Source organism: Ursus arctos, unplaced genomic scaffold (genome assembly GCF_023065955.2).
Source record: "Ursus arctos isolate Adak ecotype North America unplaced genomic scaffold, UrsArc2.0 scaffold_24, whole genome shotgun sequence".
NCBI lineage: Eukaryota > Metazoa > Chordata > Mammalia > Carnivora > Ursidae > Ursus > Ursus arctos.
The window spans coordinates 24,073,011-24,207,166 of NW_026622919.1; the positions used below are offsets into that span (position 1 = coordinate 24,073,011).

Here is a 134,156-nt window from a genome sequence, read left to right on the forward strand (position 1 = left end):
GTTCAGTTAAAAGGAAGAAGGAAATCGTCTGAAAATCTCACTGGGATCGGATTCTGCCAGGAGAACCACAACCCAGATCCCCTGTCAAAATGCCACCTCTTTGGAGTCTTAACTAAGCAGCCACTGGGCTCTGCGAGCGAGTGCCGCGCGCCAGCCCTTCCAGGGGGATGCCCGGCTGAAAGCCAGCACAGGAGTGGAAAGGCCGCCAGTATGACATTAGATTCATGCAGAAGCCACCTGGCCGGCTCTGGGCACCAAGGCCCGCCCCTTCCTGGGGTCACACATGGGCTGGGCACGTGCCCAGAGAGTGCCACATGCCTGTCAGGCTGAGGCCTGCCTCGCGCCTCTCCAGGGAAGCTGCCAGAAGCCCCGGAGCAAGGCAAACCAGAACAGTGACTCAGGCGAGGGGCAGGCCTGGGGTGGGAGGCTGCCGTCCAGGCCAGATCGGGGCATCCCCTCCCCCTGCCCCCCAGCACCAGGTGCAGGCTAGTCAAGGGACAGAAGAGGGAGCATGGGTGCCAGGGGTGGGGGCTTGGCTCCCCCACCTGGGAGCGCACTGCCCTTAATAGGAGGGAAGTCGGCTTGGCAGACTGGCATAGAGGCTGTCTCAGGCTGACCCACTCTCAGAGTTGGTACCTCAATGCCAGGCAGCCCTCCGTCAACAAAGAATCTCCATCGAAGAAGGGCTGGCGGAAAGGGCTGGTCTGGGGAGGCAGGGAGCCCAGAGCGGGGACTGGAATTCAGACAGAAGGATGGAGGGTGAAAATAAGCTGGCCCCGTTCGAATATTTCCAAAGGCTCATTCCCCTTCCAGAAGCCGCTACCCCCTCCCACGGAGTGGCAGGGACAGCTGGAAGCCACCAGGGGAAGAAGAAAGGAGATCCCGGTTCAGAGCCTGGTGTCTTAACCTTGATACTGCCACCAACACCCCCTCCCCTCGGCTCCCAGCCCCCCCCCCCCCCCAGGCTGCAGGAGGCTGGCGCCACTGGGAGCTTGGCCCAGAGCCACATAGGCCAGCCCTGGTGGAGGGGGCAAATGGGCACGGCCAACCTCTAACCCTGTGCATGGTCCCCTCTGCGCATCGCCACCTGCCCACCTCTCTGCCGGTCACTCAGCCGGCCCAGGAGACTCCTCGGGGCTTTGAGACCTCAATCTGGGATTCAGATAAGTCTGTCCTTTCAAGACATCCCACCCCTCCCGACCCTGGGCTCTGCTGGAAGCCACTGGGCAGCCCCTCACGGACTGTCCCTGGGCCCCTAAAATGAAGGCTCCATGGCCCCGCCAGAACACTCCTCCCAGCCTTGCTGCTGAGCATCTGGGCTCCATCAGCCACGGAAGCAAGTGGAAAGAAAGTGCGTTCTAGAGTCATACAGTCCTGGGTTCAAACCACAGCCTTGCCACGTGCTGGCTCTGGGATCTTGGGGCCCGCGGTACGCATCCTGGCTGGGCCTTTGTTTCTCAGCCGTAAGATGGAAATAGACGGCATCCACCTGGGAGAGTTGCTGCGAAGCTTGAAGTTAACACGTGGGAGGCTCGAGCTGGCACAGTGCTGGGGCGCCGCGGCTAGCTGAGTCATCACCACCCCCCTGGCACCGGAGGTCCCAGAGGAACCCCACCCTGCCCTCCCAGCCTGTCTCCCACTGTGCAGCCTGACAGGTGACTTGTGTTCCCTGAGGACAGGCCACACTCCCCTCGTGAGGCCTTTATTGTGCACCTGCCGCCTGTGGGGCCCTCTCCCCAGCCCTTTCCAGCTCCTCCAGGAAGCCCTCCAGGACCTCCCTCTCCCATTGCCTCCAGGATCTCCTCAGCGCTTTGCATAGAAAGGACCTTACTCCATTTGGGGGTCCTTGCTTGGTATCTTTTATTAGATTTATATCTTTATAGCTTTAAAAAAATCTTTTATTAAATTCTAAGCTGATTCCTCTCTGCAACCCTTCCCATCCTCACTGTGTTCCCCTTCCCCCAGCACCTGGGGGCCCACGAGGTGCCCCAAAGCCCAAAGCCCAGGGATGCCCATTACCTTCCTCTTCCCTGGAGCGAGCCCAGCCCATCTCCCTTCGACCTGCCTGGACCCACTTCCATACGGAGACCTCACACCACCCAGTGAGGACGCTGCCGTTCAAGGGGAACCCGAATGGTACTTGGATAGAGAGAGAAAGAGAGAGCCGAAAGAGAAGCACATTAACACAGGCCAGCCCTGTGATTTAATCCAGCTTGACACGGTTTGGCAAAAGCCATTCACGATCGTCCCTCTGGCTCCAGCCAGGCCGGCAGCTCTCGCCTTCCCCCATTCTTGGCTGACAATGCGGAGAAGGAGAAGCCACCCACAGACACCCGTTTGCAAGACGGACGGAGCCTGGGCCTCCGGGCTGGAGCTGGAGGAAGGCTGTGGGTGGGGGGAAGTAAAGTGGGGGGCAGTTCGCAGTTTGGCTGACACAGCAGTGGAGACTAATGCATCAGACACCTGTCTGCTTTCCGGGCTGCTCTCCCCCACCAAGCCCCCCACACAACCCCTTGTAGACTTTTGCTAAGGTCCCTTCATTTCACCTGAACCGTAAGCTCTGTGGGAACAAGGGACAGGTTCCTGCTGATGAATCCCCCCCACCTCGTGCTGTGCCTGATGAACAGCTATTTGCACAACCACCCCACCGTGCCGAGGAGCAAATTGAGGCTCAAAGAGTATAGTGACTCTCCCAAGGTCACACCGTGGGTGGATGGCAGAGATGGGAACCCATTTGAGACTTTGGCCTTGAAATACCCTGGACCCGTGTCACTGTCCCCTGGGGGCAGGGGTCTCAAGGGCAAGGAATGTAGGCAAACAAACTCCCAAAGCTTAACAAGTTCTGGAGGATTCCAGGGCAGAAGGCAGACTCCTTTGGCCTGCCCCCAACCTCACCTCATGCACCCCAGTTCTCCCAAACTGACCTCCTAGCTTAGAAGGCCCCGAGCAAGGTCACTTGCCACGGACCAGAGGAGGTTCTGTCGGTTTTATACCAACCCCCCACCCCCAGCTTCCCACCTTCCCATGCTGCCCTGGTTCTGTGGGGAGGACCCAGGACCCCTGCAGCCAGTGAGGCCCGTGGAAGGCTGTGCAAGGGTCTGGTCCCAGTCTGTCTCGCACTCTGAACCGTCCCTGTGTCAACAGCAAAGCTCTGATCTCTCCTTTTTCCCTTAGATCTAACCTCAGTGTCTTCGGCTCTTCGGAGCAGATTTTTAAAACGTGTCAAGCAACTGCAAAGAAGCCCCCAGACTGATGGGAAAGGCATGATTCTTGTCTCTGATCAGCTGCCAGTCTGATGGTAGAAACAGGTCCCCCACGGAGGACAGCACGGAGAGGAAGAGTGGTGGGCATTCGCGCAGGGGATGGGGGAGGCAGAGGGAAGGCCATGTGGATGGACTGGTCAGCAGCGAAGAAGGGTTGGGTTGGGGGGGGAGTGTTTTTGGCTGGAGGAAAGGCCTGAGGGAGAAAGGGAGGCTTGCGTGGGTGGGGGATGGAGGCCATCTGCCAGGACCAGCAGAGGGAGCCGAGGTGGGGGGGCGGGCAGGACCCCGGCCCTGGGGGCCCAGATCCTGGACTGGGCTCCCGCTGAGAAACCTAAGCCTGGGGGCCCTCCCCCTTCCCAAGGCTCCGGTGCTAAAAAGCCCACGACATTTACGACTTCAGGAGGGTAAAGAGCCTGAGAAACGAATCGCAGACCATATGGATTTGTTTCCTGGGTTTTAAAAAAATCCCTCTAATTAGGCCGGGAAAAGCCATTGGCCTCTGTCTCGGGGCCCCTGGATTCAATTACGGCCCAGTTTCCCCCACTCGCGCCAGGACCCTCCCCACCTCCTCCACGTGCGGGGTCAGGGCTGGGTGCGCTGAGCAGAGTGGCCAGGGGGAAATGGGGGGACACAAGGTTTATATTCATTTCTGATGATTCCATATAAATTCCCAGCCCAGCACCCCTCAAGTATCCTCACCCCTCCCCTCCTCCCCCCACCCTAGCGCCCTCATCCCCCCCAACCCCCTCATCTGCTAGGCTCTGGGAAGGCCAAGGTCTTGGGACAGGACCTCCTTGGACCCCCTTCCTTTCTGCCAGGAAAAGCTTCTTGACTTCAGAAGAAAGAGGAGCCTTTGAGCAAGTTCAGGGCTGTAATTATGGGTGTTTTCCAAAAAAAAAAAAAAAAAAAATGTTTTAAGAGTTGGTATAATACCTTCTCCACAATAAATTGAAATAAGCCCTGAAAAAGTCCCTTACTCCTCTGCCTGTGCTCTGGATTCTTTCCGAGTCTGTCCCCTTAGTCTATAAACACTCTCCCACTTCCCTCATCCTATAAACACTTTCTCTGAGCCCTGCCACCCTCTGGCCTCTGTCCTCTCACCTTCCCCATCAAACTCCAGATTCTGGGATAAAGAGGTTTACTCCGTGCTCCCTCCCACTCTCAACCAACCACACCCTGCCCTTCTCCCACCGCAGCTGCCCCCCTCCTTGTGGGGGTTCAGTGGGGCCTCTGGAGACTCACCCTCCCAGCATCTAAGGGCCTCACCTTTGCTGGACCGCTGTCCTCCCTGTGCTGCCAGGACACAGTTGCCTGTCCTCCAGGCCAGAGCTTCGGGGTCCCCTTCTGGGCCTTCCCCTCTCTCTAGGCCATGCGGTCTTCCTAGCTCATGGGATCTACTGCCATGGTGACCCTCATGTCTATTACCTTAGCACCCCTTCCTGGGCCCGATTTCTGGGTTACCTATAAATGCCAACATTTCAAACTCCACACCTCAAAATGCAACAAGAATTCATTCTTTATCTGCACCGCCCCTCTAAACCCAAAACAACAATAACAAAATTTCCGCCCTCAGTGCTCTGTTTCTTTGTGTGTAATTGACACTTGAGTTTTTTTTAGAGCAGTTTCGGGTTCACAGCAACATTGGGTGGAAATACCAAGAGTTCCCACATATTCTCTGTCCTCACAACACACGTCTGTCCCCATTATTTGCATCCCACCCCACACATGCGTTACAGTGGATAAGCCTGCACTGACACGTCATGTCACCCAGAGTCCATATCTACACTAGAGCTCACGTTCCATGTTGTACATTCTATGGGTTTGGACAAATGTATAATGACGTGGATCCGCCACTGTAAGTATCAGGCAACTGCCAAATCATCTTCCAAAGTGCCCGTACCATGTTTGCATTCCCACCAGCAATGAATGAGAGTCCCTGTTGCTCCGCGTCCTCACCAGCAGCTGGCGTACCCGTGGTTTGGATTTGGGCCGATCTAATAGGTGGGGAGTGCTGTCTCACTATTGCTTTGATTTGCACTTTCCTAATGACATATGATGTGGAACATCTTTTTGTATGCTTGCTTACCACCTGGAAAGCTTCTTGGGTGAGGTGTCTGTTCAGGTCTTTTGCCCATTTGAAATCGGGTGGTTCATTTTCTTAGTGTGGACTTTTAAGAGCTCTTCGTATATTTGGGGTAACAGTTCTTTATCACGTGTGTCTTTTGCAAGTATTTTCTCCCAGTCTGTGGCTCATCTTCCCGTTTTCTTGACATTGCTTTTCACAGAGGAGAAGTTTTAAATTTAAAGATTATTTATTTATTTATTTATTTGAGAGAGAGTGAAAGCATGCACAAAGGGAGTGGCAGAGGGAGAGGGAGAAGCAGACTCCCCCTGAGCAGGAAACCCGACACGGGGCTCGATCCCAGGACCCTGAGATCAAGACCTGAGCTGAAGGCAGATGCTTAACTGACTGAGCCACCCAGGTGCCCCCAGAAGTTTTAAATTTTAATCAAATCCAGCTCATCAATGATTTCTTGCTTGGGCTGTGCTTTTGGTGTTGTATCTAAAAAGTCATCAGCCTGGCTGGCTCCGTTGGGGGAGCTATGCAACTCGATCTCTGGGTTGTAGGTTTGAGCCCAAGATGTGGCGCAGAGATTACTTAAAAAGAAAACTTTAAAAAACTTTTTTAAAAATAAAAATTCATGGGGCGCCTGAGTGGCGCAGTCATTAAGCGTCTGCCTTCGGCTCAGGGCGTGGTCCTGGCGTTCTGGGATCGAGCCCCACATCGGGCTCCTCCGCTGTGAGCCTGCTTCTTCCTCTCCCACTCCCCCTGCTTCTGTTCCCTCTCTCGCTGGCTGTCTCTCTCTGTCAAATAAATAAATAAAATCTTAAAAAAAAATAAAAATTCATCACCATACTCGAGGCCAACTAGCTTTTCTCCTATGCTATCTTCTAGGAGTTTCATAGTTCCACATTTAACATTTAGGTCTATGATCCATTTGTACTTAATTTTTGTGAATAACTTAAAGTCTGCCTAGATTCATGTTTTTGCATATGGATGCCTATGTTGTTCCAGCACCATTTGTTGAAAAGACTGTCTTTCCTCCATTGTATTGCCTTTGCTCCTTTGTCAAAGATCAGTTGACTGTATTTATATAATTCTGTTTCTGGGCTCTCTATTCTTTTCCTTGATTTATTTCTCTATTTCTTTGCCAATACCACATTGCTTTGATTACCATAGCTTTATAGTTAAGTTTGGAAGTCAAGTATTATTAGTCTTCTGACTTTGCTTTTCTCTTTTTTTTTTTTTTTTAAGATTTTATTTATTTATTCAACAGAGATAGAGACAGCCAGCGAGAGAGGGAACACAAGCAGGGGGAGTGGGAGAGGAAGAAGCAGGCTCATAGCGGAAGAGCCTGATGTGGGGCTCGATCCCATAACGCCGGGATCACGCCCTGAACCGAAGGCAGACGCTCAACCGCCGTGCCACCCAGGTGCCCCTGCTTTTCTCTTTTAATACCAACCTGGCTACTCTGGGTCTTTTGCCTTTCCACATTAAACTTCAGAATCTTGTTGTTGATATCCAAAAAATAACTTGCTGGTATTTTGATTAGGATTATGTTGAATCTGTAGATCAGTTGGGAAGAATTGAGATCTTGACAAAACGGAGCTTTTTAATCCATGAGCATGGAATGTCTCTCCATTTATTTAGTTCTTCTTTGATACCTTTCATCAGAGTTTTGTAGATTTCCTCATATAGATCTTACACATATGTTGTTAGATTTATATCTAAGTATTTCCTTTTGGGGGGTGCTAATGTAAATGATGATGTGTTTTTAATTTAATCCATCGCTGGTATATAGGAAAGTGATTGTCTGTTGTACATTACCCTCTATTCTGCAATTCTTTATTACTGTCAGGAGTTTTATCATCAATTCTTTCAGATTTTCTATGTAGATGATCATGTCATCGATGAACAAAGTTTGATTTCTTCCTTCTCAATGCCTTTTATTTCCTTCTCGTCTTACTGAAGTAGCTAGGAACTCCAGGACAACGTTGAAACACAATGATGAGAGAAGCATCCTTGCCTTGTTTCTGATCTTAATGGGAAGCTTCCAGTTTCTCACTGTTACGTATAATGTTAGCTATAGGTTTTTGCATATGTCTTTCTCCAGTGGAGGAAGTGCCCCTTTATTCCTAATTTACTGAGAGTTGGTTTTTTTTTTTTTTAATCACGAATGGGTGTTGAAGTTTGTCAAATGCTTTTTCTGTAACTATCAATATGAAAATGTAACTTCTCTTGAGCCTATTGATGTGATGGATTACATTAATTGATCTTCAAATACTAAGTCAGCTTGCATATCTGAGATAAATCCTACTTGGTCACGGTGTATAATTCTCTATACCTTGCTGGATTTGATTTGCTAATATTTTCTGAGGATTTTCACAGTTGTGTTCATAAGAGATATTGGTCTGTGTTTTCTTGTCTTGTAATGTCTTTGTCTGGCTTTCATATTTGGGTAATGCCGGTCTCATGGAGTTAGTTTGAAAGTATTCCCCCATCTTCTGTCTTCAGGAAGAGATTGTAGAGAAATGGTAAAACTTCTTCCTTAAAGGTTAAAATGCACCAGAGTGGCCCATCTGGGCCTAGTGGCTTCTGTTTTGAAAGGTTATTGTTGATTCAATCTCTTTAATAGAGATAGGCCCATTCAACTAGTCTGTTAGTGCTTGGTTCTTAATTGATGACACATCTACCCATGCAGGCTTAGGGTCTGGTTATCAGTGACTCCACCTCACCCTAATTTCTAACTGCAAAACTAAGTAGCAACTACCTCAGTTCAGGTTTCCCCCTTCCCCCTCCAGAGTAACCAAGCATTTGGAAGTCAGGTTCTAGGAGACTAGAAGGGATATTCTGACACTACTATTTACAAGAGGCGTGACCTTCAATAAGACACCGAACCTCTCTGATCTCAGTTTCTTCATCCATAAAATGTTGAGAGCTGGTTGTCACAGTCCTACTGGATCAAAACATACCATGTGGCTCTGCAGTGAGTGATATTTACATGGTCAGATGCTGTTTTTGTTGTTGTTGTTTTTAGACAAGGATCAACTTTCAGACAAATCACAGAGGTCTTGTCTATGGCTACAGCCTAGAAGGTAAATGTTAATGACTTAATGTCAAAGGAAAGCTCATAGTGGCTGGGAGGTGGAAGGGAGAGAAGATAGGTAGGGACCAATGTGGAGAATCAAGAGATACCATCTATCGTGGGCTGAACAAGCCATGGAGGTCCTGATGTGTGATGTTTGATGTTGCACAGGTGAGGCGTGGAGGGTCTGAGAACAGTGGAGCGCGACAACATTTGGGAGGGCAAGAGGGACTGGGAGGTTGAGAGCCAAATTCTCATCAGTCCTAAGAGGAAATCAATCAATAATGTCTAAAGTTGACAGGTCAAGGAAGAGAACTAAAATGTTTTTAAATAACAGTATAAAAATTAGAGATAAGAGGACAATCACCGCCGTACATCAAAATTAAAATGATTCAAAAGTGTCCCTGGGGAGCAGGACCCCAGATGGGACAGGGAGAAGTTGTTTTCCACTTTAATCTCTTCTGTGCTCTTTAATTTTTCAACCGTATGCATATTTTAATTAGTGAAAATAAAAATGCTTAAGTTATCTTAATTAAAAATTTTGACTGAAGGATATTTTTAGTTTTCCTTTAAGATTGTTCTGTTTGTTTATTGAGGTATAACTGACCTATAAGAAGCTGCACATATTTGAAGTGTATTATTGAATAGTTTTGATATATGTGTACAACTGTGAGACTCTCACCACAATCAGGATAGGGCATAGGTCCATCACCCCTAAGAGTTTCCTCCTGCCTTTTGTAATCCCTCCTTCCCCCGACCCAGTGCAACGACTGATCTGCTTTCTGTTACTAAGGTTAGTTTCTGTTTTCTAGAGTTTAACGTAAATGGAATCATCTAGCATCTAGCATGCACCTTTTTCGGGGGGGGGGGGAGCAGTCTGGCATCTTTCAATTAGTGTAATTATGTTGAGATTCATCCTTGTTTCCGGAATCAATAGTTTATTCCTTTTTACTGCAGAATCATATTCCATCACATGGATGTACCACAGTTTTTCTATCCTCGTTGGTGATCGGAACATTTGTGTTGCGTCTCGATTTTGGCTATTACAAGTAAAGCTGCTATGAGCCTTCATGTGTGAGTTTTTGTATGGATATCTATGTTGCCTTTTCTCTTAGATAAACACTGAAGGGTGGAAGGGCTGGATCATATGGCAGGTATATATTTAACTTTTAAGAAACTGTTGGGGTCCCTGGGCGGCTCAGTTGGTTGAGCGACCGACTCTTGGTTTCCGCTCAGGTCATGATCTCATGGGTTGTGGAATGAAGCCTCCCACTGGGCTTCGGGCTCAGCAGGGAGTCCGCCTGAAGATTCTCTCCCTCTGCCCCTCCCCCCACTCATGGGCATGCACTCTCTAAAATAAATAAATAAATCTTAAAAAAAAAAAAGAAACTGTCAAACTGCTTTCCGAAGTAGTCGTAGCATTTCGCATTCCCACTAACGGTGGATGAGAGTCCCGCTTCCTCTGTGTCCATGTTGATACTATGGTCAGTTTCATTTTTTTAAATTGTAGCTGTTAACAGGTGCGTAGTGGTATGTCACTGTAGTTTTAATTTGCTTTTCCCTAATGACTAATAGTGTCAAACCCTTTTCATGTACTTATTTGCCATCCATCTATCTTCTATATCAAAATGTCTCTTTAAGTCTTTTGCCCACTTTTTATTGGGTTGTATATTTTCTTACTGGTGAGTTTTGAGAGCTCTTTATATGTTTCTTAATATAAGTCCTTTATGAGATATTTGTTATATAACTATTTTTCGTGTCTTTTTAAAAAATAAACCTTTTATTTGAGAACACTGTTACATTTACAAAAAAAAAAGTGCAGAGATTTCCCATATATCACATGCCCAGTTTTCCCTATTATTAAATCTTACATCAATATGGTACATTAGTTACAATTAATAAACTGGTATTGATACATTAATATTAATGAAGGTCCATATGTTATTCAGATCTCCTTAGTTTTTGCCTGATGTCCTTTTTCTTTTTTTAAAAAAGATTTTATTTATTTATTTGAGAGAAAGAGACAGAGAGCACATGAGCAGGGAGAGGGGCAGAGGGAGAAGGAGAGAGAGAATCTCAAGCAGACTCCATGTTGAGCACGTAGCCCTACATGGGGCTTGATCTCATGACACTGAGACCATGACCTGAGCCAAAATCAAGAGTCAGATGCGTAACTGACTGAGCCACCCAGGCACCTCCTAATGTCCTTTTTCTATTCCAAGTTCCCATACAGGATGCCTCATAGCAGTCATGTTCTCCTTAGGCTGTAGCAATGTCTCAGACTTTCCTTGTGCTGATGACCTTGTCCTTTTTTAGGAGTACTGGTCAAGTATTTTGTAGACTGTCCCTCCACTGGGATTTCTCTGATGTTTTTCTTGTGATTGGACTGGGGTTATGGGTTTGAGGGAAGAAGTGCCATTTTTACCATATCATATCAAGGGTACATACGAATAACATTGATTATCACTGTTTCTGTTAACCTTGTTCACCCAGCTGAGATAATGTTTGTCAGGTGTTTCCGCTGTAAAATTACTCCTTCTCCCAACCCCCACTTTTCATACTTGGACTCCTAGGAAAGAGCCCACACTTCAAGAATGGGACCTTGAGTGGGACATATATATAAATTATCTGGACTTCTGCATGGGAGATTTGTCTCTTTTCCCCCATTTATTTACATACTCAATAATTTACTGATATCAGCATGGACTCATGGATATTTATTTTATGCTTTGAGTTATAATGCAACTTTATACTTGTTTTTTTGCTCAAATTATTTCAGCTTTGGCCATTGTGAGCTCTTTAATTTAGGTCCTATTTTCCTTTGACATATTGCGATTGAGAGTTTTTGTTTGTTTGTTTTGCTTTGTTTTGTTTTTTAAAGATTTTATTTATTTATGTGACAGACAGCCAGTGAGAGAGGGAACACAGTAGGGGAGTGGGAGACGAAGAAGCAGGCTCATAGCGGAGGAGCCCGATGTGGGATTCGATCCCGGAACGCCGGGATCACACCCTGAGCCGAAGGCAGACGCTTAACAACTGAGCCACACAGGTGCCCCTGTTTTGCTTTGTTTTGTTTGAGCACTTTCTTACCTCTGGCACTACAAGATTCTCCAGGCTCATCTCGTGTATTTCCTGCCCAGGTCCTACTTTTTTTTGTTTTTCTTCTGAGAACCCCTGGTTATTTTGTTGGAGAATGGTATTAGAAATTAAGATCTGGAGACGTTCGCAAATGTCTTATCAGACAAAGGGCTGGTATGCAGAATCTATAAAGAACTAATCAAACTCAACACCCCAAAAAACCAAAAAGTCCAGCCGAGAAATGGGCAGAGGACATGAATAGATATTTCTCCAAAGAAGACACACAAATGGCCAACAGACGCATGAAAAAATGCTCAACATCCCTCGGCGTCGGGTAAATACAAATCAAAACCACAGTGAGATACCACCTCACACCAGTCAGAATGGCTAAAGTTAACAAGTCAGGAAATGACAGATGTTGGCGAGGATGCAGAGAAAGAGGAACCCTCTTCCACTGTTGGTGGGAATGCAAACTGTTGGAGCCAATCTGGAAAACAGTATGGAGGTTCCTTAAAAAGTTAAAAATAGAGCTGCCCTATGACCGAACAATTATACTACTCGGTGTTTACCCAAAGGATACAAACATAGTGATGCGAAGGGGCAACTGCACCCCAATGTTCATAGCAGCAATGTCCACAATAGCCAAACTGTGGAAAGAGCCCAGATGTCCATCGACAGATAAATGGATGAAGAAGATGTGGTGTGTGTACACACACACACACACACACACACACACACACACACACACACACAGAGACAGGAATATTACTCAGCCATCAAAAAGAGTGAAATCTTGCCATTTATAATGACGTAGATGGAACTAGAGGGTATTATGCTAAGCAAAATAAGTCACTCAGAGAAAGACAAATACCATATGATTTCACTCCTATGTGGAATTTAAGAAACAAAACAGATGAATGGAGGGAAAGGGAAGAAAAAATCAAATAAGATGAAAACAGAGAAACAAACTATAAGAGACTCGTAACTATAGGAAACAAACAGTGTTGCTGGAGGGGAGGGGGGTGAACAGATGGGGTCACTGGGTGATGAACATTAAGGAGGGCACTTGATATAATGAGCACTGGGTGTTATATGCAACTGATGAATCACTAAATTCTACCTCTGAAACTAATAATACACGGTATGTTAAGAAAGAAAAGAAATTAAGATCTGAGCACTAAGTGTGCTCATTTCTAATCTGGTGTGGTTACTTCAAGGGGCTTTCAGTTGACGGAGCAGCGAAATATATGTACCCCTAACCCTGTAGGTAGATATGTCTGTAAATACTCCTACAGGTAACCATCTGTATCTATGTTAAGCTAAACAGATGGTAATGTCTCCACCTTTAATCCATAAATCGCTCTATCATTCTAACCCCCACTCCTTGCTTACCTACAACACTACACAGGGAGAAACCTGGCCTTTGCAGTCTGCCACTCATTTCCCTTGAGTTTGATTCCAGGATACATCTATACCAATACCAGAATCATTAACCTGTACCTCTTTGGGAAAGAACTGTCGACTAGAGTGCAATGCTAATGCTGGTGACTTTAGTCTCACAGACGCTACTCATTTCCAGAGTGACTTAGAACAGCACCTTCTCTCCCCATCTTCGTGATGCTGTTTCCTACATTTGTAATAGACGTTTTGCCACATTCTGCATTCTGTCCTGAGATCTCCCAACCTCCTAAATGATTTTTAAAATTCGCATACGTGGCTCTTCACTCTTCATAAAGTTCTATGGGTTTGACAATTGCACAGTGGCATGTGTCCACCATGACAGTTGTCCTAGTTTCATCACCGTAAAACAAAATCCTCTGTGCTTCAGCCATTCCACTCTTCCTTCTTTCCCCTCACACTCCTTGCAAACATTGGTATTTTCACCACCACCATAATTTTGCCTTTTCCAGAATCATATAACCGGGATCATATGTAGCCTTTCTAGACTGGTCTCTGGCTTAGAAATACACATTTAAAATTCATCCATATCTTTTCTTTTAGCGCTGAATAATGTTCCTCTGGATAGATCTATATACAGCTTGTTTATCCATTCATTCTTCGAAAACATCGTGATCGTTTCCAGTTTCGGGCAATTGTAAAGCTGCTACAACATGTGTGTGGCCATAAAGTTTTCAAGTCAGTTGGGTAAATGCTTCAGAATGTGATTGCTGGATCATATATTTAGCTTTGTAGGAAACGGCCAAACTGTCTTCCAAAGAGGCTGTACGGCTTTGCATTCCCACCAGCAGTGGGTGAGAGTTCCTCTTGCTCCCATCCTTGCCAGCAATTGGTGGTGTCTGTTTTTACAATTGGAGCCATTCTAATAGGTGTCTTGTTTTTGTTTTAACTTGCAATTCCCTAATGACATATGATGTTGAGTATCTTTTCCTATGTTTGTTTGCCATCTGCATATTTTCTTTGGGGGAGGTGTCTGCCCAGAGTTTTTGCCCATTTTTTAATTGGTTTGTTTTCTTGTTGAGTTTTAAGGCTTCTTTGTATATTTTGGATACAAGTCATTTTTCAGAAACATGTTCTGCAAATATTTTTTTCCCAGTCTGTGGCCTGTCTTCTCATTCTCCTCACGGTGTCTTCGAAAAGAAGATTTTTATTTTGATGAAGTCCAAGTTAGCAACTTGCTTTTTCACGGATCCTGGTTTTGGGGTCATAGCTAAGAAATCTTTATTTTTTAAAGATTTTATTTATTTATTTGACAGAGATAGAGACAGCCAGCGAGAGAGGGAACACAGGCAGGGGGAGTGGGAGAGGAAGAAGCAGGCTCCCAGTGGAGGAGCCTGACATGGGGCTCGATCCCAGAACGCCAGGATCACGCCCTGAGCCGAAGGCAGATGCTTAACGACTGAGCCACCCAGGCGCCCCTGTACTCACATTCTTTTTTTTTTTCTTTTTAAGATTTTATTTATTTATTTGACAGAGAGAGACAGCCAGCGAGAGAGGGAACACAAGCAGGGGGAGTGGGAGAGGAAGAAGCAGGCTCATAGCAGAGGAGCCTGACATGGTGCTCGATCCCATAACGCCAGGATCACGCCCTGAGCCGAAGGCAGATGCTTAATGACTGCACCACCCAGGCGCCCCAATAGCTAAGAAATCTTTGCCTAACCCAAAGTTATAAAATAAACAATATTTTATTAATATTGATCATTAATATTTTATTAATAAAATTAAAAACACTTTCTCTTATGTTTTCTCCTAGAAGTTGTATAATTTTAAGTTTTACCTTTAGGTAAAACTTAAGGTCTATGACAAATTTTGAGTTTGTTTTTGTGTATGAGGTGATATGTGGGTCAGTTTTTTGTCTTTCGCTTTTTGGGTTTTTGCGTGTGGATAGCCACTTGTTCTAGCGCCATTTGTTGAAAAGACTGTCCTTTCTCCACCGAACTGCCCTGGTACCTTTGCCAAGAATCAGTGGCCCATACACGCATGGGTTATTTCTGGACTCTATTCTGTTCCACTGGTCTATTTGTCTGTGTTTACACCAATACCATATTGTTTTGATTATTATAGCTCTACAATGAGACCTGAAATCAGGTAATGTTAGCTCTCCAACTTTTTCCTTCTTTTTTCTTTTTTTTAAAGTTTTCATATACTTATTTAAGTCATCTCTACATCCAACTTGGGGCTCGAACCCATGACCCCGAGATCCAGTTGCACACTCCACCGACTGAGCCAGCCAGGCACCCCCATTCTTCTTTTTCAAAAGCAGATCCAGAGCAGTGCTTGGTCTGGGGCTAATTACTCCCCATTCCTGAGGAGTCTCCCCAACACTGTGTGGGGGTGTGAGCTTTTCCAGTGCGAAGAGACTATTGCCAGGGGGCACCGTTGTTTCCTCCTTTCAGGGGAGAGATCATCTTCCCCAGCCTTGGGTCATTTCCTCACCCATGTGCGTTGATCAGTGCTCAGCCTAGCACTCAAGGGGTCCCCTCTGCAGATCTGGGGGTGCCCTCTGTGCAGACCTCTCCTCCTGGGTATCTTTCCTGCCAACTCTAGATGCCGTGTGCCTTGGTCTCCCCCCCTTCCAGCTATCAATTCTACCCCTCCCCTCTGGGACCCCCCAACCCCCCTGCCTGGGCCCTGCCTCGGTCTCCCCCCCCCCCCCCCCGGGGCCGCAGCCTGGAAACCCTCTCCGGGCAGGAAGCTGGGAGATTGGAGGGCCCAGCTTGTTGTTTCCTTGTTTCCTATCCCTTGGGGATTACTGTCCTTCATTGCCTGACCTTGTTTCACACATTCTGTCTGTCTGGTTGTTTTGGTTGTATTGGGAGGGCAGGCAAACACAATCCCTGTTACTCCGTCCTGGGCAGAAGCTAAGGGATTGTAAGGTCTCTCCCAGCTTGAAATCTTGCAGTTAATTAAGACTTGGCTGATCTCCCTGTGCCGCACAGGTCTCCTTGGTAAGTCTAAGGAGATCCTGCCAGGGCGCAGAAGGGGGAGATGGAGTGGGCAGGGTGAACTGTGCAGGGAGTGGAGGGGAGGGGTGGGCCGGGGGCTATGGGTAGGGTGTCTGGGGAGATGGGCGAATAGAAGTAGGAGAGCAGCCTCCTGGAGGAGCAGAAAGGGAGGGCAGAACCAAGTTTTCCTGGGTCCAGAGGTGCTGCTTTCCTCCAGGAGGCTGAGCAGAGCCACTATGGTGTGAGAGGCTCTGGCCTGGAGATCTCACAGAAGTCCAGAGCTCCCACCCAGTGCCCCGCGTGGTGCTGAGGACAGTTGGCGGGGGGGGGGGGGGGGGACGGGCAGGGGGCAGCTCCCGGTAAATGCTTTATTGCCCCCTGAAGATCCTGAGGGTGGGGGAGTGGTGTGACCGTATCATGTCAGCCTGGCAACTTGCTGAATGTGCACCCCCTGGAAGTTCGGGTTCAGTGGAGCTGGGCCTCTGAGCCCCAGGTGATTCTGCTGCAGCACGTGGTCTGGGATTCCATCTTGAGAAGCACTGTTCCAGCCAATGGGCATCTGTCACCCAAAAGGTTGCTGGGAAAGTGGCAGGCTGGATAGTCTCAGAGCTCTGGGAGTCTCCCAGTCAGGAGCCAGAGTCCGGGGAGAGCACTGGCTCATGGGGAGGCGAGGAGCCCAGGCAGGCAGAGGTAAGTCTGCAGGGGAGGCTGTCGGCACCCTTTCAAGTCCCTTGTGTCCCGGGCTCCCTCCCATCCCAGATCTTATCTCTGGGTGCCTGTCCCTGGACGGAGCTTTCTCCAGGACACCTCAGGATCCCTGGGGGAGGAAAGGGGGGCAGATCAAAGGGCAGGCACCCTGACAAGGGAATCTGAGATGCCTTTTTTGTCTGCATCCGGAGAGGCCCTGCCTGACACAGGATGGATGGGAGCCCTGGGCCAGGGGCTGGGGAAGGGGGTGTGTGAGTGGAGAAACCCAATCCTGGGGTATTCACTGTGGACAAAAGGAAGGGTTTGGAGAGGGGGTCAGGCTCCTCTCACCAGCTGCTCTGGTTGGAGGCTTCCGGCAAGGTCTTGGGACATCTGGGTCAGATTCTCTTCAGGGGCAGAGAAGACCCAACGGGGGTGGCATTTGCACCCCTATTGGTTGGGAACCCAGGTTACTCACAACCAGGAGGAGGCCTAGGAGCAGAGCTGGGGAGGGGGTGATGCAGTAGGAAATAGACCCCTCCCAGATTCTCCAATCCCAGACACCCCTGACATCCTTGTCCCTCCTGGGAGAGCAGACCAGCCACTTGGGTGAAACACTATCCCTAGGCTCTGGGCTCCCCCACATCTGGAGCCCCAGCTGCCGACCCGCCATGGAGGCTGTGAACTCTTCCCCTGAAGCCTGCCGGGTCCCAACAACAGGAGAAGAGCCGAGGGGGGCAGCAGCTGTCTGTGCGGGGCTGTCTGGGCCATAGGCAGGCGCCGGGGCTCTCAAGGGGGGCCGGAAGGGGGAGGATCCGTGTTTCACCTGCCTCTATGGTAATTTGGGGGCTTACAGTTGGTGTTAGGGTTGGCAGGTGTGTTTGGGATACAGTTAGCCTTATCTCAACTTTGGTCTGAATTCAAGGAAACCCAGAGACGAGGACCCCCAAACCATGTACCCCTCAAGTCCCCCACTGAGTCCTATTGGACTCCACATAAGCTCACTGGGCCACACCCCAATACTGGCAGGCCAGGCTGGAGGTGGAGATGGGTGGGGGCTGGGGCAGGGCACAGGGTTCCCTCATACCCCATGACCCCTACTCCCACCCCCAGCACCCTTCCCTGAAGTCGGTTGTTCTCAAGCCCCCCGGATCGGTTGCTGAGTAACGAAGTCCCACAAATTTAGCAGCTTACAAAACAACACACACTTATTATGTCATGGAGGCCTGGGTCACTTCAGGGTCTCCCAGGGCTGCAGTCAAGGTGCTGGCCAAATGGTACTCCTTCCTGAGTTTGGGTCCTCTTCTGAGCTCCCTCATTTCTTGGAAGAATTCAGTCCTGGGGCTACAGGATCGGCTGCCTTCCGGAGGCTGCCCCCAGCTCCTTGCCACGGGGTCCTCTCACTATTGGGCAGGTTGCTTCCTCAAGGCCGACAAGAGGCTCTCTCTGACTGTCCTCTTAAGAGCTTTCACCTGATTAAGCCAGACCCACCCAGAACCAGCTCCTTTTGATAACTCAGAATCAACTGATTGAGAACCTTAGTTACATCTGCAAAAGCCCTTCACCTTTGTCATATTTTATTGGCTAGAAACGAGTGACAGGTTCTGTCCAACTCAGGGGAAGGGATTATCTGAAGGTATGATTCACCGGCCTCACCCTAGCCTTGCCTCTGCCACACCATCCGCTGAGGGTCTTTGTAACGTAACTACGTCTCCTTCCACAGACCCCTGCCGTGTCTGGGCTGTGTGACAGTGAGCGTGTCCCGAGCACGGGGCAGGGGGCCAGGTATGGACCCTTTCTTTTTTCGACTTCTACTCACCAAAGGACAGTTGAATGTGCAGAAGGCAGGCAGATTGGTGAGGCCATGACCCTGGCCGCTGAGACCCTCATCCTCAAGGGGGAGGCCAATCCCACATAACGAAGTCATTCTACACCTTCCGGGGAGTCCAGGAAAGCTTCTGAAAGGAGGGGATACTCTGAGCCGGCTGTGGTGGGATTTTGAAGGCAGCCAACGTTGGGAGTAGGCAGGGGAAGGGCCATTCTGGCAAAGGGACAGCTTGATGGCAGTGAATTTGGGGAGCAATGTGGCTGCTGACCACAGGGCTTCAGATCGAAAGATCGGACTTGAAAGCCGAGAGGGAGGGCTGAGAACGGATCCACTGGGGAGGCAGCAGGGAGCCGCAAACGTGAACTTCTATGAGCCGGGCAACGACAGGCTGATAACTTGTCACAGACACCTCCCTCTCCATTGGAGCCCCCACACTGGGTTTGACGCTGTGAACACAATATTGAATCGGCAGAGAGGGGACCTCAGGGATCTCAGAAGAGTCAGGGACACAGACATTAACCAAATCATCAATTACACCTGGAACATGCGCTAAGAGGCGTGAACGGGCTATCGGAAGAGCGAAGACCTGGACCCTGACCTAGTCTGCCGAGTCCACTGAGGCTGGGGGTGGGTGAGGGTGGCCCGTGTGTCACACCCCAGCAGAGCAAAGATCACGGGAGAGCGCCTGGCCTGCTCTCCCCCGTGCGTGCATCTTCAGGCTGAAAGCCGACTGTCCCTAATATCCTCTCTCAAAGCAAGGGCCACCAACAAAGCGGGCCAGCCCGCTTGCTCTCTCTGCCTTCTCACGCTGCATGGGCCGGCCGGAGGAGCTCAGCACGGTGTCCCCAGGCCCGTGGAGCCCCTCTGTGCCACCACGACAGCCCAGGGGCCCTGTCTCACTGCCTCGCAGCTCTGCACACCCAGCCCCAGATGTTCTCACGCCCCGTCGTCCCAGACACAGCCCCAGACAGCTGCACAGCTGGCCGGCCGGCCTGTGGGACAGCAGGCCTGCCAATCGCCCTGGGAAGGAGGGCACAGAGGGGACACCTCAGGCAAGCAGAGCCAACTCCCTGAGCCAAAGCACACACTGGGCAGAGGCCTGAGCAAGCAGGTTTGTGTGTGTGTGTGTGGGGGGGGGTATTTAACCCCTTTTCTCCCAGCACGACCCCAAGAAGTCCCCCACGAACTCGTCTCTGCCATTCCCCTGCCTCCAGCCAGATGTCCCCACTCCTTAACCGTCCCGGCTGACTCTCTGGGCTGGACAAGGAGAATCCTTCCTTGCTCTCCAGAAAACAAGTTCACTCACTCACTCATGTTTATGGAAACAAAACGCAAGTCAGGTCCCCAAGGAGCCAGGGTCTGGAAGTTCTTTCTGTTGTCTGACCTTGCTTCCACTCTGCCTGGGTCACAGCTGTCCATGTGCTATGGCAGCTGCTGACGGATTCCCCTCAGCCTCCAAGCAGAGAGCCAGGAGATGGGTCTAGGGACAGTAGGGGCAGAAGCGGCGGTGGCAGGGTCTGGAGGAGGCCCCAGGGGTTCCACAACCCAAGGGCGCTGCCTTGCTGGGTGGGGGGGGGGTAGCACAGCACGCGGTGTGAAGCCTGGGCTCCCACTGCAGCCCCCAGCCCGCCGGCAGTGCGTCCCCCGACAGGCAGCCGAGGTCTCTGCTGCAGTGACTGTAAGCTGGCATCTGCGCTGAGCCCCTAGACCGGGGTCGGCACTCCGAAACCGCTCCGCCGGCGTCCTCCGCTCTCCTTCCCACCACAGCAGTGCCCGGCTTTCGCCAGGCAGAGACACAGTCCGAACCATCTCGAATTCACACGTCAGTGGCGAGGCAGACACTGATCATGCCAGCAACAAGCAAACAAGCTCGTCCCTGACTGTGACAGGTGATAGGAAGGAAGTCAGGAGGTGGCGAGCCGAGCCCTGGGTGGATGGGGGGGAGGCAGCAGGGGTGCGCTTGGCGATTCGAGGGAGGCTGCTGGCCCGTGTCTCCAAGGCTGTGTCCTGGTGTGCGGACGGGTATTTGCAGGTGAGAAAGTGCCAGGCCCTGTGCCCAAGACCACCACGTCCTGATGGATGCTCAGAGAGACGAGGGTGACAGGAGCACTGAGCAGGCAGGGGGGGAGGGAGGTTTGGGACTACAGGCGAGAACTTTGAGGTTGGGATGAGGGCGGTCCTGTGAGGCTGAGTGTGAAAGGCTCTGAGTGCCAGGCAAGGAGTCAGGATGCTCCCAGGGCAGTGGGGAGCCATGGATGGTTTGAGGCCCGGAATTGATGGTTTCAGGTGCAGGTTTGGAAGGACCACTTTGGCTGTGGTGAGAAGAGAATGGAAGGGCTGCCCCCCACCCCCGGGGGGTAGGGGGAGTCAGGGAGCCCAGGCAGGGGCCACGTCTGTGTTTGGGAGGAAAATCAGTAGCTCCTGGAGACTTCCTGGACTTGCAAGGGGAGAAGCGGGTTCCCCCCGGAAGCCAGACCAGGACTCGGCCCACACGTTCAACGCAGCACCTCTCGGTGGGCATCTGCGGGGGGCCCGGCGTGGCGCTGGGGCGGGGACAGCCGCGAAGTCGGGTGAGGATCCTGCAGAGATCCCAGCCGGCGGGAAAGGCAGACTTACACAAACCACACGGGGAAGGATGACTTACAAATCATTAAAGGAAAGTGGGTCGGGCTGTCTGCTCTAGGCCTGAGCCCCCTGAGGGCAGGGGCTGTGTCTCCCCTTCACCCTGGAGATGGCTGAGGTCAGGGCAGTGCTTTCTCCATGAGGCTGGAGGCTCCCTGCGAGAGGGTCTGCTTCCTGCCCTTGCTGGGGCTGGTCCAGCCGCCAGGCGCCCACCCCGCTCCCCACTCCTCCCAAGGGGCCAAAAGGAGAGGGGAGCGGGTTGTGTCGTCCTGAAACACTCCCAGGCAGCCTGCCACTTCCTGAACGGAGTCCCCCGCTGCTGGGGTGGCAGGGCCCCCACCGCCACCGACCTCAGGCACACCTCTGGGGTGTGGCCGGGCCTGGGGACAGTCAGCTGCCCACAGAGTCTCCCCTGGGGCTCAGCCCTGCTGCCCCCTGCCCTCCGCCCTGCTGTAAGCTCCCTCAGCTGCTGACTTCAGGGGGCAGAGCTCCATGGGACATGGGACTGAGACCACAGGTCCACACTCACCATCAGGAGGGGCCAGAGGGCAGGAGCAGCGTTGGAGGAAGACCCAGGAGAGGATGCTAGAACAAGGAGGGTCTAGGAACAAGTTCTGGGAGACACGGCCTCGAGCCTCTCCCCTCAATTCCCGTGGGCCCTGGGCAAGCCCTTCTGTTCTGTTGGCCTGTAAAGGGACAATACATCTCGGAAAACTGCAAGGTCAGGAGACCTCATGCGAGAGCCCCATGAAGCCAAATGAGAGGAAGTGCTCCAGCGTGAGAGATTTGAGGTTGATACTACAAAGGACTTTCTGGAAGGAAGGGGTGTGGGTCCCTGGACAGGCCCTGTGTCACTGCTTCCCAGGACCCCACCTGGGTGAATAGCAGGAGGGACCTGTGGCCAAGGCAGCATGGTGGGGGGGAGGGGGTGCAGATACCTCCTGGCTGGATTTCCCTTCCTGGCACTCTGATGTTTGACCTTTGACCTTTGGCTTAGTCAGGCCCCAAGGCAGTTTGTCCACTCCCCCTCCCCCTCGCCTTAGGATTAGGACTGTGCAGAGCCCCGGGGCAGCTCTGAGATAGGTCCGCGGAGCAGACATCAGCCCTGCCCTCAGGAGTCCCTCAGGGAGCTCTCATCCGAAGGGCCTTACGCGGCTTCCGCCTTCAGGGCCCCCAGTGGAAGGGAAGGGTCGTAGCCCCTGCCTCAGGGAAGAGAACTGTCCCAGGGAGATAAGACCCAGGAGTCAGACAAACACCAAACCCCCGACTCTGGAGGCAGCTGGACCCCCAACCGCGTGTGAACCTGAAAGCGGATCAGGGAGGCAGAGATGGCAGCGTGCGGGCGGTAAGTGTAGTACAGTGGGGGGCTTCTGGGGGCCAGGACACCATGCTCCCCGCTGCCCCCCGCCTGTCTGTAGACTTGTGCGGGGGTGTAAGGGAAGGGGGTTGGGTGAAGGCCCCGCTGCCGGCTGTGCGCACCTGTGGGCCTATGTCTGGGTGCCTGCGCTCAGGCCTGGGGGATGGGGGTGCCCAGGTGAGTGGTTCTAGGTGCTGGAGCAGGCTCCCCACGGAGACTGCAGAGCGTCCGGGGTGCAGGTGTGTGCACTGTGCAGGTAGTGCATGCGCGTGGGTCAGGATGCGAACCCCTGGTGAGGTGGGGAGTCTGGGCCCATTGAACCCCATGAAGTCGTGCTGGGTGTTCTGCATGCCCTCCCGAGGCCTGGGGTCCCCTGCCCAGAGCGGGGGGGGGGGGGCAGAGCACTGTGTGAGGCTTCCCCAGCTCCATCTATCTGTGCTCTAAGCTTCAGAGAAAGCCCCAGGGGCCCTGTACACCCACTTCCAGGCCTTTTGTCTGCCCTTGATCCCTGTCCTGGCGCCCAGCAACTGCGCCTGACCTTCGAAGGCAGGCTGGGCCAGCTGTCACTGTGACATCCATTCTCCTCGGAGGTCTGGGAGCGCCCACCCAGCTCCCAACCCCCTCCCTCCCACCTTTCTCCCTTCCCACGGCACTGCCACAGCTGGGGCTCAGGCTGGTGGCACCTGCGAGCCTCCGTTGGCCATGGAGTCTCGTGGGGTTCTGAGCCTTAATCCCGGAGCTGGGAGAGACCAAGGTGACAAAGGGCTCCGCTCCCAGCACCCCAGAGCCCCACTTTCCACTGCCCCTGCCCTGAGGACTCCCGGAGCCTCAGCCCAGGCCAGGAAGAAGCCTGCTCACTTGCATATCACTTACATCCGATTAACAAGTGCCTCCTGGGTAGTCATTTCTAAGCAACCCTGGGATTCCGATCTCCCGATCTCCTGAGGATGCTGAGCCTTCTCTAGAAGCTTGCATCTCTCCACCCCTCCCCCCTGCAGATGCGGCCAAGGGAGAGTCACACACCCCGAGCCCCCTTGCACTCCGCAAGCGTGAACGAGCTCACGGCACACACAGCTCACTTCACCTGGGGGCCCGGGGCCTGCGCGGGTCTCCGGCCAGGGCTGGCTGCCAGACCCCCAAATGGGCAAGACTAGCGGGGTCCTCAGTGCTCAGCAAGCAGCTATTTTTAGTCACTTTCCCACCAGTGGGTCCCCAGGCCACTGAGTCACAGCAGCCGTCCTGCAGCTGGAACCTTGTCCCCACTGAACTACAGCTCCGCCGGCACTTCCTGGTTTAACGCGGCCGCCCCAGGCCCAGACCTTGCCCCAGGAACCTCCACACGGCCTCCTTGAGCGGCTGTCTTCGGATCTGACTCGCCCTGCTCCCCACCAAGGACGCCTCCCTGCCCTCCTCCCCCAGCCATATACCTCTAGCCTTTGCTCCTGCTGCTCCTTCCTCCTACACAGGCTTCCCTCCTGACAGCCCACGCCCATACATCCTTCAAGTCCCCCCTCAAATGCCACCTCCTGGGTGAACCAGGCGGAAGTCACCACCGGTCACCCCGCAGCTGCAGAGGCTGAGCAGAAGGCTGGGAAGGCAGGGTTGGCCCCGGTGATCTCTATAGCGGCTGCAGAGGACTTTGGGGCCTGCGATCTTCCGCTCGTAAGAAGGGGCTAGCGAATTATGTGGGGGAACATTTGGGTCTAACTTATATTTTGTTAATTTTAGGGGGAGGAGCTTGTGCACCAGAGTCAGACAATGCTGCTCCCCCCTTTCTGCTGTGAGCCTTCGGGCGAGGGTCCGGACTCGGGCCCTGGTTTGCTTGTCTGAAACAGGGGTTCCCCGCGGGGCATTACGAGGAACAAATGAGAGCTTGACCATTTATGGTCTGAATTCTCATTTCATCAACCAGTGCGGACTAATTTGGTTCCAAAGATTTTTTTTTTTTAAGATTTTATTTATTGGAGAGAGAGAGAGCGAGCCAGAGAGCGAGCTTGAGCGTGGGGAGGGGCAGAGGGAGAGGGACAAACGGACTCCCTGCGGACAGCAGGGCTCCGTCGGAGGACCCTGAGATCATGACGGGAGCCCAAGTCAGACGCTTAACCGACGGATCCACCCAGGCGCCCCTGTTCCCAGGATTTCTGTCTACTTCTCTGTCTCCCCGCTGGACTGGAAGTTCCTTCAGAGCAAGGGCTCCATCTCTATCTACAAAAACGAGCGTAATAACAGGACCGACCTCATGTGCTTCCGGTAGGGTCAGACGAGTTCATTGGGCTCCGACGCAGGGTGTGCTCTGACACACGGTGTGCTCCGACGGTTGTCACGACGCCCTCCACCGCCCGCTTCTCACAGCAGCCTCGTGTGGCTGAAGATACTGTGTTCCCCACTGCACGGGTGGGGAAAGTGAGGCCAAGCGTGTAGGGCTGTCCGTGCCCAGATTTGCAGCTGGATTTGACAATCGCCTTCACCACGGTGCCCTCCTGCCGCCCCACCGTGGTGACAGATCTGGGCAAGGTGACCAGGCGCCCAGCCCAGGACTTGCTGATACAGCTGCTTCACTCATGTCCACATGTGTCACTGTGTCTCTAGGGCCCACAGGCGGGAGCTCCCTCTGCGCTCCGCGACCAGTGACGCCGTAAGACACCCTGAAAAGGAGCAGCCCATTGGCCCGATTCCCAGAGCCAACAGAGGTTCATCGGCACCCTGAGCACAGGACCCCACATGGCGAAGGGGAGACAGGGGAGGGGCTTGGGGTGTGGGATCTTTGTCCGCAAGGGCCCAGCGTGCTGCTGGCTCAGTTCCTCCCCTCACGTTCATTCCGCGTCCCAGCCCCGAGTGCCTGGCGGGAGAGACACTCTCCGCTCTACGTGTCACATGGCTGGGGCTCCTCCTGGGAAGCTTGCCCTGGAATGTGTTTTCCTGAAGCCCCACCAGCCAGGCCTCACTCACACCACCGGCCCACGACAGACCCTGCACCAACAGCTTAACTCCCCAGTCCGGCTGGGGAGTGATCCTGGGGACCACAGAGGGCCAGGGAGGCAGGGCCACATGGGTTTCCCTTGGGATTTCTCTACATCACACATCAAGTCTGGGCCTGCTCAGCTCCCAGAATCAGTGGGAGCCCCCTTTCCCTGGCCCTGCCGGGGGCTTGGCCCACAGGCAGCCGGAGTCCTCCATGTTCTGCGGGCGACCTGGCCCACCTGTGTGCCCACCCAGTCAGCTCCAGGGAGAGCAGCCGGGATGGCCAGACTCCCAGGAGGGTCAAATGAGGCATCTGAGAGGCAGCCGCGCTTCCTCTGATCCTGGGACAACACACGCCCAAGAGCCTGCCGGATCTGGGATGGCAGAGCCAATGAGGCATGAAACAGGGACGGAGGGACTTTCTTGGGATGAGATGAAGAGAGACACGGGAGTTGAGGCCTGCCGCTCAGGGCTGATCCTGCCCACAGATGTCGGGGCTGGGGCCCAGCCAGCTCCGGATGGGGGTGGGGTGGGGGATTCCAGGGAGGGATAGGAGAGGCAGGGATTAGAGGCAGGGGCATGGAAGGAATGACTTCTGGAGTCCTTCAGGCTCCAGATCCAGGCTGCCCTCTTCGGCCCAGGCCCAGAGAGCTGGACACTCGAGTCCTGTAGACATTGGCATGACCACGGGAGCAGAGAGAAGGATCCGTGGATGGGGAGGCAGTAGACGCAGGGGCACACCCAGGACCTCGGCCCGCAGCGGGCGGCTCTGGATCGCGCGGAGCCGGCCAGGTGCCGCGGCGCCGCGGCGCCCTCTGTTGGCCGGAGGCGGAGGCTGCCCGTTCAGAGCTCGGTCATGGGTGGGGGCATCTGGGCGGCTGCGGGCTCTGGCCAGAGGACGTGAGGTCCTTGGGCCGCAGGAGTCAGCGCCCAGTGAGGCGGCCATCCAAGCTGGGAGAACCTTGGTGACTCCTGTGTCAATCTCTACATTATTGTTGGAAAAACTGAAGCCCAGAGAGGGAAGATGACTAGCCCCCACAGGGGCTTGGGCCAGGGACTGGACTCTAGGATGGGCTATGTCCCAGGGGTGGTGCCAAGGGATGGCCCCAGATTCCCAGGTCACCCACACCAGCCATGCTCCCCACCAACCACCCCAAATCAACCCACCACTGGCTGACGCTAGACACGCCTCCCAGTTCCACCTGTGCCTCCCACTCCTTCTACCCAGACCCTTCCTATAACAATTCTAGAAACTTCCTGTCTTCCCCCAACCCCTCTTCTGCCACCGTACCCTCCATCCTCTTCAGCTCACCCTAATCCCCAGCCTCAGGAGACTCCCTGTGCTCCCTGACACACCAAACAATTTCCCACATGAAGCCTTCTGCTTTTTTCTTATGTTTCCCCAGGAAATGAAAACTTTCATTTATTTCCCTTCTTTTTTTTATTAACTTTATTGGATTTTCTTTTTAATTAGAAGCCATAGTACTACATGCTCTTTGTAACAGCTTAAACAAACCAGAAGGATCTGGAGAAAACTTTGATAATCTCCTCTCTCCCTTTCCAGCCCCACACCTCTGAGGTCACCAGCCTGGTTGAAAGACTGTCGTCTTTCTTTGTTTCTCTAAGGCCATTCGCTCAACGAATAGGAAGCAATGAGACCTACCACACATCCGCTGCCTGCCCTGTGCGAAGCCTGGACTCCCGGGCAAATCAGACAGCAGTCAGGATGCCACTGCCCTCATGGGGCTTACATTCCAGTGAGGGAGTGGAGGCAATAGAGAGGAAATGAGGATCTTCCAAATGGTGATGAACTTTCTGGGGGCAATGGTGGGGTGATGGGCTGGGGGTGATGGGTTCCGGGACAGGTACCAGGCTGCTGCTGGGGGTGGGGGGCACTGCCAGGGAAGGGCTCCCTGAGGAGCACATTACAAGTGGAGCCCCACTGGGGGGCGCTGGAGGCCACCGTGACGGGGTTGAACGTCTCTAAGGGCACCAGAAAGCCATGGTCAGCAGGACAGGGTTGCGCAAGGATCAGAGAAGGCTGTCCCTATCTTCTGGGGAGGGAAGGGGAAATAACAAAGTGCAGTAATGAGGTGGGGACAGATGACTCTGTGGGAACAGTGGTGGGAGATGGAGACATGGCAACTCCATTTCAGGAAGCTTCAGGAAGGAAAGGCTGCTTGAGCTGGGGAGGCTGCCACAGGTAAGCAGGTGTTTGCCGGGCAGCCAAGAACGGGAGGTCAGGCAGAGCGAGCAGTGTGCATAAAGGCACCAGAGCCAGACAAAGCCTAGTGTGTCTGGGGAGCTGCAGGTGGTTCCAAGGCTCCAGAAAGGGGGTGCGGGTAGGAAAGGAAAGGGAGAGAGCAGCTGGCCGGGTAAGCAGGGCCAGCGCACTCGAAAGTTTGCTGAATAGACTGCCCTTCGCTGCACAGTGCGTTCCTGGGAGTGCGCCGACACCGTTCCCGTATCCACATCCCACCTGTGCTAGCATGTACGTAGTACTTGTCTCTCAACGAGCTACTTCTTTTCCCTAAAATTAAATTCATTTTCAAGGGACATTTTGTATGACTCCCATAAATGGAAAAACAGTATCCCTTGCTAGAAGTAAAGGAAAATAGAAGAAAAGCTGTAAAAAGAAACACTTCTATGAAAATTAAAAATGATCATCTGTGCTATTTTTTAAAAAAGGAATCTCCTACCCAACAAGACAAATTCCTCCTCGTCTGGACTCCCTGGGGCGGTGGGTGAAAGCGTGGGCTCTGGAAGCCAGACCGCCTGCGTTCAAATCCCAGCTCTGACGAGTATTCACTGTGGCTCCTTGGGAAAGTCACTCTGGCTCTCGAAGCCTGCTTTCTCTTCTGTAAAATGTGGCAGGAATAGAAACGACCTCATTGGGTTGTGCGATTCAGTGAGAGAATTTGGGTAATTTGTAGGGAGTGTTCTCAGTCTGGCTCGGCTCGTTTGGGGCTGTGGCCAAACTCCCAAGGATTTGAAACACGAGAGGGTCACCATCACATAAGCATCGTAGAAATCAGTCTCTCTCTGCGTAGGGAAGGAACGGGGAGGTGGGGATAGACCATTCGGGGGCTGCCATGGCCCCAGTGAGCAATGGTGAAGCCATGAAGCCCGCAGCGAGGTGGAGAAAATGCAATCGGATATTGGGGAGAGAGGCCCAAGGCGAGGCTGGCACCCCCAATGAGTTGGAGGGTGGGCCCTTGGCGGCGTGGGGAACACAGGAGGCCACATGTCTGCGGGTCAGTGTGTACGGGCTATGATTTTGCATTCCCTGAGTTGGCACCGTTTGTGAAATCCTGGAGGTGGCTGACTTCGGGGCTGCTGTTCAAGGGTGAGTAGGTGATGCCTTCGGGCTGAGGTCAGACCCCACCAGCTGGCAAGGGCCAGGAGGAGGCTGGTGCTGAGTTGGCAGGAAGTGGGTGTGGACAGCCACACTCCCCTGGCGGTCCAGGACAGAACAGGGGTTAGAAAAGCATTTCCAGGTGGCATCCTTCCCGCTGCCTGTCCAAGTGTGCTGCTGGTCCTCAGGCCTCCGTGGCTGCAGACGGAGGCCCCTTTCAGGCTGTGGCCGTTCCTAGGCTCACTCCCCACCCCCCACCCCCATGCACTGCCCCACACCGCTCCCGCTGAAATCTTGGGGCACTTAAGCACCAGAAGGGAACAATGAGGACCCCAAATGGGGTGGAGGGAGAAAACTAGAGAAGTCTTCCTCTGAACCCCCTGGTGTCTCATCTGGCTCCTTCCCCAAACCTCCTCACTCCCCCTGCCCCATCTCTGATCTAGTTTGGATGGAAGACCCCAGATTTCATCTAACAGAAGCCCAGGCCCATGCTGCTCCGGGAAGCTCTCTTCTACCTCCTGGATCCCTCTGACAGTGCCTGCCCCTCATCCCCACCCCCAAACTCCTATCCAGCGGTACCCAGCGGGGACCCTAAGCAGCAGAGCTGGGATTCCTTGCAGGGTGGAGGTCGCGGTTGTCCCTCCCTCGGCCGCCAGGCGTCACCACAGGCCTGGAAATGGAAGGCGCAGCCCGGTGTGTCCCGGCGCCCTGGCGACAAGTAGCCCATAGGGGCCAGAAGCACCCGGGCAGCCCTTTGGGGTGGGGGCGGGACGCTCCCCGACCTCTGGAAGTGGCTGCCACTTGGCGCTCTGGCCCCATTGTCTTTGGGGGGTCCAGAGAGGCGCGCGCCCCTGTATTCGGGCTTGTGTGGCCGGGACTCAGGAGGCAAACCCAAGGACCAGGGGTGCGGAAGAACGTGCGGGTCCTGGGGTGCCCTGCCTCTTCGCCCACCTGGAGCTCCTTCCGTGAAAAGGAAGCGGGAACTTCTCACTGCAGATGTTATATTGACCCGTTTCATAAATTAAACACCCGAGGTTCATGTCCGGGCACCAAGTCATACGAAGCCCCTCTCCCCCTGGCAGCTGAGGCTACCTCCACCTCAGAGCTGCCACCCCAACCCGCCCCAGCTCCCGGCGTTTGAAAATTCGTGGTGGATCGAGTAACCGAACACGAATGTAACAGCCAGCATTTATTGAGCACTTACTATGTGCCAGACTCTGTTCTCAACAACCTCATACGTGGATACTGTTAACTGTCCCCACGAGGGAACTGAAGCACAGACAGGTGAAGTCACTTGCCCAAGCCATAGCGGTCCCAGGCCTGGGACCTAGGCCGTCTGGCTGCAGACCTGGGGCGGATCAACGCCTCTGAGTAGCTCTCGCCATGGGTGTTTTAAGGGGTCTTTAGGAAGCGCCTGGACGCGGGGCGCGGGGCCCGGGCGGGCGGCGGGTTCTGCGCACCAGCAGGAGCTGGGTGGGGGCGGGGTAGGGCCGGGGCGCTGCGGGCGGAGGTCCTCGCCTTCCCCGGGAGCCCCAAGTGCCCACCAGGTGGCGCGCTGACCCCGCTCGCTTCCGCCGCGCAGCGCCGCGCCACGCCCGCGCAATCTCTCCACCGCCCCCTGCGGGAGTTGGTGTGGACCACAACGACCCGGGGCCAGCCGACAGGTGGCGGACAGGTGACCTGGTGCCAGGTGTCGGCTCCCTGCCAGGTGTCCTGCAGTTTAGCGGCCCAGCTCCGGCCTTGTTTTCTCCCCTTTGCTCCTCACCTTTGAAGATACTGAGATGTTGCAGCAAGAGCGCGGCCAGACGCCTTTTGTTCCGTGCCTCTCTGTTTACAAAGCCCTCTCCACGAGCTCGGTTCCGACCAAAGACCAGGTGGTTACTATGCGCCCAGTAGCAAGCCGGATGCTCTCACACTCCTCGGTCCCCACCCGATGAGATGGGCACTCTGATCCCCCTTCACAGGGAGGCTGAGGCCGGAAGAACAAGAGAGATTCACCCAAGATCACCTAGACAGCGGATCTCAGAGATGCGCCCTAACCCAGGCCTGCCGGACTCCACGTGCTTGCCCTCTCCACTGTAGGAGAGCACACGTGGGAGCCTTGACAGCCAGGAGAAGGTCCCTCTTGGCTGGTGAGATCCTGTGTGAGGCAGGAGCATAGACAAAACGACCTCTCAAAGCCTGAGGCATGCAGGCTTGGGACATGAGTGGGCAGCTTCCCTCAGGGCTCTCGGGACCAGCGGTCTCCCACCTGCTCCCCTGTCCTGGTGCCCCCCTCTTTTCCCTCACTCCTTCCTCCACGACCTGCCCTGGCAGCCCCATTTTGCTCCCTTGCTGTGTTCTGTTCTGTGCAAACTCCTCCCAGTCTCACCTCTGATGAGCCTCCAGGCTCCTACACATCCCAGTCTGGTCCCTCTGGGGAGCCCTGCACTCTGCCCCCAGCTCTTCACTGCGCCTGCGCACCCCGCTACCCCTGATACTCCACCTGTCAAGGATGGGTGCCCCATCTCCTCCAGCAAACCTGCTCTTAGTCCTGTTCTCTGGGCCAGAAAGGCGGGGGGCATCTTTGCCTCCTGAACCCCATGTCCTGGAGTCAAACTCCTCTCCATCACACTCCTTAAACATCTTTCAGGGCCATCCTGTCCATCCCATCCCCCGGCATCTGCCCTAAATCAGCCCCCTCTCACCTCCCAGCCTCTAGTTTACCCCTTCCCAAATCCTCCCTCCACGCTGCTGTCCGAATGAGCTTTCTAGTGATTGTTCTGAGCGCCAATCCGACCCCTGTTTAAAACTTGTAATCAACCCAAACCACCCGAATAAGAGGATGAAACCCAAAACCTTTAACTAGACGCATAAATTCCCTGGCCGTCCAGCCCTGCCCGCCCGGCTGGCTCTCTCTCCCTCCTCCCCTCCAGGGCCGCACTCAGAGGCGCTGGACCCTTCCTCATCCCGGGGTCCTAGCATGTCCTGTTCCCTCTGCCTGGAAGCCCCCCCCACCCGCTGTACATTGGCCCAGGCCTCCTGGCCGGTCGATCCCTGCTGAAATGGCGCGTCTCGCAGAGTTCTCCCCGGCCCCTCTTTAGCTTCCCTGCTGTTCTGCTTTCACACCACTTGCCACCATCTTAGAGCTCGTGTTTCCGTGTCCTTGGCTGGTTCATCTCTGTCTCTGTCACAGCCCAAATTCTGCGTGTGCGTAAGGACTGCCGATCACAGCTGTACCCCCACACACAGCCCAGGGCCCGACATAAAAGTCGAGGCCCGATGCCTATTTGTGGAACAAATCATCCTTTCATCTCAGCTTCTCAGAACCCCACTCCCATTGCTTTCATCTCTGGCCTTTTGCAGTCGCTTCCTCTTCCGGAAAGGTTCCTTCCTTCCCCTCCCACCTGGGCCGATCCTCCTATCACAGGACCAATTTCTCTGCCATGAGTCCTTGGCCCCCTTATTTGAATTAGGGTTTCTCTCTGGGCTCCCCGAGTCCCCTGTGCATAGCACCCCCTCATAACACTCTCAACTTGCAAATTGCCAGGTAAACATGAGAGAGTGTCAACCATCATGATCTGCTCCTGTCTCCCCATCCCACCCCCCAGACCTCTTGGCTCCAGCTGGCTCAAGGGCATCCACTCTCTGCCTTTCAAAGCATCAGGAACCCCATTTCCCAGCCATTCGGTAAGCCCTGACCAGGCCCTACCAGTGCTGTGTGCTTCCCTGCAGCCCTGAGGGGCAGGAGAAGGAGAGGGAGGCAGAAGCAGGTGCAAGCAGAGGGGCTGAGCAAAGGCCAACCACACCCAGCGTGCCCTCGGACGCACCGAGAAGGCTGGGGGCCAGGGGGGCTGGCCTCATGCACTGAGTTCTGCCCCTTCACCGAGAGCAGCTGCCCTACGCCCCCCCCGCCCCCCCCCCCCCCCCCCCCCCCCGGCATGGTGGGGGAGGAGCCTTGGGGACACAGAGAGGTTAGCCATGCGGGGGGTGGGGTGGGGTGGGGTGGGGTTTGCTCTCTCCAGCACAGTTGTGCACAGAGTTCACTGTGTCTGTGCTCTGTCTTCCCGCCCTGGGGGCAGCTGGGGGGACCAAGGTAGGGTACAGCTACCAGAGGAATCTCGGCCAAACCCAGCGGTCACTTTTCTGTCTCTCCCTTGCCGGCCACTCTGTTTCTTTGAGCTGCTGTTCCTCCCCTCTTTCCTGACACTCCCCACACACCAGGGTTTATGGGAGTGAAGTTCAGAGGCAACCTCCATTGGCATCACCTGGGATGGGTTGGGGGTTAGGGGCTTATAAAAATACATGGTATTGGGCTCCCTTCTCCTGAAAGTCTCCCTGGGGTGAGATCCTAGAATCTGCATGTAAGAACCCCCACTCTGGGGGCGCCTGGGTGGCTCTGTTGGTTAAGTGTCGGGGCTCCCAGCTCAGCGAGAGGCCTGCTTCTGCCTCTCCCTCTGCCTGCTGCTCCCCCTGCTTGTGCTCTCTCTCTATGTCAAATAAATAAATAAAATCTTAAAAAAGAAATAAGAACCCCCACTCTGCTTGGCATGCTCAATCGTGAGAACCCCAACGCTGCCACGGCTTCCAGGACCAGCCTGCCTGCCCTCCTTGCCCCCTGGCGGCCAGTTCCAAGTGGGGGACCTTTGGGGACCGCTCTTCCTCTGCCCGTCCCTTAAATGCCAGCGTGCCCAGGGCTACCCCATCCGAGCCCCTTGCTCCCCTCGTACATCTGCCCCTCCCGCACCCCAAGCTAGACTTTATCCCACCCTTGGGTGGCCAGCAGCACCCAGACTTCACATGACCAAAGCTGACCCCATCACCCTTTCCCCAGAATCCACTTCCCTCCCCCTCTCCCACCTCCGGTGCTCGCCTCAGCAAGCATCCTGCCTTGTTGTCCACGCCAGAAACCTGGGTAGCATACTCAACTCCCTTTCTCCCTTCCTCTCTCATCTCAGTAACAACCACATCCTGATTCTTTTGCCTCCTAATGATGTCCTCGGCGTCCCCCCTCTCTCCCCAGACTCTTCCCTCTATCCCCTAAGCGGTTCCCTCCCCTTCCCTCCCTCCAGACTCTCCTCTTTCCAGTGAGTTCTCCAAAAGCTTTCCAAAATGCAATCTGACTATAATCACCAGCCCCCTGAAAACCCTTCAAAGGTCCTAGCCCATGACCCAACACAGGAGAAGCTCCCGCTCCAGCCTCCCCCCCCCCCGCCTCCTCTCCCCCCTGTGCTCCAGTGACAGCACATGGCTTCTGCTTGCAGCCTCCTACCTCTGACCAGTCAGTGCCCTCTGCCAGGAATGGCCCTTGCCTGGCTGACTCCTCCTCACCGCTTCGGCATCACCTCCTCCAGGAGGCCATCCCTGATGCCGCGGACCCTGCGCACACCGTACTTGGTGCATCCATACTGCCTGTCCCAGGGGTCCGTTATTCCGCTCACCACACTGAATTATAAGCATCGATTTCCGTGTCTTGATTGCACACTAGCCAGTGAGATCCTTGAGGGCAGGGATTGTGTCCCACCCGTCTCTGTATCGCAGACCATGGCCTCGCACCTGGCACTGAGGACAGGCTCAGCTAGTGCTTGACGGATGAATGCAGCGGGGGAACTTGAAGGAAGTGAGAGCCAGAAATGGCCAAGAGGGCAGGGAGGGCAAGCCTGGCAGGAGGCACAGCCAGAGCAAATGTGTGGGAAGTAGAAAAGCGAGAACGTCCCTTTATTGCACTCCCACGACTGCCCGCCGGCCATTGTGCCTGAGCTTTGTTGGCACATTTTGTCTCTTTGAGTTCTTGCAACAACAGATCAGGAAACTGGCATCAGAGAACCAAAGCAACCTGCCCAAGGTCACACAGCCAGGCTTGGAGTGGAATCCAGGTTTGGCTGCCCTGAAAACCTGTGTTCGTTCTCCGGAGCCGTACTGCTCTCCTGGGGCTAGGACCTCCTGGGGATGGACAGGGAGTGGGCCCAGCTACGCCTCTGCCTGGCTGCGCGCTGGAGCCAGCTGCCCACGCTCAGGCCGACAGCTTCTTCCTCCCAGCCGGACCAGAGGCTCGGAGGCCAGACAAAGATTGATCTGCTCCTTCTTCCCCTGACTTTGGGGGTCTTTGACAGACATGCACACACACACACACACACACACACACACACACCCCACCAGGGAAGGGCTGGTACTGCCCAGGGTGCCTGGGGAACGCAGGGGGTTCTGTGATGCTGTCTGGGTTCTGCAAAATCTGTCTCCCTCATCGCACTTGGCCCAGGCTGATATTAAGATTCATCTGCATTCCCCGCGCACCCGCCTGGCAGATGGTGGGGGAGGAGGCTGGGTGCGTGCTGGGGGCTGCAGCCAGAGACCAAGCTGGGCCTGGAGGGCCACAGAGCAGAGTGCCCACCCGGCGTGCTCCCTGGACCCTGGCCCAAGCTGGGGCCACTCCAACTGCGGGGGTACCTCCCCACGCTCACAGTCTCCAAGGGGTGCTAGGACTTGACCTTTGCTTTTTCGAAGGACTCCAGGGGTCCTGGAATTCCAGCAAGGAAACATGGATATGAGTGGGATGATGGAGGACGGGACCCACCTTTGGGGATTTCAGATCGGGGTCCTGCTCTTCCTCCCGGCCCTGGAGGTTTGCAGAGGTCAGAGATAATGAAGGACCCCGTTGGGATAGGAGCACGGTTTCCCAGCCTGGTCACTCCCTGAGTCACAGGGAGGGGAAACAGTGAAGAATGCAGACACAGCTTCCGGGGAGACCTTGCCCCCCTCAGTCCTCAGCTTCTCAGGCGGCTTATCTCTAACCCCAGCCCCAGAATTCAGCCTGGCCCCTAGTGACCTTTTCAGCCCAGGGCTCTGGCCAAAAGTTTCCTGTCACAGTGACTGGACAGGGTGTGTGTGGGGGGGTGCTATCCCAGCCCCTCTGAGTAAAGTCGAAGAGGAAAAAAACTGACATTATAACAAGGGAGTAGAGGCTAGACACCTAGAAGAACTTCCCTCCGCACAGAAGCAAGTCTTGCAGAAAGAAAGTGACTTTCAGCTGTGGGGAATAGGCTACTCGTTATTGACGTTCTTTTTGGCTGTAGGAATGGGTTTGGAAAAAATAACCTTTCTCAAGTCCAGGTCTCCTGGGGTTCAGGGTAGGGCAGCAGGCTCCCAGTGCCCGCTGCGGAGGAACAGGCGCCTTGCCAGAGGGATGGAAAGGGTAAGGTCCCTATGCCAGGGCCACCACCCTCTCCTCTCCTCGCCGAGAGTCCCTCCGCCCCCGCGTCCTGCCCCCTTCGTCCTAGGTCCCCGGGCTGCGGGCCGGCAGGGGAGGAGTTAACTCCGGAGGTACCGGCTGGGCTCACCGTACCTGCCGCCGCCGCCGCCGCCGCCGCCGGTGGGAGGGACGAGGAAGCGGGAGACGCCTGGGCGCCAGGAGCGCTCCAGTCTGGCGGGGTGCTGCGCGGGGAGCGGGCGGCGGGGCGCGGCGCGGCCAGGGGCGTCCGCCAGGGGGCGCGCCGCGACGGGGCGGGAGGGGCCGTCTGGTCTGGGGAATTAGCGCCAGGGACGGGCGCGCGCGCGGGTCCCCAGCACATCTGGGCGAGAGCGGCGCCGCTGGACCGAGGGGGGCGCCGAGCGCGGATCTGGAAAGGCAGAGGCACCGCGCGGCTGGGGCCCTTCGAGGCGCTCGGGGCTCACATCTGGGACCTCGAGAGGGGGCCGTGCCGCGCACACCTGGGCCGGGGGAGGGGGGCGGTGGCTGCACAGCTGGACCGGAGGGGGCGGGGTCGGTCCCGGGCGGCCGGCAGAGGGGAGGGCCGCGAGCCGCCGGGGACTGGAGCATGGGACGGCGCGCCTGAAGGAGCAGGGGCGAGGCAGGGGCCTGGGAGCCCGGCAGGCAAAGAGGAGAGCAAGGGGCCCGAGAGCAAAAGAGGAGGATGCAACTGACTCGCTGCTGCTTCGTGTTCCTAGTGCAGGGCAGCCTCTATCTGGTGAGTGGCCCGCGGGGAGCCGCGCGGAGGGGCGGGGGCCCGGAGGACGGGGGAGAGCCCAGAAACTTTCTCCCTTCCCCCCGACATCCCCGGGATGGAGGGGAAGCCCGGAGGCCGGGGGAGAGGGCGGGTCCGAGGACCGAGACTGGACCGCAAGGGTTAATAGGGGCGGGGAGAGGGTGCTCGGCTGGCCCACCCACTCGGCCGCCGGCGGCGGGAGGTGCGGCCAGCACAAGGGAAAAGGCCAGCAGCGGGGCGCCAAGGGGGTTACCCGACCCCGTCCCGACGCCCCGGGACGCGCCGAAGGGGAGTGGGGGTGGGTGGCGGAGCTGACCATCTGCCAGGTCTGGGGCCCTGGGCTCTTCTCTGACCTCGGGGACCCCGAGGGCCCGGGACTTGGGTCCCCCGGCGCGCGGAGCCTGTCCAGGCAGGGGGCGGCCCCCCGCGGCCCCCGCTCGCGCCTTGCCTCCCGCTCCCTCCCTCCCCGCCTGTTGTTTTCCTCTCCTCTCCCGGCTGCGCGCAGCCCGAGCCCCACAGGACCTGGGCAGGCGGCTCCCGCCCCGGGCGCCCGCGGCAGCTGAGCGGAGCGCCCCAGAGCCCGCTCCCCGCGCGCTCGCTCGCCGCGTCGCCGCCGCCCGGGACGCCCGGGAGTCCCACCCCGGCCCCCCGCCCCCAGTCCTGCCGTAGAGAAGCCTCGGCCCCACATCTGGACCTGCCCGTTTCCTCAAAACAATGCCCCCCCCCCCCCGTGCCAGCTCTCCCTTGCCACAGTGTGGAAGCACCCTTCCCTTCTCTCCGCACCTGCGGCCCTTCTCCCCACCCTCCAGCCATTCAGCGGCGACCCCCAGGGCCAAGTAAACACGCGTCTGCAGCCCCGGGCCCTCCTGGCTGTCCCTCCACCCTACCCCTGGGGCCTAGCAGTCAGGGCCACCTAGCACACCTCTGACGGCATGGCCCGAGCCAGAAGGGGGGGGCATGAAGACCCCCAGGGGCCCCTTTGGAGCCCTCCAGAGCCCTGCCCTCAGGCATTCCCCCATTCTCCCAGAGGCCACCGCTGCCCCTAGTGCTGGTAACACAGACACAGAGGGCGACTACTCCCTTTAGAAGCTGAGTAAGCACACACCGGGCGGCTGCCCTCAGGAAACCTCGTCTCGTCCCTGATGCCCTCCTGAGCGGCCCGTGTCTGAGCAGGGTCACGCTGTCCTGCTGGCCCTCCCCACAGCTCCTCCAGGGGGCCTTCCCAAGTGTTGCCTGTTGCCAGAGCCGGTCCAGCAGAGGCTGGCCAAGCCTTGGCAGTTTGGCACAAGATTCCAGGTGGGGGTGGGCTTGGACAGAACCTCCGTAAAGGGACCTATCTGGTGCCTGAGGCCGGGAGTGAGCGGTGGAAGGGGAGGGCTGACCCTATGTGACTCAGCCTTGTAGGGATGCCACCTTTGAATCCTGGCAGCCTCATCTGTAGAATGGGCATAAGAACTGCCTCGTGAGCCGTAAATGTCCGGGGAACGTCACCATCGGTGATCCCCAGAGTTTCTGACCTTCCGTATCTTGGCCATCCTGGCTGTGAATTCACTCTCGGGCTCCTCCTAGTCCTTCTGCCAAAAGAGAAGCCTCGGCGCCATATCTGGACCTGCCCTTTTCCTCAAAACCATACTCCCCTCCCCCGTGCCTAAATCTAAACCGCATTTGTGCATGATAGAAAATGTCACTGGGCTCTGCTTTCTTCGTCCATTGTCTTTTGGTTCTCTTAGCCTCAGGGGACAAAAACCCTTCCGAGGGTTAAGGGAGGTGGTGTCTCATTGGGCACACTAGGAAGCGCCAAAAAGCAGGGGCTGCCTCTCTCCGGTCAACCCAGGGGCTCTCCCAGCAGAGGGATGGAGCTTTCCTGTTCACCTTGTGAATTTCTCAGAGGTAGGGAATTTCCTCTGTGAAATTGTGACCTTATTGCCTCTCCTTGAGACGGAGGGCTCCGTCAGCACAAGGCTATGCTTCTGATATCAGAGGAGGACTCTCCCAAGATCCGGAGCTGGGCCTCCCCCATCAGACTGGAGAGTCCCTAGGGGCAGGGACTGTGTCTGTCTGGTCCACTGGAGAGAATTCTTGATCCTCTTTCCAGAATTTGAGCAGTGGCCAGAGGCAGGATGGTGGGGGGAGGGGATGGGGGTGACCCGAATGTCAGAAGGTGAGCTGGGACCATGACACAAGCCAGCATGTACACCCAACCCCTAGCGTAAGTGGGTGATGTGCGGGTGTGGGGAGGTCCTTCAGCCTCAGGTCAGTGGAAGGGACAGGCTGTTGGTGGGAACAGGGACCAGAACTCCTGGGCCCTTGGGGGACAGGACTCTCACTCTCCTGCCAACTCCCTCCACAGGTCATCTACGGCCAGGATGATGGCCCTCCCGGCTCGGAGGACCCCGAGCACGATGACCATGAGAGCCAGCCCCGGCCCCGAATGCCTCGGAAGCGGGGCCACATCTCGCCCAAGTCCCGCCCCATGGCCAACTCCACTCTCCTAGGGCTGCTGGCTCCGCCCGGGGAGGCATGGGGGGTCCTTGGGCAGCCCCCCAACCGCCCGAACCACAGCCCCCCACCTTCGGCCAAGGTGAAGAAAATCTTCGGCTGGGGTGACTTCTACTCCAACATCAAGACGGTGGCCCTGAACCTGCTCGTCACGGGGAAGATCGTGGACCACGGCAACGGGACCTTCAGCGTCCACTTCCGACACAACGCCACAGGCCAGGGCAACATCTCCATCAGCCTCGTGCCCCCCAGTAAAGCCGTAGAGTTCCACCAGGAGCAGCAGATCTTCATCGAAGCCAAGGCCTCCAAAATCTTCAACTGCCGCATGGAGTGGGAGAAGGTGGAACGGGGCCGCCGGACCTCGCTCTGCACGCACGACCCGGCCAAGACCTGCTCCCGAGACCACGCTCAGAGCTCGGCCTCCTGGAGCTGCTCGCAGCCCTTCAGAGTCGTCTGTGTCTATATCGCTTTCTACAGCACGGACTACAGGCTGGTCCAGAAGGTGTGCCCGGATTACAACTACCACAGCGATACTCCCTACTACCCCTCCGGCTGACCCTGGGCAGGCCACAGAGGCCAGGCCGGGGCTGGAAGGACAGGCCTGCCCACGGGGGAGGCCACCGGGCTGGATGCTGGGCAGGGCAGGGCAGGGACCTCAGGCAGGGAGGGGGGTGGACAGGAGGAGATGCCGCGTGAGGCCAGGGCCGAGTCTCCAGCGGTGGCGGGGAAGGGGTCCCGAGGGCTGGCCCAGCCTGCGGTGGTGGAGCGACTGGGACGCGGGCACGCTGGGGGAGGAGTGGGCTCTCTGCGCAGCCCCGCAGGGCTTCCCCATGGAGGAGCAAGAAGATGCTGGGTGCGGGAGGCTTCTGGGGAAGGCAGACGAGTGTGGCCCCAGTAAAGGGACGGAGAGGAGCCGAAAGCCTGGGCTCCCTCCTTGCCATCCTGAGGAAGAGCGGCACCAAGGAGAAGGGCATTTCGTTACCGTGGATGCCAAGTAGGCGACAAAGGACGGCAGAGATGGGGCTGCCTGGGAGCCAGCTCCGGGAGGGGGGAGGGGCAGGGGGCAGGACGAGGGGGGCCCCCCTGTAAGCCCTTGTCCTGGACTGTGGACTGAGCTTGGCTTGAGGCTGAAGTGGTGACCCTTGAAGTCTTTCTGATGTCTTGACAAATAGACCCTCTGTTCCCAGGCAGGCCATCGCTTTCCAAAATTCCCTCTCCTGCCATGGCTGCGTACCCCCGCGCCCCCGCCCACCCTCGTGCTCACGGGACACACATCCTTAAGCTGAGACAGAGGGTGATTGTGGTTCTCCCAACACCAAGGCCACAGACGGGAGCCCGCCCTTGCGCTGTGTCCCTCCGCCACCCCACCCCCTGCTGGCTCCTCTGGGAGTGTCCTTGTCTAGCCAGCGAGCCTTGCCTGTCGGCCTGGGGCTCCCCTGGATAGAGCCGGCACCTCCCCTCTTGGCCCGTGGGGCTGGGGGACGCCAGACTGTCAAGGGCCTGCTGGACCTGTTCCGTGGTGTCTGTCTGTGGGTGGGGGAGGGGCGGGCGGGGCGTGGAATCACCTGATAGTCAACTTCTGTGTGCAGAGTCTTGTTTTGGAGCTGGGAATAAAGCTTTCCCGAGTCACTGGATTCCGAATTGTCCGGGGAGGGAAAGGGCCCTGGGTGCCCCACCATCAACCAGCCTCGCTCAGACGGTGGCAGGACGTCTCCTGGAGACCAGAGCTGCGGGGCTCCACCGGCTGCTGGAGCTGTTGCTCACCGAGGACTCAGGGCTCCCCTCTCCGGCCCCCTTTCTGGAGCTGTCGGGAAGGCTGGGCGACACTCCTGGCGGGGGGCGGGGGGTGGCCGCCGCAAAGCAGCCTGGGGAGGAAAAAGCAGGTGGTATGGGCCCTTGTGTTCCACATTGCCTCCCTAGGTTCCATCTGGGTGGGCCCGGGGTGGGGGACCGTTGCTCTCACCCGGTCAGTATTTTGCTCCGTGGCCTCGGAGCAAGTCCATTCTCCTCCCTGGGGCTCTTTCTGCTTCTTTGTGAAAGGAGGAGCTTGCCCAACCCAGAGCTTCTCCAGTGTGAGTGGGCATCTGAATCACTGAGTGTTGGTTAACACATGCATTTCTGGGCTCGAGTTTCTAATTCGGTAGGTCTGGGGTGGGGTGTAAGGATTTGCCTTTCGGACAAGGACCCAGGTAGATGCCAGTGCACCTGGCCCAGCGACCGCACTGTGAGGACCACTCATATGACCTCTCCGTTCCTCTCTGGCTCCCTAACATGAAAGGACACCTCTGAGGCGCTCTCCCAACTGTGACTTCCGATGCTTCTCCTGGGGAAGTCTCCTGGGAGGGTCCTTTCAGAGAATCGGGGTATTGGGGTTTCAGTCTGATGATGCACAGGGGTAGGAACAGGCTGGGTTGGGGGAAGTGGGGACAGAAGGAGGCTTGAAAGCAGCCATTCCCCTGCCCCAGCCGAGAGGAGGGCCTTGGGGGTGGATGTCTGCCAGTGGTGCCTCGCCTGGGAGTCAGCTGGGCCCTTTGGGGCTCAGTGAGCAGAACGCTGAGTCCCAAGCACCAAGATCACAGTGCCCTCTCTAAGGTCGTCCTAGGTCTGCTCGCTTGGGAGGGCAGCACTCAGGTCCCCTGGGTCCCTTTTGGCCATGCAGCCACAGCAAGGAGAGTCCTAGCATGAGGGGAAGGGGGGCCTGCCATCCCCAGCCTGTCTCCTCTGCCTACCGGCACTCAGCACGGCCCAGGGCTCCTCTCACTGCAGAGCAGAGCTGGACGAGGCCTTCGCAGCCACCTTGCTATACGAAGTGACCCAGAAAGGGCACATGATGCAAGCTCACACTCGTGTCCCAGAGTTCCCCGGCACTATGCCTCCTGGGGCCACCTCTCCTGAGCAGAGATTTGAGACACTCCCCCCACGGGGCCATGGGGACACGTGCTCAGAATTCAGACAGGCCCAGGGGCTCAGGCTCTGCCCTGGTGGGGGGGAGGGCTGGGGGCTGCTGGAATCTGGTGTGTTCTCTCACCTGCCGATGCCCCCCAGATCCCACCACCTCCCACAGCCGTGTGGGCGCTGGAGGAAGAGAAGCCGGGCAGGGGTCCTGAGCCCTCCTCACCTGGCCTGGCTGAACTATCCGCAGGACCGGGGGACACTCTGCCCCACCCCCTTGGCTCCACTTTCGTGGAGAGCCAGATGCTACGGACAGCTGGAGGGCTGGCCCGCCTGGCACATTCTGCCTGAGCAGGGGGTGGGTTCGATTTAATAACTTCATTTCACCCTCGCGCACACTCCGCTGCCTCATCCCTCCTTTTCTGTCTTCCCCGCTAACCTGGCTGCGCCTCTCAGCTGGGATCCTGCTAATAGATTTTCCCCTGAGTTGTAATTCTTTTGGAACAGACCTCTGGGTCCTGATATCCTTGCCACCACCAGATATTTCCTATGCCCCCTTGGGCCTCACAAACGTAAGTGGTCTACCCAACTGTCTCTCATTACAAAGGCGCCAGCCTCTGCTCCCCTATGACATCTTCCCAGGGGCGATGGACCCCCAGTCCCTACCAAGCGCTCTCTGATTGTCTGATCTTGCCTTTCAAACACAGGAGGGCAGATTCCTCTGGAATGAACCTGTCTCCTCTCCCAGAAGGAAGCTCTAGCTCCTACCCCCACCCCTGCCCTTCAGTGACAAGGCTTTTGGTCCCGCGGTCCAGCCCCCTCTCCCCCATCTGCTCAAGCTAGCGGGGGAGCTGCCCCAGGGCAGAGTCCTTGTCTCCTTCATCTGAATATGAAGGCCCATATCGCCCTATGGACTGAGGAGGAAGGTCTGTAACCCCACATCCGACTGAAGAGCCGGTGAGGCCAATCTGTGCCTCCCCCATCAGACTGGGGTCTCCCGAGGGCAGGAACTGCAATATGGACTCGGGTGGGAAAGCTTGCTCTCAGCACACCCAGAGGCTGCCTCTGCCCTTGGGCCTTGGGCACAGGTACTGTCGAGGCCTCAGGGTCCCCATACCTGATGGGGTGAATCTTCCCAGCAGTCTGTGAAGCGAACAAGAGGGAATCCATGACTGGCAGCAAAGCCCAGTCTTCCTCTGAATGAAGCTTATGGCAAAAGCAATAGGTGTCTAGGTCCCTCCTCTGTCCTCCTTCCCCCTCATTTCTCCTCCCCGGCATGAGCAAGCGGGAACTGAGTCACCCTCTTCCCCATCCTTGGCAGGGATGCTGGTGACCTTGCGTGTGGCAGTCTCCTGAGGCGAGGCCCGTTGCTCAGAGGCTGCACGAGGTGGTGGGTGGGTAGGGAAGTGGGGGAAGGGGGTGTATGGAGGTGGAGGCAGCAGAAGGTCAGAGGGTGACCGGGGACCTGGCTTATCAAGCCGGGTAGGTGTAGGGGGCTGTGGGAGACACGATGAACCAGTTGCTCTGGGTTGGGAAGCGATCCAATGCCGTGGCTGGGAGCGGGAGAGAGAAATGTTACTTCCAGAGACTCTGAGTCCCGCCGCACTGCAAGGAGAACCGGGGGCTGGGGCGACAGGCGAAGAGACGCCCCACCAGCCCCACCAGGAGGCGGCAAGACTGGGTGGGGTGGCACCTGCCAATTACTCCAAAGTCCTGGAGCGGCCGCTGCCGTCATCCGCACAGTGCGAACGCGGGAGGAGACCTGGCACTCAGTGTCGGGGGCTGGGCTCTGGTTCCACGGGACCCGTGTCCTGTCGGCAAGCTGAAGAGCTGACTGGATCATCTAAGCGACAGATGCCTCCTTCAAAGCGCTCCAGTCCATCATCTCGGGGCCACCTCCCAAACCACGGAGGCTGCCCCCGAACTGACATGTGTCCTTGCAGGAATTGATGTCTGCGTCCCGATCCTGGGTCTGGAATTCATTAGCTGGGTGGCTTTGGGCCTCCTTAGGTGAAAACCTAAGGGCTCCTCCTACATGGGAGCAGTGGGGGGGAAATTAAAAGACTTTCCTCGACAAATGTTACCTCTTCCTCCTTTGTTTTTGGATGTGGGTTTACGACAGTTCAGCCTTGCTCCTGGAGTAGCTGGGCGGGAGGGCCCCCAGGCTGGAGGGAGGAGACCCGGCTTCCTGGCCTGGTTCTGCCCCATAACGCAGGAGGCAGAGGCCGCTCATTGTCCCTAGGATCCATTTCCCCCTTTTCCGTAGGAATGGAATCCTCAGTGTGTAGCTGGGCATGTGGCTGCCCGTGATAACTAGTATATCTCTCTGCCTCTCTTGCACCTAGATGTGGTCATGTGACTGAGATCTGGCCAGTGACACGTAAGTCAAAGGGTTATTTGGCAACTTCTAGAAAGACAGTTGATAGGGCAGTTGAAGGACAGTTCTCGCCGCCATCTTGGACCGTGGGCCTAAGAGTCACATCCTGGAAGAGGCCGAGCGAGGAGCTAGGGGAAGGCTGGGTTCCTGGACGCCTCGTGACACAGGAAATGGTGTGGAGCAGAAACACCGCGCTGGCCCTGGGCTGCCTCCCCCTTCAGACTTCTCTGTGAGAGAAAAATCAAATGTCTGCCTTATGTAAGCCACTGTGCTTTGGGTCTCCACTTCTCACAGTTAAATCTATCCCCGCCTGACCCGGTGGCTGTGTTCGAGCACTTTCCTTCTGCGGACCTGTTTCCTCACTGGGAGAAATGAGAAGATGCTGACGGATCTTGCCGCGCACCAGACAGGTTTTACGGGCTGGCGGGCAGGAACGAACCTGGGAGAGCTCTGCTCCTGCCCCCGGCTCCCTGGCATCGGGGCACACACACAGCCTCCATTTTCGGAGGTGGAATGAGCTGCTGCAGCATGGCCGGGAGCCCCTGGAGGGCTCCGAAGGGTTCTCCACCCCATCTGAAAGGCCTCCAGTCCCCAAATTCAACCCCCGCATGTCTGAGTCCCCATCCACGTTCCGATGTTGGTGACACACAATCCTCGTTAAGGGCCTGGCTGATCCCAGCCAGATGGGATCCTAATTTAATTAAAACCCTTTAATTACCTGCAACAACACAGCCTGGGAAGTCCGATGCAGGAGGGGCCCTGTGGTGGGAGGGGAGAGGGCAGGGCAGAGGAGGGGCTGCTCTTCCATCACTCCGCGAACCCAGGCTTTCGGGATGGTTCTTCCACGCGGTGGACACAAAGTGCATGGAACAGCCAGTGCAGCCCCTGCCTCTGGCTTGGTCTGCAGCCGAGCCGGGGAGCCGGGCCAAGCAGGCCCTGGGGAGCGGAGCAGCAGGCTCTGGAAACCGACGCTGTCAGTGTCGGTTTGGTGCTTGCACGGGGACCGCCATAGGCTCCAGAAGCTCAGTTCTGAGCTGCCTGAGACCCCGGCCCTGCCCAGGGCGCTCTGGGTAAGAGCGGGCATGCTTCCCATCCCTCCCGAATCAGCCCAGCTTAAGAAACAGGGGTCCCTTCACATCCACCCAAGGAAAGCCATGCCCCCGAGAACAGGGCCTTCCGTCCAGGTGTCATTGCCTGGGGAAGGGGACGAAAGCGAGAGGCTTAGGTGGGCTGCAGAGGGCCACGTTGTTTCTTGGGCACCAGTAAGGACCCCTGTGGTACTGGGCCTTGACTGGCTCCTCCCTAGAAAGCCAGAAGGAAGGGGCCCAGGCCAGGCCAGAGCCCACCAAGGCTGGCAGGGGCAGATTCTGAAACCCAGGCTCTGTGAGCCGGGCTATTCTTAAGCCTTGTGGACATCAGTCGCTAATACCCATCTGTTCTCCCTTAGTGCTCATTCATTCAACAAATACTGTTTAATCAAGCCTCTGAAAGTTCCAGCAGGTCTCCATGGTGCCAGGAGATCCAGAAGAGGGTTCGGTTTGCACTTGAGCCACGGCCTTCAAGGAAATGTTCTGTTGGGGTCAGCGTGATGTCAGTGGTTGGAATTGGAGCAAGAAACCCCAAGGTGAAGGAGACACGCAAGGGGAAAGATTAGGAGTCACTAGGCCCTCCCACTCCATACCCCAAAGGTTCTCCTTCCAAAGCCTAGCTGGGGAGACTCCGTGCTTTGCTCTGTTGGACATACTCCCTGGGACTTAGGCCTCTCTGCTCCCGCCCTTCCCACCCCTTTCCCCTCTTCCTGCGCTCAGCCTCACCCCGTACTCCGTCTCATGTCCTCTGCTGTCCCCCGGCCCCCACAGCTCTCTCTGAAGATCCTGCTCCTATCTCTGACTCAGGTTGAGTCTGCAGTGCTGTGACTCTGGCAACTTGGGGACTGTAGCAATAGGACATGTGGATATCGCCCCTAGACTAATGACAGATGACACAGGAGCTGTTGCTCCCTCGGAATGGAGACTCCGTGAGGGCAGGGGCTATGTGCCACTGGCCAGCTGGCCCGGAGGCTCCCCAGGGGCACATTCTTCCCCAGGGCCTAGCTAATGGCCTACCTGCAGCCCAGCGTCCTGCACTGAACCTCCACGCCCAGGCCTGACCACAGCCGGGGAGGGGGAGTGACGACAGGAGGGCGAGCCGCTGTCCCCAGCCGCCATGCCCGACCTCCTGGCTAGGAGAGAGGCCCAGCCCTCCACCCACCTGTCCCTGGTATTGTATGTTGTCTTCTCTAGAAGGGGTTTCAGAGACCCAGGTTAGCTCCTGGGGCACAGTGAGGGGTAGGGTCTCGACCTAAATCACTGAGAGTCATGGGAAAAGCCGGGGCCTTCTGGATCCTAACCCAGTACCCTCTCTTTCCATTAAACCAGGCTTCCTCACCCCAGATCCCCTTCGTGGCTTACAGTGTAGCCCCACTGGGGGAGGAATGGCCTGCTCAGTCCCAGGGAACCAGGGCTCCCCCACCTTGGCGTCAAAACAAGGCTGTGCCCCGGCTATGATGTGTTTGAAGAGAGTTTGGTTTACATCTCAGTCGCATGTGATCTTGACCTACTCTCGGCTGGCTTCTCTGGGCCTCGAAAGGTAGTTCTTTCCCCACCTGCTCACATGGTCCCTGTAACGAACAAATGGACTCTGTGAATGGTGGCACCGCGTCAGGGCAGGCCTACTGGCATCTAGCACGCCTCGCCCTCCCACCCACCGGCCGGGGCCCATGGGCATCCCAGAGCCTCACAGAAGGGGGAGAAAGCTGATTTCTCTTTCTTTTCAGGGGTAGACGGTGTAGGGCAGTGGTTGCGAGCATGGATCCTGAAGCCAGGCTGCCACTTCCTCACTGTAGAGCTTGGACAAGTTCCTGAACATCTCTGTGTCTCGATTTCCCCATCTGTAAAATGGGGATGATCTTTACCTGTCGGAGGGCTGTTGTGAACTGGAATGTGCGTAGCAATCGGAAGTGTGTTTGGTACTGAGGCCGCGATCTGGTGAGCTGCTCTGAGCAGTCCCACACTACGGCCTCCCCATCTTGGCCAAGCCTGGGAGGGGGAAGGGAGAGTGGGAGGGAGGGAGAAGAATGGCCACGGGCACACTCATTTCTTGCTGCAGGAAACATGTGCAGGAGAAAACCCCACAGGGGAGGTCAGAAGTCTGTCATGTCTACGAAAGATGCTGCATACAAAGGAATCTACTTTTGTTCTCCTCGATTCTGGCTAAGAAACGGGCCCTTGGTTGCGTCACTGCTGCTCCTTGGGCCCAGAAGCCCACGTCTGCACCCCAGAAGCCCTGTGGTGCACTAAGGAGGTCCATGGTGACCTCCCCGCCCGGGACCTCTACTTGGAAACATAACACGAGGCTCAGAGAAAGCAGGTGGCCACAGGGTCTTTATTTAGAAGCACGAATTACAGAGCAGCCAGCCAAGCGTACTGCGACAGGCTGCCAAGGGCCCCCTCCTGCCTTACCTTGCCCTACCCCCTACCTTGCCGGTCTTCGTCACCTCCACCCGTCACCTCCATCTGTCACCTCCACCCTACGGATCAGTTTCTCATCAGCCAAGGCCCGCGGTCCCCTGTCGGTACCCCTGGGAACTGGGCGTGTGAAGCCTGCCCATCTCGGACTGTACCCCTGAGGGTGAGTCCCCCTGAGGACTGGGCCTCGCGTGACCCATTTCTTCCACACTTTGAGAAGGGCCAGGGGCGTGGGGTACACACACAACCTAGCCGGTTGATCTCGACTCCCAGGCGACCTCCGAACTTCACTGCTATGGTGGGAGCGTTTCGCAGGGATAGGGACAGGAAGGGAAGAGACACAGGTCAAGAGGCAGCTAACCCCTGCTGGGCGGCGTCTGCACGGGACTAGACGGAGCCGGTTTGGGGAAATGGGGGCTAGGTGCGGGATGCGGGAGCACGGAAGGATACACAAATGCCCCATTTACCAGTCTTGGCAGCACCGGGCCGGGGAGGGGGGGCTGCTTACTCAGGCTCCGCCGTCTGCCTCCGCTCAGCGGAGATCGGCACAGGAGGGCTCGGTGTGGGCAGGCTTTTTTATTTTTTTAATGCGGCAGGATCAGGCTCAAGATGTCACTCCAGTGAGCCGGACTGGAGACGGGGGAGAGAAATGTCTCGGGAAACAGGGGAGAAAGAAATGGAAGCTTCCATGCTCCAGGAGGAGGGAAGGAAGGAAAAAGGAAGAGGAAGCCAAGAAAAACGGTGTGGACAAGATGGGCTTGGCTTAGCGGCATAGTGCATCTTTCCCCGGCTCCTCAGAAGCCAGCCAGAGCCCGAGACACAGGGCTCCTGGGTCCCAAGGGAAACGCCGCCCCCTCCCCAGGCCCTCTCCTCACATCTGCGAGCCCAAGGGCTTCTGCCCCGCCTCCTACCTTCCTCTCTGGAATGCCTAATGTCAAGCACGGCTCGCTTTCCCAGACTGTGACAGTGGTGACAGGGGTGATCATACGTGCGCTATCCCAGGTGACTGAAAGATTCGGCGCGGGCGGACTCCTTCCCGAGACCTCTGTGGACGCCCCCTCCGCCACACACGCCCGAAGAGCGCCGAGCCCACCGGGCACCAGGCCCCCCGCTTGACGCAGGCCCTCTCCCCACGGGTCATGCTGCTTCAGAAGATCCCCCCATGCTCCCCAAGATGCCCAGTGCAGTGTCTCACCAGATTTATATTCCATTCCCAGAAATCCTAAAAGGGAACCGATTCCGAAGGCTCTATGTGGCGTAGGCTGGAACCAACGCGAAGTACGTGGTGGTAACATGAACAGTAGCAGCAGTTTACCTTTCCGGAGCCCTTGTTCAATGGCAGTCACTGGATTAAGGACTCGACCTGTGTTTTCTCATTGATATCCCAAGAGAACTCTCTGCAGTATGCCCATTTTGCAGATGAGCAACTGAAGGCTTACACAGGCAAGTGCTTTGGCCAGGACCACGAGCGGTGGCGGGAGTGCAGAGCCAGGCTCCCGGGCTCCATACGCTGGGTAGCCAAACACCGGCCCCGGCTGGACCGTCCGTGCTGCACCCTTCCCGACCGCCCCCCAGCCACCAGTTCAGACCAGTCCTTCACCCCACCCTGCTCCCAGCAATTCTCAGCCATTGGCCTTATTCCCTACTTAACACCAGAAAACATACAGGTCCCCAGGTGCAAATTTGCTCAACTTCCCGCCCTCACACAAAGGTGCCTGTGTCTGCAGGACTCTCGTCACACCCAGAGAGGGTGTCCCTCCTCTTCCTTCTTAAGCCCCCAGGCCCCTGCGTGCTCAGAACCTCAGGGCACGGATCATCCCCTCTCTACTGGGGCCTTCCCATCAGCTTTAAACAAATAGGTTTTGTCCTCTGGGAAAGCCCACCTCCCACTCCTCATTTCCCTCCTCCAGGCACTGCCTGAACTTCTTCCCTTCACAGCCACACCTGAAGCCCGTGCATGTCCTCCCGGCTCATCACTCACCGGCCCCCACTCCTCACCTCCCCCTGCCCTGGTCCCTTCCCTGAATGACCCTGGCTAAGGTCACCGATGACTTCCAGGTTGCTAGCTCCAATGGGCATTTTTAAATTCTTGCTCTTATTCAACAGCATTTGACACTTGGAACTCCTTCATCTTGGTCCTCCTGACTTTGATTTTCTTCCTATCTCTGGCCACTTCTCCTTCGTGACTCATCTTCCTCTACCGGCCTTCAGAACTAAGGGTTCCTTAAGGTTTAGTCCAGGGCCCCCTTCTCTCCTCACTCTGTACTCTTCCTTGGATCCAACACACCCAGGGCTTCAGTTCCATCTATAGACCAGTGTCTCCAGGACCTTCTCTCCAGTCCGCATCTCCTCCCTGAGTGCTAGGCTCATACATTCAACAGCCCACGTGATGCCTCCACTTACTTGGATTTCTCATGGCATCTCGTGATCAACACGTCAGATGAAATCAGTGATCTCATTTCCCTTCAGCCTGTTTATCTTCCCATCCATCTCTTTTTGGGGGACTCCATCCTGGTGGCCTCTTTGTCCCAACTCTATCCAACCCATCATCAAGTTCTGCCAAATGTGTCCCCTAATCTCTCTCAAATGGATCTACTTTTCAGCTCTGCCACCTCCTCGGCCTTCCACCGTCCCCCACTGCCAACACTGACTTTCCTAAACTCGAGCCAGAGATCTTATTAAAATGAAATCTTGTCACCCTCTTCTGCCTAAACCTCTTCAATGATTTCCCACCGTTCTCAGTTAAGTACCTAAAGCCTACATGGGACCTAGGGAGGTGCTCCCACCACCGGCGTCTAACTCACTGTCACGCTTGACCGCAGGCCAGCCACCCAGCCACCCAGCCTTCCGGCTTCCTCCGGCGCACCGGGTTCCCTCCCAGCGCTCAGGACTTCACATGTGCCCTTTTTCCTGGGCAGAATGTGCCTCCCCCACTTTCCAGGCTGACAGCCTTTCACCCTTCAGCTCTCATTTCAATAGCTGCATTCTTAGGGAAGCCTTCTGGATCCTCCAGATTAATTTCCTACCCGCAGGCTCTCCCAGTGCCCCATACATCTCTTTCAGAGCACTCAGCACGGTTTGACAACACATATTTGTGAGATCATTAAAGACACTCTCTCCTCATTAGACTCTAAGCTCCATGGAGGGCAGGGAGCAGTTAGTGGGACTCCCTGTTTACCCCTCCGAACTAGTGCAGTCCCGGGCACATCATATATTGAATGTATGAATGAATAGCAAAGAAAACAGAAGACACTTCATTCTTGCAAGGCTACACCGAGGCAAGGTTCTTAGACTTAGGTCGGATGGAAGGCCCTGGGGATCACCCAGTGGTATGCTGACCACTCCCAAATTCTTGTGCTCCTTCGCTTTTGTTCAGAGGTCGTGGGGGCAGGAAGGGTACTCAGTGATCACATCCCTGGAATGACTGGAGATGACACTGGACCATGTTGTCAGGCGATATGCCTATTTTTCATCAGTGGTTCAATAAAATACTTCTAGTACTGATAAGAGATAGAAATTAAATGTATGTTTACCCAGAGAGACTAAAATGTGTAATAGGACTATTGCTTCACGTATCAATGTCGGTCTATCTACAGATGTCTTAACACGGCTTTGAACTGCATGGGTCCACTCACGTGCAGATCTTTTTCGATACGGTGCAGTACTGTAAATGCATTTTCTCTTCCTTATGATTGTCCTAATAATACTGTCTCGAGCTTACTTTATTGTAAGAATACAGCATATAATACACATACCAAATATGTTCATCAACTGTTATTTGGTAAGGCTTCTAGTCAACAGGAGGTTATTAGTCATTAAGTTTTGGGGGAGTCAAAAGTTATATGCAAATTTTTGACTGCACAGTGCGGGTGGGGGGTGCCTCCTAACTCCCTCGTTGTTCAAGGGTCAACTGTACTTCATTTTACCATTACACTAAGGAGTTTAAGGCGTTTGCAAGCGCTGTGGGATAACAGGAAATAACGAGGTGCACAAATGTTGGGAGGACAGGTTTGAACCCACACCAGTGGTGTGCGCTGGAGCCGGTTCGCGCTGGCTCTCTAGGGCAACTGAATTTTGAGAACTGGTTGTTAAATAGCCAATTAAAAATTAAATTACATTCATGTACGATTAACAGCAAAGGTAATCGATGCTCCAAATTCATCTCTTCCGAATTCTTTCACATTCTACTGCTGCCCGCACTCTTGAGTTTCTAGGTCCACTGCGTCTGCGCGGCGGAAGCACCGGGCAGCAGTGAGCTGCGTGCTTTCCGACTCCGCGCTCCCCTAATGTCACCTTTGAACTTTGAACTGGGCCCCGGTGGGAGTATTTATACCGCGGAAACTGGCAAAGCTACCAATCACGGCGTGTATTTTGGGGTACCGAATGTTATACCTTTTCGTAGCTCACCGCTGAGCCAACCCACTGGCTCCTTAAAACACTGTAAAGGTCTCTAGTAAACGTGAGGCGAACTTTTACTTGGAAGATGGAGAGGTTGGAAAAGTAGAGAAACATATGTCTGTCTAAATTTAGGATATCATTCTCAAAATTGTGTTAAGGGCTGAAGGTGATTGTTTTCTTCTTCAACCTAAAGCTGTAATTATTCTACATACATTTTATTACAAATATCAGTTACTGAAGTGGAATTTTATGGAACACCCTGTACACCATGACTTCTAGACAAAAATAAACGTGTTGACTAAATCGAGGCCTAAGTCCTTAAGAGTGGGCGGGAGAGATTCCTTTTCTCTCTCCCTGCCAAACTTCTGGAAAGCGTAGCTTCTACTCATTCTATATTTGCTTACCTTCTCGTCAGTCTTGGCTTCTGCCTCCTGCCTCCACCATTTGACAGAAACTGCTCTCAGGTAACCACTGACCTCCTTACTTTGAAAATTCTGTTCTCTTCTCCTCGGTTCTCAATGTCATGACCTCTCTGCTTTGTTTCTGAGGGCCACTCCCCTGCCTCCTCCGTTGGACTGAATTAGTACAGCACCCCAGTCCTAGCCTGGCATGACATGTGGTACCCCCTGGGTGCTCGGCCATTGTTTGCTGAATCGCTGGCCTGAGTTTAACCCCTGTGACCTTGAACATGTCGTCTCACTTGGCTGGATGTCTGGTGTGCTCAGACATCAAGAGGGTGAACCGTGTGGGGGGCCCTTCTTTCCCTTTGGCTTGTCAAGAGCTCACCTTTAAGGGTCTTGAGAAAGCTACAACTCGCCCCATTTCAACTGAGCCTCATGAGCACGTGTGTGTCCGCGTCACTGCCAGGCAAACTCTTGGGTTTTCATTTTCTCTTTGGGCCTTGGGCCTAAGCCCCAAAGCTACTCCTTTGCCTTCTGTTGCTTCTTAGCTCAGAGCCAGGTTGAGTGACCTTGAGGAAGTTACGTTGTCACCTTCCCAAGCTATACGATTGGGATGAATGGGAACCGTGCAAGACAAGCTGGCAAGTGTTCAGAACTCCTGCGAGATCTGTAAACCGCGGGTCCTGCTGCTACATTCCTGTACTCGAGTTACGTGTATTTTATCTTCATAATGTTTTCCCCCTAGAGTTGATCCCCTTCAACTCCTTCATCATTTCTGTTGCTTGTGCTGAATTCCCTCAAGTCTAAAATTCTTTTTTTTCCTAGAGCTGCAGGAATCAGAACCAAACAGCATTCCAGATGCCACTTTCCACTCCAGCATTACGGGATTTACAGAGGGAGAGCGATCATCTTGCTAATGGCTTAGCGGCATAAAGATCCCATCAGTCAACAACATTCAAGTTTCTGCTCTCATCTGGAGGTCAAAGCTTCTGGTTCTCCCAGCTCATTATCCCAGATACTGATCGTCCTACATTTGCTTTCTTGCTCACTGCCTCCGTGAGGTGTCCACCTATTGGGTCAAAGGCCCCGACGTGGTGCGGTCACCTCTGAAATTAAAAGGGGGAAAACACATCCACCCTGTGCATACACGTACATAGAGAGCAGTCCGACGGTCCTCACCTGAATGTCAGATTAGTCAGCAAGCCATCAGAAATGAATCTAAATGATGTAGGGCAGAGTTCCGTGAAAAGTCATGAGATAAAGGAAACACACGGGGCCCGGGCTGATTAAAAAGATAATTGGTGGTGGAAAATAAGGTTGGGCTCCAGCCAAGAGTTTGTCTTTGGCGAAGATAAACCGGAGGATCCAATACAGTCATGTTGGGGGATTCAGCTGCTGTTCTTTTCTAGGAGTTGAGGAACCAGAACAAAGCAACAGTCAGTTTCAAAGTGCAGCTCGACTCCCCCTCTGTTTGTTGTTCTGCTCATAAACATACAAGCTGTTTCCTTTCATCTGCACAGGCTCGCACAATACGGAGAACCCACAATAGGTTTAAACCAGATTTATAAATGGATGTGCAGAATGGGGAAGCCAGAGATCTTTTGGCCTAAGAAAGGATCTTGACGTCCCCGGCTAGAATTAAAAAAAAAAAAAAGACAAGACTGTCTTCTAAAGACCCGCAAGCCCAGCAGACGAGCCGGTGATAAGGGAGAGAGAGGCCTGTCTCACCTGAATTGTTAAATCCCATAAAGGTGTTTGGGATGCCTAATAGCAACACAGAGAGCTTTCCTCTCCACACAGGGAATGGGAAAATTTTCCACGGATGGCCAGATATAGGGGGGCTGACCACAGGGACGAGGGGAGGTGGGGAACGATGCCAGATACTCTATTTGGACCTCAAACTGCAACTCCAAAGGTTTTGTGAAACTCCTTGCCTGAAATATTGTTTTGATAAATAAGCTATATCCTTGTGGAATTGAAATCTCCAACTGTTCCACTGGCACGGACATCTCTGCAGTGACAGCACATGCCCCAGATTGTGGAGTTAACTTGAATTAAATCTCAGATGTGGGGGAGCTGAGGGAGGGGGTGGTGGCAGTGGGAGGTTTATGAACAGTATGCTGGGGCTCTGATGTTGTCATAACCAGATGGCTTCGACTGTATCATTTAAACAAAAACAAACACGTCCAGAAATAATATTATAATGACAGGACAAGCATCGAGCAGTTTCACCTGCACCTGCAGTCCTAACAGCTTTGTACCCACAGTAAAGCCCACATTGGAAACGCCAAAAATAGTGGAAAATCCCCAGAGACCTTCATCCTGACGAAGCTTGGTACCAGGCCTGCTCTCCTCCCGAGGACATGCTCCCTGAACCCACCGGCCCCCAACCCACAGCTTTCTGTGAGTGAGGAAAGCGAACCTGAAGCTAGGCGGGTCCTCTTGGCCCCTCGGAAGAACAGGACAGCAGACGTATCTTTTGAGAGCTTTGCTCTTGCTATTCCCACAGGAAGGAAGCTTCGCCTCAGATTTTGTATCGAAACTTTTCAGAAATGGAACTTCCTCCCGTTACTTACATCATCTTTTCAGGGTACCGTTATCAGAACTGTCACTCGACAGTTGTGGGATCTGACTCATGTCACTTGCCTTCTCTGGGTTTCCCCTTCTCCTCGCGATAGAATGGGAAGGTGCTGTCACTCGGTTGTTGGGAAGTTTGAATGAAATACTGTATGTGAAGGTTCAGTGAAAACCGAGAAGAGCTGAGCGAACGAGCGAGTGCAGTGGCCCGGGAGGCCACACGGGCGGTTGAGACCGCGTGCATGCTGGAGCCCCGGACCAGTGCGCTGACCTGGAAAGCGGGGATGAGGTGGCACAGGAGAGCAGCCACAACTCGGAGCTCAGGACGCTTCCTCACATACGTGACACATGGGAGGAAACTGAGAAGTACAACGGAGTGGTTTCTAATAAGCACGTCCTGTGTGTGACTGTGTCGATGCTAGACCCCAGCTAGTCCATTCTAGGGCTGGCAACATGAATGAAAACCGGAAAATCTGCAAAGGCCAAAGTCACTAAGGGAAATGGAAGGTGGAATACGCGGAGTGTCCATCTCAGGTCAAACAGTACACGCCTTGGCCACGTGGCCACTGCATCTTCCAGTGTGTCCCACTGTCCTGTCCTGTCCAACACTGCCGTGACAAAGGCAGAGCAGCCCTGGAGTGCCCTTGTGAGCCCACTGGGAATTCAGACATTAACTTTTCTGGAAACACATCAAGTCAGTGACAGAACCAGTCAGAGATAATGATTTCCCTTTATTTAATCTCCACAGTCACGTCCCCTTGATCTTTTATAGTTAGCTAGGAGAAGGGAGATTGGGAGTTAGGTGTTAGAACACAGTAGGGCATAGAAAAGTCCACTCCCATCACTTGCCTTGGCAGAGGAGGGAGCCTGATCCCTCATTAGAATGTGGCTTTCGAGAAACTCAAGGAGGACAAGACACTAGTAGATGCTGGGAGCTCACAGAGGCAGCTCGGGATGAGGGAGACGCGATAAATCCCCACGGATAGACATTTCACGTATAATCTGTGTGAGCTGAAGGATCAAACGATGCCTCTGAAATCCCTCAAGGAATGCAGACCCAAAAAACCAGCCAGGTGAGTGAAACAAAAGACCAGAGATACCACACAGTACAAAATAGTAATTATTTATATTTTCAAAAAGAAAAAAATTAACATTTGGAAGTTCTCCCCTGCAGGAAAGGGGTGACTTGGAAGGAACAGGACTGGCTCCTCTGCAGGTGGCAAGTCAGGTACAAACAGCTGAGCAATCTGGGCTGGGGTTTTTGTCACACAGCATTATAATAAAATTTCCTTTTCTTTTCTCTTCTTTTTATTGTTTTCGTTTGTGTTTTATTTTTTTAGAAAAGGGGGGAGGGAGGAGAAATAAAATCAGAGAAAAATGCCAAAAAACATTTTCCACAATATCTAAAAACAGAGAACCATAGTTCTTGTCAAGACAGCATGAATTCTGGATGAATTATTTTTTCCAGTTTTCAACACCAATAAAGATTTTTTTGCAAAAGCCACCACATCAGAACACGCATCTTCCAGCTCAAATAACCTCCTTCCCCTCTTGCCTTCACTTGTCATTTTTCATAAAAGGATAAAAGGATGTATTCTGTTCTGGCAAACAATAAGTGCTAACAACAAGAGAGCTCTTCTGATACTTGTGTGGTGGTGAGGAGTTGTCGCAAATATCCAAGTTTTAGCACAGCTGGATGGACTAAAATTTCTCTCAACATAAATACTACTGGAATCCACAAACTGATTTTTGAGAAATTCTGCAAAAATCCTTTCTTCTTTCCTTTTCTGTTCCCTTCTCTTAAAACTAAATGTCCTTTTTTTTTTCTTTTTTTTTTCTGTTTTGCTCCAGGCACCTGACGATCGGTTCTGCTCAGTCAGATGCAGACAGGTTTCTCCGAAGTACCACCGCTGGGATGTCCTCAGGGCCGGCGCCTAAGCTGAATCCCCACAGTACCAAACTCGGCCAGGCCAGAGGGAACACAGTGACGCAGCAACAGGGTTTTCATTAGGTTGAGCAGCCCCAGGTCCCGGGCCCTTCCCTCCCCCCACTTCCCCCAAGTTTATTTAGTGCTGTTTTAAAAGTCTGGGGGCCACGATGCCGTCTTTTGCCCCCACAACAGAGTCAAAGCTCCACAGATTGCGCTGTCTACCTGGTGGTCAGTGGCAGCAGCAGTGGCTGCCGCTGCAGGAAAAGAAACGGAGTCTTACGACAGGCGGGCTCTTAGGACTGCTTCAGGCGCTTGCGTGGGGGCCCCAGGAAAGGGCACTGTGCTGAAGCCAGGGAGCGGTATGCCTCAGCCACCAAGTGGGGGTGTGACACCACCATTGACTTCCACCCGGAGGTCTCCAAGACATCTGAAGCATGACTAGGAGAAACGTGGAGAGACGGATTACCAAAGGCGCACGAGAGGGAGGGAGTCAACAGCCCCCGGGGCAGTCCAACCTCCCAGAGTTCACTGCAGAGGGTGCCATTGCAAGAACCTTCAGGCAGCCCTGAATATACACAGAGTCTGTCTGACAACGTGCAGATAGGTGACCAGGTTGGGGCGGCTGCAGCTCTGAAAATCTGCATTTTGAGCCCTGATACTCTCAAATACAAAAGGTGAAACGTTCCTCAGCCCCTTCTCTACATCGTCAATGCTCTTTATATCCACTGGTGACGCTAATACAGGGAAAGAGCGAGAGCTCTCCTGGTCGGGCAGCTCTGAGCTCCCATCTGGCTTTGCCATTATTCTGGTCCCTGACCACAGAGCAGATCATAGCCTGGGGCCTAGTCAATCAAAAAGGAGGGGGTCATAACCACACATCTAAAGAGCACCAAGCAAGCGTCCAGCACGGAGCAGGCTGTCACTAGAAGGAACATTTAGATGTCCCTTCCCACCCACCTTTGCCGTAATTGGTAAACTCCTTCGAAGCAACCTTACATCGAGGAAGCTGATTCCTGTTTGGGGGTCATTTTCTGTGTTGAGTAATGTTCACCCATCAACCCGGCAACCTTTTAGACCTGCCTCAGCCCAGAACTGCTGCTGTGAGGGCTTTTTAAGGCCTGCTTCTCCCCCTTTGGATTTTCCCCAACTTTTGTTCTCCAACAGGCAAGGGAGTAGAACATGTCCCGCTGAGAATTACTGCAGAAGGTAATACGGCCAGGTCTTTCGTCATTCAGGATGAAGGCACAGATCCACTGGAATGAACACTTCCTTTCCCAAACAGTATTTAACAGCCTCGACTACTGGTTATCCCTTCTCTTTTCCCCACTCCACAATCAGCTGTTAGATACGTTCTACTAACCCACGCAGAACACACCTCTGTCCTCCCAGAGATCTACATGTCCTCTACTAAGCCCAGGAGGGGGAAGGAAAGGTGCTGCCACTCGGGGCACACAGCTTTTCCAGGCCAGCTGCTTATCATGCCATTGTTTCCCCTCACCGCGAGGAAGGAAAACACCTCGCTCACCAATCGGATTAGCCCCACAAGACAGAGCAAAACCATCTTCCACCCTGCCAAGCTGAAGGGAAAGATGAAAACCCTCTACTTACTACTACAAGGGGCTAATGAAGCCACTCGCCTGCTTTACTCACTAATTCAAAGTCTTTCTCCTTTCTCTAGCCAGCCCAACTCTCCTGAAAGAACAGCTTTTAAGATGCCGACTCACTAGTTGATGAAATCCACCGCCTGAGTTTTCAGCTGATCGGCGCTGTGGAGGTCAGCCAGGATGAGGATCTCTGCGGCGTTCTCCACGGAGAGGTTACTGCAGAGGGCGTCCTCACACATGACCTTCAAGCGCTCCAGGGCGTACTGTAAGACACAAGCACGGCTGTGGTCAGGGCGGCAGCGCGTCTGGGCGGCCGCCACCGAAGCTGTGCTCCTCAGCGGGGCCCCACGGAACTGGACTCCCGAGCCAGACTGCACAGAGCGTGGCCAGGCTACTGAACTACGGCAGCGAGTGATACGGCCCAGGCACGCCCCAAGGCTGAAAGGAAGACCGCGAAAGTACCGAGCGTGGCTGCCATTTAAGTTCTCAAGTCTACCGACTAGAAAAATGGCCATTAGGGAGTACACCCACACCCTCAAGTTCACCTGCCCCAGGAGGGACTCACGTGTTTCTTGGACCACCACCACCTACCCTCCCCTACAATGAGGCGTAAGCCTGCTTCAAGCCAACGGGACATTACTTTTTACATTTCTGCTATCCTTTCAAGTCACAGCCAAACTAGTGTGAAGCACAGTCCTTTCTACTTAAGCGATGTCACCAGCCCGGCAGGTCTCCCAACTGGCCCATTGGGCTATGAAAAGGAGCCCCGTGGGGACTGTCACCAGCATCTCTGCCACTAGCTGGTCCTGAATGAGAGTCAACCAAAGGCGTTCTTTTAAAGAGAAAGGGATAAATGGAGTCCTCTTTATTGGGGTTGAGGTTAAGATTCTCAGGGTAGGAACAAAGCAGCAGAGACCCTGGATCCGGTTTTGGTCTAAAAACTTCCTATTTTCCAAGGGTATAAATGTTCTGGAAATGAAGGTCCAGGTTAACACTGGGTTCCTCTGATCTAGTTGATTTGTTTTGATGCCACTGTACTATGTGCTCTCGGTTATGAACTTACGAAGGAACTTCAGGAGTGAGGAAGAGGAAGGGATAAAAGGAGGCACAGAATAAAACATCACTGATCAGTTCATAGGAGAGCGGTTTGCTTTAAGGGTATCCACAGCGTCCATATCGGTCCCATCTTGAGGACCTCAGAACTCAATGACACAATAACTCCTTCAGGCTGAATCATGGCAATCAAACCAAGACAATTTTATTTTTATGAATTCTGGGTGAGGAGGCATATCTGTTGGCACTGTGATCTCCTGCAGCAAAAAGAGAGTTTTATTGGTTTTGGTGCAGCTTTAATTTTTTACATTTGAGTAACTGGAAAACAGTTTCCATGGAAAACAGGAATGACACTACACAAGCAAGAAATTAGGTTGCTGTTTTTGTTTTAAAAGGCTGGAAAAGGTTGAGTAAATGTTCAGTCTTTATACAGTGCTGCACAGAACATTCCTCTTATCCTTTCTCGATACATTCTTTTAAAAGGACTTTTACTGTGAATAGTTCTGATCCCTACTGCATAATTAGACAAAAGTAGCCATTCTTGTCCCTTGGGGGACAAAGTTTTTTTCTTAATTATGCTTCTGAAAAACCTGCCTAATGGCTGTACTTACCCAGGAGATTGAAATTGTGTCTCCCAGGCCTGGCCGACGTGTTTTGTTTTGTTTTTGGTCTAATTACACGTGTCCCCCGGAGACTGGAAAAGCTCAGAAGAAGCTGTTTCAGCCTCTTGGGTAAATTCTAGATGTTTAGATCCTTCCATGAAAGATTTCTTATTCTGTTTTCCTGAAGCTCACAATGAGGTGTAAAGGTAAAAATGTTTTCAAATAAGCTTGGAGCAAAGACTGTCTGACAGGAAATTCTGAATGGGATTTGAAAATGCACCCTACACTTACTTCTCATTCATACATTTAAAGCACTGCTGTGATTCGACTACTTTATCTTTTAAAACTGTAAGTTAACACACTGTACTGAAAATACCATCCACAGAATGTCAATTAGGCTGATCCCCATGCTCTGTGTACTTATGGGGGTTCCCCAGTAGGTTCTCTGGCTGAGGAACAGGAATGAAAACCCAGGAATGACACAGACGTCAAACCCTGGGTCTGAAAATATATACTGCTGAGCCTCAGTATTTCTGTCTGAAAAGTGGGCTTTTTGATACTACTCATCCTTACAGGAGCTAGAAGATGAGGGGGATAAATACCTGGGGTGTATAAACTTCACTGCACATCAGAAGGCAGGTGAGACAGGATCATTATAAAGGCATGTTTATAAAACACTGTGGCTTCTACCTCTCCAGAGCTCACAGCATATATTTTCATACTGCCTCCACTGAAAGCAAGATCTCTGTGGTCAGAGCGGAGCCAGACTGGGAGGGTAGGGAATGCTCACATTGCCTAACTGGATTCATAAAATCTTGAAAGGATACGGCTACTATTCAATCCTTTCAAACCTAATCAATGAGGGTTTACGGGCCTCATCCTCTACAAACACTCCCAAAAGCTGATCAATAAAGATAAAGCTCCACTGTCGAAACATGCACTTCCTCTGTTCTCAAGGTGCAAAGAAAGGTGGAAGGAGACTCCTCCTCTGGGGAAATCCTGGGAAGGCTCTCGCGCCCTCGGGTCTGAGCCAGCTCTGCCCCCAGATGGGCGCCGCAGTGTCACGGCAGGAAGAGGAGCATCACTTCCCGCCGGGAACGGTCTTTCTCCCGGGGTCTACTACTGGCCACGTATAAGCTCTTTTAAGAAAAACTCTGCAGGAAAAAGTACCACCCAACCCCCCAGCTTGTGCTTCCTCAGACCACAGGGCCTTGGAGGACAGGTTACCGAGCTCTTTGTGACACACCTACATAATGAAAGTCAGTTTACCGAGATGTGTTTTGGGGGACACTAATCCCCAGCGGTGATTCTTGAGGAAAAGGATTTCAGGGTTGACTAAGTTAGAGAAATGTGGTCTATCATATTCTTTTAGAAAACTCATTGTGCACATTAACATACTAAAAAGATTCTGAGAAATCTTGCAGTTAAGACAGCAACACACCAGAACCCCAATTTGACTTGTTTAATCTCAGTGTTTCATTAACATTTTCCCCCAGACTTTTGGGAATCGCTGGCCTACTGTTGTTGGTCCTTACCCTAGTTCCTTGATTCTAAGAGCCGTACTTTAATTTTCACACTTAAACACTTCTCAAACTGAAACGTGTCCTGACTGACGTGCGCACTCACTGCAGTCGTATTTCTTTTTTCCCAAAGTGCTACTGATCATCTTGTAATTCCGAGTGCGGTATATTTCAACAGCTACTTAGGTAAAAGTTGAAAATGCTAACCACAACACTGGGTAAAAGATTATTCTTACTTACAAAGTTTAAATAAAAGTTCATGAACTCAAGGGGAGGTGGGTGGGGGAAGGGTGAAACAGGTGCTGGAGATCAAGGAGCGCACCTGTCCCACGATGAGCCGCAGGATGCATGGGATTGCTCAGCACTATATTGTACACGTGAAACTAATATGACACTGTATGTTAACTAACTGGAATTAAAAGAAAAACGAAAAAAAAAATAAAATAAAATCCCTCACTATTTAGAAAGAAAAAGTTGATGAACTCAAGAACACTTTGTAAATTATAAAGCCCAAAGTTAGTATTATCTGAACCTTTACTATCACTGTGCTTACGTGTGAGATGGGGAAGAGAAGAGAGGTACACATCAAACTTACCCTTCTTTTCTATAATCAGGGGACCCATATAAGTTACTTCATTCAACACAGGACACTTTGGAAAATAAAAAGGGTGCTATCAATAATTGTAATCCAGGATTGTCCTGGCCACACTGATACACGCTCATCTTACCTACTATGTAACACAGAGGCCTAGTCATGAAACTCAAGAGGTCACAAACACTCCTCCTCTTGTGATTCCTTTTCTAGTCTTATCTCACCTTGTCAGCAGCTGCCAACAAATCATCAGCCATTTTGTCGAGGTTCGGAGCCTTCCCCGTGTAAATGAAGCACATCATTTCCTTAAAAACTTCAGGCTCCACATCATTGATTTCAACCCGATTCTATGCCAGAAAAACTGAAAATGAGAAACATTCCAACAGAACAAAATCCCTAAACAATTTTCATGGTTTTAAGCTCTGGTGAGAGAAAGGCTTGTATCGTCTAAAAGCTAACATGAATGGGAACTCTCTCTTTGCCTTATTTCATTAGAACAGCCTCCTCTCCCATCATATGCACCACCTTTATCTTCTCAAATACAAGAGCAAGACAACTGTAGCTTTGATTTTTTGTTGTTTCTTTGCCTGAGGAGAAACACATGTCTAAGACCCTCACCCAAGACTGATGTTCTGCCTGGGATAGAGTGAGTCTGCTTTACCTAGAATGCTTCCGGACCACCTCTCCCTGCTCTCAGAAAGTGTCTGTTCAGAGAACGGTACTCCATTTTAATAACACGACTGGAAAAATAAATCTGGTGTCAAATTGGGAAATCATCTGGATCCAGTCACCTAGCTAAAAAGACGCTTTTTTTTTTTTTTTTTTTTTTTTTGACAGAGAGACAGCCAGCGGGAGAGGGAACACAAGCAGGGGGAGTGGGAGAGGGAGAAGCAGGCTCCCAGCGGAGGAGCCCGATGTGGGGCTCGATCCCGGAACGCCGGGACCACGCCCTGAGCCGAAGGCAGACGCCCAACGACTGCGCTACCCAGGCGCCCCTAAAAAGACGTATCTTCATTCTGTCACATACCTTTTTGCTCTCCTCCATTTCATGTTCAAACATGGCACTAAAAACTGGAGAACGAGCTACAAAGTGAAAGGGAAACAGAGACAGATAAGGTTATCACACTGAAACCTCTTGGCTCCTCTGTTATGAAGAGGAGACCCCTTTCTTTCCTGTCCCATCGCTACAGGAACAGGTCTTAGCCTCAAATTATATCGGAATAGTAAAATTCCTCTCTTCTTACATTACACCAAGAAGTGACTACTACTACAGAGGGGGAAAAAGAAATCAGTACTTTCAAAATAATTTCTCATTAGCTCCATTCCAACCATTCACATTTGAACGAAATGACTCAAATGACCTATGCTGGATGACAACGATCTCCTCTGGGTGGATCTGGGGGTTCAAATGGAAGATCTTTCATGGTCTAAGCAGGGTGTCCTAATACCCAGATTTTTGCCTAGAACAAGGACACCAACTTTCTCCACTTCTAGGCACTGACCACACGGCAAGGAGGCCAAGCAGGGCTCAAGGGCACCCATTAAACAGATGAAGTGCGTGCTTGTGTATGGCAGGTGGTCTGTTCCTTCAAGCCATGCATTCACAACAGCGATGATAATACCTCAAAGAGGCAAAAAAATCTAAGGTATGACAACCATCTGTGGTCCTTCACAGCTCAACCCTTCCTGACAAAATCTTAATCCTTAGTGTTTAATGTCTCCCGTTAGGAATATTTTGATTTTTTTTTCCCCTTGGGGGAGTGGGGATAATGAAAAAAGGTTGAGAAACGGTGTTCTAAGCCATGCCCATCATGGTCTAACGAATACGGAAAAATAAGTCAACTTAATTTCAACCATGAAAGTAATAAAAGGCCTAAAAAATCCTCAGATTTTATCACATTGTCCAATAAATCAGAGGTTTTGATGAAGGTGGAGACTACCAAATTTCCACCCGAGGAGCACTGATGGAATATATAGTAGGACTCTGAGCTAACAGGTAACCTGAACATTGGCCTATAGTTTATGTCAGAAAAGATTAATTTTGGATCTGTCATTTTCTAATCACATTATCTTGGGCAAATCACTTAACCCTCTGAGACTCAATATTTTAATCTATTCCAAAGGGACATTACTTCTCACTGCTCTTATTTCAGAAGGCTTATCAGTTATAAGGTACTAAAATAAATACATCACAGAAGTTAAGACTAAAAAGGCTGTTGGCTTTTAATACAAAGGGAAGGGTCCAAAGCAGCGGTGTGCTCAGAGGGTCTTCAGCGGCTGGACACAATGTGCTGCTATGAAAATAAATAAAACCACCTGGGGGAAATAAGTAGGGGAAAAGAGAACTGAGGCAGACCCTTAGGGACACCAGTGTTGACAGGGACATGTGAAGAAGAGGGAGGCCACACACCAGAAGCAGCCAGAGCACCAGGAGAAAACCAGGAGAAAGAAGTCAAATTATATATGAACTAAGGAATCCCTCAAATTTAGGAATTAGCGGGTCACAGAACTTTGGAAAACTGCTTTCGTGGCATGGAGGTGAACTGAGGATAAGTGGGAGGAAAGAAGTGGAGACAGTAAATGTGCTAACTCAAGAAACTTAGCTCTATTTAAAGAGAAAGGGAGAGAGAGGGAGAGAGACAGAGGCAGAGAAAATGAATATGAATGAATGAATAACTAGAGGGAGACGGCTGAGCCAGTTTCTAGGCTGAGGGTAAACAGGCAATCGGAGAAAGAGAGATGGTGGAGATACCAGACAACAAGGGTATTACTGGCAAAGTAAAGCTTCTGAGAAGGCGGCATGCGGTACGAAACAGAAGCCGAAGAGACAGCCTGCTCTGGACACGAGGAAGAACACCTCCTCCACGGAGAAAGCAGGAAAAATGCACGTAAGGCGACAGGCAAGAGCGGAGGGAGAAGGGCCTCAATTTTCTCTCAGAAGAAGTAGCAAGCAACTCTTTTAGGAGTCGGGAGATTAAAGCAGACTGGTAAACAGCCTGGAGTACCTGTTGTTAAGGAACAAGAAAGGGAGCTAACTACGTATCTGTAGAAGAGTTCTTGGCAGGGCCAAGAGCCTAGCTGAGCGTGGAGACACTAACCTAAGAGGAGATGACTTCCTCTGGCAATAGACAGTAACACCTAGTTGAGAGCAGGAACAGGAAGACGGTTAGACTGAGCCAGACTGAGGTTCTGCCAGGTGTGTATTTTAGAATGGTAGAGCTGAGAGTCTTGGTAAGAAATTTGTTGCCTGAAAGTTCACGCAATTTCCCCTTATGTCTTACGGTCTGAACAGAAGTTTGTGGCTGACTTCTACGCCTTCGTGGGAGGTAAAGTCAGTCCTGCCTCATCAGCTCCTGCCCTTTGTCAGTCTTTCTGGTCTTAAGGACAACAGCCTATTGTTAGAGCAAGACCTAATCCTCCATGTCACTACCAAATGCTCATTCTTCTAGTGTGTCTGTACTGAAGGAAGGGCTAACGCTCCAGGAGGGGGACTTAGCTAGATGGTGGTTTAGTCCCAAGTCCAGAATCTTCTCCACTACATCCTAAGTCCCTGTCTAAGGGATAATACCTTTTCTTAACCAGTGTTTTGACATCTACCCTCTACGTGCAAAGGCATTCAATACACATCATCATCTACTGCTTGACAATGGTGCCTAAGTCCCCTAGAGAGAGGAGAAACAAAAACACTTTTACGGAGAGTAGGCTTTTTGCTTATGACAACTAATGCCCCCACCATAAAAAAAATATATTTAGTTGCAGGTTTTCTGGTACCAGTTCAAAGAGCTGATGTTATTCAAAAGGTGATTACGCAGCCACTGTTTTTCCTTATTTCACCAAAACTAAAGCTTCCCGTGATTAAAGACCAACCTGCCAAGATAGCTTTGTGAGCCTGGAACTCCTGGCCAGCAACGCACAGACAGCAGTCCGTGAACCGGGAGTTCTCCCACAGTCCTCCCAGCTCATCGGCCAGCCGGCACTCAGGGACCTTCACCATATTCATGGTGTTCTGGCCGGAAATGTTGACGGAATCTTGCACCACGCTCACCTATGAAAGACAAGGAAACACAGTCCAAAGGTTTTGTTACCAAGAGTTTTCTTCCCAGCAGGAGAAGAGATGACTTTTACCTCAATGCTGTAGTACATTCGGATACAAATGTTAGTCATGTTCTCTTGAAACCACCTCCACACATCAAGGCTTTATCCTGTGGATCAAGTAATTTCCAATCTGCCGCAATCATACTTATCCTACACCATCCTAGGATGGGAGGCAAAAGCCCCACAAATCTCCTCCTCCTCGAAATGCTAATAAACTCTGCCTCCCCTGCCTTGAAAACCTGGGCAAAACGGCGGGGGGAGGGGGGGAGACGGGGGGGAGACAGGGACACTGACCTAAATCAACACACATTAAACCTCAAGTATTTACCAGAATTATTCTGCCTTAAGCAAAAGGTTAAACAGGAAGAATTCCAGTGTAGGGCGCCTGGGTGGCTCGGTCGGTTAAGCGGCTGCCTTCGGCTCAAAGTCATGATCGCAGGGTCCTGGGATCGAGTCCCGCATCGGGATCCCTGATCAGTGGGGAGTCTGCTTCTCCCTCTACCCTTCCCCCCTGCTCGTGATCTCTCTCTCACTCTCTCTTTCTCAAATAAATAAATAAAATCTTTAAAACAAAGAATTCCCATGGAAACTACCATTTAAAACTCTCTAAAAGAAAAAAATCTCTGATAAGCCTAAGAACACTTCACTTATTTTAGTTAGGTCTGGAACATGAAAATAAAATGCAGCTTTTCTTGGGCCTGGTAAATAAATAGCACTTCCCCAGAGATGTTAGTCTCATGAACAGAACTGGGCTTGGAAGATCTTCCCAGCAGTGGTAACCGGGTAGATATACCACACCACTGACACCCTTCCTCAGTCCTTTGTGACAGTGACCTACAAGAGGGCTGGCTCCAGCCCGATGTGCACTTACAGCTCTGGAAGAGAGTGACAACAACAAAGTTGCAGAGGGATCCAACTTGCCACTATGACTTCAACGGCGGCATGCTTTAACTAGTTGAACTAACTGTTCGGCCTAGATAAAAACCAAGGTAACGTCTAGATGGGTCAGTGAAACTCAGATCGATTTGTTAGCATGCCAGGTACAAGGACGTGTAAATCATACAGCATTCTAAAATAAATGGAAGCTACCGAACTGAAGTGTAAGACCCAGCAGACCAGTGTTGTGCCTAACAACACCGCTGTGCCTCACCCCGTCCGTTACGTGAGGCTAGAAATGGCGACAGCAAAGCAGGATTCACACACCTTGAGAACCAGCTCTTCACTCTTGCCATATTGCTACAAATTAGATGAGAAAGACAGCTTAGGAATGTCCTAAATGACCCAAATTTCTCTCAACCTTCAAGATGCAAGTCATCTCTTAAATGCAGTCATAAACCCAGAAACGAAACTAATGCCCCGGCATCCAAAGGACCCGGAGTCTCTTTTGTGAAGGAGTGAGATGTTTACTATCAGGTCAAGAAATGTATTCATTTGTTTCAAACTAACCGTTATGATCTTGAGCAATGAAGCAGCCAAGTTAATCAATTATGAATGTACTTAACATTAGTAGCACATTTATCAGAGCCAGATTATAACATTATTTTAATAGCTCGGGACCCAGCACAAACTACCCCACAGAGATTTTCTCATGTCCTGTGTAGATCTCTAATTTGGTCTAGCCACTTTCTCATACTAACACCAAAAGTAGAAGTTTCCTGTTTCCAGTTATAGCCTCAAAATACTGATTTAAAAAAAAAAAAAAAAAAGGAAAAGGAAAAGGAAAAGGAAAAGACCAATTAAATCCAACTTCCTCACAGGGAAAGGCAGGAATCTCTTGGGATGGCCAATGGAGGGAATGGAGAATGCTTTTGGCACTGGATTCCTAAGCTTAAGTGAAAACAGGTTGATAGGAGCCCAAAGTCATTAACACTTGATGGCAATTTATTAGATGGGGTAAAATGACCCGGCAAGAACTAAGGTGAATGTCAACTATGGTTACCGGTGGACCCTCTGCTGGTTAGATGCGTGCTTGGTAATGAGCGGGGTCCAAAGCCTGTGATTCGTCTCACTGGGGCAATTCCTCTCTCCAGACACAGACAGGAACATAGCAGGAAGGAGAATGTACCTTTACTGTCTGAGCCAGACTTGTTCTGTAGATATATGGATGCCTGGAGTCTCCAGAGCGCTGAATGTCTGGCACCTCTTACCAACATTAAATACGCTTAATTAAAAATAAATTTTAAATGGCATTCACAAATGAGTCTTCAGAGCCCAAACTTTTAACTTAGGAAGGGATTGTTTTCCTCTGCAAATGATGATGCTAAAATGAGACCATTTTGAGAAAAACTAAAGATTTTTTTTAATGCCTATAAAGTTGACTATGGAGACTCATTCAGAATTGCAGCTGTGAAGATGACGTGACTGTGACATTTATGTTGTCTTATAAAGGACTACATGAAAATGTCTCAGGAAGGCTGTATAACCCTCTACATTTCAAGTCGTAAACGGGCCTCACTTTTAAAGTCAATTCCTTTTCTTAAAAAAGAAAATTTCATAAAAGACTAAAGATGGTGCCAATTCATGTACATTTTATCTAAACATAAAAAGTCAAAGTAAGACCAATGGAAATATATTTTTTAACTTCTAGATAATTAAAACAATCAAGGAAAAAATAGACTCTGCGTACAGATGGCTTATAGCAGCAGCATTACGTCTAATCAAAAGACTGGCCACAATCTAAACGTCCACCACCAACAGAACGAATAAACAAACTGTTGTATATTCACACAACACACTACCACATAGCACTAAAAATGAAAGCACTATAGTTACACCCACCATTGTATAATTGTATAAAACGTATAAATACATTTTAGATGTATAATGTAAAAAAAGCAATGTGACCTACACAACCTACATACACTCTGACACCATTTTTATACAGCACAAAAACAAGCAAACCTAAACCAGTACGTTGTTCGGGCATACAAATAACAAACAAGGGAATGGTAGCATATAGCATACAGTTTCAAACAGCTGTTCATTATCACCCTGTGAGTGGGGGGGACACAGGCCGAAGGGAGAGCGAAGAAGCATATACAGGTTAGTTCCAAGTTCCTGGTGATGCTGTTGGGCTGGGTGCTAGGTCTACTACAGCATGTTTATAACCTAAAGAACATTTCATATTAAAATCACCATTTTCGGAGGTCAAGACCACTCAAATACTGTTGTTATCACATTATTCAACTAATATATCCAAATAATCCATTAATAAAATGATTTAAAAAAAGAAGAAAGGAAGAAACCCATGTATTTAAAATCTGGGAAACATACATACTCCCAGGCTATGAAATGATATTCTGTTTGAGAAGAAACGGGATACTTTAAGAGTCAACTAGTGTCTACACGGTTCATATCTGGTATTTCATACTTCATACGGTATTTCGTATTTTAACTTTAACTGCAATATCACAAACGGACGCTGGAATCTTCCACCTCTCGAAGGTACGTACAGCGAAGGTAGAAGATCTGCACCTTTATTGTTAGGAGCTATTTGTTTTCAACATAAACAGGGAAGGGGCAAGAGAAGCTAAAACATTTCATGCAGATTTCTGTGAACTGAACTATTAAAGAGAAAATTTAAAGTGTACAGCCTTCCTGATTCTTTCATTACCAAAGTAAATACTGTTACGAGAACTCGGTAGAGCCCCGTGCTTCCTTGGGTGACTGGCATTCAGCCCCACCCAGCGTTGCGCAGCCCACTAGAGTGGAAAATGCAGAGCTGACGTGGCCTGACACTAATTTGCTGTACAATGTTAGGAAAAATTACCTGACCTCCCTAGGCGCTGCTTCTCTCAGGAACGTGAAATGAAGATAACAGAACTAATCCAGCTCAAAGGACTGTGATATGAGACAATTCAGGGAATGCTTTGAAAATGCTTCCAAATATGTTAACTAAGCCATATCAACTTGGACGAATTGGCACATTTCCTAACGGACAAAAACATCACTGAGAATTGGAGGTGAACCCAGTGTGGCGCATTTTGAACAAGACCACCCACTCAGCATTCGGACAGTATGCCATCTAATTTCACTTAAATGCTCATTAACAGTAATACACGGAAATAAAGCCCAACACAAACATGTGATTCTCAGTCTTTCACCTTAGGATTCCTTCCTGTGGCCTCTAGGAACAGCCAAAAGAATCCACAGAACAACTGTTCTTTTTTATCAAGATGCAATAAACTTGTTTATAAATAATCCATAGGAAGACAGGCTGGAAGTGCCCAGGCCAGAGGCTGAGTGAGGGACAGAGCAGTGGACTCATAACCTAAATTTGTATGTGGACATCAACTTCATAAAAGCCTCTAAAAAAAAAAAAAATACTAGCTAAAAACCAATAGTATACAAAATATAAATATGAACTAAAATAGCTGTTTATAAATAATCCACGGACAGAAGGGAGCAACAGGTCAAAAGGACAGAATGTACAGCAAAGAATGATCTAGATCTGAAAAGCACTAAGAACTTAGATGAGCTGCAGACATTTTTAAAACCCACACATCCAACACCCCCCCCCACGCAACCGTCTTGCAATGCTGAATGCTACTAAGTCCACAGAGAGCCCTGGAACAGAAACGAGTCTCACTAGGCACAAGCCCAAGTATGAGAAGCAACACTCAGCACCTGTGGCCAACAGAGAAGTGTGAGAGGAACAGATGGCACACCTGGTTCGATGGTAAGAAACCGATGGCATCAGCAGAACTCAGCAGACGCTTCCCTGTTCAACATCTCCTCATTTCCAAAGTGTCATCTCACTTCCCTTCTAAGTCAGTAAGACAAATCTAAACTTAACTACAGGATTTCTCCTCAGAGAATTTCATATGGGGAAGCGAAGGGAGAGAGTTTCATATGAGGAAGCGAAGCCCTGGACTTAGCCACAGGATGAGAGACTGCCAAGTGAGGGCAGGCCAATCGGTTTCCAAATCAAGAATGTCAGTACAGGAGCTGGAGCAGCTGGAATGGATCTGGGGAGATGGGGTGGAAGGGGGATCACGGGAGAAAAGGCCGGACCCACTGTGGACTGGAAGATGCGACAATAAAGGTGTACACTTTGCCTAAAGCAACAGAGGCAATATTTAGAGGAGATTTCTCTTCCTTGAGAACAGTTCAAAGACTGGCTTTCATTTCCAACATTAGAATTTTCCATTATTTTAAAATCTTTCTGAAATACAGGTCTCTAAGGTAGGTGAAGACGAAACTGATGGTCTTAAGCTTTCACCGAACCTCACATAAAACCGACTAATTGTTCTCACTTCTTCACCTGGGCAACTAAGTACGATCTGTAACTAGCAGGACTTACACGAAATTCCAAACTCAAGTTCACAGACAAAAACAACTGCAACATTTTAACGTATTTATAGAAATACTCTAGTATTTCCTTTTTTTACTTCACAACAAAAAAAGAAGAGGAGGTAGCTATTATGCAACTATTTTATGTACTCAGTGTAGTACTTTAATAAGTACTAGATACTCCACATCCAGACTTGTCTAACCCCCAGCAACGACTCTGCAGAAATATTCAATGAGCTGTGACTGGGGAGAGAAGCCGGCTACTGCTGGCCAGGCCTCTTCCTCGAAAGGGCAAGATCCCTAAGGGACACCCTTCCCTGCTGCACAGGTGGCGGTAAACCTTTGGAACTGTCATTAACTCACAGCGTGAGCCCGTTATTTGGCAGAACACACCGATAGTTGGGGAACTTGCTCGCACCCTCCCCATGAACACACAGTGGTCACTCTCCAGCGGTGCTGCTCAGGAAGGCTCTTAACCATACGAAGTATAGGGAACACAAAGATCCCACTGCACTGGACGTTTTATTCATTCACTACGCTGTGAGCTTATGAGTATTTGGAAATATACCGATAAGGGCATTAAGTGACTGATGAGATATATACACCCATTAAAGAAACCACTTTCCAACTCACGCTCACTTTGGGAATATTTTAAGGCTTCTCCTGTAAACCCAGACAGGCTCTTAGACCACCGGTGAGAGAAAGACTCTCCTGGCTGACGACAGACAACCCTCCTAGCTAACCACGAGTTAGAGAGCTTTACCTACCCTTCATTCTAGAAAAAATGGTTCTCGCCATCATTTCACAACAACTCCAGCAAGACAAACCGGATATACCCAACTCCTGATAAAAGTCATCTAGCAGAGCAGAAAAGGAAAGTGATCTGGGGTCAAACACAAGTGGACCTCACACTTCAGAAGTCAGAAAGTTTAAGGGATAAATCCACATATCGAGCTGCTAGCCGTTCTCCTCAGCCTGCAGGGCCAGTCTACCCACATGCTACCTGAAGACACCCCGAATGAAAAAGCCAGAATCCTGACCCAAGCAAGTCAAAAATCGCTCATCCCGAGAGAGTGCACAATCTCTGTTTTCAAGAACAGCAACAAGCAGAAAGCTGCAAGTGCCCAACAAGCCTGAAATCACGACACAGTTTTCATCACAGAAACCGCATTCGTGCAGCACCACTCCACTTGGGGACTTTTCTCTCTTCCATCCCTGACACGATGTAATTAAGTCTACTGATACCCGTCAGGTCTGGGAATTGCTAGTCTCACCTTGGGGTAAAGGACTCACCTCACAGAAGAGGGTAAGCTTGTCATCAGGGAGAAGCCCGTTAGCCTCATCCAAGAGAAAATCTCTACGGATGAATTTTTTGAATCCCCAGTCTTTGCCTTGCACAAACCTATATGCCCGTTGACTCTCTGGAGTGAAAAAAAAAGTCATATTTAGATTGACTCAAAAAACAAAACAAAACAAAACAAAACAAAAAACCAGATCAAATCCATAACTTCTCTGCGTATGAAGTTGCTTGATGTGAAAATAAGGAGTCAAATGAAGACGAGAACATTTACCCATAGCTTTGGTTTCTTCTCCCTTGGCATTCAGGATGGAGAATTTGAATTTTGCCCGAACTTCACTCTTTGGACAGCTGACCAGTAACAGGTAAAGTGACAGGTAATCTTTGCTTTCTTCATCTAGCCCTTTTGGGTTTACTCGCAAACACCTGCCCAAAACAGGGGGAAAAAATAGGTTGGAAGCATCCACGTTTATAGGCTTTGTGAAGTGACAGGAGAAACAGAACAACTACTTGTCAAGAGAGGAAGATGTTAAGAAAACCAATCCAGGCCCCATAGCAGGAGATTCAGACTCAGCAGAATGACTACTTGGGAACCACTTTTTGAGAGCAACGTGAGTACCTTTTAAAGAGTAAACAACAAAAGTAAAGGGGCATTCTAGAATCTGACAACACATCCCTTACATCTCTCTTTCTTCATAATCTCCTAAATCCCTCTTTTCTCCCCCTAAAATATTTTAAAATTGAGCCTACTTCCACTCTGTTCTAATCGTCAATCTCAGGAAGGCAGCCCTTTCTTTTGTCAGGACTATAATGAAACCATGAAAAACAAAATATTGGGGGCACATGGGTGGCTCAGTTGGTTAAGTGCCTGACTTTTGATTTCAGCTCAGGTCATGATCTCAGGGTTGTGAGATTGAGCCCTGCATCAGGCTCTGCACTGGGCATGGAGCCTGCTTAAGATTCTCCCTCTCCGGGGTGCCTGGGTGGCACAGCGGTTAAGCGTCTGCCTTCGGCTCAGGGCGTGATCTCGGCTTTATGGGATCGAGCCCCACATCAGGCTCTTCTGCTATGAGCCTGCTTCTTCCTCTCCCACTCCCCCTGCTTGTGTTCCCTCTCTCGCTGGCTGTCTCTATCTCTGTCAAATAAATAAATAAATAAAATCTTTAAAAAAAAAAAAAAAAAGATTCTCCCTCTCCCTCTTCCCCACTAAAAAAGTGTCACTGAGCCCTTTAATATCACCTTGGGAGAGGAAAAAATATTCCAGAGAAATATGCAAATAGTACATAATCTTTTACAGATATTTTATCAATCTGGCAATAATATCCTAAGATTGAAATAAAGAAGGCAGTATGGAGGAAGCACAGACAAAAGTAAACTCCCATTACACAGGGTAGAGTTCCAAGCTAGGCTTCCAAATCAAGTCAGAGATGACAATCTGTTGCCAATGAATCAAAACAAATTTCAGACAGATTTAATAGGTTCAACTGAGTTAAGTTGTAAATGTCATTAGTTGAACTGCATGTGGTTCACACTACTTCTACCACATATAATACATAGGCCATATGTATCCTTAGGCCTTGCCAGTGTTACGGCACCTCTCTCCAACAGGTGGCCCAATCCAGTGCTCTCCGGGGAGTGCATATGCAGTGCACATTGTGCTCAAGATGTGAATTTAAATACAACGCCTAAGTGGGGTGCCTGGGTGGCTCAGCCAGTTAAGAGTCTGACTCTTGATTTCAGCTCAGGTCATGATCTCAGGGTCAGGAGATCGAGCCCCACGCTGGGCTCTGTGCTGGGCATGGAGCCTGCTTAAGATTCTCTCTCTCCCACTCCCTCTGCCGGCCCCTCCACTGTGCTCGATCATGCTCTTCTCTCTTAAATAAATGAACACAACACCTAAGAATAAAGCATTCTCTCAGCGCCTAGTAATACACTGCTTAATGGACACAGCCAACAAATACTAAAGGGAAGGAGAGTGGTTTAACTCTTCAGTAGGTTATCAGAGATCAAAACTGGGTGGCTGATACACATGTGTTCTGGTCTTGGCAGCAAACATATGGTTGTATCCTTAACTGCCAACTTCTCTTCAAGGGGATACATGGTTTGGATGGGACTGAGCCCCACTCTCAGATCATATTCCCCTTGCTGTAGAGATTGATGGAGGAAACCCAAACCTAAACCAGTCAGTGCATGTAGGACATATTCTTGGCCACAGAGTTAATTCAGAGAAAGTTCAAAGACATCTGTTGGATGGTAGTGGGTTATACCCATTGCTACTGCCAGTCATCCTTTAACCACAAGGAAAACTAGACTTGAGATGTCCAACAGTGTGGAGAATAGACAGATGGGGTCCTTAATCTCACCACCGGGCTGCTGGATCAAACTACCTTCAAAACCATCCTATACCCTGGGAATTCCAGTTACATCAGCAAATAAATCTCCTTTATTGTTTAAAAGCAGGCAATTTAAAAGTTGAGATTTTTATGCTAAAATCTAAATTTCTTGCTTTTCTTAAAAAATCAGCAAATATGACAATGGTCAGCCCTTATTTACACAAAGCTATAGACGGCTGGAGCTGAGCAGCCCATGTATGAATATCATTTATAACACCGGCCCTCTTTACTCATTTATATTACCCTACAACCATTTGAGTTTGCTGATCCCTGACATGCTCACTGAATTAATTCAACAAATATACAGTGAGGGGCGCCTGGGTGGCTCAGTCGGTTAAGTGGTCGACTCTTGATTTTGGCTCAGGTCATGATCTTGGGGTCCTGGGATCGAGACCTGTGTCAGGCTCTGTGCTCAGTGAGGCATCTGCTTGAGGATTCTCCCTCTCCCTCCGTTCATGCTCTCTTTCTCTCTCTCAAATAAAGAAATCTTTAAAACTATTTTTTACAATGAACACCTATCGTGCGCCAGCCACTGTTCTAGGCACTGGGGAATACATGCAGAACAAAACAGAGTCTCTGTGTGCCTTCAAGGATCTTATGTTCTAGTCAGGTTCTGTCATAAAACCAAGCAAAACAGGCAACTTTTAGAAAAATTCTTACAGCTAGATATAGTCTTCCTCACCATTTCAGTTTATCATTGGCTCCTGATGAAAAGGTTGAACTTTTAATGACTTCACCCATTTCCTCCCGGCAAAAGCTAAAGTTATTGATGGTCCACATGTAGGAGAATTTCACTACCTTGATCTGTTGACAGAAAACCAAGAAGCGATTAAATAGGAAGTGGGCAACCCTGAAAAACAGGCTGCAGATCAAATAATCATTTTTCCTCCTCCCTCTGTTTGCATGAGTCCCATAGGAAGATAGCCCTGTCTGGCCAGCATGGAGGCTCAGCTTTTTCTGTCCCTCACCCACATTTTGAGAAATCTCACAGTGACCAACTGCTTTCATAACATTTCTTCACTTCTGAGAAACACAGGGTGGAAAGTGAGAAAAACATGGACAGGGGTGGGCAAGCAGATAATAAAGCTGTCCCTAAAACAAGCCTCTGCTCAGAGTGGCACTTGACAATTGAGATGCTGATGCCACTGCCTGGGGCTGCAAATCTCAAACCCGGTTTCCTGTGAGTTGCCCAAAGAGGAACACATTTCCATCGAGGTGGCTATAAGTGGATCTAGTTTCAAATATCACCCCGCTTTCAACCTCCAGTGAAAACCACCGGCCTAGTACATTCAGATGCCATGTGAAAACCAAGGAATGGAAAGCTGTCAAGTACTTTGGGTGTATCTGCTCTTTGACACTTATGTCCTAGAGAAAGCAGGAAACCTAATGAAGAAAAGAAATCTTATTCTTTTCATTCACCAAAATCCTTCCAAGATACACAATTTACAGGGCGAAAACATGAACTTACCTGTGTGTAGCACCAGCTCTCAGCTACGGGGCCACTCGACATTTCTGCCGGAGGTGGAGGACTTGGAACCCTTGACATCGCCAGTTTGAAGGTTAAACAAGATCTCCACAGTCAGGGGACAAAGATTTCTCTTCTCTCTTCACCCTGGTTGACCCAAGAAGCATGAGGATTTTATTAGATTAATGGTATACTATCCGATTTCCGTTTGACCTTGCAGACTGGAAACTGTGTCTCCTGCCTGGAATGCTCTACCTTACCATTCAAATGGCTCCTTAGCATTCAATGCTAACCTCAGAGAAGACCACCTAATCGAAAGCAGCCTCCTAGTCACAAGTCTATCACCCTATTTCCATCCTCTGCCCAATTCCTAATATTATCTTACCAAATGAATCTCCTCAAAGGGCATATAAAGTACATCCATGAAAAGGCTGCCAAAGAGGAGACAGCACCGTGAACACCAGATACAACTCTGCCACTGGCTCCTTTCTCTGGGGGCACAAATACTCCACTCCTAAAAGAAAATGACCTTGTTACCTCTCCACTACTGTCTCATCTCCTCCTACACTTCGGTGCAAACATTCGCCCCTTTCTTAGATGTGTTCCTTCCTCTGTAGCATTAGAGATCTCCTCGCTTACATACTCCATCACTATCCAATTTTCCAGATTCTTCTTGCTCTGTTTTCTGATCATTCCTCAATCTCTCTTATTGGATTCTCCTTCTCCATTGTCATTCCCTTGTTTGAATTTTCCATCATTTTCTCGATCTATATTAAACTCTTTCATTTTATCCACCCCCAGTGTCAAAGTGTCAAAGTTTTGCCTTTACACAAATGACTCCTAAATCTCTGTGACCTGTCTCATAAGCCTCAGACCACCTTCAAATAACTGCTGCACATCTCAACAGGGTGTCCCAGCAGCAAATCAAATCCAAGTCCAACTTCTCCCCTCCAAGGCCCTCCGAAACACAAGCCATTCAAACCACTGGTGAATCTGGTTACAATTTTTAAGTACCATAAACAAAGCCAAAAAACAAACCGGAAAAAAAAAAAAAAAAAAAAGAGCTTGCAATGCATGATGAAGGGGTAATTTATGAATTGGTATGTAAGCTTTCTACAAAATTCATAAGAAAAAGGCCAACTACCCTGGAAAAATATTGCTCACAAAAAACGAAATAAAATAGTTCTTAAAGTTTTACACCTTTCAGACCAGCAAGAAAAAAAATCATCCATACCACATATGGGAACATGGGAACTGTCCTACACTGCTGGTGAGACTGTAAACTAGGATGTATATTTTGGACAGGAACTTCCTGTATACAGTATATTGACTATACATGCACACTAAGACTTAGTAATTCTACTTTAACTGTATACGCGGTAGTGTAGGGGTTTCCTAAACTTCAGCATGCATCCAAATCACCTGCTGGCCACCGTCCCCCAAATTTCTGATTCAGAGGTTTAAGCTAGGCCCACATATCTGCATTTCTAACAAGTTCCCAAGTGATCTTGATATGCAGGTCCTGGCACCACATTTTAAGAACCACTGCCCTAGAGAAACCCTGCACGTGGGCAGAAGACGATACTGAGAAGGCCGTTCAGTGTGGCACTGCTCATTACAGTGAAAAACTAGAAATAAACCAAAAATCCATTAGGAGGGAAATAGAAAACTAAATTGGGTTATTTCCATATAATGGAAAACTATATTTCAGGATTTTAAATTAATGAACTAGATCTGCAGCACCATGGAGATGAGATCAAACACAATGCTAATGAAAAAAAGCAAGTTTTGGAATATCAAATGCTGTACCTTATTCTATGCAAATTTAAGATTTATATATTATTTACAGATCTGATATATGCATTCAGTAGAAGTAAAAAAACAAAACAAAACAAAAAAACACACTGACAAGCTATGCATCAGATTCACAATGGGAGAGCACGGGAGAAGAACGAGGTCAGGACAAGGACGTAAGACATCTCAAGTTGCTCTCTCCTGTTTCTTTTCAAATGAGGATGATTTGAAGCAAATATGGAAATACATATGTCTGTTAGTTTGGGATGATAGCCACTTGAGTATATACCATTTTTTCCTACTGTGCTGCTTTATTTTAAAAAGTATATTGTATTGTAAGAAGAGTGTAAGGATGTATTCCATTACATCAAACACTGGTTTATAATATCCAAGGGAGAATTTTCTGAACACCTGGTTTGTTTTCAGCTGTGCACAGACAATACGAATATAACTGATCAGGTTGCCCTCTTTGTCTGGCTACTAGGAAGCCATGAGACATATCTGTAAGCCATCTCTTGAAACTCTAGGATCACACGCTCATTCTATAATACCTTTATTATTTTCTTTTTTCAATTTTTATTCATTTATTTTAGAGAGAGAGAGCAGGGGGAGGAGCAGAAGGGAGGGATAAGCAGACTCCCTGCTGAGGGCAGACCGGATGCAGGGCTTGACCCAAAGACCCTGAGATCGTGACCCAGCCGAAATCAAAAGTCGGATGCTTAACTGACTGAGCCACCCAGACACCCCAGCTTTATTACTTTCTTAACACTGTTACTCACTTTGCTATAATTCCCTCAACCGTTTACTCTTTTATATGTTGAGTACTTCTGAAAACTGCCTCAAATCCCTTGTAGAAAGAGGTATAAATGAACAACAACAACAAAATCACTCAACTCACACACATTCACTGGCCACTTAAGTAATAAGCATGGAAGGGGATTAATAAGACACAGTTGTATCCCCACAGAGTAACACCATTGGTATTACCAGAGTCCCCACTGGTTTTAAACACTGTCCCACAGACATTTACAACTAAAGCATCCCAGGTAATCACAGATGGAAGTTAACAGTTCTATACACATGACATGCTATTTCACTTAAGCTAGCAAACTAAGCAATGCAGTGGCACTTGGGCTCCCTGGTTTGTGCAATTCATGATTCCATGATACACTCAAGAACCAAATGCTGCATTTGATCACCTGTGATCAAGGTGTGCTTCCATTTGATGGAAAACACATTCTCAGGAACTGTTTGTCTAGTAATGAATTAAATGCACCTTAGGCAGTTTTACAAATCCCAGTTACCATTACTGCCGGTAGGAGCCAGAATGAAATTTCAAAATTCCCACTTAAAACTATCTTGTGGGCAGACTGGAGATGAGGATGTGAATTTTACACATTAGTTAAGAGCATAAAATTTGGCTCTGGAGGTGTGCGGTGCAGCTCTACACTGAGGGATCATAAAATACTAACTTAAGTTTATTTTGAAGTTTTAAAAAATACTTCAAATTTATCTAGCAATTAATAATTTAAGGATTCTCTAAGCCTAAGAAAAAGACAAGTTTAAAAAACAGTTTATTTTAATGGCTTAATTGTTGTTACTGAACCATGGTCCATTATTACAACCAAAAAAAAAAAAAAATACTACTTTGGTCTTCGCCATTTTTTTCTATCTTTTTTTGCTTCACATTTATTTTGTAGCCAAGTCTTTTGGTTTTTCTTTTCTTTTTTAATAATATCACCTTTATTCCAATTTTAAAGAAATGTCTAACCCAGCAGTTAGTAGCACTGGAAGATGAACCTTAGACTCTGAGGAGCTCTAACCACACAACCGGCTGAGAGGGAAATTGACTAGGATAGCCCAAGTCTAATTAATTTCACTCATAGCAGGTACCATGGGCAAAGTGTTCATCACCAAAGCAGCCTAGGGTTACATGAACTCTCTAGCACTTCATGCCAACTGCTGCAGGTGCCCAGCAGAAAAACAATTTCAGAAAAGAGGTGGTCTACTTGAGGGTCATGGTTTGAGAACCTTCGTAGGAGACAACAAGCAACCAAAACACAGTATCCCTGGCTTCAAAAAAGTTAGGACAAGACCATCCAAGTTGTCTAGTGAGAAATTTCTTTTCCAAAGCTTAGCAAATTTCCCAGTATGCTGACAACTGAGGCTGAACATGTCTATTATACACCACCATTTATTTTCCTGTTTACTCTATTAAATCCTGACCCATGAGGTGACACCTCTTCTGAGTCACACCAAAAAATGTACTTTAAAATATCTGTCAACTGTAATACTGCTCAAATTCCAATGAAGGTAGTATCAAATTAGCAACCAATAGCAATCACTAACAGAATGCATCTTAGTGGGTATGAGGAGTCCATAAAGTTGCTAATTAGTTTTGCCAAGAGACTCCAGTCAATCAATATAGCATGATTTCCAACTACACATTAAACTCTGGAGAGTAGAGAGAAATAAAAAAATATGTTACTGTTGTCATGATGCACATGCGTGGTACTTTCAATCACACCTGTACAGCGCACTTCTTTTCTGCCTTCTTTTGCACCTCTGAACACTTCTGTTGCCTTCAGTAGACTTGAAGCTCTTTAAAAGGAACTTGCAACTCTTCTTCTTTGTGTCCCCTTATCACCTAGCACAGCCTGCCTAAAACAAGGCATTCAGCAAAAATACTTTGATGACGGAAACACTTATCCAGTTGCATTCTAGTTCATTAACTTTTCTTTTTTTTTTTTATAAGATTTTATTTATTTATTCAACAGAGATAGAGACAGCCAGCGAGAGAGGGAACACAAGCAGGGGGAGTGGGAGAGGAAGAAGCAGGCTCCTAGAGGAGGAGCCTGATGTGGGGCTCGATCCCAGAACTCCAGGATCACGCCCTGAGCCGAAGGCAGACGCTTAACCGCTGTGCCACCCAGGCGCCCCTAGTTCATTAACTTTTCTGCTCGTCCCCTCACATATCTCTAGAGGAGTCCTTTGAACAGCGCTGAGTAGATTAGATTTGCAATGTACGGAGAAGCATTAATTTGTTCTTTTGGATGAGTTACACACAAAGCCAAAAACTCCTAGCCTGGCACTCGCAAGTATCAGCCCTGGTAAAACTAAGGTTCTCATCCAGTACCAAGGGTATCTTCGTTCTACAAGGGGAAAGAAATCGCATAGAATTTCCCTCATTTTAAAAACACGAATCAGTAATTTGAACTAAACTCTTACGTAATCAGGATTCTTTGAGTACAGAAGTTGAATTCCCTATACAATGGAGGGAAATGTCCCAACAGTTTAACCTGCAGTATATGCACAGCTAGGCTAGAACACTCTCCGGAATGTGTTACAAAGACAGCTTCTGCAGTTCTTTTTTATCTTTCTTTTAGTTCCTATAAGCATTCCTCCATCTTCAATCTAATCCAGTCATCCAGAGAATTAAAAAAAAAAAAAAAAAAAGGATATCAACAACCAACACAGGCATATCTCATACGTGATATCTGTAAGTTAGCCATACAGATCCACTGGTCTTAAAGTTACAGGAATTAAAAAAAAAACCTACAGGAGTATGACTGAGGAGATATGACACTGAACCATGAAATTGTTTTGTAAGCCAAAACTAGTCAGACATCGGCAATTTCACGTGGTTCAACATAATACACAAACATGCACAAGCTAGACGGCTGGGAACACAGCTTCTTAAAAGAATGGTTTATTAGGGACTTTTTATAAGCCTATTACTTTTTTTTTCTTTTGGTTTAAAGCCTTGTACAGTTTCCAAGTAAGGAAAAATCCCAATAACGATTTAAACCTGAGAGACGTTGCATTTTCCCAAACAGAAGTTGCCAAAAAGATTGTTGACAAAAAACGAACAAAAGAAAACCCCACGAAACTATGGGAAGACTTGGATATATTCATTTTTGAGAAACTGATGTGACCTCAAAGTAATGTTTGTATTTCTCCTGTTACAGCATCCTCAATAATACACAACGTGTGAGGTAATAACTTCTTTCTCATTACCCTAAGGATAGATTATTACAGGTCATACTGACTTCCTCTGTTGCAAGGTTTGAATGACTTTTGAAAATTTGTCATAGGTAAACTTATTGTGATTCAATCTAGTCTAACAAAATACTAAATGTACCTTTTTTTTTTTTTTTTTAATTTACAGACACTTCTTAAAATGAAACTAAGGGCAATCAAGAGAGACCTCAATAAGCGAAGGAAAGACTGGGGTTTCTCTTATATCCCTTATCAGGTTCATGCTTTATAAAATTTACAAGTTAAAGATGACTGCTTTTGTCTTTATTGAGATATAAATGACATACCACACTATATTTGTTTTTGTTTTTTTCATTCTTTAACAAAAGGATTTCGTATTAAAGGAATCTAAAGATCAAGAGGAAAAAGTCAACAGCCTAATGGAAATATGGGTGAAGAACAGCCCATGGTTTGCAGAAATGTAAATACCAGTGGCTCTGAAATACATGAAAACATCTTCAACTCTCATTCATAATAAGATAAATGCAAATTAAACCACACACTGATTCACCCAGTGAATTGGCAAAGATCAAAATGTTTGATAACACTTGCTCAGGGTAAGGAGAACATTTCTGATTAGAGTATAAATTGTTACACTCTGCATGAAGGGAAATGTACATCAGAACGAATAAGAAATGCATATACCCTTTGATCCAGCAATTTCACTTCTAGAAATTTACCCTACTGATATATTTAATATGACAAATATAAAAGGTTTATTCACTGTGGCATTATTTGTAATCACAAAAGAATGGAAACAACCTAAAAGTCCATCAACAAGGGTTTGATTAAATGAATTATGATACAAATTGACAATATAATAAAAGTCTGTTAAAAAATGGGAAGGTTCTTTCTATTTAAAGAGGCATAAATATTTATTTATTTTAACATATACATAATATTCTCTGTAAAGCTATATAAGACCCAAGGACACTGGTTACTTCCAAGGAAGGAAACCAGGGTACTTGGGTGGGAAGAAACTTTCCATTCTATTTCCCTTTTGTACTTTTTGAATTTTGAACCATGTGAATATATTCTTTTCAAAAAAATTAAAAAAAAATTTAAAGCAATTAGCAGTCTTTACAATTAATTTTTCTAAGTGATGAGATGGCTTATAAATCAGACCCTTATGAAAGACAAGATAGGAATCCTCCAGTGGTCTCCATTGCTATCTGAGTAAAATCTACCTCTGTCATGACTGCCAAGACTTCAGTGCATGTCCCTGACCTCATCTAACACTTACCCTTCACAGTCACTATGCTTTAGTCACTCAGGCCTTTAATTCTACTTAGTGAGCGCACCAGGCTATTTCCTGAGCCTGGAAAGCTCTTTCTTCCCTCAGATCTTTTCATAGCTGGCTCCTTGTCATTTAAGTGTTCTATCAAGTATAATGTCTTCAGAGAGGCCTTCCCTGACCCCCAACTTTCAGCCTGCCCCTCTCATTACATTACCCTATTTCATTTTCTTCATTATCACTACCTGAAATGATCTTGTTTCAAATTTCTTGTCTATTATCTTCCACACCAGAAGTTAAGCTCAGAGAACAGCATCCCCCATACCGAAAATGGTATCATAACAGGCCCTCAGTAAGTATTTGTTCAATGAAATTGTTGTTGACTACTGTCTTGGGGGATCATATTTTTCCTTAATGAGCTTCAGTTAAAGGTCAAAGTTTGTGAGTTGCTGAATAAGTAACAGCTATTAAGAATTTAGGCACACTTTTAAAACTATAAAACATTTTCAAAAAGAAAAGTATCAGTTCATCTCACTCCAATTTTAAGTAACTCATTCAATATGTTCCAAAACTATACTCTCCTTCGATCAAAAAAACAAAACAAAACAAAACAAAACAAAAAAACAAAAAACCCCAAAATACTCCAAGAAAACTTGGGAGAAAAGGTAAGCCTGTATGTCTCAATGGGGAGTTCCCAAATCCATAAGACAACAGTAACATAAGCGCATTTTCCAGAATAGGGTAATCCTGGTTATAGAAAGCGCTACAATAACTGCCAGGAATTGAGGCTAGACCTTGAGAGTTCTTTCAAGTTGAAGCCTATATAATAAAATTCCAATATATTGATATAACTGAGGCAGATCCTGAGCATCGTTACTTACATTTGACCTTGAATTTTCATATCTGACATGAGGTTTGATTCCCTTAAAATTGACAGTAGAGAAAACATATTTAACATTAAATATATACACATTAAACATGTCCATGTATAAAGAGAGATAGACATATCTCTGAAACATGCCTAGACACATAACTTTTTTCTATACCAGCCTAATTTGTAGAACATATTTTGTGCCGTAGCCAAATATTTATCTAATTAAGAGCTGAATTATTTTTGCAACTGTTGTTATTTAAGGAAAACTCAGAAACAAGTATACTAGTATGTATGCAGGTAGATTCCCCAGTTTACAGATATCTTAGGCAAGCATAGACACCGAAATGATTTTAAGGATTAGATAATACTTTCATAACATAAAAAGGCTATTTTACCTTCTTCTCCTCAGTCTAAGTGTTATAAGATGGTGATTTACAGAAATAGCCTGGCTGGTAAGACTCATCCAAAGCCAAGATGAGGATGAACAAGAAGGTACATGAAAGGATCTCAAGTCATGGAAAGCAGTGGGATAACCAATAGATAGCTCCCAGGCTCCCAAACCTTAGTGTGTGCTGGCTGTTTACAGCCTTACTGCCCTTGTCTACAGGTTATAAATAACTGCAAAGTGTCTTTGTCCCCAAGGAGACCTCTGCAGCCAGCTCAAAGGTTAAAATATGGAATAATTCTCATTCTGGATGAAACTCTTCCAGTTACCAGAAAAATGAAGGAGCAAAAAAATTTATTGCCAATTTAAGTTAAAGGCTGGGGAATCATTCCCTCTCCTTAAAAACTATCAATTATATAAAAGTTGTTATACAGACATATTAGCATAGTTCACTACCCCAAAAATATACCCAGAGAGAATGCAATGCATGCTCTGTTCCAAAGGCAAAGGTCTGCCCTGGAAAGGGGCAGAGGCCACTCAACAGTCTTGTAGGACAGCATCTCTTCAAACCTTAAAGAAAGACTTCTTGAATTGTTTTGCTTTTTAATTTAGGTAAAAATGACTAACTGAGCTAAATGTATATAGTAACAACATCTTGTCTCCTCTTGGGTGAGGGATCCAGCACACTAAATCACGGCTGCAACAAGCATAGATTTCACAAGGTCTGGGCCAATACAATCAGGTGATGTGCTGCTGTTGTTAATTACTGAACCCCTGCCAGGAAAAAAAAAACAAAAACAACTCCTCCAACTGCTTTAAAAAAAAAAAAAAAAAAAAAAGGCAGGGTTCATCAGATTAAGCTTCTCCACACATCACTTTCAAAATCAATCATCTGGGAAATGTCTGAAATGGAAAGACAGGAATCCAAATCAGTAAACAAATCTGATTATAAAGGGGCTATTTCACTTCAAAGTGGATCTCAGTTCCAAAGGAAAACACCTTTAGAAATGAAGTTAGATAGGCAGAACCAAATCATCAGCAACTTCTCTTTTCACAAATTATAATAATGTGTTGATTCCACTGATGACTTGGACAAAAATCTCTAGGGCCACAAAGAGCAAACTTACGAAAGATGAAGATTTTAACACATCCCACGTGTTATCAAAGATTTCTCCTCTAGGTTGAGAAAATTCATTCTAAAACAAGAGCTGGAACAGAATTTAAAAAAAGAAGGAGGAGGAGGAGGAAGAGGGGAAAAAACCTTATGGCTAAGAAGATATGTTTATTATATAATTATATTCTCAAAGCTGTTTTGAGATTTGGGAGGTTATATTACAGTTTTCCACCCTCTCCCCTCAACTACAAACTACGAAGAACCTTATAAAATTCAAATAGTAAACAGATGAAAGCCTTGGCCCTAATACAATTTAAGTGTGTCCAAGCTGCAAGGAATTCAGAAACAGGAGACTCATTTCATGAAACAAACAGGCAGAGGTTGCATAACCTCACAAGGTCCTCTGGCCTTTCTAGAAGCCAAATTCAACCTGCAGTTCTCTTCAGCCATCTATACTTTTAACCAAGCCGTTTAAAAATATTTCTTACTAACACAATTTGGCTACAGAAAGAGCTCAAGGAATACGTAGCCAAGAAGATCATCTAAACTGGTCTTAGGGTGTACTATGTGGACTAAGTGCGTTAACTTCAAAGCTGAAAAGGCCCATCTACTCCAGAAAATTTGGTATACTACAAGGGCAACCAATTCTCTTCAGCATTAACTACTACTGTCTAGCAGTACAGAATCTGGTATTCTCTGGAGACACTGTTCTTTACAAGAGACACTTATGCCTCCCTTCAACTATGAAAGAGAGATGGAAGTGTATTTTTGCTTTAATCTCCTTTAACTGTAGTCTTACCAGAAAAAATCTGATGACTGTTCACATGGATCCATGTCCATGCTCCTTACTTAGAAACCATCTGCAGAAAATAAATTCCCTCTTCTTCTAAAGTTATTAAAAATAAGCCAACTTCTATGTTAATGTTAAGGTTCTAACTAAGCTAAATGGAACAAAGGACGGGCAGGAAGTTCTGTTTTAAATGCTCATTCCAAAATTCATGACACAAGGAAAAAGTAAAACCACACAGGCAGACAAAACAGGGGAAAGTTAGACAGAATGTCTGTCTTAACAGAATTTCTTGGCTCCCAACAATTTGTGTCAGATTTTAAAAGACTAAAATGCAGTAATACTTATTTTACCCAATAAAACTCTGTGAAAATATACATAAACATTTGAGGCATAAATCTCATACGAAAAAGTAAAATTTTAAGATGCTGGCCTGAATGGCAGAAACAGTTTTTAAGCTAACCACATAAAGATGAGCTTTACGTTCATACACAAAGGCAATCTGCTCAGAATTAAACACCTTGAACAGAGTAAAATGAAGCCCATGACCTGCTTTGTTTCCTTTCATAAACTGGAATTCTCATTTCCCGGAAGATCTTTTCTAGGGAGAAAAATCATCTCACTCTAAGGTCTCTTTATCATGTATTATCAACCACTGATTACCAATGTAAATTCCAACTTTTTTCCCTTCCACCATTAGTGTAAAGCCTTATATTATATGCTTCTCTTCACAGAAGATCTGAACAAATAGCTATGGTTTACTCCAGAAAAGAATACTTAGAATAAAACTTCTTTTGAAGTCACTTACGAAAAATGTTTCTTTAAAACCATTTGTAATGCTCATTATTAAAAAAAAAAAACCACCTTACATGTTTACCTTCTATGAAGTCCAACTTTACATACCATTTGCACTGAAATGAAACAGTAGATTGCACTCAAGATGTGCATTTTTTAAAGTCATGGTAAATATTTCTGTGCACTTCATTCTGCTTTTTTCCTCATGATCTTAAACTACGTTTAAAATAAAACTATGTAAAAACTCACCAAGTTAAGTCAGTAGGAAGACTCTAATTTGTCTTGTCTAACAGGAAACCTCTGTTGGAAATAGAGATGATGAATCAGACTTAACCAGATTCTGAATCTCATACAAGTCTTTACTTATTTTGGCTATTCTGAAAGGAAAAATCTTACAAAAGCAGGTAATACATTTGCTAGGATTTCCTAGTCAAAATGACCATTCTTAGATTTTATCACTAGTTCTGGATATTCTATTTTTAGTCATCTCTCAAAAAGATTATACTTAGATACGAATGTCCGAAAAATCCAAGCTAATTCCTTTAATCAACTGGCCTATGAATGCAGCAAAAATGAAATCAATGGTTTGCTTCGTGTCAACATGTACAAGAGGGGGGTCATCATCACATTTGCCAGTTACCTCACAAACTGTTCAAAGAATTCTTATTTCGTTTTTATGTAAAATGTCCTTTATAAAAAGTACTCTGGGTCAATTACACTGAAGCAAGATACATTTAAACAAAGCAATGTATTCTATGGTTTTAACAAACAGCTACCACAGTGAGGTTCCTGGTGAAGACTGGGGGGATATCTTGGCTAAACACCACCACCACCCTAATTATCTACCATAGCCTACGAAGTAATTCAAAACAGAAACAGGGATAAGAGTGGTTGCCAGCCTTCCAGAAGCCTAACATAAGGAGAAAATTCTAGCACTCTCTTCCCTTTTGTGGGAAAATGAAGTACTGCATACACACTGGGAGATTCCTTAAAAATAGAATCTTTTCTTGAAAATCTAAACACTAACTTTAACTGGTAGACCTACAAATAAGCTTCTCTTATTTTCATAAACCAGTCTAGTTACTATCGATAATAGAAGAAGCCCTCACCAAAAACGGTCTTCAACTACTGATGCTAAAACAGGCCAGTCTTGATCAGAAGATTTAAGAGTAGCAAGAGTGAGGCTGAATTCATTTAACAAATATTTACTTAACACCAACTGTGCAAGGCATTCTTTCAGACACAGTGGTTTAAAAAAAAAAAAAAAAAAAAAAAGACAGACAAGGTTCCTGACCCTCTGAGGGTAGATAGACAAACACCTCTTAAGACTCTGTAAGTAGTCCTAGGCGGAAGATGCCAACCAACTCTAAGAAATGAAAATGCTGAATGCTGGTGATTCTTAAAACAGAAACCAATACCTTCAGTCCCTTACTCTTGATTTTTTTTTTTTTTAAGTGTAAGGCTTTGGTTTCTCAGTTCATTTGCCACAATGAAGATTTTCAGGCCCAATGGATTAGCAAAATGCAAGGAGTCTGACAATACTGATGAGGACTGGGAGGAACAGGAACACCTCTCACACTACAGGTAGGATGGCAAATTAACACAACCAGTTCTGAAAAACAGTTTATTATCTAATAAAACTAAAGATACAGCAATTTCACTCTCAAAAATGACCCAGAGGAATTCCTGCACATCCGTCAGCACACATAAACAAGAACGTTCATAGCGGCATTGTTCCTAACAGCCAAAAACATCAACAGTAGAATGGATACATAAATTATGGTACATTCATATAACAGGAAGCTATATGGCAGTGAAATTAAACTACTGTTCTACATAACAATATGGATGAAAGTTACAAACATATTGTTAGGTTCTGAAAGAAGACACAGAAGAACATATATTATTCTATTTATATAAAGTTCAATAACAGACAAAACTAAATTATAATGGTTTGTAAGGAATCCTAGGTGGTAAAATCACAGAGAAAATGATTATCACAAATGTCAGACTCTCCACAAGAGCATGGGTTATGATCTAGAAGGAATACACAATATAGCAAGCTTCTGGGTGCTGGCAATGATATATTCCTAGGTCTAATTGGTGGTTATATAGGTACTTGCTTTTTATAATTCATCTTTATACAGTTATGTTTTATATATTTTTCTGTTTTATATTTCATAATAAAAATGTTCAAGAAATACGTTAAAATACAGTAGCTACATACACACACACCCACACACACCCACACCCACACACACACACACATGCATATATCCTTCTGCATCTAAGGGTGAATACAATGTCTTGCACAGAATACACACTTTTCTTTTCCAAGATAATTCATAAGGAGAAATCAGTAATAAAGCAGGGCCACCTAGGAATGAACACCTATAGACAGACTTGCCTATCATACTTTCTTTCTTTGAATTTAAATGAAATACCTAAGATCTGTATTGCAGGGAAATTTACAGTACTGACACAAATGTTTAAATCTACATAAGGCTATTCACCAGGAGCCATTAGGTAAAACCCAAATTATTATAAGAAATAATCTAAGGTATCTGAAAGCAAAGCCAAGATACAGTATTATTTTTTGGTATTACCTTTTTAGTTTAATCGTGGCCTCTGATGGAACCTCCAATGAATTCCCATCTCACTTGGAGTAAAAGCCAAAATCCTTGTAATGGTTGGAAAAGGCCTACACAATCAGACCTCATCTCCAATTATGTCTTCCTGAGCTCACTATGTTCCAGTCAAACTGCCCTTCTTTGCTGTTGTTCCTGAGACAGAACAGACCCATCCCTGCCTCAGGGCTTTGTACTCGCCTTTTTCTCTACCTGGGTAACTCTTCCCCTAGATATTCTCCTGGCATACTCCCTCACTATTGTTGGATCTCTCTGTAATAGTCACCATCTCTGTGAGGCCTTCCTGGCACCCTTAAAAATGTCATCCTCTCCCCCAAGGCCACAATCCTATTCCTCCTTCATCACTTCATATTTTTCTCTAGCACATAAAATCATCTACCCTACTGTATCTGGAATGCATGAAAGGCAGATTCCTGTCTGGCACAAGGGAGGCCAGAAATAAACACTTATTTAATAAATGGCTGAGTTAATCTCTTTTTCTTTTGGATTTCCATTCTTGAAAGATTAGACAGTAACTCCATACATTAAAAAAAAAAAGTTTCCCCTCTATGTCAAATTTATTTTTATTTATTTTTTTAAAGATTTTATTTATTTATTTGACAGAGAGAGACAGCCAGCGAGACAGGGAACACAAGCAGGGGGAGTGGGAGAGGGTGAAGCAGGCTCCCAGCAGAGCAGGGAGCCCGATGCGGGGCTAGATCCCAGGACCCTGGGATCACACCCTGAGCCGAAGGCAGATGCTTAACAACTGAGCCACCCAGGCGCCCATCTATGTCAAATTTATTAACAAAGTTTGTTTTACTAACAAGTTTCAGGTTAGTAGTATTACTGAGTCACGGGTCAAATAAGACTTATAAAGAGTTGATACAAACCAAGCTGCATTTTCCCCCTGTTCTAGTAATAACAATGCTGGGAAACTAACAAAAGACAAGAACTCTTCCAGTGTGCTGGTGCAGTCGTGTATTGGTGTACCCGCTATGGGAACTTCTTGACAAGACATAGCATGAAGACTGACTGCTTCCTTTAGTTAGGCTTTTTCAGTGTTGGGTTTTTTCAAAATGAGGTTTTATTTTAATAGAAGGGAAAAAAAGGTGTTTTTAAAAAGAATTATGTAAACAAAAGATAATTTCAAGAAGAAAGTTCTTTATATTTTTACTCCCACAGACATGGAAGGCTTCTGTTATGTATCCCGATGAAATATCCCAAGAACGTGACTACAGTTAGAGAAAAAAAGATTATTTTTGAGTTAGGTACTAAAAATTGTTATAGCAGTTTCCAGAGTGAAAGGGAAAACAAAACTCCATACTGTTAGTGTATCATAGAATCTTATTCTAAAAAAAGATTAAAAATAGGAACATTTCTCCCCAGCATAAATTGCGGGACTGATGTGATAAAGAGCAGGTAAAGAACTCCATTCAAACTCAGTGATTACAGTAGCATACTGGAAATAATTCACTAAACAAAACTTATGGCTGAGCATACAATACTTGTGACCCGAACCATATCCTAAGACATGAATAAATCTGCAAGAAAATACACAGGCATCTGATATTCCGTAGTTATACTTATTACTAAGGCTTCAACATTAAGGTCTTATCAATTGTTAAAAAAACTTCACACATAAATTCTTAAAGGTAGTTCACATATTCATGAGGTGAAAATATTGTATATATATTCATACATGAGGTGGCGGCCCAAATTAGTTGTTAAGAAAGGAAGTCCTACTCAAACACTTGCAGCAGGCAGAGGGTATTATTAGAGAAGAGTAACAGTTTTCATGTGTAACACTTCAGCATTCCAAGAGCTCAGAGCTCTGAATAGCATCCACGTTTAAAGGGGAAAAGACACGGAGCATAAAAATTAAAAATATACTCAACCTTGCAATAATGAAGAAAGTATAGTGGATTAAAGAGTCCAGACAAAAAAATTATAAACGAAACTACTGATCAATGAAACATACGGTCCCTGAACAAAATTTATCAGTAATAATTCTAATATAAGGTGAAGCCTTATATTTTTTTTAATGCTTAATGTGGCTAAGAATGGTCCAAGAAACTCTTTTATAAATATCAGTCATGCCTGGATCATGCTAAATTTAGAAGGTAACACAAGAATTCCCTGAACTGGACTGGAGATCAGTGAATAGCCCTATACTTGGTGGAAAGTATTCTAGGAGTTAAGAAGTAGTAAAAGAGGAAGGGAGAAAAAGATGAGGTAAGGAGTCACTGACATTTGTGAAAAACAGCTACTGGAGATGAGACAATTAAAATACAAAACACTGAAATGCAAAAGTTGCCAAATTATCAGATTCCAAAAAGAATCCATAGGAAAAGAAATTTTTAGAACCTCTGACCCTAATAAAAGAAGTTGGCATTTCGAGTTATGAAAGGGTTTCCTCATCCCTCTCTCTCCTCCAAACGACGATGTGAATACCAAAGCGGTGGGCTAATTGGAAGAATTCAGGGAAGATACTTAGGGGGAAAAAATCAAACCAGGGAAGCAGCAAGAACAACTATCACAACAAGGAGGAGGAGGAAGAGGACAAGGAAAGCACAGGAGGCTGTTGTTTACTGGAGTTCTGTCCGTAACAGCAAATAAATGGAAACAATTTAAAGATCCATCAAAGGGTCTGGAAAAACTGAACTATTCATAGTGAAATAAAAATTAAACAGCTAAACCGAGGGCCCTAGATTTATATGCATGCAGATGGATAGACCCTGAAAAACAATAAGAAGCAAAAAACAAACGACTGTCATAGAATTTATATATTCACACACATTCTCTCTCTGTCTGTCTCTCTCTCTCTCTCACTCACACACACACACACACACACACACACACACACACACACACACACACACTGCAAGGATGCACACTAAATTCAGGGTAATAGGTTGTCTCTGGGGAGCGAGGGTGGGGAAAAAACCCGAGAAAGTAAATAAAGAGGGTCTTCAGCTAGAGAGGTTTGTCACAGTCTCTCTAGTTTGCCTTTTAAAAAAATGTTTCAAAAATAACAACTTCAGAAGGAAAAGTAAAGTAGGAAAGATTTTTTTAAATCAACATCAGAGAAATATTTTAAATAGACAATAATGTAGTCTGAATCAAACAAACAAACAAAAAAAGCCAATGAATTCAGACCAGATCTTCTTAATAATGAAAAAACTAACTCTTGTTGATAAAATACTTTTCCCAGTTGACTGGAATTACACAGCACTGGGCTTACTTAAGCAGAGGGAGGAGGAGGCTGACTTCATATACCTCAGCAAGAAAGCACATTTTATTATTTTTATTTATTTAATTTTGAGAGAGAGGGAGAAAAAGTGGGGCGGGGGGGAAGAAGAGCAGAGAGAGAGGGAAAAGGGAGAGAGAAAGTGCTGGGCGTGGAGCCCCACATGGGGCTCGATCTCATGACCCTGAGATCATGACCTGAGCCAAAATCAAGAGTTAGATGCCTAACCGACTGAGCCACCCAGGCGCCCCCCAAGAAAGCACATTTTACATACAATTAATACAGTAATCCAGCCTATCTTCAGAGGCTATAAATCCTTATAAAGTAACCAGGCTTCCACAGAGGACCTTCTCTTTCCTCTCCACCATTCTACCTTCTAACCTCCTGAAGACCTGTCCTCCACCCTTCCCCCTAATTTTATTCATTGCCCTCATAGGACTAATCCCTTCTTTAATCACCTCAATTTTTAGTCCCTGAACTCAAAGACAAATTTTTTTAAATGAAAACTTGAGACTTTCTGAAATGATTTAAGCTTTTTTCTCCTCTTCCAGTTACATTTTTTCCTCTCTTTTCCTTTGCTTTTTGCCATCCCCAACCTTTTTTTCCCCCTTTCCATTCTCTTGCTGACCAACAGTTGCTTTCAACTGCTAGCAAGCCTCTGGCATATTTATACTTTTCACTTCTTAAGGAAGAGATACTCCCAAACCAAACAAAATCCCATGCCATAGCCCAAAGGTCAACTAAAGGGGAGAAAACTTAAAGTCAAAAATACCAACCATATTTTGCTGCCTTTCATTTTGGCATGAAGACCAGGAATACAGTTCCAACTACCAAATAAGACAGCAAAACCAAACTTCCTTTTACATTTTATCATCTTTATAGCATCGAAATGTACCTGGGGCCGTCTGTTTCACAAAACACTTTGGTTAAGAGTTATAAGACCACTGAGAATAGGTCCATACAGTTAGGTATGACAACCTAGTGGAAACCACAGCTTCAAGATTCACAAAAGAGGTACAACCCATATGCTACTCCCCCATCCTCCTGGTCTTCGTTAAAAGGACTTCTGAGGTCATCCTGTGTTAAATGTTTTAAGCTACGTAACCATTTCCTCAAAAACATCAGTCACTGCCTCAGTCTCCAAAGTACTCTGACATTCATGATCTTATTTGGGATTTTTAATAACCCTGTGAGGCATGTGGAGCAAGTATTTTACAAATAAGGAAAGAGAAGCTCAGAGGTCATGGTCACATGGCTATGAAGGCATCTGAATTCAAAACTCAACTCTTTGAGTTCTCCAAATCCAAAACTTCATCATTCCTATGACTGATACTTAGATCATGTATGGTCTTTTATTCAACATGTAGGAAATGAAAAATATCTGACAGAAGATATATTTATATACTCTAGCTTTCAATTCCCATTTCATTTTCAAATGGCAACTCTGCTGAGCACCATTATTAAGGGAGCCAATCATTGACAGGCTCATGCCTACTTTGAAGACTGGACCCTGGGAAAAAATCATATGTTCTAATACTTTAAGAAAGACTTTCCATACTTTAGCACATAATCATCATTAATTTTTTTAAAATAAAATGTCTAGTGCTCTAACATGCCAGAGTAATTTTCTAGCCTGAGTTTCCAAGAAACCAGTGTCTTTCCCCCGAGATCTCTCTCTCCACTGCCATAAGCTCACAGAAAAAGCACAATTTCTATCATTCCTTAATATTTGAGATGTACACCATGACTAAAATACTAAACAGCACCATGTTCCACCCAATTGCTCAAGCCAAAACCCCTCTTTTCTTAGGGTTCCCATCTATCAGCAAGTCCTGTCAGCACTCCTGCTTCCTAACACATTCCACATTTATCCATTTCTATGAAGTTTTCTCTCACCTGAACTGGTGTCAACAGGTTTCTAACTGATCTCCATTATTAGAAAGGATACTGGAAACAAACCAGGAAAAACATTTAACATTGGCATCCTCCAATCTAGCTTTCCAGTCTTACCTAATGTGACTGTTCAAATTCAGTCGACTGTCAATACTATCCAATTCCATTGCTCAGTCCACATTCACAACAAAGCTAAAGTAGCTACACAGACCGGATCCCTCCCTAAGGATGTGGGGTTACAAAGATAAAATACAAAGATCTGCCACTCTATTTGTTCTTGGCCCTCTATGAACCTCTTTTCCCTTTCAATTCAACCAGCTTTTACTGATTAAAACTGCATAGACATGATTCGACTCTGATCCTCAGATTTTTTTTTTTAAGATTTTATTTATTTATTTGAGAGAAGGAGCGAGCATGCTCACAAGAGAGAGAGCATGAGTGGGAGAGGGAGAAGCAGACTCCCCGCTGAGCAGGGGTCCTGACACAAGGCTTGATCCCAGGACCCAGGACTATGACCTGAGCCAATGGCAGACCCTTACCAACTGAGCCACCTAGGTGCCCCTTCAACATGTTTTTAAAAGGCTCCTTTATTTCCTGAAAACTCTCTCCTTTGAAGCAAAGATTCACCTTATCAGCCTAATCAAATTATTTTCAAATAGAGTGCCCATTTTGAGAGGCCTATTGATTAAATTTTGGAAGAGTAACTTTTCCCCACCTATACAAGCAAAGACAGATATTTATCCTAAATCCAACAACTAATCTTTTTTTAAAAGATTTTATTTATTTGAGAGAGAGTGAGCGAGAGTGCACAAGCAGCGGGGAGGAGCAGAGGGAGAGGGAGAAGCAGACTTGAGCATGACGTGGGGCTCGATCCCAGGACCCTGACATCAGGACCTGAGTGGAAGGCAGACACTTAACTGACTGGGCCACTCAGGCACCCCACCCCCAACAACTAATCATTAATAAATATGTTTCTATTGCTGGAGCCCTAGAGTCAGTATCTCCAGTCCCAGGCTGAACTACCAGCCTTAACACTACCAATTTCTTTGATTTTTTTTTAAGATTTATTTATTTTAGAAAGAGAGACAGTGCAAGTGCAAGCGGTGAGGGGTGGGGGGCGGAAGGGGGGAGAGAGGGAAAGAGAGAATCTCCAAAAGACTCCCCACTGAGCACAGAGCCCCACACCGGACTTGATCTCATGACCCTGAGACCATGACCTGAGCTGAAAGCTGAAATCAAGAGTCGGACATTTAACTGACTGAGCCACCCAGGCGCCCCCTACTTGGTTTGAATAAAGAGAAAATGTTTCTGGCCTTGAAGAGTCAGGAAAAGACTCAACTGATAGTTAAAAGAACTGCTCATATTTTCAGGAACTGAGAGCTTCTCCTCAATATATAAGTCTTCTTCCTTTAAACAATTTTCCTACCATCTTTAAAGTACACTTTGCCTTTAAATAGCAAGCCCTTCTGAAGTCACAAAAATTATTTCTCTGTCCATTCAACCCCTGGATACCAGCTGGAATGAAAACTCAGTAAAATCAATTTAAAAAAATCTAGAAGAGTCAGCGAGGTATTCAAATCAAACTGGGAAGCTTTGGACTCGAAACACAAATTCATTCAAATATTAAAACTTACAGAACTCATAAATACACTCTAAGGGATTGGGCCGCCAAAGTTACAAAATGTGGGCAAAAGTTACCACCACCACTTGATCTTTACTGCCAGAGGTAGTTACTTTAAGAACTATCTTACAAAGGTCAACAATTTATTGGGTCTTCTAAAATCGATTCTTCACAATGAGAAACGGACATCGCTTAGATAAATAGAGTAAGAACAGAACAAGTCAACATATTCATAAGCTTCTGCTGTCCTTGGGACCTGAATTCTAGTGCAGGCTTTGCCGATGCTTTCTGAAATCTGACTTTTTTCAGCCTTAAATTGAGGATGACTGTCCAGCGTCTCTTTCAGAGCACAAGTCTACGCCCCTCTAGAAATAATGTTAAAATTATATCTGCCTTGGGGCACCTGGGTGGTTCAGTCGGTTGAGGGTCCGACTCTTGTACTCTTGGTTTCGGCTCAGGTCGTGATCTCATGGGTCAAGGGATGGAGCCCCGTGTCAGGCTCCGCCCTCAGTGGGGAATCTGTTTAAGGATTCTGTCTGCTCCTCCCTCCACTCGCGCACACACACACACACACACACACACACACTCTCTCTAATAAATAAATCTTAAAAATAAAATTATATCTGCCTCTCTTCATATACGTTTTCTGAAAACTAAAAGCAATACATATACAGTACAAATAATTAAAAAATGATAGGAAGCTATAAATGAAAAGTAAAAGCTTCCTTCCAGACACCCAAATCCCTCTTCTAAAGCCTAAAGACAACCACTGTTTTGTAGCTTCAGAAACAAACCCCCAAAATGCACAAAACCAAAAAAAGGGCATGTACCAGCAAACACACACACACACACACACACACACACACTCTTTCATATTCCCTGGAGGCACACACAGACCTATCCTCTCTAAAGGTTGTAAAGAATTCCAGTGTAGGGTGCCTGGGTGGCTCAGTCGGTTAAGTGTCTGCCTTCGGCTCAGGTCATGATCCCAGGGTCCTGAGATGGAGTCCCACATCAGGCTCCCTGCTCAGCGGGGAGTCTGCTTCTCCCTCTCCCACTCCCCCTGCTTGTGCTCTAATAAATTAACAAATCTTTAAAAAAAAAAAAAAAAAGAATTCCAGCATACCCTGATGTGTAGTTTCCAAGTGTCTGCTACAGCAAACAACCCAGCAACACAGGTGTATCTGAACATACATGCAAGCAAGCCCAAGAGCCTGTATATTGTTTATTTTGATAGCCAAATTGCCCTACAAATGTTGTATTTAATATATACTCTCTGGGTGATTGCCAGATTCCTTGAAACTCTGAGATCTACCCACTTGACAGATATGCATCCAGGATGGCCAGAGACAGAAAAACAGAAACAAAAAGAACCAGTAAGACTTAGACCCCCCCCCAAAAAAAAGGGTCAGAAATATCTTTTATGAATTAAGTGGACAAACTTCAACCAAAAATGTAGCAAACGTGATATGTGGTACTTTGTTTATAAGATTTAAGTGCTGCTGTTTCTTTGAGATGTCTGTGTAAGAAGATATTGATAGAAAATAAATTTCAGGTGGGAACCAAAAGGAGAGAGTAGGTGAGCACCTTGTATTGCAGAGTCTCTTATGAATCCCAAGAACACACAGTTTTTAGATCGGGATGTGGATTTAATAATATGTACAGCTAAATTCCTTCATATATAATCTGGCTATTTTCACCCAGAGAGGTTTATCAACACAGAAGTCAATTTAGTTCCTTATCTTTGTCACTGGCAAAGGATCCCTACGAATTCAGCAATTTATCCCCAAATTAAATGGGATAGTATATGATTCCAAAGGTGATAAAACTGCTAATAAAGCACATATACAACTCTTGATGTATTTTTAAAGTGTTCATCCACTTTGAAAATCATCTTAGTTTAATAGGAAGTATTTACAAAGGACCATGCAAACATCAGGTGACTCTCAAAGTGTGTGTGTGTGTGTGTGTGTGTGTGTGTGTGTGTATGTATGGGGGGAACACATGAGTGTCTAAAAACAGAATAAATATATACAAAACTTCTCATTTTACTTTCCTATAATTTATTAGCAGTATTACATCTTCAACTGCAGTATGCTATCACATTTTGGGGGAAAAACAAAAACTATGTTAGTGTTACACTGAAATGTAAAAAAAAAACAAAAACCAAAAAACCAATAATCTTTTTTATTTTAGTATCAAGGAAATGCAGTATATCTAATGCAGTATGTTTTGTTTTCCGCAGGAGCTCCCTCTAATTTTATAAGACCACTGGGAAAATACAATTTAGGAACACCTACTATGAGATTATTTCCAACATATTCTTTTCTCTCCTCACCCAAGTAAACCAACCACACCCAACACTCAATCTCCCAAGAAGACTGCCCCCGGTTTCTTATACTATCAGGGGATCACTAGAGAAGACACACACGGAGCCTCATAATCTTAAGCATCAATCGGAAGCACTCAGAATCAAGCCGACCTTACATACACCCACAAAACACACATCCTACGCAGAGAGCCAGGAGCATCTCTTTCAAAACAAGAGCTAAAAAAAAAAAAAAAAAAAAAAGAGGGTGGTTTTCTCAGCGCTTGCTCTGACTACACCACAAATGATCAAGAGGGCCCAACTCCAGACACTGCACTTAGAGCAGACAGTTCCAGGCATCCAAGGAGGCGTCAGCTGGGAAAGGAAGGGGGAGCTGAACTAAATGGGATGCAAAGTCAAACATAAGGATTACCTGGCAAGGGTCCTATGACATTATCAAAAAATCCTTTGAGAGGTCCACAAATTCTGCCACTAATTAAGAAGCCCTTACCTGTAAGGCTTATGATTTGGGTAGGCCCTTTAAGATTGCAGCTGTAGAAAAATTAAAATCTTCTAGGTGTTGGCAAGTTCTACCTAATGGAGTTCAATGTCCCATCTACCAGACTGAAGTCCACAGCTTAGTAGATAAAAATTTTAGGTTAAGAGTTTTCAAATAAAAATTATAAACCAAACAAAAGCAAATACTCTTGAATCACATGATTAAAGAGGCAGACCTCAGACTGAGACAAAATAATTACGTCCTTCACTGCAATCTACTGTTTCCAAGACACATTAAGAATCTGTTTCTTGGATTTGAGACTGGTATTAAGTGGCAATGAATCAAGGACAGAAAAATAAATGACTTGAAACTAATCCAAAAATCAAATCCAAAGACATTCAATTTAATACTGAGCTTGCACATCCTGTCAAGAACAAACTAAAGCAGCATTTGGGTTGAGTTGCTATGTTGAATGGCAGACTACTATGACCTAAAAGAAAGCAATGGCTTATGATTGGCTACAGACAGTCTGGGAACCCAAGTACGTATTTATTGGTTACTGCCCATCCTTGCCACAAAAGTTTATCCAATCAAATCATGTAATACAAATAACTTTCAAAAGGAAGTAGTTTGGGTTTTTTTTCCCATTGTATCAGTTTTTAATGAATATGTACTCTATACAAGGCACAGCTGTCAAGGCACAGTCCAATGGAGAAAAGGAGGCGTCTTAGTTTTCTACTGTTGCATAATAAATTGCCAAAATCTGATGTCCAATGTCCTTGAGACTTCACATAATTTATAATGAACTCAATCACTTCTGTAAATATCTCATGTCTATCAACTCTGACTTTTCACAACTGATGTTAATTTAGCTAATTCAAAATATCTTTATAGTTGGCAATAAAGATGATACCATTATCCTAATTCTTTATTCTAGAATGAAATTATGACCTCTACTTCAATCCTTACAATGAAAAATTATTCAAAAAGAAAAAATTAATTACTTTAAAAAGTACTATAGACATTTACAGCGAAATCATTCACAATTTATAGGGAGTGGGGGAGTGGAGAATGAAGTCAGTACCGTGCTCACTATCCAGTTTGTAGATTCTTCAGATCTTTTCTTGCCTCACTGCCTTTAAGTAGTGATAATCAAGCACAAGAAGAATGTATAAATTTAAACCCACCCATTTTAGTATTTGTGAGCTTGGTTAAGGAACTGGAGACAAGGTTTAGACAAAGTTTTGGCATCATAAAAAGCTCTAACCAGATCCTTTTAAAAGGATCCAAACTCTGGATGTACTTTTTTTTTTTTTTTTTTTTTTTGCAGTTTTTACATGCAGTAAAATTAACCTTTTCGTGTACACTCTGTGAATTTTAACAAAGTTCACGTGTAAGACCGCTACAATCAAAATACAAAACAGTTTCTGTGTAAATTTTAAGACAACAACCGTAAATAAAAGAATTACTTAAAGCACCTACTTCAAAAGACAAGATTTCTACCAAGTCAAAGCAGGCAAAACAGGACCTAAAAATTTAAACAAGGATTTACTGAAAATAGAGGAATACCGGCCCTCTCCACTTTTGCTCCTGCCTTCTAGCCAATCCAAATCACTACAAATGCCCCCATTTCATTAATTCCCATGGCTTCAGTCACCACGTACATGCCTATCTCTTCTCTACTGCAAACCGGCTTCCTGCTACTAGACATCATGTGGCTATCTCATAGGCATCTGAAACTCAGCAGGTCCAAAATGGAAGCCCATGCTCCCCCCAAAAACCGGATTGTCTTCAGTGATCCTACCATTCACCTAAGTGCTCAAACCAGATATACTGGAGTTAGCCTTAACTCCCCACTGTCTCTCACTCCCCACACCTCCACTTCCCATCCCCCAATTTAGTCAATCCCCACGTCTTGTCAATGTTACTTCAGAAATGTATTTCAAACCCATTTGTTTCTCTTGATCCCCACAACCAACAGCTTATAGTTCAGGACATTTATTATCATATTATACTGCAGTATTACCTTAATTAGTGCAACGCTTTCTTGTTTCATTCCTGCAGAGTAAGCTAGTGCTTGGCACAACATCTTTGCACAAAGTGTTTTCTCTATCCAGAATGCCTTTCCTTCACCTTTGTAAACAACTACTCTAATCTCTCCAAGTAGAACTTCAATGCTTCCTCCTCCCCACTTTCAATGTGTAAATCTCTTGCTGCTGTGATTACCCCCCTTTTTCACTAGACTCTGAGTCCCTGGAGGGCAGCACTTAACTGTGATATTCGCCTTGATAAGCCTGGTGTCTAGGCAGTGCCCAGCAAATAGTAGGTGCTTAATAAATGTTTGAAAAAGGAATGAGTGAATATATCATGATCCAGATAAAATGGCCTCAAGGATTTTTACTTCCCTTTGCTAAGATTCTATGCTTACCAAGTGACCTTTCGCTTAATACAACACAGTAGTTACTAGGTGCACGATCTCAAGTTATTAAAAAAATCCTCTGTGCCTCAGACTCCTCACCTGTAAAATACAGGTAAGAATTCTTCCTTCATAAGATTACTATGAAGATCAAATGTCTTATATACATGTAAAATGCTCAGAGCAGCGCCTGGGACACAGTAAGTCCTCCATAAACATTAGCTATTATTAGTTTTTGCTAATAATACCCTGACAATAGAAGGGGAATGGACTGAGCAGACATATGTTTTCTAGGTCACGGAAAACACCACCCTTCAATGAAAATTAATAAAATGGCATTCTTGGGGTGCCTGGGTAGATCAGTCAGTTAAGCGTCAGACTCTTAATTTGGGCTCAGGTGATGATCTCAGGGTCCTGAGATCAAGCCCCATGTTGGGCTCCGCGCTGGGAAGGGAGCCTGCTTTAAGATTCTCTTTCTCCCTCTGCGTGCCATCCCCCAATCAATCAATCAGTCAGTCAGTCAAATGGCATGCTGGTTTATCTGTCGGCCCCTCGTGAGTTTGTTTAGCCACTTTTCCCTGAGACCAATCAACTCCGGTGACACTGAAGAAACAGTTTACTTGCAAAACTTTCGAATGTATCCTGAATCCTGAAGACCCCATCACATTAAAAGCATCCTGAGAGGGCTTGTCAGAAGAGCTAGTTGGTCACCTTATGACATTTTGCCTTGGTTCTCTCTAAAACACAACATTTTGGTCAAAGGCAGTACAGTTTAGTGAAAAGAACGTGATGTTAGGTGGGAGACACTTAAACTAGGTCACTAATTAGCTGTGAACCTGATTGTGCACTTTATTTTTTTTAAGTTTTTATTTTAATTCCAGTTAGTTAGCATACAGCGTTATATTAGTTTCAGCTGTACAATATAGTGATTCAATACTTCCATACATCACCCTGTGATGCTTGTGCACTTTAAACTGAAAGTCTCCGAGTTTAAAAAAGTACTAGTCAGTTCTCAATTATCCATACAAAAGGAGGTAAAAAGTGGTATAAGTAATTCAAAACAGAGTAAAAGAGAAATCCTTAACATTTTACTTTGTAATGTATTATGTAATTTTTCCTATAGATTCATATCCAAAATTGTATCTGGGCTAAATTAATAATAAAATGTATTTACATAGCATGGCATACATTAAAGTCATCATGGGGGTGAATTCAAAATAAAAGAGGAAGGCCAGCATGAAATAAATTCCTATGGATAATAACAGGAAGATCATTTAAAACTATTATTATATAATAATTCCTCTCAACCTCACAGCATCCTCTTGAGGCTCAGTCTTAGCCATAAAATTCTTTCAAACGAAAGTCTCTAAATGTCATTCAGAAATAAAAGGTGAGAACAGCTGAGTTTCCAAAGGTGAATCATTCTAGACCTGGGGAGCCAGGAGGCAATCATCCAACTGAAGATTTTGCTCTCACATATGTGGGGGTGCATTATTGTGCCTAAGGAGCTAGAAGTGGGTATCAGCCTAACTGCAGGCCAATTTATGTCATAAAATCAAGGTATTCTTGAAAGGTTACATAGCAACCTCAGCACCAGAAAGTACTTCCGCGACCTTGTCTAAACTCTTTGATCTTATAGAAGAAACTGAGATCCACAGAAGTTGCAACACACCTGAAACTACATAATAAATATTTAAATACTGGGAAGTTCACCTACTTATTTATTTATGATATAACTGACATGTAACATTGTATTAGCTTTAGGTGCATAACATAATGATTTAATACATGTGTAACACTACAAAATAATCACCACAAAAGGTTAGTTAATGTCCATCATTACACATAGTTACAAAAATGTTTTTTCCTTGGGAAGAGAACTTTTAAGATCTACAGGAAGTTCATTATTTAAATAATACACTGACATAAACAAATAACCTTCTCCTACACTTCGTAAGAGACTTTAATGCATTCAGTTTAAATTGGGCCACATCTATGCATCTGCTCTATCTTCCAGTTCTATACTGAACAACTTCAGATGTGCTAAGAAGAAAATCAGTCCTCTGGAATATAACTTCACTCCCATACAAGCTTCTCCACTACACCACCACCTGAGGCCTCCTTTCCAATTAGCTGTTGGTTAGGCTGTAAGCCTGTGTGTCAGCTTACACACAGAGTCATGTGCCTTCCTCAAATCTGGTCATACCATTCTAAAAGCCAGGAATATTCTCCTATCTCCTATTTGGATATTACCCTTCTGGATCCAGGTCAAGTTCCACCTTGCCTTGAAGCTTTTCCTCATCACCGCAGCTCCCTATGAATTCCTATCATACTTATTGTCATTTTCTTGGCAGTGAACAAAGGTTACTTAGAATCCCTTACCTGATAATTAATGTAGTAGGATGCCGAGTACTGTAATTCTGTGTATGTCTTCCCCTACCCCCAAATTCTCTTTAGATAGGTCTAGTGAGACCTAAGAATAGGTATTTAAGAAACAAAACAACTTATCAGATAGAAAGGAGAAAATGGCTGACAGAATAATAGATTCTTTCCTTTATTAAAATGTTCTTTAGGGGCGCCTGGGTGGCGCAGTCGTTAAGCATCTGCCTTCGGCTCAGGGTGTGATCCCGGCGTGATGGGATCAAGCCCCACATCAGGATCCTCCGCTATGAGCCTGCTTCTTCCTCTCCCACTCCCCCTGCTTGTGTTCCCTCTCTCCCTGGCTGTCTCTATCTCTGTTGAATGAATAAATAAAATCTTAAAAAAAAAACACAGAAATTCCACTTCCACTTCCAGAATCCAAACTAATGAATCAATCTGATCAGTGTATAAATATTTATGTATTAGGATATTCATCAGCATAATTTACAAGCAAAAGCTAGAGAAAAAGGAAGTTCATTTGTAGGGAACTGACCAAATATGATGCATTCATACAAAAAAACTCTGTTGAAGAATTCTATGTAATTATTTTAAAAGATCATTTTTAGTGACATGTAATATTTTAAGTTTTTCTTTTTCCTTTTTTTCTATTATTTTAAAATCAGAAAAAGGAAAACTTTTCATCCTGAATAAAAATACAGCATAGATTTTGCTATTACACACATCTCGTTTTAAGGACACGTGTGTAAAGTGCATTACTCACATTTACTGCGATCGCCACCACTTAAGGAGTGATGCATCAGCTTCGTAAAGAGAAGTAAGTCCCTGACAATGCACTAAGGTCAACATGCGGTTCATTTCCCTGCTGTTTTCATGTTGTTTCTTCAAACCAAAAGTTTCTGGAATAATATACCAGCAGCTTTCAGAAAGGAAGTTTCTCACCTACACAGAGGACATTTCCATAAGTGGTGACAGGAGGGCAATGAGTCAGCTTATCATCAAGTTATATTCCAAAGGTCGACCATCACCTCCACCACCACCCCATCGTCAGACCACCAACGTGGAGCCTTTCTGGTCAACAGATTTGAGTCCTGGGGTACATTAAGACCAGCATGGTGCTTGGTGTCTTTGTGTCGACAGAACTGCACTGGTCTGTGGCTCCCATCGCCATTCTACTTCAGATGCTCACCCATACTCTCTACCTAAGCAAGGACCTCTTGGAATAGTCTCTACTCCCCAGATAAAAACTCCCGAAGTTTCCTCTCTGAACGCCTATTCCCTCTACCAAGTGGAAAAGAAGAGCAAGATGAAAAAGTACAAAAGCCCTGAAGGAGGACTTAGCTGGATATATTGGAAAAATAAAAAGAAAGCCAGTGCGGCTCGATCATGGTAAACAAAGGAAAATACCATAGACGAAACAGGCAGGAACACATCACAGAGGACCTAACAGGTTATGATAGATACTTTGGATGTTTATTTTCATAAAGTTTGCCGCTCCCATGGTGAATCAATTTTATATAAATGAGACCTAGATCTATCTTTCAAAACCTCATCTGCTCTTTGAAAACCCAGTGCAATAGATTCGACTGCCTGCCTGCTAGGCAGCCTCTCCTAAATGTCAATACATGCAAAGCCAAACACTATCTTTTTTTCCAAAGCGGCTCCTCCTGACTATTTTATATCTGCTAACAGACCGATCATTCACCCGGGCTTGGTATCTCAAAGCTGTCTTGCATTCCTGGCCTACTGTCCGCCCCCACTCCTTACAAGCTCCCCGGGGCCTCAAATCTCCAACTTACTCTTTTTTCTCTTCTCTAGTCCCACCGCCACGATCCCAGTTCACACTAGCACCAATCCCTGTGCAGTTTGCTGGAACTGGCTAGCCACTTTCCACACCTCCAGTTCTTTCCATCAAATCTATCCTATGTGATGTCACTTAGATACTTTTAAGACCATCATAAGCACACGATATACAAATTTATTACCTCAAGTTCTGACTTCACTTCAAGCCCCACTCATATATCTGCCTACTTAACGTATGTATACTTAGCCGCGTTCGCATCTCAAATTTAACATGTCTAAAATTGAACTCCTGATTTCTGATCTTCCCTCCAAATCCCACACCTACCCCTCCCATTCTTATCCCCCACTCCCATCTCAGTAAGCGGCACCTCTACACACCCAACAGCTTGAGCCAGAAAGCTGGGAGTCAGTCTTGACACTCTTCTTCCTCAACCCCCACATCCAATCTATAATTAAATGGATTCTTTCTTTAACATACTTCTCAAATCCATCTACTTTTCTCCATTGCCTCTGCCACTGAGTCCCACCTGCAAAGATTCTTATTTAAGTGGTGTGAGGTGCAGCCCGGGCCCCGGGATTTGTAAAAGCTGCTCGGGCAATTCCAACATGTGGCTACGGCTGAGAACCACTGCTCTGCAGCTTCTGGACCCCCACTAGCCTCTCCGACCTCACTTCTGCTACTTTCTCCCTTGCTCACTTAACTCCAGCCATGCTGGCCTCCCTGCTTGTTCCTTGAACAGGCTGAGCCCATCAGCCTACTCAAATATTACCTCTGTAGTGCTTTAGTGAGAAATTCCATGGCCATTCCACGTACAATTGTAACCTCCACATCCAATCCAACATACCCTATCTCTTTCTTGGGCTTTATTTTTCTCCTTGGGACATACCGCCTTCTAACATACCATATAATTTATTTATTTACTGCCTGAATATGCACTTCATGAGAGCTGGGATTTTTGTCTCTTTGGTTCCTTGTATATCCCCAGTACCTAAAATGGCATCTGGCACGAGGGAAGTACTCAGTTAATATTTAACTTCCCCTGCAAGGCTTTCCCAGATTCCCCCAACTAAACTGAAGTATCCCATTATTCCCCAATAGTAATTTATTCCTTTCCTTCATTAATAATTTGTAATTACATTTGTATTTATTTGTTGAAACTCCTTTCCTAGAATGGAAATTCCACGAGAATAGGGATTTTCTATTTGGTTCACCATTATATACACTGTTTTTCATGCTTAACTGGCACAGAGTAACTACTTTAAAAAATAGTCAACGAATATACTAATGAATGAGGTTGACTACATTTTCTGAAAGCACACTCTGATCATGTTATTTTTCAATCAAAATCTTTCAAAGTCTCTCCATCACTTACCACATTAAAGCCTAACTGTCTGGCCTTGATAGAAGACCTTCCATGTTCAGGGCCAATTTCTCTCCTATCTTATCTCCTATTATCTCAGGCATTTTTCGCTTCAGCCACACTGCACTGCTCATTATTTCCAGTACATACCCTATACTCACAAACACTGCATTTCCCCACCTCCACATTTTTGCTCATGACATTCCTTCTGCCTGAATTCTCTTCCCATCTCTGCCCATCAAAATTCCAGCCTTCAAAATACCTACCCTTCAAAACCCAGCTCAAAGGCAACCTTCACGAAGACAATCCTGACTCCCACCCCAACTTCCCCAACTAAAGGATCCCTTCCTCTTCTAAACACCAAAATACGTAATACTGGTTTAATTCCCACTCATTTCACTACGTATCACTCAATAGATATTTGTTGAAATGAAGTCAGTTAACAGCACTTCTACCTCTCTGTCATAAAGCATATTTAAATGGGGGTGGGAGATGGGGGGAGGGACATTCTCTTTAGCAAGACCTTTAATAACCAAAAGATGTAAGGCTGGAACGGCAGATTCCCAGCCTTAACCTCCCCTTCTATGCCTTTTCTGCAAAGGCAAGATCTTCCCAAAGTTTTGGATACCAAATTTTTTAATGTATGCAACTGTTTGAAAGAAATGTTAAACTGCACGTGCTACTACCAGAACAGAAATCCCACAGACTATATTAACATGGGTTGCCTTAAGATGATCACATACTTGAAAGAATACCTGGCTGAAAAATCTGGATACCTTAAACTCTGCTGTTTGAAAATGACCGTGACTAGGAAAACATTTCTATTCAACAAGAAATCTGAAACTTTTGAGGTATTCCATTCATTTCTACATCATGTTAAATGATGGCGAAGAACAGCAGGAGCAATGCAGTAAAATCCTCCCACGAAACACTTGTTGTACCTCAAGTAACAGGCCTTTGTTTCCTGCCCACACCCTCTCCTAAGGCTGTGGTTCCCAAAATGTAGTCCACGGATCCCTGGAGATCCCTTTCAAGGAGTCTATAAGGTTGAAACTATTTTCATAATACTAAGAAATCGTTCGCCTTTTTCACCACATTGACATTTGCACTAGTGGTACAAAATCAACAATGGGTAAACCTACTGGTGCTTCAGCATAAATCAAGGCAACGGCGTCATACTGCACTACAGCATGGTGTCTTTCACCATCATATACGGGTGATTTTTTTAAAAGTCTATTTCACTTAAGAATGTTTTTGATGAAGTAATAAATTTTGATAAAATTCAAGCTTTTAATCAAAAATTAGAATTTTGAAAATCTTGTAGCTGCCTGACAGATTCCCAATACTTACAGACTTTTCTGATGAGATGGGTGATGATACTAACTAATGTGGTTTTTGTGGGTTTGTTTGTTTGTTTTTTTTTTAAAGCAAGGCAGGGCTTGAACTGACGGCCCTGAGATCAAGACTTGAGCTGAGATCAAGAGTCAGTCCTTAACCGACTGAGCCACCCAGGAGCCCCCAAAATGTTTTTTTTATATTGCATTATGAAATGTGTCATTTGGAAAATTTGCTTAACTCAATGAACCAATATTTCCCAAACAGCCAATGCACGTTATCAAATCATGAATGGATAAAAAACCCATTCAAATGCAAGACAGGCCAATGGATTTTAAGGTAACAGTAACATCAATGATTTCCGTTTCCACCCAGCAACTTAACTTTTAAGAAACTACCAATTGTCAAGTTTTGGTGTAGTATCAGAGAAGAATACGCACAACTGGCCTGAAAATACTCCTCCCTTTTCCAACTACATATCCTTTGCAGTTATATTTTCTTCAAATACTTCAATCAAAACTATCAATCACATCAGACTGAATCCACAAGCAGATATGAAAATCCACCTTCTATTAAGCCAGATATTTAAGAGATTTGCAAAAATGTAAAAAAAAAAAAAAGCCACACTCCTTTTTTTTTTGAAAAAGTTATTTTTCATAAAGATATTTATATTAACATGAGATAGGTTTTTTTAGGGATTTATTTATTTATTTATTTGACAGAGAGAGAGAGAGAGCATGCATGCTCGAGAGTGGGGAAAAAGCAGAGGGAGAGAGAGAATCTCAAGCAGACTCCCGCTGAGCGCAGAGCGTGACATGCTGCTTAATCCCATGACCCTGAGATCATAACCCGAGCTGAAACCAAGAGCTGCACGCTTAGTGGACTTAGCCACCGAGGGGCCCCTAGATAATTAACTTTTTTTTAACTGTTTTTGATTTTAATTTCTAGTTTGGTAAATATCAATAGATATAAACCACATAAACAAAAGCTCTTGGGATCCTCAATAATTTTTCAAAGTATAGAACCCTGAGACTAAAAAGTTTGAGAACCACTGCTCTGAGAGAATCGGCTCTGATTCCAGCCACCCCCAAAACTGCTGTTCGTAGCGAATCTTCCCTTCCTCGTCCTCCACCAGTTGAACCTGGGGCAGACATGTGGCCCAGAGAAAATCATGCCTTAGACTGGCCAAATCAGGTATCATTCAGGAATCTGAATTAAGCCTCATGGATACTGAGGTCTATTTATGGCAGAACACCAGAGCCCATTAAGTCTTATTGCTGAAGTCCTTGGAACTGTTTTGCTTCCAGCCCTCTCTAGGTCCTGTTGTTCAGCTTTCCCTTGGATTCTTGTACAACTATTTCCTTTTGAAAAATCTTTTATATATTATTTTAAATAGGTTTTTTCCCTTATAATCAAGAAAGCCTTAACAATATTGTTACCAAGAGTGTTTTATTTGCTGTCCTCATCTGAGACACCAAATTATAACAAGGTTCTCCTCCATTTGAAGATCATATCCACTTACAAAATGAAAGTCACTCCAACAAAATTAAACTCTGAATGGAAATTATAGGCTTATTCAGAACAAGAGACAAGCTTAATGGTCAGCTTCTAGATTAAGGGAGGCTTAATTTGTTGTTTTTGTTTTGTTTTTTCTTTATTTTCTTTTTGGAGAAGGCCATTATATATCATGTCAATATATTTTAGACAGCAAATGGCTTCATTAAAATATACTAACCTGACAGGGTTTTTCAGGGAAGCTGACGAACAGAAAAAGAACAAGACAGGGAGTCTTGCCCTACTAGATATGAACAATTATAAAGCTAACATAATTAAGGCAGTGTAGTACCAGTGAGAGACAGGCAAACAGACCAACATTACAGAACAGGGAATACAGAAACATGTAAGTGGCATTATAAAGTTGTAAGGGGCAGACATGACTATTCAGTACGTGATGCTGGGGTACCAGGTTATCCTCATGGAAAAAAAAATTAAATTCCTACTTCAGGGTTATCGTTATGGAAAAAAGTTAGATCCCTACTTCACAGCAAACATCCAAATAAATTCTACATAGATCAGAGACCTAAATGTGAAAAACAAAACGTTAAAACCTTTAGAAGAAAATATAAGATTCACCTGTTACCTCAGTATAGGGGAGGATTTCTTCATTAAGACACAAAAAAACACACATGATAATGGAAAAACGTAATAAATCCAACTCTGTTAAAGTTTAAAACTAAGTTTCAATAGAAGATCAAATAAAGTTAAAAAAAATACTAAACATACCCTCAGGATGGCTACTACCAAACCCCCCAGAAAATAGTAAGAGTTGGCGAGGACGTAAGCACCTGGAACGCTTGTGCACTGCTGGTGGAAATGTAAAATGGCGCGGCCTCTGTATTAAACAGTATGGCAGTTCCTCAGAAGAACTGAACAGGATCTCAGAGAGACAGCTGAACACCCATGTTTAGAGCAGCATGATTCACAGTGGCCAAAAGGTGGAAGCAATGCAAGGGAACAGCGATAGATAAATGAATAAACAGAATGGGGTATATATGCACACAATGGACTATTACTCAGCCCTGAAAAGGAAGGAAATTCTGACAGAGCTAGCACACAGATGAACCTCGAGCACATTATGCTAAGGGAAGTAAGCCAGATACAAAAGGACAAATGCCATATGACCCCACTCTTAGGAAGTAGTCAGAATGACAGAAACAGAAAACAGTACCTGTTTCTAAATACCAAAAATTGTGTAAATCTTAAATTAAGGAGATGAATGATCACATACATTTTTCTTACAAGTACACAGATACACTAGACAGGAGGAATCAGAGGCTTTCAGAGAACAACTGCAAGCTCTTCTCTAATGTAGCTAGTGGACAGTGGGAAGATTTGTGCCAAGAGCTTCTTAGAAAGAAACAGTCAAGAAGAAAGGTCTTCACAGTCAAGTAAGGGCTACTGTCTGAACGTTTAACTCCCACTCTGAGGTCTGCACCCAGCTCTCCCCAAGCGCCATGACCAGCTTTGCCACACAGAGCAGCGAGGCAACTCCTGCCAATTCTATTAACGTGACTACAGTTCTAAGAATGAAGGCCCAAGCATTTCCTGAAGAGATTATATTTCAGAATCTTTTTTCCTATAATGGGAGCTTGTGAAAAACAAAAATAAAAGAAGCCATTGGATCTTAGCAGCAAATGTGTCAGCATGGCCTTTCAGAGTGATTCACCATGCCTGAAAACAAACACAAAAAAACCAGGTATGCGTCCCTGAATACACAACCAGAATTTAACATGGGGCCAGTATTGCTATGAAACCAGGTTGAGAATAACCTTATTAAGTCTGGAAGTAAATCTGACAAGATAGTAGAAAAAAACATTTTCAGATACATATTACAATACTGTTATTATCAGTCCTTGAGTAACCTGAAATCAGTAAGATTATTCAAAATACCACTACATGGTAAGAGTCTAATAAAACATTTTCTGCTAAGGCAGGGATTAGTCCAGCCCCTAAAACCAGCTTCAGAATGCAGTTCCACTGTACCTTTTGTTTGTATTAACCTCCATTAGTGTGATGGATTTTTAAGAAAACACTGGGGATGCGCCAATATTTCTCCGGAGTCTACAGTACATGACAGAAATCCACAGGACTCAGCACTGTTCCAGACCCTGAGTTAAGACAGCTAGATATCAGAGTTCATGGCCTATCTGAAAAATTTCTCTAATTAAGAACAATTTGTCTCATTCCCTTTTTTTTTTACGATGAAAATCTAGTGATAATGAAAAAAATATGCTATCACAGCATAATCTTACATAACGGTTCAACCGTGTGGAGAACCGTGTAGGAATGAGGAAAAGGGAGGAAAGACAAACACATGCTTGTGCACGTACAAGCTAAGATGCTTTTACAGAACACTCAAACCCCACGTCTCCAAGAAAGCTCATAAACACAGTTTCCATCTCTAAATTCCATTTTGTGTACCTTTCATCTCGGAAAAAAAGCAAGGTTGCTCTGAGAGAAGAAACTCCCAGTCTCTTCTACAGCTAACCTTATACTAGGGAGGTGGGTGGAGGCAATGCTGTCCTCAGAGGTACTACCTGTCTTTTACATAAAGTATTCAAAACAAGGAATCTGTGAGGTCTAAGATCCAGAATCCAGCAACGTCAGTGGCACAGAGGTGAGTCAAACACTAGGTGCACTGTGTTAGACTAAAGGCACCTTCAGTTTTTAGATGTTGGCTCCAGAAGCTCCGTGAACAACATAATAAAAGGGAAGATGTGATATACATAGAAATCCTACATATGGACGTATATACACACGTATGTGTGTGTGTGTGTGTCTCTCACACACACACACACACACACAGATGAGGGTTCCACAACTAGGACAGGAAAAACACAAAGTGAGGCAGGAACTTCTTGTACCCGAGGGCAAGGAAGCACTCATACACCAAGCTTAAAAGGTTTCCACAAGCCAAATATGGAACATTTTGAGCTTCAAAAAATGTCTATAATTGTTGGTAACATGTAGAATAAATTAAGGTCCATGAATTTACAATGATACTAAAGCAAAGAAAGTGAGAACAAGGAACAATTCATTTGCCACCATTAGGGGTGATTATTATACCATCTCCTTCCTCAGGAAATCGTTAAAAAGGAAAATTAAGAATTTACCTAACTTCTGATAGAAATTATAATTATTCCTAACGGATGAGGGAAATCTTTTTTTTTTTTTTTTTAAAGATTTTATTTATTTATTTATTTGACAGAGAGAGAGACAGCCAGCGAGAGAGGGAACACAAGCAGGGGGAGTGGGAGAGGAAGAAGCAGGCTCATAGCAGAGGAGCCTGATGTGGGGCTCGATCCCACAACGCCGGGATCACGCCCTGAGCCGAAGGCAGACGCTTAACCGCTGTGCCACCCAGGCGCCCCGGATGAGGGAAATCTTTACAGAAGATTGAAGGTTAATCAATGTAAAAGGAATAGCAGAATTAGGAAATCAGCATTTTACAACAACCAAAGAAACAACTGGTTCGGACAAGGATCACTATCATTAGGTGACAGACTGCTGGAGAAGTGGAACGGTATATATAGTTCCCAAGTGTCACCGCGCTACACATTACTTACTAACTACAAAGACAGAAAAACGTCTACACTGGAGATTCGGTATTTATCATTTTAAACAAATGATCAAACAAACTCAACATCATTAATAATGGGCTATTATGACATTATTTCTCTTATTGCGACCCAATATGAGGTACAAAGCAACATCTATGAAGAATTTTTTTTTTTTTAAGATTTTATTTATTTGACAGAGAGAGACAGCGAGAGAGGGGACACAAGCAAGGGGACTGGGAGAGGGAGAAGCAGGCTTCCCTCTCAGCAGAGAGCCCAATGCGGGGCTCGATCCCAGGACCCTGGGATCATGACCTGAGCCGAAGGCAGATGCTTAATGACTGAGCCATCCAGGCGCCCCAGTGAATTCTTAACAAAAGTGTTTAATTTGAATCTAATCAGACCATAGACTTAAATGCCAGTTTATAGGAAATACGGGCATAAAGGAACAAATTAAACTGTGAGGAAACAATCAGAAAATTCCAGAAGTGATATATTCTACAAGACAAACGCCCTGGTCTCTTCATAAAGGCAATTCTTGTGGCTTCTAAAGAAACTGCTCTAGATTTAAAAAAGACTAAAGATACATGCTTGGAGAAAAATCTGAACATTAACTGGATATTAGATGGTTTTAGGAAATTACTCTTAATTGCCTTAACTATGACAATGTATCCTAAGAACAATTAAGCAAAACAATCTCTTTAAGAAGATGTATCTAAAGTATTTCAAGCATGAAAGTACTGAGATGTCATATCTGCAATACAAAAATTTACATATTATATATATAAACACAAGCACATATATACATAAAGCAAAATGGCAAAATGTAAATTATGGAATCTAGGACATAAATGGCATAAAGGTGATAACTGTACTATTCTTTGAATTTTTCTGTATGTTTAAAATTTTTAACATTAACAGTTGTAAGGGGGGGGGTGGGGAAGGGCTCAAAATGTACTTCCTCCAGGAAGGCCTCCCAAAGGAGCTCTCCTCTAAACCTTATCACTCTCTTACAAAGTCCTCTCAACATGGAACACTGTGTATTACGTTCCCATTCTAACTGTTCTCTTACTATTTCACATATTCAGTAGATTTGGTTTCCTAACAAGACTGTGAGCTCCTTCAGGCCCAGGCATTTTTAAATTCTTTTCCATTTCCTCACAGCTCATAGTGAAATATTCCACAATCAGCAGACTTTTAAAAAGTACTAGTACCAATATCTGGTGAAAGCACTCAGTAAAGCATCTTTTTTTTTTTTTTTTTAAAGATTTTATTTATTTATTTGACACAGAGAGAGAAAGCCAGCAAGAGAGGGAACACAGGCAGGGGGAGTGGGAGAGGAAGAAGCAGGCTCCCAGCGGAGGAGCCTGATATGGGACTCGATCCCATAATGCCAGGATCACGCCCTGAGCCGAAGGCAGACGCTTAACGACTGTGCCACCCAAGCGCCCCTCAGTAAAGCATCTTTAACTAACTGGGTTAGCTTTTCAATTCCTCAACAGAATGGCAGTTTGCGTGTACAAACAATTTTGAGTCAAAGCTATCATAAAACATCACTTATGGGCTTACAGAATTTTGCATAGAGAAACTAGTATCTAAGAGTTAGAGGGAACATAAGTTTTACATGTCTTCTGAGGAGTGTCATGGATTTGCTGTGTTATCCAGGCATATGACTTTATTCTCATGATATTACTCTTCACTTGAACACTATCTTCCACTACCACTCGCATCTGCAAAACAGCGACAGTATTTATCCACAACTCCTAGGTATAATGAAGCTTTAACAAGCTACATAATGAACTTAAAATCTTAGATAAAAGACTGTACAAACATAAAAAAAAATGTTGATAATACAGTGCTAGTGAGGAAAGAGGCAGACTCACACACTGCTTGCAGGAATATAAATTCGTACCTCTATGGCAAGCAATTCAGCAGTATCTAACAACATTAAAAATGCAAATATCCTCTGATCCAGCACTTCCACTAGGAATTTACCCAAAAGATACCCATGTACCTAAAAAGCACATACAAGGAATTAACTGTAGCACTGGAAACAACCTAAGTATCCAAAAATAAGAGCTGGCTGAATGATGGTACATCTGTACAAGGGAATATCTGTCATCTTTTAGAAAGGAAGAGGTATTCCAGTACTGTATGGAATGATAACCAAGATAGAGTAAGTGAAAAAAGCAAAGTGCAGAATAATGGCTATAGTATCTTACTATTTGTGTTAAACAGTAAATAAAAACAACAACTTAAAAGGGTCCATAGTTGTATATGCTTGTAAAAGCACTAACTATCTCTGGAAGGGTAAACAAGATACAGGTAACAACAGTTTCCTTTGCAGAGGGCTTAGGAGGGTTTAACTAGACGAGGAAAAGTGGACACAGAAGGAGGATTTTTCTCTCTGTGGACCTTTTGAATTTTGTTTCATGTGTGTTACCCATCTTATTTTTTAAAAGATTTATTTGAGAGAGAACGAGAGAAAGTGAGAGCAAGCGGGGGGCGGGGGGGAGTAAGGGAGAGAGTCTTCAGCAGACTCTGAGCTGAGTGTGGGGCCCTACTCGGGACTTGATCTCATGACCCTGAGATCATAACCAGAGCCAAAACCAAGAGTGGGATGCTTAACCGACTGCACCACCCAGGCACCCCATGTGTTACCCATTCTAAAGAGCCTTTTTAAACACGGCTCTGCACCAATACAAATTAATGATACTCATCTTAATCCTAAAAGCAATCATGCCTTCACACCATAAAAATTTTTGAATAAGGCTTCAGTAAATTCAACCAGATGAAATGCTTCCAGATAAAAACAAAGCATCACAGATGACAGAAACCTCCTGAGAAATGGCTACTTACTGCCTCAATAGTTTTATCTCAAGATTTGTACCAGAACCTGATGCAAGTCTGGACACAGGTAACACTGAACATCTTCCAGTTCACTAACCACTATGAAGAGCTCTAACAGAAGTCAACGAAGTGCCAATGGACACCATCCATCCCCACCCTAAGCGTGGAGCTGTCAACAATAACTTATACTCCTCAGTCTTCACACGAGGAAAACAAGATGAGTCTCCAGCTCTTTCCAGGAAACAGGATGATATATGCCCCCCAAATTCCTGTGCTGTTTCTGGGTCATCTCTTGGTTCCCACTGTAACCATGGCAACAGAAAACAGCACAAAAGACAGCTGAACCATGCAAAGGCCAGAGTTAAAAGGGGAAGTGAAAAGAAAAAAAATTTATAAAATTATAATTAAAAAATTATTTAAAAAATTTAAGACCCCCAAACACAAGGTCCTACAGTTAAGAATGACAGCCAGAAAAGCCTTGCTAGAATACCAAAGAAAGAACAAAAAGAGAAGAAAATAGAAAATAAGGCTTACTAATGTCACCCATCCCCAGTTATCCAGATAGGAAACAGGTTTGGCAAAGATAACTGAAAAACACACAAACAGCTGCCCCCCCCCCCCAACAATTCAGCTCTTCGTTTCACTGCTATTCAGCAAACCTGCTTGTAAGAATTTATCATTTCCTCACCCTGTTCTGCTGGCAGAGGGAAGAAGCATTGAAGTATCCAAGAGTGGCAATACAGCAGCAAATTAAGGATCGTGAATAATCTGCCAACTGAAAACCTAGGTCCTAGATCACTGAAATATTACTGTACTTTAGAGTTCCTTATTTTATACTGCTCTTCGTTATTTGCAAATGGGCAAGTAACATCACACCCACTGCTTAAAGTTAAAACCTCCACTGGGTGAGTTATCCTCCACTAGTAGTTTCAGATTGCTTTTGTTTTCGTGGGATGTTCACAGAGCATCAATAATGTACAGCTAAAACGAAAGTGCTAAGGAAGATCCTTTTTTTTTTTTAAAGAAAGATCTTCCTTTACTTAAAGAAAGAGGCAAATAGGTCACACGAAGTAGGAGGGCTAGAGATGACAGGACCCTGATGTCTTGATTTACAGTTACTGCTCTAAGCCTTACACTGTGTTATCTCTATCTCACCTAGTTCTACGAAGATAATTAAGAATTTTACTAAAAGGTAGTGCCCCTTACTTTCTTTTTTGTGACCCTTGGTTCTCCTTAGAAAGGCCACCAAAATCCCCTGCCAGAATAATTGAATGGGTTGGGGCGCCTGCTCCTAGTTTAGGGGATGTTTGTATTAAAAGTACCGCATGACTGTGGGAGGAAAGAAAAGTAATGCTGGAACTAGAAGTTGCAGTGACAGTTTCAAAAGAAGGGTCAGCGTGGGGCACGCTGGCTCTGGAAGGCGTTAGTAGCCTGGGAGTCCCTAGGGCAACACCAGATGCAAATACTGCTTTGTCAATAAGTCCGTCAAATAATTTAAACTCTCCCTTTTGGATAGGAGCAACAGGCGCACTATCTGGCAGCCCACTGTCTGGGAAGAAGGCGGGCGCGTGGTCAAGGGGCTCTTTATCCCGCAGGTCCCTGCAACACAGCGATGCGCATGCGCCCCGGGGGCAGCGAACAAGCACCCCTGGCTCGTTCACACTCGCGCATGCGCAGTCACCCATCTCGCCGCAGGCGACAGCTCACTATTTGGCAAGGGGGATGGGGCTGGGAAAATGATGGGGGGGCTGAAGGCAGGGGGCGCATTTGTGTCTCCTGAATGCTTGGGATTGGGAGAAGGAACGGTTGATTAGGCTCTGGCATTCCCAGGCCACGTAACCCAGGACGTGGGATATGGGACAGAGAAGAGTATATGTGTGCCGGGGGTGGGGTGGGGGGGGGGAGTTGGGGGTCAGTCACCTCTTAAGGGAGGCGCCCCCTCACACTCCGACAGGACAACCCTCTCCCTTGACTCTCCTCCCCCCACTCACCTGAGAACGGCGGCGACAGCTGCTGGTCCCCGTCCCCCTGCGCTCGCTTCATACTGTCCGCAACATCCGGGACCTGCGGGACCGCCGATACACAAATACACACACACTCGGAACGCGCACACTCACACACACACACACCGACACACACCGGCCGGGGCGTCATGGCGTCAGCACGTCGACGCAGCGAGCGCGTACCCGCCGGGCCCCACCCCGCGCGGCCTCCGCCCCTCTTCTCCCCTCCCTGGGTTCTCCTGCCCCTCCTCCTTCTTCCTCAAGACTCCGCCTACCTCCCTTAGTGCGCGTGCGTCCCGACGGCTCCTCGGGGCCGGGGGGATTTGAGGGGAAGGAGGGGCCTGACTAGAAAGAGGCGGGAACACGGAGGGGGTTGCGTGCCCGGCGCGGCAGGCTGTGTGGAGGTGCGAGGACCCAATAGAGGCCTTACCACTACCAAGGGGGGTGGGGGGGGGGGGGTCGGGGCGGGCAGCGTAACAATAAAGGCATTGAACAATAGCAATTTACATTTGCAAGAAGTGTATGGATTACCAACGACTTTAACTTGCATTCCCTCACTTCTTCTAAACAGCTTTGTGTCAGTAAAACATTTTTTGGACTTCACGATAATTCTAAAGACTTTTAAGCAACTTAGATTCTGGCATTTGGAAACAACACCAAGGACCATTCTCTTAGGGGTAGGGGGGCATGTGGGTGGCTTAACTGAAAGGACCTGATTCAATGACAACTTGTTGTCTTGGACACCTGGGTCCCCAGCCAGCCTCGCATCCTGGCTCCCAAGGGCCATCAGTGACTCCTGAGTTGAGTAAAAGAAAAAAAAAAGCCTCAGCATCTTGGCCCTGGGAGAAAAAAAAAGTCATCCCCACGTCAGAGTGATAATATCAGGGATGGGATCTTTGTTATTGCTACGATCCTTTCCTTTAGCTTAAACTTTCAAAAATTGTTCCTACTGAACGAAGCCAAAGAATCCAGAGCAGGCACTGTCTCTTTTCCACACTGAGATAGCATCATTACACAGATACACACACTCAAATGTCAGAGGCATTGGACCCAAAAGAGCAGCAGGTGAATCTGCAGGTCATGGGGTGATCAAGTGTGGGCCCTGCCTTGGGACCAGCTTCCGGAAGCTTTGCTGCCATGGGATTGTCTCCAGGAGACTGTGCTCACTTGTCTCCTGCCACATGCGTCCTGGCGCCAGGTGGCCGGTGAGTCTGTTCATTAGGGAAGCCTGGGAGCCCATGAGCAAAGCCACAGGGGTTTGGAAAGAAACCCCCGACGGCGTCAGGCTGCCTTCCACTTTCAAGTACACAAGCATGGCCTACAATCCCACGGTTTAGAATGTCCTGGGAATCACAGACAAAGCCCTGCAAGCTCCTAGAGCTCGCTCTGACTGTATTTTAGACAACGTGATCAAGAAATGAAGGTCCTAACTTCCACCACGATGTGAGTACCGGGCCTACGTTGCTTAGAACAAAAAGAGCTTTTGTACCTAGTAGGCTGATGCTTGAAACTTTCCAGTGAGGTTCCACTCATCATCACCCTCGACGAATATTCGTTTCTCTAGTTGAAGCCAGCAAGGGTTTCGGTCCTTGTGAAAATTCAGTGCCCCGCAGGTAACCCGGTAACCCAGTTCACGCAGCTGACTCCTGGTGTCACTGAGGCTGTTCAGTGCCTGTTCTTTTCACAGATTAGCAAGGAAGGAAGAAAAAGGGTACTTCTTGGAGGGAGCAGCCTAGGGGGTGGGAAGGGGTGCAGAAAAAAGGAAACTGGAGGTGGGGAGAGCATAGTTTAGCTACCTCACACTTGGGGCTCATCAATAGGATATAGTCAGATTCTGCCTGGCACCTGGGAAGGGGCTCCTGGGGACTAGTGAGTCTGTGCAAGCAGCTTGTCCAGACTGGCCCTGACTCTCCAGAGCTCTGGAAGGATGTGAGTCCTGCCCCATCTGTAGCCTGGTGCAGTGAGGCTCCCGTTCTGCTGTGGGGACCATCCCGCCCACCTGAGATGTGATCCACCAGCCTCTGTACAAAGGGCTTTGATTTGGTGCGGATCTGATTAAACGACTGTAGATGTCCTTGGAAACACTGTGTGGAAGAATTTTAAACAGCTTCTCCTTTTTAATATGCACTTCCTCTTCGGTTTTAATTATTTTGTTCCTACATTTTCCCTTTCAATTTACTAAAATCTAGAAATGTAATTAGAGCAGAGGCTGGGCTCAGAGAAAGCTGCCAGGATTTCTACAGCATGATTAAATATACGAGGCATCCCTTTAGTGTGGGACTGAAAAATAGGATTCTCATTATTATCTTTCCCTTATCCAGGAAAGAATCACCGCCACGTACAGATACGGATTTATTGAAAACGAAGCACTAATTAAAAACTCACCGAGCCTCTTGACGAGGTTTGGAGGGGGGGAATTCGGTTATTTCATTATTTCCTCCATTTACTGTTTTGTTGTTGTAACCGCTGACAAGCAAGAAGCACCCCCCCCCCTTTAAAATAAAATTCTTTTCTCCTCTTGAGGGACTTAATGAGGGTTTTATCTATGCAACAACAATCAAGCTTACAACGGCACCAATTCAATTCACTGCTCCTTGCGGTGGCAGGAAACGTGCCGAACTCAGTTTTCTTAATTCCCAAACACAAATGACAAAGTATTCGTTGGCCATCATGAGCCAGGTCTGGGCAAGGGCTCTGTCTCAAAAGACCGCAAGACATCTGGTCTTTATGCTGCCAACGAGGATCTTCAGCTCCATTTTATAGTCCAGGAAGCAAAGGCATGATTTCCCTTGAAGCTGTAGGGGAGGTGGAGGCAGGCAGGACCGAACGGAAGAGGAGTCCAGACTCCCATCCGGCCGTAAGCACTGTAGCAAGATACAGTCCTTCTCTCCTCTCTATACGGTGATTCAGTTGGCCACTCAATGAACCCCAGCCCGAGGCCTGCCATGGTGGAGCCCCGCAGGGACATCAGGGATGTGTAGGCAGGAAGGAATACCCTCAGTAGGGAGGCCTGGTCCTGTGCTCTGGAGGTTCCCAGTCTAAAGGAACAGAGACAGATGACATACTTTGGGACACAAGTGTAAAACCACACACAAGGAAGCATGTCAACAAGAACACGTGGATCGGGGTGCTGAGGCCACAATGGGGTTAATGGAAAATTGGCAGTGGAGATATATTGATCGGTTGATTAAATTTCATAGCGAGGTAGCTATGCCTTGAGGAAAGAGTTTCAGCCTCCTTGTCTGGAGACCCAATTCAACACTAACACTTACTACAGTATAAACTCGGACAGACTCTGTGAGCCTCAGTTTTTCCGCCTGAACAACGGAGAAAATAAGGTCCCCCGTATCATATTGTTGTACGCATTAACTGAGATAATATTTGCACGTAGCAGAGTCCCTGGCATAGAGCAGACCCCGCTTATTTATGGTGGTGCTACTGAACGTGGGTTTGGGGGGTATGTGTTCATATAACTGCTCGGGTCTCCAAGCCCTGGTTTCATCTGTACACCAGGCTCCCTCCTTTTCTTGAATTCTTTCAAGTTCTTTGGGAGGCAGGGATTCAAGGAAACAGCACGGGTTTCTCAGCCAGAACATTGCCGCTTGCTAGCTGGGGTCCCTGAACAAGACTTGGAGTCTGTTTCCTCACAGATGGGTCAGGCTTTCTGGTTGCGGGGACTGCACCAGCTCCGGCTCTATCAACCCAAACTGGAATTTACTGAAGAAATCCCTCTGGCCTCCAGAACTGACAGGACCTCAAGAATCAGATTCAGAAATCTGGCTGAAACCCCAAGCCTCATGAAGATCAACCTTCTTCAGCAGGACATTGTGGCCAGGAGGTCCCACTGCTGGGTACTGCCACAGAGTGCCACCACAGACACATGGCTTCCTGCTGCTACTGTGGCAAAAGATGTCTGAACTTCTTTCATCTTTGTGCCTCATGCTGCAAACCCCAAACCCAGGCAGTAGCACCCAGTTGGCCAATCTTGGTCAACGTGCTGGGCCCTGACCGCCATGGGGAGCCTGAGCCCTGACCGCCATGGGGAGCCTGGGCCCTGACCGCCATGCTGCCATGGTGTCCATGGTGTAATGTTCCGTACGCCTTCTCCCTGACATTATCCACAGCAGAGGGCTCATCTCACACAGGAGGCAGATCGGACACTGGACGGCCAGTTCTCCCGGCTTATCTGCGACGTGGGGCATCCCTCATAGGGTAATAAGCAGCATCGAACATGCCATGATGTTTGTTCACAAGGACTCGGCATTCGAAAGGCATTATGTTACTTTCCTTCCCCCTTTAATAAACGAAAGGCTTATAATGGTGTGGTTATCTGAGGATTTGACTGATGTGCTTATAGGTCAATTGAAGTTCTGAGTTTTTAACCCAGAAAAATGGCTGGCAGACATGATGTCTGAGGAGCGGAGTGCCAGGCAAAGCAGCAGCAATGGGAAGAGAAGAGAGGAAGTGGCAAGTTTGAGTCCTAGCTTTCCCCTGATTTTTGCCTTGGGCTGGCAACACAGTCAGCTCGTGCATCTTTAACTCGGTCTAAAAATAACCTGAAGTCATTGCTTCAAAATAAGTTTTAGAGGGTTGATATTTGTTTTCAACAAAGAATGTATTAGCAAATAGAGATTATTCACTGTTATGAATTATTTTCAGTGGGGTTTTTTTTTGTTGTTGTTGTTCAATTTGAATGGGATTGATCCACCACCTGTTGGCATTTGCCCTAAAATAACATGTACCTAAATGTAGATCATTAGTTTAGCAAAAACACGTTTTTCTCTCTGCCTCCACTCAAGTAGAAGTTACTTTGGATTTTATAATTTTAGATTATCCTTGCCATGGCTCTCCTTTATCAAGGTGAATGGATTTCAATTGAAAGTTTACTCTATGTTAGAATCCTATTTTTTAAAAAAAGAATTTAATCTAAAATTCAATTATAGAAGGTCTGTGCCAAAGCGAACAGTCAACTAGCACTCACTGAACGCTCCCTGGGTACAGAGCTCTACCAATGTAACTACGGGAGAAGTCAAAAGAAATAGAAATATTTTCCTTATGCAGATAGGGTTTTCAGTTTAGAATTTAAAGAAATCCCAAACCGGAAGGAACCATATAGATTCTCCAACACCGGTGGTTTTTGAATGGCACTTGCTTCTCAAGCTCTCGGCTTCTGAAGATTTGCTTCAGGGCCTCCAAGGCAGCGGGTAGAGGGACTAATGAGCCTGGGGCAGGTCAAGTCAAGCCAGCCTGGTTCTCTTTCCACGCAGTCAGGCCAGGAATCAGGCATCATCCTTCAACTCCTTTTTCCCCCTGACACCTCACATCTGATCCATCAGGAATTCCCGGAAGCTCTAGTTTCAAAGTATCCCTTGAATCCATCCGTTTACTTCTCTCCATTCAAGTCCTAGCCACCACCCTCTTTTGCCTGAACCACAGTGGGGGGATCCTACTTAGTCTCCCTAGTATTTGGCTTGTGGCTCCGTCCATTCTTCACTCAGCAACCAGGGCAATCTAATAAAAACTTAAGTCGGATTATGCTCCACCCCTGCTCAAAACCTTTGAATGCTTCTCACTGCACCAAGAATGAAATCCAAACTTTGTAGCCCTGCCTACGAAAGTCTCAGGTTCAACCACGTCCCATGTCCCTTCTTCCCTGTCTTTACATCAGCCGTGTTGGCCATGTGTCAATTCTTGGAACTGGTAAAACCCATCAAGATCTTTCCTTCCATACGCATTCTCGGTTACTGTTCCCTCTGCAGGGAACACTTCTGCCCTAGCTTCTCACATGGCTGGTTCTTTCAGGGCTCGGTTTAATTTCACATCCGCAGAGAGCCTCTTCCGACCACCCACCCTATCCCAAACAAGGACCTTCCGTTATCCTCGATCGTGGTACTCTATTTACTTCCCTCACAATACTAACAACAATTTTTAATTTTTTGAATATTTACTGGTTTATTATTGGTCTCACCTAATCAACTGTCATAGCCTGTCTGCTCTCCAAAATGTCCCAGCACGGGGCACAGTGCGGACACGAGGACTGCAGGTGCTTAGCACACACTGAACGAACAAGAAAGGAATGAATGAATGACAGAAAGCCTTGGTCTTGTCTGGAATGTCAGGGAAGGCTTGAGAAGAGGTTGGAAGCCTACATGGAAGGTCAGTAGGCTAGCGATGTGGAGAAGAGGAATGAGGAAGGAAAACAGCCCAGAGACACGGAGATCAGGCCAGGGGGAGCAGGGAGACTTAGTGAAACTCAGAGGCAATGAGTAGCTGGAGACAGAGAGCAAGTGGGAGGGCTGCAGGAGGGGGGGCAGGAGGGTTCAGCGGAGCCAGCCAGCATCTCTCCTCTAGGACCCAAACCCCAGGGCCCAGAATGGGGAGGAGTGAATTCCTGAAGGGAAGTCAGGGCACTCTCGGCAGGAGAACGAAGACCATTTCTCCTGGTTTTCCTTCTGCTTCTCTGGCTGCTCCTTCTCAGTCTCCTTCGAGGGCTCTGCCTTTGGCCATCCTTCTTATACTCATTTTCCTTGGATTCTATTCGGTTCCTCTCCTCCTCACACCATCCTCACTCGCCTTGAGATCGCTCGGTCACTTTCATGGCTCCGCTGCCCTCATCTGCTAAAGAATAGCCCAAATCTGTCTTGAGCCAGATCTTTCTCGAACTCCTGACTTAACACACCCAACTAGCAGCCTGACTGCCTCAGGTGGATGTCCCCCGGGCACCTCATAGCACATCCAAAATGTGCTTCTCTTCCAGATGTGTCTGTCCCAGCAAGTAGCTGAGTCTGGGAACCGGGAACGATCCCCGGTTCCTCCAGCACACTTCAGATGCACCCCCATGTTCTGACAATTCCGTACTTGAATTATGGCCCAGCTCTGCCTACTCCCTTCCATCTTCACTGACACTTCCCCAATTCTTCCCTGGACGATGGCGACCTCCTCACTGGCCTCCCAGCCTCTGGTCTTCCCCTTCCAGTTCCTTCTCTGCCTGCAGCCAGAGGGAGCTTCCTAAAATGCCAAACCAATGGACTCACTTCTTTGCATGCAACCCTTCCACGGCGGACTGTTACCCTCAGGATCAAGTCCATACTCCTTAATAGGGAGAAAGGCTCTTTACCAGGGACCGTGCCTTTGTCTCCAGGGGCTCTTCGACCCTCCCCTCGCAGCTTAGCAATACAGATTTCCATCACACACAGAGCTACTTTCAATTCCCATGAGTAAACCAAATTCTCTCTTTGTGCTCGTGCTGTTACTTCTTACCAGAACAGTCTTCCCCACACCTTTCCCTGCCCCCACCCCCACCTGCCCCTGGCCAATTCTCTGCTCCTTCTCCAGGCTTTGATTTTACCCCATCTGTTCCTCCAGGAAGCTGTGCAAGTAAGTCCCCCAGCCCTGAGCTGGGGCTCCCCATGGTTCCCCTCCCACCGCACTGTCCCCTTGAATCGTGCTGGCCCGGCCCCTGTCTGTGTCCCTCTAAGCTCCATGGGGACAGGATTTCCTTTTTCTTTTCCTCTCTCGCATTTCTAGCACCAAGCAGCGTTTCTAGCACATAGTAGGTGTTCAGGTAAATGCTTGCGTGACGAATACACCGATGAAGGGCTGATACAAACATTCCTCTCGGGAACTTGGTTCCTGAGGTTTCAGGCACAGAAGCTTCCAGCAGCTTCCTTTTCCTGCCTCCACTGTTTGGTCACAGGCTGGTCAGCGGGCTGGTCTTAGGCACTCTGAACACCCACTCAGAGGCTCTTTGACTCACACCCTCTGTTTGGGAGCCCAGTCTTCCCTTAAAAGGCCACCTTATCGAAAAGTGCCTGTGATGGCATTTATGAGCTCTATTTTTATCTATGTTGGACAAGTCTCAAAGTTAATTCCCAAGCCAAAGACATTAAACTCAGGAACGTGGATGAGCAAGGAAGCATCTACGTGACACCTTTGAGTCATGGCTTCGTTTTCTGTGGCAAAGGCCTCCAGTCCTCTCTACCACTGGCCCTTGTTTTTAAGGACTGGCTGGCTGACTCTACAAAGCTTTGGATCCCATGTTCGTTAAAACTAGATCCTGCAGCCCCTACTGCTCTGTGAGATGGTGTCCTCTTCCCTAAGATTCTCTTCTGGGGGCCCTTGGAGTAGAACGCAGAACGGATTGCCAAACATCTCCCAGTTCATTCCAAATAGTTTTCCACCCCCATCCCCAAATGGAAATGAATCGTGGGTGATAGCATTGCCAGCAGCAGGAAGGCAGGAGGCAGGGCGGCCAGAGGAGAGGGCTCCCAATGAGCCTGGCCAGAGAGATAATTGGATAGAGGCTACAGAACGAGGAAAGTAACCCAGCAGGGCTGGCGAGCAAGTGGAGGGTCTGTGCCAGGGAAAGGATTTGCCATCAGAACCGCAGGGAGAGAGAGAGAAAGAGAGAGAAAGAGAGAGAGAAGGTAGGAGTATGGAGAGAGGAAAACGACAGCAAAGGACCAAGGAAGGGAGGGCAGGGAGGAGGGAAGCGGGATGCAGAGGTGGAAGGAATCAGGTAGTTCTTGGAAACGGTCAGGAGGAGAGAAGGTGCATGCATCTCCCTTTAATCCAAGTAGGGTCATCTGGGGAAGAGGATGTTGGAGAGTCAGAGAGATGGTCAGTCACACCACCTCCACCCCCATGGCGGATTAGAAATGAGAGCCAGGGAACATATCAAAAGATGTTCTCATTCTCAAATGCAGAGTACCGAATTAGCCATCATCCCTGCCTCCGCGAACGTGGAAAAGATAGATTTCGTTCAAGGGTGCCGGAACCCGGAGGAGTCAGGCCACTACTGAGTCCCCTCCCCCTTTCCCTTAGCAAGAGCCTAAACAATTCAGGGTCCGTGCCCCTCTGTCCCTGCACCCCTTTCCCCCTTTCCCGGCAGCTAGAACACAGCCCAGGAACACAGCCCCCCATGCGCCTCTGCTGGCTCGTCTGGGACAGGGACCAGACTTCAGGCTTGGAGTCTGGGCTGAGTCAGCCCCGCCTGTGGGAGACACTGCTTCCTGGAAGTCTTGCTTCAAAGCTTCTGGCTGACCAAGCACCGGGAGAGAACAAGAGGCACCCCTGCCTGGAAGCTGGAGGTGGCTTTGGTTTTTAAGATACCGCTCACCGGAAAGAATCAGGGGGCAGAAATTTCCAGAGTCCAGCTGAAAGAGTGACTCCTCTGTACTTTGGCTGCCCCAATCCCCTCCACACTCTCTGAAAATGGCATTTTCCAGACCTCACAGGAGGTTTCAGGGCCAAGATGGAGGCTCTGATTCCTGAACGATCTAGTTACTTCTGGAAATTAGACAAAATGTACTTTCTAAGCCTCAGATGTCTATTTTCCAAAGATATGTTCTTATTCATCGGGGCAGTAAGAACACATAGGAGGTGCTCCGTGTGGGCACAAGGCAGCATCTTCTCTTGATTAAAAAAAAAAAAAAAAAAAGGACAGCACACCATTAGCAGAAATCAGCAGAACACAGTGGTCAAGTTCCTGCTCTGTCTCTGAGGGGCTGCCACGGGGAGTCGAAGCCAGCCCTGTTCTTCTCTTTAACTCGTGTGTTTTGACTCCCAATGCCGGGTGAAGGGCCATTTTGATGACCTCGCTCTGCTCAAGCGAGCCCCCCGCAACGGCTTGCTCTGCACTGGGCACTCCAGCGGGTAGGCGGTGGGTGGCGGCAGCTGCCAGACTCCTTCCCCTGAGGATGTATCCGTTGGTGCCAAAAGCCTATAGCAGCTCTTTCTGATCTCCGTGCCAGCGACTACAGGTCCTGGAAGGAAGCCAGGAGTCCACCAGAGCCCTGCATTCTTCTCCTCCCTCCCATCCGCCACCAATGGGGAGGGATGGCTTGGGAGCCCACCAAGAAAGGAGCTGGTGGTTCTTTGACACATTTTCCAGCTGTCACACCTGCTAACATGGGAACTCACTCACGCACACAGGCTCTCTCAGCAGGAAACTGTGTCGGGCTTCCTTGTTCCATCCGTCCCACGCCCAGAGCAGTTGTAACAAGAACTCCCATCAACGAACTGTTGTTCCCCATTTGGGTGCCTCCTCCCTCCCTCCCTCCGGCCCTCCCACAAACGTTGATCCTTGTGTGGCACCTACCAGGCGCCAGTGACTGTGTGAGGGCGAAAGACACAAGGACGTGGTCTTCGGGGGAGAAAATACCCATAAATAGTCATCAGAGTCAAGGCAGTAAGAACAGTGTTGCGATAGGGAAGGGGGCGAACTAGTGGCCATAGGCCGAATCGACCCTATGGGCGTGTTTAGTTTATTAGCTGGCAAAGAATTTTAAAAATTGGAAGAGTTCATGTAAAAATCAGTATTTCCATCTTTTTTTTTTTTTTTGAAATGACAGATTTGGCAACAATCAGGAAGAGGTGATAAGCCACTGCCCCCTTTGGAGGGACACACAGTCTCCATTTGTCACAGGCCTGCACGCCCCCCCCCCACTTCCCCCCCACCCCTTCCCTATTAACTTCAACTGGCTGGCTTCGCGCATTCAGGCTTCCCGCACCAATGGTGCAGGTGTTAGAATTCGGGACCCTGAAAACGAAAAGCTATCCGAGGACCGAGGACCGGAGGAGGGAACCATGCGCTCTGCGGGAAGAAGTCCGATTGGTTAACCCTGGAACTGATTTTAAGTATCTTGGTGATTTGATTACTTGTTTATGGTTCCTCCCCTCCGTCCCCGCCGTGAGATGCCCGAGGGAGGGGCCGCGGTTGGCTGCCTCCTGCGCAGGAACCCCGGGCGCACGCAAGGCCGGTACCCGGCTGGGCTCAGTACATGCCTGTGCCATGTGCTGAATGAATGGAGACGCTGGAAGGACCAGGTGGAAAAGGGAATTCCAAGCAGAGGGAACTGTGGGCACAAAGGCGTGGCCGTAAATAGTGTACAGGGAAACCGCGCATAGTTCATGGTGAACGGAGACGCTGGAAGTGTGAGGTGGGTGGGATCACGTAGGGTAGGAGCAGCAGGAGTCGAAGCCGGGAAAAACAGACTCCAGTGGGATCCTGAAGCACTGTTTATGCCACGTTCTGATGGTAACCATGGACCCTTAGAAGTGATTTAAGGAGTGAAGTAACAGGAGCAGAGTCTGGTTTCAGAGAGAAGTCTGGCAAGGTGTGAGGTGGGGAGAAGTGAGCTCCGGAGGCAAGACGGGAGCAGCAAATAGAATCCATTCCATGCCCCGCTTCCTCTCTCGGAGGGCCCTAAAGCGCCACTGGGGATCTATTTTAAGAAAATGGCGCCCCCTGCTGACGAGGTGTAGGCTTGCACCTCCCCTGGGCCAAAAGGGGAATTCTACACGGTGTGGCCCCGAACAAAAGTACTTGGAAGCCCTCCGCGCAGAATTGCAAGGGGTGATGTATCCGAGAGGAAAAGAAAGGCCCGTGAGAACCTGTGTACTAATGACTAATGCCACAGGCTTGTCAGATATATACGCAACACTGGCTAAACTTGAATTTCAGATAAACAACACATAGAAGTATGCCTCCAATATTGCACACACAGTTTGTAATAGAAGTATGGCCCAAGTATTAGATGAGACATACTTATACTTAAAAAAAAATCATGTGTTGTTTATCTGCCATTCACATTTAGCTGGGCATCCCGTGTTTTTTTTGCTGAATGGGACAGTCCCAGGCAGAGTGTGGAGGGGCCAGGAGGAAAGCAGAAATGGACTTGGAGGGGTTACTCTCCTGGGGAGTCTCCGCACCTCGGGCTCCCCCCTCCTCTAAGCAGAGCTGGGGATGATGCTTTCTCCTATCTTGCAGTGGTGCCCAGTTACACCACTGTATTTGGGAAATCGCTAGTCATTAAATGAGCCCCGGGATTATGGCGGATACCGTGTATGAACCCCTTTGAGGATGGGAAGAGAGCTGTGGACTCTTTAAAGAAAAATAAACCTACCGGCTTGACAAATGCGTGAGCACTTGTGCCATTATGCACACACACACACAGACACTTCGATTTTTATTTTTTCATACACAGGCACTTTTAAAACCTAAATTTTCAGGGAGTTCCAAGCCTTCCCATAAGAGTGACATGTTCCTTCTAGGGCTGTGGTCTCCATGTGGCAGTTCTCGACCCTGAGTAGGAGGAAAGGGTGTCCAGTCAGAACCTGAACTGAAACATGGCGCTTCTGCTAGCTCTGGCCACCCACGTACCATGACAAAACACAGAAGTGGGCAGCAAAGAAACATTCAGTCCCTCCCCTTCGTAAATGCCTTGAACCTCTTTCCTCTTCCCCTTCTCCCAGCAAGAACAGGGAACCAGGCATATTTGGACGGAAAACCCACCAGCAAGGACTTGTGCCTCAGCCGAATGGAAGGCACTGAATGAAATCACTCCCTATTCCAAGGCCCTCCTTGTTCCCCTTCCCGCCCTTCCTGCCATGGCAGGCAGAGCCTACTGGTTCTAAGGACTACGTCTGTCAGAAATTGGCTTTAATCAGTAGGTGAAAACCTTGCAGGGAAAATTCTGGATGCTCTGAGCTGGGTGATCAAAGCCACGGCTGGAACATTTTGGGAGATCCTGGAGCAGGGTGCTCTGAGTCTCCAAGTCTCCCTCCTACAAGCCCTGGCTTGAAAGCTCTCCGACCCCCTTCGACCCCCACGGCCTGCTCTAACCGTATAGAGGGAAGGCCGATGTGGCCCAGGCCAGGCGGCTGTTGTTTTCCGACTCCCTCCGAATGTTCTAAGTGATGTAAAGCCTCCCTGCAGGTTGCTTCCATCTTTGTCAGCATGTTTGACATTCCGGGGTCAGTGGACTGCATTGTGGAACATGGCCCCCAGACCGGCCAAGTTGTATTCCATGAACAATCATAAGGATATATCCTATGATGCATTATCATACAAGAACACTTAAGGTTAAACATTTTCTGTAATTAAAAAAGTATCTCATCCGGGGCGCCTGGGTGGCACAGCGGTTAAGCGTCTGCCTTCAGCTCAGGGCGTGATCCCGGCGTTATGGGATCGAGCCCCACATCAGGCTTCTCCACTATGAGCCTGCTTCTTCCTCTCCCACTCCCCCTGCTTGTGTTCCCTCTCTCGCTGGCTGTCTCTGTCAAATAAATAAATAAAATCTTTGAGAGAAAAAAAAAAAAAAAGTATCTCATCCACACCGTGGTATGATTTCAAACTATGATTTCTTTGGAAGAAGGGCCCTTTATTCTGAACATTTCTTAAAATTTTTGGAGTTAAAATGTCTTGTAAGCCATATTGGTGACGTATTTTTAAAAATATCCTTACTTTAAAAAAAAGCCACCCCCCCCCCAATTATTTGGAAATTCTACTGGACCAGGAAAGCCAAACGGATGGGAACCAGCGGCTTAGCTCACTGACCTCTGGCACGTGGGCAGTGGAAACTCACTTCCGGGCCTTGCCTTCCCGCAGCCACGGGACTTCCCGCTGACGGCACTCTGGTGGGGTTCAGGCTCCCTATCCCAAATGTGGGGAGACTTGACCTGGCCTAAGCTCTCCCCAGGAGTGTTGTAAGGACAAATTTTCAGGAACTGAAGAGCTTCGGGAAAGTAGTTCAGTAAATATATGAGATCGTGGCTTCTGAAGACAGCTGGTGTGTTTGCAGTGGGAAGGGTTGAATGATCCCGCAGAGACCCAGGGTAATTTCTCTGCCCCGGCATCTGGAGAAGGTGACCAACACCAGCGCTCATAAAATGTGCAGACTGTTCCACTGACAAGCAGGACCAGACAGCACGCGCAATGGGCCTCCTGACGAGCTTTGCCTCTCCCCCTCTGAGGGCACAGGTCCAAGATGCGACTAGAACTCGGGGAACCTTGAGTTCTAGTTAATCTCGTAGGCACATACCCAAGGACCTACCGCAGGTCACCCAGCCTTCCCTACCTTGTTTCACGATTTCTGTAAGGGACAGGGGCTTGCTCGGTCCTCTTGGCAAGGCTGTCCCGGGGCTGTGGGCACACACACCACCCATTTCTAAATGCCTCGCCCGAACGATGGTCCGCAGGGAATGTTTAATTCCTGTCCCTTTAAAAACAATGTCGACTCTTTCTTTTAATGTTTAATTCCGGAATAGCTTTCCCCATGTTTTTTACCCCAAATCACATTGGTGGGTCACTGCCCTTGCACAAGGGTACGAGGTGTCCAAGAGATGGACACTCTGCTTTTCCACGAGTCTGAGCACCCACAGCTGAGGAGGCTGACCTGATGGTTCGACCAAAATAGGCGTTAAATACAGTACATCCCCAACTAAAACATAGTGTTCGGGGAAACTTGTGTGCTGGCCCCCTCCCTTCTACACATAGCTGAGAATTAACTACAGATGAAGAGTCCTTTGATCTTGAGAAACCTGAGGCATCAGGCCGCCCAGGGTTCATGATCAACACTGCTTCTGTTGGAACTTGCCTGGTATTTCACATTTATCAGCCCTTACGCCCTGACAGAGCGCTGCTGACTTCGGTCTAACTTGGCACACTCGGTTCCCGCGATCCTGTAGGTAAGCGTGCCACCGGGCGCAGCGGCAGCTCACACCACGTCTTCCCCGT

At 47.7% G+C, this 134,156-nt stretch overlaps 2 protein-coding genes across 3 annotated transcripts; one reads left to right on the forward strand and one right to left on the reverse strand.

The window, feature by feature from the left end:
* The first annotated feature begins 36,458 nt into the window (after window positions 1–36,458).
* Window positions 36,459–40,189, forward strand: NXPH3 (neurexophilin 3). Its single transcript, XM_026513109.4, has 2 exons — window positions 36,459–36,644; window positions 39,013–40,189. Exons 1-2 carry the CDS (start codon window positions 36,591–36,593, stop codon window positions 39,715–39,717), a joined length of 759 nt encoding a protein of 252 aa, XP_026368894.1. The 5' UTR covers window positions 36,459–36,590; the 3' UTR covers window positions 39,718–40,189.
* Window positions 40,190–56,419: 16,230 nt separating this feature from the next.
* SPOP (speckle type BTB/POZ protein) lies at window positions 56,420–119,846 on the reverse strand. Of its 2 annotated transcripts, XM_026513111.4 has the most exons (11): window positions 119,627–119,818; window positions 88,426–88,476; window positions 77,159–77,302; window positions 76,373–76,494; window positions 73,572–73,723; window positions 73,294–73,421; window positions 66,481–66,658; window positions 63,641–63,696; window positions 62,838–62,960; window positions 58,967–59,109; window positions 56,420–57,680 (listed from the first exon to the last, which is right to left on the reverse strand). In XM_026513111.4, the coding sequence occupies exons 3-11, from the start codon at window positions 77,234–77,236 to the stop codon at window positions 57,536–57,538; spliced, it is 1,125 nt and encodes a 374-aa protein (XP_026368896.1). In that variant the 5' UTR covers window positions 77,237–77,302; window positions 88,426–88,476; window positions 119,627–119,818; the 3' UTR covers window positions 56,420–57,535. The 2 variants fall into 2 exon arrangements, with proteins under 2 accessions (XP_026368896.1, XP_026368895.1); XM_026513110.4 differs by lacking the exon at window positions 88,426–88,476 and having other exon boundaries at window positions 119,627–119,846.
* Window positions 119,847–134,156: the final 14,310 nt, after the last annotated feature.

Excerpts from the sequence above, each read along its gene's own strand:
- NXPH3 (XM_026513109.4), top strand. The coding sequence starts at position 36,591 with ATGCAACTGACTCGCTGCTGCTTCGTGTTCCTAGTGCAGGGCAGCCTC. Across the intron at positions 36,645-39,012 it reads TGCAGGGCAGCCTCTATCTG|GTCATCTACGGCCAGGATGA; the intron begins GTGAGTGGCCCG and ends CTCCCTCCACAG.
- SPOP (XM_026513110.4), bottom strand. The coding sequence starts at position 77,236 with ATGTCAAGGGTTCCAAGTCCTCCACCTCCGGCAGAAATGTCGAGTGGC. Across the intron at positions 66,659-73,293 it reads AGCTTACCCTCTTCTGTGAG|GTGAGCGTGGTGCAAGATTC; the intron begins GTGAGTCCTTTA and ends TGTCTTTCATAG. Across the intron at positions 63,697-66,480 it reads TCACAAAGCTATCTTGGCAG|CTCGTTCTCCAGTTTTTAGT; the intron begins GTTGGTCTTTAA and ends TTCACTTTGTAG.